This window comes from Delphinus delphis, chromosome 3 (genome assembly GCF_949987515.2).
Source record: "Delphinus delphis chromosome 3, mDelDel1.2, whole genome shotgun sequence".
In the NCBI taxonomy this organism is placed as follows: domain Eukaryota; kingdom Metazoa; phylum Chordata; class Mammalia; order Artiodactyla; family Delphinidae; genus Delphinus; species Delphinus delphis.
Window position 1 is genome coordinate 60,772,402 of NC_082685.1, and position 144,179 is coordinate 60,916,580.

At 46.2% G+C, this 144,179-nt stretch overlaps 1 protein-coding gene and 1 long non-coding RNA gene across 5 annotated transcripts; one reads left to right on the forward strand and one right to left on the reverse strand.

Annotated features, from left to right (window-relative positions):
* The first annotated feature begins 9,761 nt into the window (after window positions 1-9,761).
* On the forward strand, window positions 9,762-89,809 carry MACROH2A1 (macroH2A.1 histone). 4 transcript variants are annotated; one of them, XM_060008810.1, is made up of 9 exons: window positions 9,762-9,925; window positions 19,941-20,145; window positions 40,550-40,656; window positions 41,119-41,316; window positions 62,755-62,865; window positions 72,169-72,259; window positions 77,066-77,155; window positions 79,756-79,930; window positions 89,031-89,809. In XM_060008810.1, the coding sequence occupies exons 2-9, from the start codon at window positions 19,974-19,976 to the stop codon at window positions 89,194-89,196; spliced, it is 1,110 nt and encodes a 369-aa protein (XP_059864793.1). In that variant the 5' UTR covers window positions 9,762-9,925; window positions 19,941-19,973; the 3' UTR covers window positions 89,197-89,809. The 4 variants fall into 4 exon arrangements, with proteins under 4 accessions (XP_059864793.1, XP_059864794.1, XP_059864791.1 ...); XM_060008811.1 differs by having other exon boundaries at window positions 9,763-9,925; window positions 62,758-62,865; XM_060008808.1 differs by lacking the exon at window positions 72,169-72,259 and adding an exon at window positions 70,316-70,415 and having other exon boundaries at window positions 9,764-9,925.
* On the reverse strand, window positions 81,619-87,237 carry LOC132423269 (uncharacterized). Its single transcript, XR_009518960.1, has 4 exons — window positions 87,090-87,237; window positions 86,132-86,297; window positions 85,768-85,916; window positions 81,619-81,997 (listed from the first exon to the last, which is right to left on the reverse strand). It is a non-coding gene; the product is annotated as an uncharacterized lncRNA (long non-coding RNA).
* Window positions 89,810-144,179: the final 54,370 nt, after the last annotated feature.

Below are 144,179 nucleotides of genomic sequence, written 5' to 3' on the forward strand. Positions count from 1 at the left end.
ATTTGAAATAAATTGGGTTTACTGGTTTTAGTTTGATTTTAGTTTTAGAAATGTTCTCCCTGTTCATTCTTACAGATGCAGTTTTAGTTTTTGAGTATGTGGAACTCTAACATACTTCCAAAAGCCAAAGTGTGCAAAATATACTCAGAGAAGTGTTACTGTCTCCCTTGCTTTCTGCCCCTTACCCCTTCTAGGTTACTATGTTCATTGTTTTCTAGTTTATCCTTTCTGTGTTTCTATTTGTAGAGATATATGTATGTTTTCTTATTTCGCCTTCTTTCTTATACAAAATGTAGCACACTATATATGCTCATTTGCACTTTGCTTTTTTCATTTAACAACATCTCCTGTAAATCACTCCATAATCAGTTCATAGAGATCTTCATCCTTTCTTTTTACAGTGTGTAGTATAGTATCAGAGTTTATTCAACCAATCTTACATGCTTGGATATTTAAGTATTTGTCAATATTTTGCAATTACAAATAGTGAAGCAATGAATAATCTTGAGAGGATGTATTTTCGTATCATTGGGGTGCATTTTCAGGGTAAATTCTAAAAGCAGAATTGCTTGGTTAAGGGTACATACAAAGATAATTTTATTAAATACTGTGAAATTCCCCTCCATAAGTCTGTAATAGTTTGTATTCCTACCAGCAATATATGAGAGCCTGTTTCCTACAGCTGTGCCAACAGGGTGTAGTTTCAAGCTTTTGAACTTTTGCCAGTCTGATAAGTGAGAAATGATATCTAGGTGTATTTTTTTTTTTTTTTTTTTTTTTTGCAGTAAGCGGGCCTCTCACTGTTGTGGCCTCTCCCATTGCGTAGCACGGGCTCCGGACGCGCAGGCTCAGCGGCCATGGCTCACGGGCCTAGCGCAGGCTCAGCGGCCATGGCTAACGGGCCTAGCTGCTCCGCGGCATGTGGGATCTTCCTGGACCGGGGCACAAACCCGTGTCCCCTGCATGGGCTGGCGGACTCTCAACCACTGCGCCACCAGGGAAGCCCCTAGGTGTATTATTATTTACATTTTTCTTATGAGTGAAGTTGACCATTTTTCATATTTTAAGCACCATTTTTATATCTCTTTTGTTAATTGTTTATATCATTTGAGCATTTTTTCTTTTTTTTTTTTCTTTTTGTCTGCGTTGGGTCTTCATTGCTGCGCGTGGGCTTTCTCTAGTTGCGGCGAGCCGGGGCTACTCTTCGCTGTGGTGCTCTGCCTTCTCATTGAGGTGGCTTCTCGTTGTGGAGCATGGGCGCTAGGCACACGGGCTCAGTAGTTGTGGCGCATGGGCTTAGTTGCTCCGTGGTATGTGGGATCTTCCCAGACCAGGGATGGAACCTGTGTCCCCCGCGTTGGCAGGTGGATTCTTAACCATTGCGCCACCAGGGAAGTCCCTGAGCATTTTTTCAATAGAATTTTAAATCTCCCCCCCAATTTTCAGAAGAGATATAGTTATATGACTGCTGTGGACTGAATTGTGCCCTCCCAGAATTCATATTGAGGCTCTAACCCTGATGTGACTATATTTGGAAATAGGGCCTTTAGGAGGTATTTAACGTTATATGAAGTCATAAGGATGGGGCTCTAATCCAAAAGGATTAGTGTCCTTATAAGAGGAGACACCAGAGAATAATCTCTTCTATTTCTTTCTCTCTCTCCCTGTACACGTGTACAGAGGAAAGGTCATGTGAAGACAAATGGCCATGTGCTCTGGAAGAGAGCTTTTACCAGAAACTGAACTGTACCAGAACCTTGATCTTGGACTTTCCAGCCTCCAGAACTGTGAGGAAATTCTATTATCTAAGCCACCCAGTCTATGGTATTTTGTTATGGCAACCTAAGCAGATTAAGAGAAGGACAATAACTTTTACCTGTGTTATATTTTGCCAATATTTTCTTCCAGTTTGTCATTTGTCTTTTGACTTTCTTATGGTGGTTTTCTTTTTCCATGGAAAAGTTTTGTTTTGTTTTTCATGTTTTTAATGTAGTCAAGAGAGAAGTATTATAATAACCTTTTCAGATAATTGTGAATATTGTTCTCTGATTCTACACCCAAACTCATTAAGTGGTAGTTTCCTAACGGTTAGTAGTTATGTAGAATATTAAAACATATCACTGGACTTTTCATACTCTGTGACATTAAATCCATTGGTTTTTCTTTCACTTTGAATGAATTTTTTTTTAACCAATGCATGATGTTATAACATCATGCATTTGGAAAATATAAGTTCACTAAGTTATACTATCTTATATATTACTAAGATATTTAAGATCTTTCTAAATGTTGACAGATTTTTATTATATAACATCAAAAAATTATATTAGTTAATACCGTCACCAATATCATCAGAAAAGTTTTTAAGTTTTGGGAAGCTGTCAACTGTCAAGCTCATGGTGGCAGACACAGGCTTTCAAAAATTTTTAAAATCTGGCCATTAAAGACACTTTTAATTCTTAAGTGAAACTGTGTGTTTGTTGAAGAATTCCATAACTGCTAAGTTTGAGGCCACTGCCTTGATTTATGCTAAGACACAGTTTTTTACCCACCAGTGCTTTTGTAATATCAGTGCAAATGTCAATACAGTGAGAAAGGCAAATAAGGCCCTACTATTAATTATGAATGTAGTCTCAACCCACAGACCCCAGTAAAGAGTCTCAGGGACCCTGAAATTGTCCCTTTGAGCACCACTGCTCTACAGGTAGCCTAATCCTTTAAACCATATTTTCAATCCAGCTCTAACCTCAGGGGGGAAAATATTTAAATCTAGAGATGCCTCTAGGCCTGGAAAAAGGTAATGTAGCCCTGATGGTTTTCCTTGGTCCCTTTGTTGTTCCCAATTAAGGGTAAATATTCATCTGTACTTCTCTTAGAGAAGGGCATTAACTGCTTAACAAAGACAGGAGGGGGTGGGGATTATTGAAAAAAAGGGAAGGAGTCAGACGTTACCGCCAATTACAGATCAAAGAGAGAGAACTTACCTCTGCAGTAATGAAGTAAGGAAGAAAGGCTCCGGTGGAAGAGACTAGACGGTGGTGCATCTGTTCCATGGAAAAGACCACATCTGTTTGCTTGTGGGGGGCAGAGGACGGTGGGGGGAGGTTTATTTCTTTCCTGGGATTCCTCCACTCCCTTGAGCACTCACATTCACTTCTCTTTGCTTGAGTGTGTTGATGAAAAGCTTAGGAACTAACTAGAGACCCACTCCCTGCCCTTCCACAAATAAGGTCAAGCTAAACCGGGGAAATGGTGACACCCCACCGTTTGACTCTCAGATCATCAAAGGTCTTGGAGAACAGTCAGGGTGGGGCCAGGAGGTGCTGGGGAAATGCACGAATGCTCGATCCCACCCATTGCCTGCCCTGTCCCAAGATCTTTGGAGGGCCATTTGGCTACCTGTGTTAAAGCTTGTAAACTATGGCTCTTTGATCCAGCAGTTCCGCTTCTAAGAACTTATCCTCAACAGTCAGATGTGCACAAAGATGCATCTCTAAGGACATTCATCAGGTCTTTCTAATAGAGTGGGAAATTGCCTGAAAGAAAAACAGTAACAACAACAATAACCAATAATAATTGGTTAACTAAACAATGGTACAGCCCAGGATGTTTGGGACGGTGGTTCCCAAAATGGGGTCTGCAGATCCCTGAAGGTCACTGAGACCCCAGACTTTTCATGATAATGCTCAGACATTATTTAGCTTTTTCACTGTCTTGGTCTTTGCACCAATGGTGCAAAAACAATCGTGGGTACAACTGCTGGTGACAGCACATATCAGCAATGACACCAAACTTTACTAATCATCATTTTATCATTTATTGCCAAGCACTCGCAGAAAAAAAACCCCAACAGTTTCACTTAAGAATGTCCTTGATGAAGCAGTAAAAATCACTAATTTTATTGTTCTTATTGATTAACGGATTTTATTGATCTTGACCCCTCAGGACACATTTTACATTTTAAAATGTTGTCTGCGACCACCTGGGAAGTATGTGTGATGTACTTCTGCTATATAACAAACTAGGATGGTTGCCTTGAGAAAAAGCATTTGTGTGACTGAGTTGTGGGCTAAACTAGCTGCTTTTCTCATGAAACACCATTTTTATTTGAAATGACCATGACGGACAGCAGGGCTACATTAATATTTTCATGGGCTCCAGGCACTTTTGCTTTTTTGGGCCCCTTCCTCTATAAAAAGATATAAAAATGATATTTTATGACTATGTTAGTATAAAGACAAATATATTAATGTTATATTTAAAAATATTTTATTTGATCTAAAAGAAGTAACCTTCATTTTCTTCTTCTGATTTTAAAGAAGTTGAAACATTTTTATGGGCCCATAAAGTCATGTGGGCCTGGGCTCTGTTCCTAATGGAGAAGGTGGGCCTGACTGACAGACGAACTGTGGTTGTTCAGACTTGGGTGTGTGCAAGGCTGAATCCTCCATGAGGCATAGTTGTAATATATCATGTTAATATATTTGTCTTTACACCAGTGCCGGGGTTTTTTGTTTGTTTTTGTTTCTGTTTTTAAATGGAGGAAGGGAGCCCAAGAAGGTAAAGATGCCTAAGGCCCAGGAAAGTCATAATGCAGCCCTGTGTATATGGTGGACATTTTCTTGAAAATGAATAAAATGAACTTGTCACTTCAAGAAAGGTAGTTGTGACATTATGTTGCCAATGGTAAATTTGAACTTACAAGGAAAAATTACAATATTGGGAAATTTGTATCTGCCACCATGAGCTTGAAATCTTCTCAGTACTTAAAAACCTTCTGTTGATATCAGCGGTGATATTAAGGAATGTGATCTGATTGTACCATGAAAGGAGTTGGCATTTGGAAGACTGGGAGATCTGTATAACTCAGTGAACCACTGTTTTCCAAATGACCAATGAGTGATGACACCAAATCGTGCATGGCTTAAAGGTCCATCAAAATAATGGATAAAAAAATAAGAGACTATTAAGGAAATCAGCCCTTTGCCTTTGGTGTGAGTTACAAATCATGTTTTCCTAGCTTATCATTTCTACTTGGACTTGATTTATGGTGTTTTTTTTTTAATGCAGACTTTTAATTTATTTTTTATTTTATTTATTTTTTAACATCTTTATTGGCGTATAATTGCTTTACAATGTTTGTTAGTTTCTGCTGTATAACAAAGAGAATCAGCTATATGTGTACATAGATCCCCATATCCCCTCCCTATCCCACTCCTCTAGGTGGTCACAAAGCACCGAGCTGATCTCCCTGTGCTATGCAGCTGCTTCCCACTAGCTATCTATTTTACATTTGGTAGTGTATATATGTAAATGCTACCCTCTCACTTCGTCCCAGCTTACCCTTCCCCCTCCCCGTGTCAAGTCCATTCTCTACATCTGCGTCTTTATTCCTGTCCTAATGCAGACTTTTTAAATGTAAAATAAAATTTAAGAATTCTGCTCATTCCCCCCCAAATAAGATAGATTAATAAATCCATTCAAAATAATAAAAAAGTAGATTAATGGATTTTTATGTTACCAAATTCAAAAATGTATCCATTGGTTTCAGATTCTACATTGCTATTAACCTTTAAGAAACTACTACTTTTTGGGTTTTGGTATGGTATCAAAGAAGAACATCCAAAATTATCTGAAAAGGATATTAAAATCTTCTATCTTTTCCCAAACACATATCTGTTTTTTTTTTTTTAACGTAGGCTGGATTTTTTTATACTTAAAACAATAGATAGCAACGACCAAATACAGGAGACATGAGAATCTAGCTATCTTCTGTTAAACCAGACATTAAAGAAATGTGCAAAGTTGCAAGGCAATGACACTCTTCTCACTAAATTTTGTTTGTTTGGAGAATATAGTTATTTTTTATACAAATACATTATTTATATTAATGTGTAACTTGTTTACATATTAACATTTAAAAAATGAATAAATTGGTATTTAAGATCTTTCTGTTTTAATTTCTAATAGAACAAATACTGACAGATATACCCCACATAAACAAGAGCTCTTTGCAGTCCTCAATAATTTAAGATAAAGGCGTTTTGAATTCAAATAGTTTGAGAACTGCTGTTGTAGAATACCTGGTTAAATGTTCATAAAGGACCATTAAGTTTAAAAAGCAGGTGACAAGCCCTAAATAGGAACCCAAATAGGAACCCAAATAGGAACCCAAATACATTTACTATTAGGTAGATATGGATACAAGGGCTGAAAGGGAATCAGTGGTTCTCTCCCAGTGGTATACTTAGGGTGATTTTTTTTTTTGAGCATTTTTATTTTCCAAGTTTTACATAGTAAGCATGCATTTATTTTGCAATTGGAGGAAAAAAAAAGCTGGTGGAACCCTCTGAGCCAGATTAGGGGAGAGTGCATGTCACTGAAGTGGAAGAACAGAGCACACAAGTTAGAGGGGAAGAGAAAGGGTGGTGGAGCCTTTTGGAGAGAGGGCATCTTGAACTGCTCCCAGGGACAATATTCCTACTGAGTTCTATGAGCATGGCACACTGTGGCGGGGGGGTGGGGAGTGTGAGGGGGGATGGCACTAAGACCAGCTCTTGGAGGGGTATAGACTCTAACCCAAGGACAACAGTGCATGACTCAGTGGGGACAAAAAGACCCATTCTGAATGGCCGGGGAGGATGCCGAGGATAGATGCTGGGCGCAGAGGAAACCAAGCCCCTAGAAGGGCTCTCTTCAGGACTGAGCCATGAGAACTCAGGTCCCAGATGAACTTGGATTTGAACTCCAGCGCCAGCCTACCTGCTCTGTGATCTCCAGCATATTTCTTAGCTTTCCGAATCTATAGTGTCTTCATCTGTAAACTGGGGATAGAGATGTCCCAGAAATAGTGTGCCTGCTAGGGCTGATGTGAAATGAAAATGATACATGTGATTTGACACATAGTGAGTGTGCAATAAGATGGAAAGAAAAAACAGCCTTGTAGGCATGACCCACTTCCATGTCACCAGGGAAATCAATTTAGTCAGAAACCAAAGCTGGCGTGGAGGTGAGTGAATTACTTCTTGGCGCCCTAGGGTTGCAGATTGGGATCTCTTAGACAATCATGCTCTGTGTCTGGTCTTAGCCATCACTAAGGACCTGGGGAAGAGGAAGCCTCAGGTCTGTAAACAGCCAGACACCAGCAGGCTGCAGGCATCTCCTCCTCTCCACACATGCCTGGCCTTCCCTACAGCCCAGCTGCTCTCTCTTGTTAAGTTTCTAGGAGTACTGCTTATGTTTCGGACCAGAGTCTGGGCAGTGTGGCAACGCACCTAGAGGGGTTTTCTCCTGGAAGGAGCCTGGTCCACAGCAGGTGCTCAGCAAGTATTTGTTGAGTGAATTATTGAAGTCTGGCATCCTCCCTACTTGCTGTGGCCTACAGAAGCCTCACCTGGTGGCTGGCCCCTGCAGAACTGAGGGACCACCCTAAAGAGCGGGGAAGGACAGAGCAACTGGGGTGGGGGGTGATCTCTGTCCCTTTCCAGACACCTCTCTGCAGCTTCCCTGGGGGAGTCCTCACACATCCTTAATGCTTTTGTTTTTGGACCCAAAGAACTATCATTTCTCCAGTTTCACCTCCTGTAATTTTCCCCTTCACTCATTCCACTTCAGCCTCACACTCACTCTTCCTTTCTTAAAAATTGAGATATTATTGACATATAACATTGTGTGAGTTTAAGGTGTACAACCTGTTGATTTGATATATTTATATATTGCCATATGACTACCACCTTAGCGCTAGTTAACACCTCTATCATGTCAAACATTATCTTTTTTAATGGTAAGAACACACTCACTATACCGTGATGATTTCAGAGACTCTTCTGCCTCAGGGTCTTTGCATTTGCCCTCCTGCTGCTTGGAATACTCTTCCCCCAGATATCCACTTGGCTTGCTCCCTCAATTCATTCACGTCTTTGCTTAAATGTCACCTTCTCAGGGAGGCCTTCTCTAAAGTTTGAAACTGCGCCCCAACTCATACCTCCTATCCCCCTTCCTTGCTTTGTTACTGAGCCCAAGCTCGTACTCCTTGCTGCACGACAGGCCAATAAATCAAGAGACGAGTTGTTGGGCCAAGGAATAATGACTTTATTCAGAAAGCCAGCAAGCCAAGAAGATAGTGGGCTTGTGCCCCAAAAAACCATCTTGCCTGAGTCAGAATTCAGGCTTCTTTTATACTAAAAGGGGAAGGAGTAAAGCCAAACATTTGCTGGTTCTGGTCAGCCTCTGGAGGGGATGTGTTAATTTCTTCCTCCCTGCAGTCATTCACAGGTGGGCCTGGTAAGGATGGTTCCTGTGAGCTAACCAAAGGTATTTTAGCTTCATGCTCATTACCTGGGAGGCAGGGTTCGCAGAGATGGGCCATTATATGTAATTTAAGCTTATAGGAAACACCCTTTTAGTGATTAACTTGTAGTAGGATACAAAATTTCTTCCCTATTACAGCTTTATTTTCCTCTATAGCATTTACACCATCTGGCACATCATCTCTTTTGCCTATAACCTTTCTTTCCCTACTACACGGCAAACTTCAGGAGGTCAGGGATTTTTGCCTGTTCTGTTCACTGCTTCATCTTCATCACCCAAATTGGTGCATGGCACAAAGTATGACCACAGTAGTTAATTGAATTAATGGATATGTGAATGGCATGTATTGGACACTGCTCTGCAAACTTTTAAAGCCTAGTGTAAAGCATCATGGTGAGGGGAGGAGGTTACCACCAGCTGCTACAGGGGCAGCCCGAGGGAAGGGAGGGGTCTTCAGTGACTCATAACCTCCCGTCACCAACTCCAGCAGCCACAGAACAACTCTGCGGAGGGTATGTATTGTTATCTAAAGTTGGTCCACAGCTGGGTGCCGAGGTGGCTTCCCCCTCCACACTTTGGTGGAGGGAGAGGAGAGAAGGAGAGGAAAGGTCCCTATTTAAGTCCTTGGGATGGGTCACTAACGCCTTCAGGCCAAAAACCAATTTAGGAATACAAGATAAGTTTTGCATCGGCCCCTCTTTCTGCTTGTCTGCAGTTAAAAAAAAAATGTGTGTGATGATAAAGAATCACTGTTTATATTAGTAAATCTCAACTTGGGTCCAAGAGTGAACATTTGCTGAATCGAAGTAAACGCCTTCCATGCAACAGAGCAGATCCAGACTTCTAGGGGTCACTATGAAGAACCCCAGGGGTGCGCAGTAGATGGTCGTGGGGAAGACCAGGTTTGATGGGGGCTTGTGTCTAAAGACAGCGGGAGGTTCTGAAGTGCGCGGGAGGTTTGCATTGGTTGGGGAGGGAAAAGTGCTTGCTGGTAACAGCAGTCGTGCCTCCCTCCCTGCGTTAATGGGAAGGCTTCTAGGGATGGGCAGCAAAAGCCCCCCTCAGTAGGCGCTCAGTAAGTGTCACTCGAGACGCACAGGCTGGGACGCGCGCTGGAGAAGTGCCTCTGCCGGGGTCCCGACCCTTTCCCAGGACTTAGCTCAGGGCGAGTCCCCGGCTCGGGCGGGACCCAGCGTTCGGTGTCCTGGCGAGCTGACCGAGGGCTGAGGGCCAGAGCCAGGACCGCGCTGCGGCCAGGGGACTGACCCACCGACGTCCAGGCAATACAGCGCGGAGGGTCCCCCGCGCGCGCAGCCGCGGGCTTAGGGTCAAGGCCGGGGCGCCCGGGTGGAGCGGGAGGGGTGGCCGGACGCGCGGGGACGGGATGGGATGTGACGAGCGGCGCGCTGTGCATTGTGGGAATCCCGGGGCCGCGGCTAGTGGTTCCAGTTCACTCAGCAGCGGAGCCGGGCGGAGGGGGCGAGCGCGGGGCGCGCGGGCGGGAAGCGAGGAGGCGGGCGGGCCAGCCAGGAGCGCGGAGAAGAAAAGGCGCGAGCGGCCGAGAGGGCACAGGCCAGACACCTTGCTGCTGCCGCCGCCGCCGCCAAGCCGCCCCGTAAGTGCCGCACAGGCCCCCTCGCCGCGCGCCCCGTCCCCGCCGCCCGGGTCCGGCCGCCTCGCTCTTCCGGCCGAGGGTGCCTGGGAGCCTCCGGGCCTGGCGTGTACCGGGCGGCGCACGGCCGCGCTCGGGCCGCCGGCCTCAGCGCGGCCCACGCCGGGGCCTCGCGCATGCACGGCGCCCTCCCAGGCCCTGACCCGGCCGCGCGGGAGTCCCTCTGGTTTTGTTCAAAAAGCAAACCCGGAAGCCAACTTCTCTTAGAACCGCGTCCTTTTGCCTGCGCCTGGGCGCTTTTGTGGGCAGGAGACAGCCCTGGCCCGTTCCCCGGCGACCCTTCCCGGGGCGGGCGGGCTGGACTCGAGGCTGCGGGAGGCGGCGGGGAGCTGGCCGGTCGGCCTGGGCCTGGACGCCCGGGAGCTGTTGTGCGCGGAGTTGTACTTGGTGAGGCGCCCGTCCGCCGGCGAGTTGCTGGCCCCGGCACAATAAGTGGGGCCCGAGTCCCAGGTGGCCGTGGTGTAGGCGTCTGGCTGGTATCTGCTGTGAGGGTGGGGTGGGGGGTTGGGGGATACTTGCGGGACTGCAACCAGGCAGGGGCGGGGAGGGGTTTGTTCAGGGACTGCCTGGAGAGGGGCCACGGGAACCCCCGCAGCTTTCGCTCGTCTTCTGACCGGCCTTTTGTTTGCTTTGTGGTTGGGAGGTTTTTTTTAAAGGTAACTCCGGAAGGCTGGAAGGCTGTAGGTTCCTCGGGTGGAGAAGGCCGGGAGGGAAGAGACTCGCTGGGGGTGGGGTGGAGTGAGGAGGTGAGTGTGCAGGATGCTGTTGGCCATGCCACCTGACAACAGGTGTGCGGAATGGCGCGCCCCACCTCCACTCCTGCAGAGATCACAGATCACTCAAGGATCTTGTCAGTAGATTGCTTGGAAGTTTCTTTTAGACAAGATGTTAGAGAAAAATATTCCTGAGTTTGAAAGTAAGAGACTTATGTATTGATACAAACAGCTGAGACAAGCCTTAAATTCAATAATTAAAATTACCACGAAGTCCTTGTAAGACTTTAATGATCCAAGAAACAGCATATAAGAATAGACAGTTAGAGGGGCACTTCTGCTAGCTTCTCTCTTCTACCCTTGTGGTTTGAGGTTTTATCATTAAAGAGGGGGGAAAGTGCTTTGTTACAAGACTTCCTGCTCTAGGGACTCAGGGAATTTTGAACAGTTTTAGGTTTGAGTGGGAGACTCTAGTTGTGAATTAGATGGAATCCATGGCCACGTTTCGGTTACTAGTCTGCTTTCAGAGGAGTTATTAGCTCTGAAATGGACACCTTATGCCTGCAACTGGAATTAATACCCATTGTACACAACTAACCAAAGCTGGGCAGTAGCATCTCAGTCTTGTACAAGAGACTACCTGATGAGGATAAATGTGTTTTTCAACCTGTTTTTCTTTCTTTCTTTTTTTAAATCCTCAAGACTTTAAATTTTTCTTTACTCTAGTTTTAGGAGGAGAGTGGGAAATCTTTCCACTTTGTTATTGTTTTAATCTCTTACCATTGTTAATGCTGATCCCTAGATAAAGGCGTTTAGTAGGAGGGAAGGGGTTGAAGTATGTGAAAATTGTCTGAGGCAGGGAGGGCCTTTAGAATGAGGAAGGGATGGCTCACATTTTATTAAACGTTAAGAGTTGTCTGGAACATCACACATGACACTCTACACAACTATAAGTCACTGGCTTGGTCTATACCAAATGGGCCAAGGTCAGGGAGGGGTACGTCTCAATCTAACATTTCTTCTGGTCCTCCAGGCAGCAGATCTCTGGAAGATCCCTCATCCCTTCCTTCCAAGAGAGACTTGGACTACATACATGTATTCTCAGACCTGCCTTTAATAGCTTCAGCGTTAATGCTGCCCCAAGCCATTTAAAGGAGCTTTATTTAAATAAACAGAAGCATAAACTGAAAACCCAACCTGACAAAACCCAACAAGAATCTATATGTGGTGTTCATCAGAATTTCAGCAGCCTCTAGCTCTCATTTGAGTGTGCCTTTGGGTTTATGTCAGCTTTTTCAGAGCCCCATTCTTGGCACATGGACTAGGAAGGGGCAGGGCTCAGTGGGGCCCATACCTGTCTTATGGGTCCTTCCCAAGTTCTGTAGGTTTAGAAATACATTGGGCCCCACCCCAGCTCTTATGAGTGAGCCCAAGTGCGTCAGCTCTTCATTCCAAAGAGTTGTATAGCTTGTTAACTTGGATCAGGCCTTCCAGATCAGTGTCTTGCAGCTTTCGGTAAATATTTCTTGAGAATCATTTTCTTGAGGGTCAGGCACTAGGGACAGAACCTGATCAAGAAATGTCCAGTATTGCCATGTCCCCCCACCTCCCAGGAGGGGAGGGGGCTGGAGGTTGAATCAGTCACCAGTGGCCAGTAATTTGGTCAGTCGTGCCTCCTATGTAATGAAGCCTCCATAAAACCTCCAAAGGACAGGGTTCAGAGAACATCCAGGTTGGTGAACAAGTGGAGGTTTGGAGAGAGTGGCACACTTGGAGAGGGCATGGACGCGCCATGCCCTTCCCCAGACCTTGCCCTATGTATCTCTTCCATCAGGCTGTTCCAAGTTTAATAAACTGGTAATCTAGTAAAGAAGGAAAAAAAAAGAGATGCCCAATTCTTATCCTTGGGAAGCTGATAGAGGAGGAGAAGGCAGGCAAGCAGCCATTGCAGGGTCAGTACAGGAGGCCACAGTAGATCCCATAGCAGCTCCCAGACAGTAGCCTATTCAGGAGCAAGCCCTTACCAGGCACGGAAAGGCCAAGTAAGAGTTGGCTGGGCAAAGGAGGGCAGGTGGGGACAAGCGTTTGAGACCTGCCCCACATGTGCAGAGTCTGAGAACAATGAGAACAGAGGTCGTATGGGGGAACTGCCAGAGTGCTCAAGATGGCTGGATTCTAGAGGGGAGTCAGGTGAAGCCAGAGGGCCAAACAGACCAAATCACAGAGGATCCTGATCAGAAACACACGGAAGGATTTAAACTTCTTCCTAAGAGCAGTCACAAGCCTTTGAAGGCTCTGAGTAGGAGGAAGATGTGGTCAGATGTCCTTTTTTGGGAATGCTTCATCAGTTCAGCAAATATTGAATAGCTTCTAGATGCCAAGCCTCACCAGGGTCTTGCCCTACTGAAGCTCACATTTTCCTCTGAGGGCCTTCCATTGGAGTGATACTCTCTGAGTTTCGCACAACCTTTAAAAGGGAGAGGAGGTTTGAAGGAAAATGTCCTTATGAAGCAGGCAGACAGTGGCTTACTGTTGTTGAAGAATAGTGCTGGTTCCTTTAGTGTCACTCAGGAAGCACATCATGGAGTGGGTTTGCAGAGGTGAGATTTTAATTCCAGACTAGCTTCCTGCTAACTGTACCTGCTTGTAGTGAGTAACACTTGTGTTCAGCTTTTGTTTTTTTCCCGCCATTAAAAACCTAACACATGAGGAGAGTAGTATCTGCTGGAACAAAATGTGTGGTTTAGGGTTTACTTACTGTCTCAATTTATCCTTCTCTCCTTGTTTGCAGTCCCTTGGTTCACTGAGGGTGGACTGTAAGTTCTTTAATCATCCGCCTCATTTTATGGTTTAGTGTTTTATGAATGGAGAGAGATGTTTTTCCTGATTGGCCAGAGTACCAGACCAAGTCTCTGTTCTGAGCCAATCAGAGTGCAGCTTGTGAACCCCTGCTCTGTGAGTGATAGTTATGTAGTATATCCACATGCCTCTGGGGACATGACAGCAACAACACCGTTAATCATTTGGTACGATAGGAGTAAACGGAAGAGAATGCAGTAAACAGGATTAGTGTCCTGCGCTTCAGAATTAAGTGTCTCAGGTTTGCCTTTGTGATTGGAGTTGATGGGAAGGTGACAAATGCATGTGGACACGTGGGCATTTATCCAGCTGCAGGGAATGGATGGGGCAGTCCTCGCTCTGTAACAGCGACTTGAGCGCTGATAGCTCAGATTGCTCCATCCTCAGGTGCTGGAGATAGGGCTGTCTGACTCGCAGCCCCCCAGCCGTTCTAATCAATATTTTGCTCAAGATCAATATGCACACATTCATTGCTTAGAAAATAAAAGACTTCACCATTGACCATTCCAATGGTTTTGTGAGCGTCCTGATTATTTAAGTTTTCTATGCTGCATCTTTTACAGAGGTCAGTGTCTTACAGATATGAGGAAGGTCAGTACTTTCCCCTGGTCTGTGTTACGGTGCCCATCTTATGGCAAGAAGAGAGACTGCTGGAGCCATAGGATGGTCAGGGAGTCAGAAGGCCTCTGCAGGCTCCAGCCTCAGCCATCGGGGAAATTGCAGTGTTCCCTTCCTGGGAATCCCCAAGGTAGCTCCACAAGCTCCCTGAATTTTGAGGGTCTGGGCTCCCACACGAATGGTCCCAAAGAAGGTCCCGGACTGGTGTCTCACTTGCCACATCTCTGAGTCCTGTGGCCTTTGGAAATGCTGCCCTCATTTTGGTCAGGAGAACCCCATCCACTGTAACTAATCAGTCCCAACCCAGCCAGCATTTGAGGGCCTCTCAGGAACATGGCTGGGTGGTAGGTTCTTAGAGATACAGTGGTGAGCAGAGCAGCCTGGTGCATGCGGTCAAGACAGACAAGGAAATAGGCAGTGGTGATACAGTGTAACAAGTGCTAAGAGTGGGATAGTTGGCTTTAGAATGTTTATGTAAGTTGGATCCCGAGTGGCAATCATGTTGGAGGGAGGGGCTGGAAACTGCACTTGCCAAGCACTTTATATAAGACTGAGAAAAGCAGTTGAACATATTTCCGTGGTGGCTGAGGTGCATTATAAGGAATTTTTCGCTGGGCTCAGGGGCCACCTCAGGAGTGTCTACTGAGGAAACTGAGAGCGATTCAGCCTGGTGGAGCCCTCATTGCTGGAAACAGGGAGAGATGAGCTGGAGGTCAGCAGGACCTTGCGTGTAAAGCTAGAGTCTGGGCGTGGGGCTGCTCCACACTAGACTGGGACTGGAGGCCACACGGCACAGCCACTGCAGGAATGGGTCTCCATCGCCAGAGGACATGTTGGGACCACTAGGTAGGATTGCCCCAGACTGAGGGCTGGAGAGAGTGTTCCAGACTGAGCGAGTGGCATGTGCCGAAGGGTGGAAGTGGGAATGAAGGTGGTTTGCAGGGTGCCCTGTTGGTGAGGAATAGAACGGTGTGGTAGGGTGGCCGTTTCCCCTCCTGAACTCTGTTGCCCCTCCTCCTTGTTTTCGTGTCCATTTTATTCATGGAATCCTCACAGCCAGGCTTCTCATTTGTCCTGTGCTTTGAGGACAGATCACGTTGTCGCGGTCTCATCTCGATCGCTGGGGGGCTTGTCATCAAAGACCTGCTTCTCACCCGAGCCTGGCTCTTCCCTCTACAGCCCCCTCCACCATTGTGTCTCTGTGTGAACTTTGGGTTTCTGCAAACACGGTTCATGTCTATTGTGAATGATTGATTGTTGGAGGAGTTGCAGAGATAAAGACCACAGAGATCCCTTCAGGACCAACCACAGAATTTTCGTTTCCTGGCCTGATAACAGTCAAAAAGACCGCCAAGCTAATGTTCAGTAACGAACAAATGCCAGGGTTGCCTGAAGACCTATCACTGTCTTCAAAGCCTGTGGGGCCCTCTACAGGGCTGAGGGCTTCTGGTTTGCTAACAGGGTGCCCCCCTGGTGGACGAGTCCAGGAAGGAAGGACACAGCTTTGTTAGTTCGATAAGGTATTATTGCTGTTTCTCCTGTGGGCAAGCTCAGTGCCCCGAAGAGAAGGTGAATGCAGAAGAAGCCACTTGCTCCATGACGTAGGACTGTCCGTCTCTCAGAAAAGGCTAGACACAGGACATGGGTCAAAGTAGGCTTTGACTGGTCGCTCAGACCCTGGTTTCAGGGTCAGCTTTCAAGTTGGTTTGTCAGGTTACAGAGACTGGCTGTTTCCTCTTTTCTTCGAGCACATAGCTGGAGGCCATTTCCCAATCTCTTGCAATTAGGTGTGGCCACGTGACCACATTCTGGTCGGTGGATCACAGTCGGGGTGATGTGCCCCACTTCCAGGCCTGGCCTCTGAAAGCCCCCATGTGTTGTCCTCCATGGCCCTTTCCCTCCGGTAGTAAACCCTGAATTGTGCATTGAAGGGTGGGAGGAGTCTGGAGCCACAAATCATCCTGCAGAGAAGCACCAGCCAGTCATGGAAGCCACTTTGGACTTTCCACAAGTGAGAAGTAAGCTGGGGGCGTTTATTTGTTTCAGCAGCTAACCTAGGACGCATAGGCTTTCAGTGGTGGGGCTGTGACTTGAATCAGGTCAGTCTGACTTTGGAATTCGAGTTATTAACCACAGTGCTCAACAGCCACTTCTGTCACAGCCACTCTCTCCCCCCACGTTGGTGCCTGGCCACAGCTGCCCCGCATCCCATAGACCTCTGGAGAGCAGGACGGACCCAGCGTGTTCGTTGATTGGTTGATCTGGAGATTGCACGTCAGTTTCCAAATGACGTTTTAAAAACCACCACAGTTACTGGATGTCATGAGGCTGCATGGCTCAGTCAGAATTCTTTCAGAGCTGTGCCTGCAGCTTGGGGATTTATAGTTAGAAGTGCAGGAAGCACATGAGGAGGGGAGAGGAACGGAATCCCTTCAGGACAGGCCCCTTGGGGAGGGGATGAAAACTCGGGCTGCTCTATCAGAGAGGAGCCTGACTCCAAATAAGACGTGAAGATGTCCTATCAGCAGAGTGGCAGTGATGTTTAAGATCTTTCCTGGGACCTGGGGAGCTACAGATGAGTTGACTACAGCACCTGGCATGGAGTAGCTCCAGGTTGAGTCGAGCTGGGGAGGCAGGCACACAGATATGTGCCGGGGTATGTTCTGTGGGAACACAGAGCAGTGAGCAATTCCATGGTCAGGACCGAGGAGAGGGGTTGTGTGAGCATCAGTTCAGCAGGTTGGCAAGAGAACAAAGGGTGTTTCAGGCAGGGGAAGCAGCGTGTATAAAAACATTCTGGACACAGCTTCACAGGTCAGGAATTCAGGGGCAGCCTGGGACATCAGCCTGGGCAGGGGTGGCAGGAAGCAGTGCTGCAGAAGTAGTTGAAGGATGCTGTTTGTGGCTGGCTCAGGGTGATGGGGAACCAGCAAAGTGGGCAGAGATCCTCTGGTGTCCATGGAGAGAGACTGGTGCTGGGGAGAACAGGTGAGAAATAGTGGGAGCTGAACCAAGGCAGGGAGGGCGAAGAGAAGGGAAGAGGCTTGAGAAGTTAGGGAAGCCTCCGTGGAACCTCACTAATGACTGGGAGCTGTGGTGGTGGGCAGAGAAACAGGGACAGGGTGACTCCCGCCTGGCAGCTTGATGCATGGTTTTGCCACTGCTGGGGCTGAGAAACCCAGGAGTTCACCTGCCTGTGTGACTTAACAAGTGGACCCTGCCGCAGGCAGTTAGAACAGAGCTCTGGGGCTCAGCAAACAGGTGTGCACTGGGTTAGGGACCTGGGAGTCACCAGCATGTCGACTAAGACTCTTGACTCAAGTCAGAGGGAAACCCCAGGAGCATTACTTTTGAAGAATAAGCGTGTCTAGGACCCATCAGATCCCTCAATGGTAGTGCCTCCTCTCTGGGACAGGAGATTGTCCCATTCCCACAAAGGCAGCCCCAAACATACCCAGACAGGTCCGCCTGTAGACAGAGCTGGAGTCTGTGCTCCAATAAGAACAGGCTTCTCCTTCTGGAAGGGGGGAAGCATTCAGATGTAAAAGCTGTTAGGCCAAAGGAATGGGGTTGGTCTGTGAAACACATTTGCATTAAAGCAGAAGACTGCTAGGAGCCCAGTTACAGCTTTTCCCTGCGAACACACATGCACACACGTGTACACATACCGTTTCCTGCTCAGAGTGAGCATGGGCACCTGTTTGCAGGGAATGTTTTAAAATAGAGCTCATTACAGAAGAAATGGAGCCAACTAATTGTTTCAGAAAAACCAGACCCTTCTGGGACTCTCTTTAGCGCTCAGTGAACAGTTAAGACTTGGTGCCCCCCTTGACAGGGTGAAATACAGGGTTCTCATTACAGAGGCCTTGAGCCCCCTTAATTCTGGTGAGCCAGTCAGCACAGCTGCCCCAGAGTGTCCAGGAATTCTGCTCTCTACTGTTTTGGCCATCTCTCTGTCAGGCATGTGATCTGAGATGATCTTGGGGGTCATACTGATGTTAGGTATAGACCATGCATATCTTGAATGTAGGGTCGGGTGTCAGAGTAACAGGGACTCCTAACTTTGTGGCTTCCATGGTCATAGAGATATGGGCTGTGGCAGCTGGCGGGGCCCACACACCGTGGAGCCTGACCTCAGTTTACGAGAAGATGAGAGACCTGCCCATTTTATTCAGTGGTCTGAGCATCAGTGACTTGGAGGGAAGGCATGTCTGACGCCCCAGAACAGGCTGAGGGCTCTGCATAGCCCCTCTCCCAGCACCCTGCACTGGCCTTTCACAGTTACCATTTAAATGATTGTCGGGTTATTTATTGTTTCTCTTCCCCACCAGCTCTGGGAGAACAGGAACCCCATCAGTCTCGTGCACTGCTGTCTCCATTCCCCAGCATAATTCCTGAAGTGAATGCATGAATGACTTGAATGCTCTTAGTGAACATTTGTGACCTTACTGTGTGGTGCTACACTAGGTATACAGTTGGGGGCAGCCATCTGAGACCTTGCAGTGTGATGGGAGAGACGGCGGGGTGGGGCGGGGCCGTGTGCACGTCAGTGCTGTGGTGTGAAGCACATAGGAGCCCAGAGGATGGAGCACTCAGGGAGGGGTTGGCAGAGGGCAGAAAAGAAGCATGAAGGGTAAAGGAGGTCCTGGCTAACAGACACAGCCACGGTGGAGGAGGGCATTTGGGGACACTACCTGTGTTTGCGTTTAGACCTAAGGAAGCACAGGTAAAACTAGATGGGGGTGCCAGGCCTAGATTTCTAGGGCGTTTCGTGACAGTCCAGGGGTCCTGATTTTATCTTGGGAATTGTGGCAGCAGGGAAAGCTTTAAGACCTGGGCCATGGCGTATTCAGATTTGTGTGTACGGAGATAGCCCAGCCAGTGGAGGGCAGGTAGATTAGAGTGTGGCCTGTGGTGAGAAGACCTTTTCAGGAGATGTTTGTGATCGTTTGGTTAAGATAGTGGTGACCTGGATCCAGGCACAGTCGGGGTGGAAAAGAGAGGACTCCACAGTAGGTGTTGAAGAGGGGGGATCCTTCGGACTGAGGGGCATTTTGGATGGGGGGGGTGGGGGCCAAGGAAGGAAGAACTCTCCTCCCTCTTCTCTAAGGACAGGCCTGTCTAGCAGTCTGCAAGTGCTCAGAGGGCCTCTTAACTCCAGGGGCAGCCTGGGACATCAGCCTGGGCAGGGGTGGCAGGAAGCAGTGCTGCAGAAGTAGTTGAAGGTGCTGGCTGCCCACTGAACTCCTGTGAGCTGTTCTTGCCTCTCACAATAAAGGACCTTAAGGTAGAGGTACTGCTTTCATCAGAGAACCTAGGTATATGCCTTACATCTTCATTCTAGGGGCAGGTGGCATAGTTTTCTTTTCTTTTATGAAGGCTTCAGCAAATTTATCAGCCCTGGTTTCAAGTGTATGAAAATACAATTATTAAACAAGCGTATAGATTGTAGCCAAGAAATCCCATTTTCTTTTACATCATGTGGCATAAAGGCGAGGCACTTAAGAGCAGTCATTGTCAGAGTAACGTTTATATGGAAGTGGCCGATAAAATTGATGTCATGGTATAAAACGGGAAAAGCGAAGCCGTTCTCTTTTCCAGGGCTGAAGCGCACCGGCAGAATGCAGAAACTGGGCTTGTGGGGCTCAGCGGCTGCAGGCAGTGGCATCTGCTGGCACAACCCATTTCTTCCAGGGGCCAGAGGCATGGGGAAAGGGGAGATGCCCTGTCCCCAGTAATCCTGACCCATGTGTCTCTTGCCTCCACAGTGTGTTTACTGATCCATCTCCAGGGCCACCGCCATGTCCAGCCGGGGTGGGAAGAAGAAGTCCACCAAAACCTCCCGGTCCGCCAAGGCAGGAGTCATCTTCCCTGTGGGCCGGATGCTGCGGTACATCAAGAAAGGCCACCCCAAGTACAGGATCGGAGTGGGCGCGCCTGTGTACATGGCCGCCGTCCTGGAGTACCTGACAGGTGAGTGTGCCCAAGTCACTGCAGACACCACAGCTTTCCAAGGATTGGTAGGAGGACCTTGTTCATTTCTTTTATTTTGAAATTTTTCAAACCTACAGAAAAGTTACGAGAACAGTACAGTGAACATTTTTACCTAGATTCAACAGTTGTTAACATGTTGCCCCACTTGCTTTATCTCCCTCCACCCTGTGTATATGTGTGTGTGTGTGTGTGTGTGTGTGTGCGCGCGCGCGCGCGCACGCGTGTGTGTTTCTGGAGAGCCCAGTTTCTGGAGAGCCCAGTCCAGTTTCTGGAGACGTTTCTGGAGAGCCCAGTCCAGTTGTTTTGCAGGATGTCCTTTAATCTGGGTTGGCCTAAGGCTTGGATTTAGGTTAAATGTTTTGGTAGGAGAATTCTGTAAGGGATGTTGAGTCCTTCTCTGGCATTGTGTCAGAAGGTACCTGCTGTGGGTTTGTCCTGTCATTAGTGATCTTTGCTTTAGTCATTCGATCAAGGTGGTATCTGTGCATTTCTGCACATTCTGGATCACAATCTGTCACCCATTGGCTTTAGCATTCCTTGATGATCTTACGTGGATCTGTTATCACTATGAAGGTTATAAAATAGTGATTTTTCTATTTCTGTTATTTTTCCTACATTTGTTAGTCGGCATTCTTCTGTTAAGAAAAGGTTTCCTTCTGCCCTTCCCTTCTTTTTATTTTTTGTTCTATCAATGTTGGTTCATGGATTTTTAAAATTTAGTGTGTTATACACTATCATGTCATTACTCGTTATGATGGTCACATTGTCTCAAATTTGACCTTCAAGCTGGTTTTTGTGTCCTTCTGCCCCCTCTCCATCCGTTTCTGTACATTTCCTTGCTTTGCAACATAATGAGATAGTCTCATCTCCCCCTGACCTTCCCCTGCCCTAGTCTTGGAATCAGCCATCCCTTCAGGGGCGTCCTTGGTCCTTTTCCCAGATATAATGTTATTGGTGGCTCCATGGAAACTGTGGGAGGCCAGCTGGGCAGGGATACCACCCCCCATTTTTAGTAAGGAGAAAACCAACCTCTGGGCATAAAAAAATTTGCCTAGGGTCACATATAACTAGGAAGTACTTGAGAAGGAATGCACATCCTGCTCTCCTTTTGTAATGCTTTTACCACTTTTTGCTTCCATACACCATCAGGGTAGGTGGCAGGCAGGGGCAGCTGCCTCCCTAGAGCCAGAAAGGAGAGACTCAACAAGACAGGGCGCCTCTTCCAAACGGAAGTGGTTAGGCAGTAGAAGAGCTGGGTCACTTCCTGCTATCCCAGGCCTCTCAATAAGACAACACCAAGGTTTCCCCCACAGAGAACACAGCCATGAGGGTTATAGAGTTTTTTTGTGTTCTGTTAAAAGAGTCTAGGCGAAAAAAGTAATTGGGGTTATAGTTGTGAGGCCTTTGCACATATTTGGAACTTGGACCCTCTGCTTGTCAGAGACTCGTAGGTGGCATGGCTGGTAGCATGAAGTAGGCCTAATTCTTCTCACTATGTGGATGAGGAAACAGAGCCCAGAATTTATGTGTCACATCCAGGAAAACCATGTATAACACAGGCAGTCAGCCAGGGAGACCAGGGAAGACGTCACTAGATAGGACTCGGAGAACATTTTTAAGGTCTGGCCCGGCAGTTTACATGCTGTGTGACCCAGAGAGAGTCACTTAACCTCTCTGGACCCCAATTTCCTTACAAATCAAATGGAGACAGCAGTCCCTGCTTCACCAACTCCAGGCTGCTATGAGAGGGGCTTTGTTTGAGTATAATGGGAAAGCTGACATGATGTGCAAACCCAGCCATCTGGTGTTTCCTGGTTCCCGAATGCTATGATGCCCCCGGCACTGGAGTGACACTGGGGTGTTCATAGACACCTTCATCAGGTCAAGTACAATAGCAGGTTCATTTCTTCTGTCAAGCTTCCTCTTTTCAGTTAGCAGGGCGTGGGTGGGGGGATACCACTGCCCCATCATGTCTGAGGCAACTACTGTCTGTGCCGCACAGAAAATCTGTACGTCTTCCTTGTCTATGCCTGGCTGGCTCTGAAACTGAGTGCAGTGCTCATGAAGGCCAGGTCAGCTGGTCCGTTCTCATGGGAACGGACCTTGAGACCCTGCACCCTCCCCACCAACTGTGCCTGTCTCTGGCTGTCATAGGTGCAGTAGTGGTCCCAAAGAGGGGTGGGACAGGGCAGCCCAGCCCTAGAGCTGGCCAAGTCGCTCAAGGCAAATCCTTACTCTGGCGTTAGCCATGTTAACCCCTGTATATTAAAGAGTAATATATATTTTTAAATTTTACCAAGTGCTTCCAGCAGAGCTATTAGCTGAATCTGAGCCATTTCCTCTGCCTATACGCAGTGCTGAGTCATTATGTGACTGCTGCCCAGTGCCTGCCCCCGACTGGGTACCTGGTCTGTGTGATGGGCCTTGAGGGACGTCCTGAGCACTATACTCAATCACTGTTGGTGGTCACTTGTGTCTGGTTGCCTGATGGGACAGGAGCTGAGTTCTGGGGCCACATCCAGTGAAGCATTGCTCCATTCCACCCATCAGGACAGTGCTGCACACCCACCCTCACTGCTCTTAGGCGGTGATCTGCCCTGAGCCCCTCGGGCTGGGATGTGGGAGCACGTGGATATTGGGAAGTCCTGGGCATCTGCCTGCTCAGAACTTTGGTTTTGGTCCCTGAGAGAGAAGTAAAGGTGGACCAGCTCGCTCTCGCTCTTTGCTCTTGTTTCACTGAAGACCCTTTCCCACCCATTCCACATACTTACTGAGCACCTGCTGTGTGCCTGACCGTGCTAGGCTCTGTATGAGTGCACAGGAATGACTGGGGAAGAAATGGTCTCTGCTCTGTGGAGCTCTCACAGTCTAGTCTGGGAGACAGAACCAACCAACCCAGATGGTTACTGACTGTGCTGAGTGCTGTGGAGGCTGTAAACAGGACAGAGGGACCCAGGTGATGATGTGGCCCAGGAGGCCTTCGTTGAGGAGGAGACATCAGCTGAGACCTGGAGAAGGAGACGGTGCCAACCAGCCCTGCGAGGGCTGGGAAAGGGGCTCTGCCACCCACTCACCTGCGCACAGTGCACCTGCTGGGTGCCAGCCTCTTCCCAGAGCTGGGAGAAGCCAGGAGAGCAACGCTCATGCAGCTTAGGGCCGAGTCAAGGATGTGGCCCAGACATCATGCTCCAACACAAGGCATCTGAAGGAAGTACCACCCATTCCGCAGGTCCTCATTGAGAGCTACGGTGTGTCCGGTGCTGAGATATAAGCCAGAACAAGACCTCCCCCCAGCCCAAAGAGCTTTGTCCAGAGGCAGGTACAGGCAAGAAAAAGGCAGTGATGAGGTAGGACTGCATGTGCTGGGAGCAGGTTTCAGAAAACATTTCCTGGAGGATGCTTGTTAACCAGTTGACCAGAGCTGCCCTGCTTGTCCAGTTGTCACCTGAAGGGCCCTATGGAGGGATTGTTCTCTTCTCTTACAGGTGGCCTACACAACTGCAGGCATGGTGGTGGGGTGCCTGCCACACAATGCTCTTTTGAGATGGCTGGGCCAGGCCTCCTCCTGTGAGAAGGCCCCGGTGGAGAGATGAGGAGGGGTCTGGATGCTCAGGAGTTGCAGAGCTAGCTGCAGGGCCCACCTAGGAACAGGTAACTCTGGAGCAGGGAGCTGACGTCTCCTTGGTGGCCAGCCAGGGGCACCACTTGGGGTGCCACGATGTTCAGTAGAATCGGGTAGAGGCAGCAGAGCCAGGTGGTTAAGAGTGTGGACCTTGGTGTCAGAGCTGCCATTTCTTCGCTGTGGTCTTAGGCAGGTCACTCACATCCCCAAGCTGCAGTTTTATTATCTGTGAAATGGGGGTTACAGTCACTGTGTCATAGAGTTATTATGAGGTGGAAATGAGAGGATGCACGTGAAGTGCTTTTCTGTGCCTGCACAGTGTAGGTGCCCCAATGCTAACTGGTAGCGTAAAAGCAGAGGGAGGGGTCCCCAGTAATCCTGCTCTGGCTGCTGAGGTAACTGAGGGTTGCCCACTTCCTTTAGGGATGGCGATGGGGCTGTCACTGCCCACTCATGCGTGGTGTCCTTTCATCAGGCACCTGTAGAATATCTTGGCTGTTTCAGGCCTACTTGCTCTGGTTTATTTCAAGCTGCCATTTGACCCCTCCTCAAGCCTGAATCACCCTCAACACCAAGGTGCCCTGTTAACCAAACTCTTCTGTCTGGTATTGAAGGCCACTTCTGTCCTGAGCTCCTGGCACACTCAGGAAAACCTTGAAGGGTTTTCTGGTTAGCTAGGAGATGAGCATACCCAGCCCTGGGCCTGTGTTAGGCCAGAGCTGAGGCCAGATCAACATTAGAGCATCTGGACAGGCAGCAGCCCGGCAGGCCAGGGGCCATCAGAGCCCAGATAGATGATCTCCTGTGGAGAGCATGTCTTCGGGGGTGAGGGACCATGCTCACTCATGGAGTACTTCGTGGGTAAGTACTCATCCTTAGGGTCTGTTCAAGGCTGGGGTGGATGTGGGAGGAGGATGTGGCCTTGCGTCTTGCTGTGAAACTTGAAGCTGGCATCTGTTTCTCCTCTTGGGTGCAGAGCCCAATCATCTGCCGAACTTAAAAGGAAAAGGCAACATCTGGAACAAGCTTGAGTCTGGCGACCAGACAGCTCCTTCTGCACACCTCTCTGTGCCTGGCAGCCCTTCTGACTCTTCCCAGAGCTCCTCCTGAGGAATGTGATGCTGTTTGCTGGTCTTCTCAGTGCCCCAGGACAGTCCATTCTCAACTCTTTGGCCCTTGACCTTCCAGCGTAGGTGATGATAGTAGCCCCACCTCTTGGGGTTGCTTTGAAGATTGATATTGCATCTTAAGAATTTAGCCAGCATTCCTACCAAACACTCAATAAATGATGGATAAAAATAAGTATTATCATGGGGAGACAGAGGTAGTTTCTTTGAGGCATCATCTTGGTCCCCATACTACTGTGGTACTTTTTTCTTAAATGATATTTAAAGGGAACTTGAATTTAGTTCAGCTCAGAAAGCCTCTTTGGAGTTTCTTCGCTCTGCTCAGTACAGCACTGCTCTGTGCTGGAAGGTATAGGAGACATGAAATAAGGAACACGTGACATGGCTTTTGCCCTAGTGGAACTTCCATCGATGTTAGGGACACACAAGCCCACAAACCAGTAGGGGAATAGGGCAGGTCTAAGGGACAAGTTAGAAGCACTGGAGTCCTACAGTGGGGGTAGCAGGGGGAATGAGAAGTGTGTGGAAGAGCAAAAAGCAACCATGCTATGATTCGATGGATGCAAAGCACTCTGGGTCAGCATTGCTCAGACTGTGCTCAGCAGAACCGAGGTGTTTGGTGAAATTTAAGAGGTAGTCCACCAAAACATAAGGCTCTATGGGTGAAATTAGGAGGTGGCTAGATTCACACTCCGTCTTTTGAGATGGATATGTGAATACCTTTGTTGAGTTCCTGAGTAAAGGAACTGGTTTTAGTTTGGGTACCACCGAGAAACTGCTCTCTTTACTGCAGGACTTTTCAGAGCCTTTAATATACTGGTGTCCCATGAATCCCCAAGGGAGGGAACTGTGATATGTAGTGGATCCCAGACTTTTATCAGAAAGCCTTTCAAGGAACACCTGTAAACACCTTGCGCCATACCGTGTGGGGACACTTATGGGTTAGGCCCATGAGAAATGAAGAGTGCCAACTGAAGAAACAAAGCTGAAGGCCACCATGAAGGATGCATTTTGGTCTGGCTCATGACATTGAGGCACAGAGCTTGGCTAATAGATAAGGAGACCTAGGTGTGCCTCCTCCATACAGGGCCCAACACATTAGAAGGTGCTTCAGCATTCACACAGGGAGGCTATGACTTGGGAAAGCTGTGCAGTTATTCTGCTAAGCTGAGCCACTCATGCATTGACCACTCTCCAGGGCTGTGGCAGTCACTAATATGCCAGACAAAAGTCCCTGCCCATGGGACTTACCCTGGAGGGAAGTGCCTTTGGAGGCACTCACCCAACGCCTGATGACATCTTTTTCTTTTTCTGGTCCAGAAACCCTGTTACATAGCCTGATCACACAGCTTATTGTGCCAACCTGCCTCCTAGGATGTAAGCCTGTTTGCAAAAATCAAATCTGTTCTCAGAGGATTTCTCCACAGTAAGGAGGATGGGAAGCCCTGGCTGCCAGCTCTCAAGACTGAATGTTGACACTTTGTAATAAGTGTAGACACCCCCCCCCCCCGCTCCCCCAGGGGACCACCATGAGAGTTCTGATTTGGATACCCCAGCTCTGGTCTGTTTAAATACCTACTGTTGTAGTATTATATTTCCACCTCTTATAGGATAAGGCCGTGGCTAGAATTATTTTTTCTGTCTTTTTTGGCTCTAATCTACAAAATGATGAAGATATCCAGACTTGCATATTCTTAACCCCCTACTCCTTTTCCATTTCCCCATGCCCTGTCCCTCACCATGCCCTGTGTTTCAGACCTCGGTCTTCCCTCTCCTGTTTCTCGTCAGTGACCAGGACCTCCACACTCTTCTAGCAGGCACCTGGCATCGCTCACAGCAGGCACTCCAGTCTGAAACTGCCTGCGGGTACTTCGCTAACCATGGGGAAGTTTACAGGGCCAGCTCCTGACCTGGGGAACGAACAGGGTTCACCCAGGGCACCCTTATGGCTGCTTTACAGACTGGATGAGTCCTAGCCCTTGTGCCTGACTGCGTCCTGTAGTAAAACCCCGGGGAAAAGGGATGGTTGTTAAAAATACATCTTGCTATCTGGTTTTGGCTAGTAAAGTGATCATCCTCATCCCAAATTTCAGCTTGTTTGATTTCTAGTCTATAACTCAGGTCAGATGTTGCATATCCCTTTGGTGTTAGTCATTGTCTGCACTCCATCCCTGCCCCCATCTCTTGTAAGTATAGTAGGGAGAGGCCTCCTCTGTCAGCAGTGTGTCCTGTTACACAGATACTCATTTCAACAAACATCCATCCACTTAGCATTTCTGGCCTGGGAAAGAAAGGATCCGATAAGCTTGGAAGATTACGGTAGGCGGAGCCTGCAGTTGTCTCTGTCACTTACCTGGCCTCTTTACCACTTTTCTATCCGGAACAGCCAACTGTGTCCTGTACTCACACAGCTAAAAATAGGGCAGGGAGAAGAGGACAGGCCGGCTCCGTGATGCTCCGAGGCTCTCTGAATTCCTGTGTCTCTTGCTTGTTTGCATGACCACCCTACCTTAGACTTACACTTCAGGCCAGGACCCAGCTAACTCTTGCCAGTGACTTCATGCTTCCCTGGGGCTCCCAGAACCCCACAGCACTCACTGTTCTGTAAAGTCCTTCAGCTGAAAGGGAGGACTAGATTTTAATGAGCTAGAGGGTTGCGACTAGAAAAAAATTGGAAACACAGAAGTTGAAACTCCAGTGTTCTGGCAGCCTATATTTAAATGTATGTTCCCTTTTCCAGTTATGTGAGTAATTTATGTTTGAAAATTTAAGAAGGGAAAACTCGCTCATAATCCCACTGCCCAGAGATAGCTGCTGGCACTGAATGCCTTTTGTGTGTATGTGTACATGCATGAAAGGGAGTTAGATTTTAGTCTATTTGTTTTTATTAATATCTGCTATTGATGATCACTGTACATGATCATACGAAGCAAATCATGAAGTCATTAAGGGAGAGCTACATTGTCAGTCCTCCTCAGTCTCCCAGGAGGAATAGATGATTCCGTGGTGGATGAACATTCAAGGGGTGCTGGAAAAAAGCAGCTTTTTAGCACAGTGTTCCCTTGACATTTCCCTGATGACTTGTTGTAAGATGGCCAGCCTGTTAGCAGACCCAGGTGAGTCAGACCTCGGGGCTGAGGCCAGACATAGAAACCACTGAGGGGTGGAGTTTCCCCAGTGCTTCACTTCCCCATCCAAGGTGTGGAGGCGGCAGCACGGCTTGAGGACGTGCTTCTCCCAGGGCCACTTGAATCTGCTGCAGAGCTCAAAAACTGAACTTTTATCTGGTCCTTCATTCAGTTCTTCTAAAGAGGCCATGAGGTTGTCCAGGAGAGTGTTAAGTGTGGCCTGGGCCCCCTTCACAAAACAGTGGCCCCATGTCCCCTGCACTCCCAGCCCCGGGGGTTGGACCACATCACTTGGATCAGAGAAAGGAAAGGTCTCATTGCTTTCTTTTGCAAATATTTTCTCCTGCTCTGTGACTTCATATTCTCTCAACACTGTATTTCAAAGAGCAGAATGTTTTTTATTTTAAAAAAGTTTCAATTCTTTTTTTCATGTATTGTGCCGTTGATGTTGTATCTAAAAAATCATCACCAAACCTTGAAGTCATCTAAATTTCCTCCTGTGTTATCTTCTAGGAGTTTTATAGTTTTGGATTTTACATTTAGGTCTCTGCTCCATTTTGTGTTAATTTTTGCAGAGGGTGTTAGGTCTTTGTCTAGATTCAGTTTTTTGCATGTGGATGTCCAGTTGTTCCAGCACCATTTGTTGTAAACCTCTCTGCTTTCTTGAAGATAAGCCACGTTGCCTAGGAAACCTCAGTGGTCAAGGATTCTCATTGTTGCTTCATGATTTCCCTTTGAAGGGCTATATGCAGCTTTCATTTCTGTCATTGGGGTCAGCATATGCATAGCTGAGTTCCCACCAGAAGTTCTGTTTTTGCTTGGGCCAATGGGAAGGCACGAAGCACTACAAAACTGATTCTGGATTTAGGCAAGGAAAAATGTGTGACCCAGACTGTGCATGCCTCTTTCATTCAGACCTTCCATCTGGGCTCACTTTATACGTCCTTCAGAATTTCATTTAGTGAGGTCTTCTGGTCGTAAGCTTTCTCGGGCTCTGATTTTGAACATGTCTTTATCTCATCCATAAAGTTTTTAGCTGTTGTTTCTTCAGTGTCTCTATTCTAGTCTCTTTCTCCTTATGGAACACAAATTAAACATTCATTAGTGTTTTATCTAAGTTCCATATCTGTTCATCTCATTCGTATTTTTCATTTCTGTCTCTCTAGATTACTTTCTGGATAATTACTTCTGGTCTATCTTGTATAACTATCTCCCAGTTTACTAATTCTCTCTTCAGCTGTGTCTTATCTGCTATTTAATTCAGTCACTGAATTTTTAATCTCAGTTGATATTTTTTACCCTGGAAGTTGTTTGGTTCTTTTGTGAATCTGCTTGGTCATTCTTTATAATATCTTGTTTTCTCTTCATTTTCACATTTTTCTTTAAATATATATTATACACAGTTCTCATATATTTTTCTGAATAATTATTTTTCCCCAGCTTTATTAAGGAATAACTGACAAATATAATTGTATATATTTAAAGTGTACAGTGCGATGCCTTAACATAAATGAAATGATTACCCAGTTTATCTGAAGTCTTCATGAGTCTGCTTTTGCTGGATTTTCAGTCATTGTTCAGAAAGCCTATCTCTCTCCAAGGCTACAGAGGAATTCCCTCTTGCTCTTGCTTAGTATTTTTATGGTTTAATTTTTTACATTTTTACTTTGACCCATTTGGAATTTATCCTGATATACAGCGTGGGAGAGGGATCAACTTAATTTTGTTCCAGGTGGTTACCCATCTGTCTCAACACAATTAATTGGATATTCCGTCTTTTCCCTGGTGATCTGAGATGCTGCTTTTACCATACATGAAATTTCTAGATATAATTAGGGCTACTTCTCGACTTTCTTTTCTGTTTCATTGGTATGTTTATCTAGTTATATACTTTATGTTTCTCATATCTGGTAGGTCTTTCCTGTCTTTTTATTTTTACACAAAGTAATTGTTTCCTTTAATAAGTAATACATACCAATGACAAAATTCATGTTCCCAAAGGACATACAGTGAGACATGCATTTCTCTCCCTACTCTTTCACACACCCAGTTCTCCTCTCAAGAGACAATCAGTGTTATCAGTTTCTTATATATGTTGTATATGTTTCTAAATATACTCTTCTCCCTTTTCATTTCAAAATAAATATAGTAAATGTAATGGGTGCATGTGATATGCAGAGACTGACATTTATATTTGAGCCCAAATCTGAGGGTGGTTGATCTGCCTCTAACCTGCCCCAACATCGCTGGTTCCCTCAGCCAACCCTGAGTCCTGATTTGAGACTGAGAGGGACGGCCTGCCCGGATCCTGGGCCATCCTGGGGCTGCTTTCCCCCGGGATGACAGCTTTGTAGTTCACACGGCCTGCCATGGATCCTGAGTATTTGTTCTAATCCATAAAACCAGGACAGTGCCTTGGAGAACATCCCTGCACTTCCATCCTGCATCACCGCCTGAATGCTGCAGTGCTTGTTCACTGGTTTAGTAATTCATCTGTAATGACCTATTTGTGAAAGAGTTACCAAGCTCTGACCAGGTACAAGGTGCTGAGCTGGGTGCTGGGGGTCCGAAGAATCACTGTTGATTTCAGCAGATTTGTACTGAGTGTCTGTGATGGGTCAGACATCCCTGAGGACATATTAGTGACCCTCAAGGCTGGGACTATGCCTTCCCTCCCCCTCCCTCATCACTGTATACTCAGCTGCTCAGCACATAGGTTTTTGTTGAAGAGTAAGAAGACTAGTTAGAGGAAGGATGAATTTCTGGAGGGGGGAATGTAGGTAATGTCAGATGCTGCCAGGAAATTGGTGAGGATGAGAGTTGAACTAGACCCCTGGATTTTTTTTAATGATGCATAATTAGGATTAACACCAGGGCGTCGTGGACCAGACCTGCCTGAGGAGAGGCAAGTGGCAGGGCAACTGTTGGTGGCAAATAGGAAGGCACTGGGAGTGTTTCAAGAGTTGATCTCTCACTCCTGCCAGAAAAGGAGGTCTCCAGCTGCACCTCGAATAACAGAGGAAGCCAGGAGCTGCCCACCTGATTAAAGTAGCAGCGTCCCTGGAGAGGTGCTTGAGGTCCCCCTGGGTCCCCCGTGGATGACCATCAAGAATGGCTTTAAAAGAACTACTTACTTACTGAGAGGAGGAGGAAGTAGGTAAGAATTCTACAAATATCTCTTCTCTCAATATCTTCCTGTTAAAATATCAGCAACTAATAAAATATATTTATAGCCCTCTTACCTTCTTTCCCTGCCTGAGGGCTTCTCTGTTTAGTCAACCCAGAATAAAATACCATGAGAGCAAAAAGCCACTTCTCAGAACTATAAATAAGTCCTAGCAAGGAGACAAACCCAAAGGATACTAACCACAGTCAGCCTCTCTCTCTCTCCCTCTTCCCACCACCCCCTCCAGTTCTGGTTGCCAAGAGGATGACACACACACTCCTCGGATTTGCCAGGCTGCTCAGCCAGCCTACAGCTCTGACCCTGCCTCCGCCTTCCCTCCCTCCCGCTCTCTTCCTTTATCTTCCACCCCACCTTCTTCCTTGTTAGACAAGTGCCCTCCGTCTAGTGGCCAGAAAACATGTGTTCCCTGGTACTTCAAGAGGCCTGTGGGGTCTACAGGGGGACATGTGTCGAATGGCCTTGATAGAAGACATTTACATATGTCCTCCGTATAGAAGGAGGCTCCTTCTCTGCCAGAGCCCACATTTCTTGCCTTCAGAACTGTGAGGACCATGTGGAAATCCAGGGCCTCTGGAAAAGGCTAATCTATCGGCTTCCTTTGCCGTCGATATCCTGATTGATGCTTCCTGTGGTAAAGGGTAACTGAGGTAGTCTTTGGTTAACATTTCTCTGTTGTCTCTGTAAATCTGGATATTGACCGCTGCAAGTCAATATCTGCTGTTCATTCAGAAAATGAAGGTCTTTAACTCCAGTAGCATTGTTTTCTTTGCTCTCCCACCTCTGCCCCAGGCCCTGGCAGTTTCCCTCACAGATTAAAATCGTGGCTTGTCAAAATGTGAGTTTTGGGGCACAGAGGGCAGTGCTTTGCACGCAGGCAAAGGCGGGACGGTTTAGAGAATAAAACGCCTGTCATACATTGAGCATTTACTATGTGCAAGGCATTGGCTAAGTGCTTTACATCTGGTAACTCACTGAATCCTCAAACCACCTATTTTGCTTAGGAGGAAATTGAGGCTCGAGGAGTTTAAATAACTTCTCCAAGGTCACTCAGCACAATAACTCATCTCTAGAAGAGCATTTCTGTAGGCTCTCAATGGAGCTGAAATCTTAGCGGTGAAAAGGGGAGCCCTGGGGCTTGGGATTACTCAGTGCACTTTGCATCTCCTCTGCCTTTAGTGGACATCTCAGGAGGATGGGATATGCCCAGGCCTCCATGGCTGGCTCCTGTCCTCCCCAGAGCAGCAGCCTGGCCGAGGAGGCAGATGTGGACTCACGGGAGGAGCGGGCCCTGCGCAGTCACAGGTGATTGCCAAAGGGCACGTGGTGTGGGTGTGTCAGGCGGGAGACAGCCCTGTGGCCTGCCGTGGGCAAACAGGACAGGGGTCCTGCGGGATGGACCTGGAAGGACGAGTAGTCCCTGACAGGAAGGAGGTGCATGAGCACAAGAGGGGTGATGGCCATTGGAGGGACGTGTGCTGGGCTATAGGGAAGGGGCAGTCTGGTCAGTGTGGGAGGTGCTGCCTGTAGCTGGACGCAGAGGTCCTGGGGGAGAAGCACCAGACGACCGCCCTGAGCAGAGCGGAGGGCAGTGCCCAGTCGGGTGTGGGGAGGCTGTAGCACTCAGCAGCGCTGGGGGTGGACTGAAGGGCCAAAGGGTTTTGCCCGATGTCCCTTCATTGTCCTCTTAGTGAAGGGGAGGTGGAATCCTGGGCAACAGAGCTTAGGCAAATCCTTAGACAAGTAGCCCTCAGCATTGGGAATTCATTTGGGCAGACAGGGCTGGGCTAGTAAAGGTGACCCCAGGAGCGGCAGCCCCTTTCGGGGCCTCCCCTACTATGACACACTCATATCGCTCTAAAAACAGTCAGTTATGGAAGAACTAAAAAGTCTTCATGTGGTCAGATCTTTTTTTCCAGAAGCAGGATTAAGCAGGCTGGGACAGATGTCAAGGCAGGAGGGTGCTTACGACATGCCGTTGCCAAGGCCAGTGGGGTGGCATATAGCATAGTTGCCATTTCTCATTTATGCTGTGTTTTCAATTTACTTTTTACATTTTGAAAAGATAAATTGTGCACAAGATAAACTCAGACAGCGCCAAAAGGGTAGAAAAAAATGTCTCCCTCGGATCTGGTCACCAATTCCTCTCCCAGGAGGCAAAGCTGTGCCACATCTCCAGGAACACATGTCAGCGCAGGCTTAAGCGCGGGCGACAGGCATGGCCTCTGCCCCCCACAGGATGGCAGCCTACAAAAGCCCTGCTCTGCTCCTTGTTTCCCCTTTAAAAGTCCATCTGGGAAATGGCACCATGTCAGGGCTCTTTAAATGAGTTTCCTCTTTACATTACACTCTTCAAATCATTTCATGTCAGCAGACATCTCTTGATTGTTCACCCCTTCCTGAGATGAATTAAGAACAAATGGCTGTGATTTTCCATATCAAAACAAACATACATATTAACCATTTCCTTGTAAATTAATTTCGAGTCCTTGAAAGCAGTGAGCGGTGGGGAGAGGGCCCTGCCCGGCTGTCAGCCAGGCCCTGGGTCAGAGCAGGTTCCTCTGGCCTTCCCCAGCCACCTCGTCCTTCCGCCTTCCTTCTGGGGCCTTGACTTGTGCTGCCTCAGCAGCTGGCTTTGGTCCTGCCCTTGCCACGCTACCCCTGCTGAGTCAGACAAAAGCCCCAGACCCCATCCTTAGGCAGAGGATGCCTGTGGGGCCACCCTGGGTGCTGCGTAATATCAAGGCAAGTCTGGCAGCACTGAGGTTAAGCGGGTTCAAGTGCATTTTTCAAACATATGTAAACTGTTAAGTGTAACAGCAAAGGGTAAACTATCAGGGGAGGAAACGCCAGGTTTTCCATATTGCTTCTCTCCTCCTCCTCTTGGCTCTCACATACATCCCATCTATCCACCTAGCCAGCCAGCCAGCCAGTTATTTTGATAGAGGAAACTGAGGAAAAGAAAGTATAGTTTCCTTCCCGTAGGAATCAAGCCTGTTATATTCTGTTTTAAAAGATAAAGTGTGTGGCCGTAGCATCAGTATTTGGAGCTTACGTTTACCAAGTGTTCTAAGCATGTCGTTTGGTAACTCATTAATCTTCACAAGCCTAGAGGTGACCTCAATTATCATCCCCTTTTATAGAATGAGAAACTGAGGCACAGGTGTGTCTTGGCAACTCTCACAGCTAAAGTGCAGGAGCTGTGATTCACACCCAGGCTGTTTGACAGCACGCCCCCGGCTTCAGCATGGTGCTGTTCGGGGCTGCTGCCTCCACTGAAGACAGACCTAGGAGGTGAGCTTACACAGAATCGCTAGAGACTTGGGGAAGAAGAGCAAGGCTTTCCTGATGCACCAAGCTGGGTTGGCAGTTTAAATGAAGGTAATATTTGCCAAGAATCATAATCTCTTTTTTGTTAATCTGAATAATGCAAAATTACTAATTTTTTATTTTGAAATACCAAAAACAATTAGCTTACTTTAGAAACTCTCATATTGAGCTGTGTTTCTTTCTTACTGGGAGACTTTGTGGGATAGGTGGGAGACTGGACCAGATGCTGGCTCCTGGGCCCTTGGCTCATGGGCCCTGAGGAGGGGATCTGTCGTGTGGGCTTAACAGCAGTGGACAAGTTTGTATGAGACTCGGAACATCTGCAGAAAAGCAACAGAATGGTTCATTCTTACAAAATACCTTGTTTTCTGCACAGAACATACCACCTTCAATTACTGCCGTAGGTTTTATTTTCTCTGGGGAACCCATGTTTCCTCGGAGGCCCCTGGGACAGGCAGACTAGAGAGCTTTGCTCTGGCCCACAGGCAAGACCCCGGTGCTCCAAGCTGACGGCTCAGCGGGCTTCAACCCCTGCCACTCATCTCCCGAAAAGGTGGGATGTGGGCTGGTGGATTCTGGGCTGCCGAGGGAATTGGAGGAAACTGTGGTGCAGTCAGGACGCAGGAAACGCTTAGCAGTCGCTCTCCGATTGGGGTTGATTGGGTTAAGGCCTTCCAGAATGGCGTAAAACAGTTCTGAACTCAATGAACTGCTGATGGCAGCCTGATGAATGGAAGGAAATACGATAAACAGATTCCTTGTCGTGCTGTCGGCTTTGTAGCAGATACCTGTTTTCTCCTTGGGATTACGTGAACATTTGCTTTCCTTTGATTTCTGGTTGTTCTTTTCAGTATTGCTTTTGTGAGAGGAGACGCTTCAAGCAGTTCTGTAGAAGCCCCCGACTCTTCCCTTTGCAAGGTCTGTGTTTAGCCTTTGGTGCGGCCTCCACACATCACCTGTTAGCTGTTAGGAGTCTAACTCTGCCAACCATGACTTCAGCTCCCTGAAGGGAGATAGAATGCTTCAGTACAACAGATAGGGCTCAGTTCAGGCGTTTGGGGGGGGGGGGGGCGGGGAAAGACTCTAAGCCTTTGGTCTCTTGGTGAACTTGGAAAGTAGACCTATCAGAGGTATTCATGTTCAGACAGCTGGGCTGTAGCTGAGAAGGCTGCCAAATAATGCTGTTACTCAAGGTTGTGGGGATTTCGTCAAGTGGCCTTAAAACAATCGCGTTCCACGCGGCTGGGGAATGGTGGGCCCAGGGGTGCCTCTGCCGTGCCTGCTGCTCTGAGGAGAGAATAAGGTCACGTCGCTGGGCCAGGCCGCTGCATATGATGGAGCCAGCGACTCACCGCTCGCCAGGGACCGGCCCTGGCCAGGAGTCGGAGCCAGAGACACTCCGGTGTTCTGCCAATTAGATCTTAAACAAAAAGATCTTAAAACAGGAAACTACCTCACAAGGGGGCCGGTGTAGCTCATCATTCAACCTGTCCCCTTTGCAGTGTTTATAACTGGGGAACCTCACCGCACTGAGGGTCCTCCCCAGAGTGACCCCACGTGCTCTGAGCCCCACACCAATCCCAGTGCTGGTCGGCGGTATCAAAATTAGACTGTCACTGGTCAGGAAGACTTGGCTTGAGGGGTGGAGGACCTGGTCAGGGGTTTGTTTCTTCTCCCCGTTACTGCTCTTTGCCAGGTTCCTCCCGGGGTTTCTTAACGGGTTCCATTTGTTTGGGTTACAGCCTCAGGGCTGTGGCTTCTGAACCTCCTTCCGAGGCAGGATCCAAGCATGGAGCTCTGGAAACCGTGGAGAAAAGAATTTGCGTCTGTAGATGTGCTGCTTTCCTGGTTCTTTTTCTCAGAATCCCTTTCCTCTTAAAACAGCCAGAGGCAAAAAAAATTGAGAGATGCACAAAGCCTTCCAAAATGCAAGATTAATCATGTGCAGGAAACCCTCCCTGGTAGGGAGGCACGGGCTGCATTCTAGTCGAGGCGGAGCTGAAGCTGGCTCCGGCCTAGCCCAGGAGGCGGCCCCCTTGCTGGTGGGGGTGAGGGGCCCATCCCCGCGGGCAGTGGGTATAGTGGCAGGAACCCAGGCACAGCCCTGAGCCTAGGGCTTCCATGAATTTGCCCTTGCTATCATTTGCAAAGCCGAGGATCACTTACTAGGAAGGAAACTTAATCAGGAAATCACCTTTGGTGGCGTGTGCCCTGCCCCAATTCCTCGGCACTCACCACCCTCTCTCCTGCCCTCCCACAGACGTGCCCTGGAGAGCAGGTGGGAACTGATCCATCTTGTTGAGTTGCTGGCAGTTGGCACCTCTCCTCTCCCACTGCAGCAGGCAGCCCTCTCTCAGCCAGGAAAGCCCTTTATGATTGCCGTTTCTAACACTGGACTGAGGACGAAGGGGGGTTGGTATTATTGAATAGTTGGCAAGGGGTGAGTTCATGCTCTGGGTTCCTACTTTTGTGCGCAGCGGGAGTGCGTCCTCCATCTTTCTGGGCTGTTGTCAACTTCCCCAGCCCTCTGCCTGGGGCGGAGCGGGGAACACAGCTCATAAAAGGTGTGTCTCTGAGGTGCTCCCTCTTGTGTGTCCCTTGACCGAAGCCGTTGCGGTGGTAACTATCCAACTGGAAAACATGCAGGAGTAAACGGAAGATAAAGCTCTTGCGCAACCAGCCAAGATGGGAATCTCTGCCCCTCTTTGTTACCCCACTTGACGCAGCTCCCTCCCTCCCCACAGGGCTGAGGGTCCTCTCTTTGAAGATAGGGAGTGGGAGGGCCAGTTATCTTGGTCTTCGCAGATCACAAGTGAGCTGGGGTTTTGCAGAAAGGAAGGAGTCCTGGATTTTCTAGCTCCTTGGTGAAGAAGTCAGAGGAGTGACAGGAAGGACACCCCAGCCCAGCTCTTTCTGAGGAGTTAGAACACTCCTCACCCCACTCCACACACCTCTCCAGCCCCTCCGTGTCCACCTTGTTATTACTCCCAGGTGGATCCAGTCTGGCTTCCCTGAGTCCAGGCTGAATTAGCAGTAAGTGAGCACAGTCCTTGACATTTCCCATGAGGAGAAACTCAGGCTATTTGCGATTGCAGACACAATGTGAGAGTGACGGCGGAGGGGGAGCTAGTGGTAGTCCAGGGGAGTTCTTGGAGACCTGATCGTCCTGTTTCTCAGCTGTGGGTGCTCCTTAGAGCTCAGTGCACTGCTTTACTTGCTTGTGTTATATACTGCCTGTCCCTCACCCAAATCAGGGGCCCAAACACACTTGGAGTTCTGGTGACCCCTCTCCACCCTCCAGCTCTTTGCATTCATCATCTGCACCTTCCCCGCACAAAAAATAAAGTAGTGATGCCAAAAATAAAAAGACCACTTGCCTGTTCCCCTCCAGCCTCCACCAGCGGCTACTGTGCCTTCTCTTGGGGAGAACCTGCACCAATACTCTGGGCAGGAAGAGAAAACAGGCCACTTCCACTTTCCCGAGAAACCATAATTTCAAACGATCTTCTTGCCGAATGGATGGGCTTAGGACACTATTGTGGGTTTCTCTGTCTCTCTCCTTCTCTTTCTCTCTCTCTTTTTAAATGAGGGCCAGGTAAAGCATTCTTAGCACATTATGGGGAGAAGGTTGTAATCCCCCAGCCTCCTCCTGTGTATTCTGGCTTTGTAAATACTGATGGCCTCGTGTTTCCTGTGGCCTCAAAGTGGAGGAAGGCTGGGGAGGTGAGGGGGTGGTGGAGGCCAGGAAGCCAGCCAAGTGGGCTACAGCTCAGCGGTGCCAGCTGCCCTCTCCAGCCTTCCTGCCCCTTGGGCTGGCTGTGGCTGGCTCTCCTTCCTGTGCCCTTACTCCTAGGGTCAGGCTCCTGTTGCGTCAGGCTCCGGCCTCACTTCCTCACAGGCAGTGAGTTGGACAATAGCGTTGCAGATGTGCTGCCTCCTGCGTGAACGTGGGAGAATGGAGGCCAAGCTGGGCTCATTTCTGCACATGGGCATCAGGTCACTTAGGTATCCCAAGCACGCTTTCTTGCTTGGCCGTGACAGGGTCATCTCCTCTGGGCTTCGGGACACACAGTCACCATCAATTATAGGGAAGCTTCCATGAAATTGACAGGTGGGCCTGTACTCAGGCTGTATGGGGAACAGCCCTGTGGAGACTCATGGATGAGGGTGGGAAGTGTACTGATTATCTCCCCTTCTTCCCCAGGCCTCACTCTAGTGACTTGCTCATGTGACGTTCAGGGCGAGGGACCCCTATGGCCTGGGAGCATCAAGCAGGCAGGGGCCTCAGTTGCCTCTGGTGTCCAAGTATCATCAGTGCAGTGATTGATTATTGAGTAAATGAATTCCTGCCTTGGATTTAGGCATTGAATCCGTGTGATCCAGGTGTGAGTATCCAAGCAGCTTTTCAGCTTGACACACAGACTAGTTTTTGCATTGGGTTCAGCTGTTAGTACCCCGTAACAACAGAAACCATGTAATATTGTAAATTTTAAATACCTGGTTTTAATGTAGCTAGAATTTTTTCCCTAGTTATTTTATAATGATTCTGAGTTTTCGCTTTGCTGGAGACATCTAGTGTTTGCAACATAACTTCGAATATTAGAAATCCTTTAGTACCAGGAAGAGGTCAGACTTGAGTTGAGCCTAGAAGGGAGTGCTAGGTGGATATGACAGGCAGGGCTGTGGCGTGGACAGAATTGCAGAAGTGAGGGTGTAAGATACATTTTGGGACAGTCTGCATTTCTCATTAAGAAAATGAGGCGAAAGTGATGAGGTTGACACTTACAAAGAGAACTGGGCCACCAAGGAGAAAAAAATCTCTTGCCAAAGGGTACTTCCTAATTTTCCTCATCTTTGGTGCTGTGGAAGAACCTGTCTTCTTGTCTGGCAAACCCTGCCCCAAAGGACTGGTCAATAAACTCTAACTTAGCACCAACTCTAAGTCAGGCTCATATCCTTCTAGGTTTTTTATTATTTTGTGGAAAAAGTCAAATATACAGAAAGCTGAGAGAGGAACTCTCTGACGTCTCGCTCTCTTACATCACTCCTGGATTTAACAAGTGTTAGTGTTTCACCGCATTTGTTTTCCTCTGTAGACTTTTTCAGGATTATCTGAGTAAATTGCAGACACCAAAGCCCTTCACCCCTAAATACTTCAGCATGTATCTCCTAAGGACAGGATGTTCCCTTCAGAGTGGTAATACCATTATCACACCCAAGAAAACCAATAATTCCTTTGTGTCTAATATCTGGTCTACATTCAGATCTCCTCAGTTGTCTCCAGAATGACTTTTATAGCTTTTTTTGCAATCAGGATCCCATCAAGGATTGACATTATATGTAATTGGCTGTTGTGGCTGTGTAGCCTCTTTTAATCTACTACACTCCACCTTTTTTGTTTTATGTTTTTATGACGTTGACTTTGTAAAGTGTCCAGTCACATCCTTCTAGTTTTGAATCTGAGTGTACAGGCGTTCAACATTGGTTCCATTAACAGAAATTTACTGAGTAATATGCCACCACCCCCTGAAGTCCTGTAAACCCATGTATGACCTGTTGCTCAAGATGCACAGTTCAGTCTCGGCCACACTGCTGGCTCCACGGGGTTGTTGCTGGTGACGTCTGGAGCGCTGACTGTGGGCAGCCCTGTTCTGGGAAAGGGCTTCAAATCTCAGCTCTACCACTTCTCACTGAGGGCCTTCAGCTGGTGGTCCTTTCTCCTCTCTAAGCTTCGGGGTCTTCATGTCCACAACAAAGGGGTTGGACCAGGGGTCTTCCTAGTCTCACTCAGCTTTGCCTCTCAACACCTCTGTGACTTGGCTCCAGGTGTTGCCAGGCAGACCGCCTGCAGCTTCGTAGCTCAGGGTAGCTGCTTCGGGAAGCCAATTGCCTGCTCCCATTCCTGGCACCAAGAACAGGGGATCCGGGAGGATGCACACGGTTCTCTGATGCTTTAACGTGACCACATGCCCTTCCCCTCTGCTCCCCACAGCGGAGATTCTGGAGCTGGCTGGCAATGCAGCAAGAGACAACAAGAAGGGCCGGGTCACGCCCCGGCACATCCTGCTGGCCGTGGCCAACGATGAAGAGCTGAATCAGGTATGGGACTCTCCTTTCCCTCCCCCACCCAGACACACCAGCAGGCAGTCTTGCTGCCCAAGAGTTGTCTGTCCAGTGGGAGGGTGCTGTTTGGCTGGCTATCAAGGGTGTGGACTGCATTTTGGACTATTAGCAGCTTCCCCGTCCCCCCCCACCCCATGGCAGTTTTTCCCCAAGATTTTATTGGTTTGGGGGAGGGGAATGAAACAAGGTATTTGGCTCTCCTTGGAAGAAAGATGGTTCTTTCTTCCACCCGAGTGGAAACTCCACCCGAGTGAGGGACTCCGAAGACTTGCTCCCCGTGTTGTGAGCCAGGGTCCTGTCAGCCTCCTTGTAGATGCCATGGAGGAGGGAGCTCTACCAACCCAAAGCAAGAGCATGGGGTGGGGGCAGGGCTGAGCTCTTGAAGGTCACGGACGTGCTGGTCTGACTCACCATCCACTACTTTGGTTTTCCTGCAAGCTGCTAAAAGGAGTCACCATCGCCAGCGGGGGAGTGTTACCAAACATCCATCCGGAGTTGCTAGCGAAGAAACGAGGATCCAAAGGGAAGTTGGAAGCCATCATCACACCACCCCCAGCCAAAAAGGCCAAGTCTCCGTCCCAGAAGAAGCCCGTGTCTAAGAAAGCAGGGGGCAAGAAAGGGGCCCGGAAATCCAAGGTGCGTAGGTGATTTGGCAGGGACGTGTGGAGGGTGGGGCTGGGCGGGTGCCGGCAGGCGGGGTCATGCGGGCTCCCCTTCCTACTGAGGGCTCATTCCCCTCTGGGGTGGGGGCCTGTGGAACAAATGGAGCTGGTGACAGAGGGCTAGTCCAGCTCAAGTGGCCAGAGTCTGGACGCAAGTGGGGGACTAGATTTCTGTAGGCAAGGGGGATGTGGGGAGGTGCTGGGGCAGATAGCCCCAGGCTGGAGGGACCTGGTGCCCACCCTTCCAGGAGATGCTCACGCCCGTGGGGTGGGACATGTGTATACAGGAGCTTCCCTGTGCGAGCGACAGCAGACGAGTCCTGCCCAGAGCTGCCAGCTGCCCGCTTGCCCTTGACGTGCCCAGAACTGTCATTGTGTTGCCATGGCTGCATGTCCTCCTCCGAGCCTGTTCCAGCAGGGATGGTTCAGATGGTTAGCTCTTTGAAATGACCACCTTGTTAAGGAGGAAAACAGATGCGTTATTTGGGCGCTTCCTGCCAGACCCAGCTGGGATTGAGACTAGGTTGTAGGTGCTGATCTTTCTGTGGGGAGCGAAACCTTCTCATGAGTGTGACCTAATGTCTTCTAGGATGGGGCAGGCCCCCTAATCCCAAGCCAGGATCTTCCTGGTCCACCCTCGGGAGGTCCACACCCGTGGCTGGTTGCATTCACCTGTCTGAGACTCCAGGGTAACTGGGACACATGGTTTCTGTTTCTTCCTCGCTGGGCCCTGCCTCTCAGCTGTTGTCACAGACTCCAGGGCCAGCAGACTAGGAACAGCGCAGCTCTGTGTTTAATAAAATGGAATCTTAAGGCTGCTCCACCCTGCCCTGCCCTGGGGTGCCCCCTCAGGAGTCACCCTTCTGGCCTCTAGCCAGACTAAGAGGAAATTATCTCTGGCAGAAGGTGGCCTCCCTATTTTGAAAGACCCCCAGTAATATCCCCTTGGAAATGCCCTGCAAGGCCTAATGCAGTGTCAGTGTCAGGACATGCTTACTAGAGCCCAAAGCCCTCACCAGAGTAAGCTGGTGAGGACACCTTCCCAGAACAGGTCCAGGAGCGGTGACCCGGGGCCACATGCCAGCCCGCACTCCCAGCATGTCCCCTCCGCTGAGCCCATCCAGACATCAGGCAGGCCTTCACCACATGGGGGCACCTTCTGTGACCTCTCACCTCCCACCCACACTGTTTGTGTTTGTGGACTCTCTTTAGTTGAGGTGTAAGAGGCTGTATTTTTTGTACATCCTTCTGGGTGTGGACAAACACCTCCCTGAAAACGACAAAATCTAAATTCCTCTTGCCAACAGACACCCCCCACCCCACCCTACCCCACCAGGCTCAGAATCACTCCCAGCTCTTTGAGAGAGAAACCGGATACAGAAGAGTGTCCTGTAAGTTATTTCCAGACACTGCACTCCACCTTGCTCACAAGCCCTGGAGGAGGCTCAGGGCAGGCTGGGGATTTCACAGAGTGCTCATTCCTGCTAACTATAAAATTAGCAGATTGAACTGTTTCTTTTTTCCCTTACAACATTTGCATTTGGGGGGAGGTGCAGGACAGGGAAGGCAGGGGAAAGTGCCTGTGTATCCCCCTTTAAATGTTAAAAAAGAAGATGAAGATGCCAAATCCATCATCTCTTGATTATGGGCCTCAGGGAGCTGGCTGCCCACAGAGGAGGGGGCCAGCAGGGGCAGAACTGTGGCACCTCTCCAACCCGAGTGTCTCTGGCAACCCTGGGTTGAACCTTGCTCCCTGTCACCCCCAGTCTTCTGGCGTAGTTTTTGCCCCGTAACTTTCCGAACTTCCCAACTTCCCAAACACTATGAATGCTTTTTCTTTCTTTTTGGACTTGAAATATAGAGGGTGTGTGTGTGTGTGTGTGTCTTCTAGTAGCTATATTCGGAACTCAGTGTTTCTAATAACCATATGCCAATAATCACTTGAACACTCAACTTTTCCCTTGATTACAAAAGCAGGAAGTCTGTTATGGTGGTCTGTTTTTCTTCTACACAATAAAACACATTGTCTGCTTACTGTACCAGTATTTGGCTAACATTAAACCCTGGGGGAAGCTGAAATTGGAACCGTGAACAGCTAATTTTCAAAACATTTGTTTAATGTAAATTGTGGTACCAGCTCCCAGAAACAGCGGAGAACCCTGCATCTCTAGGTTTAAGTGGAATGTTCTGAAAATAACCTTTCCAGAGACATGCAGACAAAGCCTTAGTAACATGCTAAAGCACTTGTAGTGAAAGGGAGTTGGTATTTTTCAAGTGTCAACACTTGAATTCCAAATCATAATTTTCCCCCCAATTCTATGTAATTGGAAGGTTTTGAAAGTCTCCAGTTGTGACAGCTGAGTCAGCCGTAGTGGAAACTGTTAGAGAAGGCGACAGACCCCACCAGGGGCTGGGCATCCGGGGCCCTGGCAGTGCCTTGGGGTTCCTCCTTCTACTTGGGTGGCCTCAGGCAAGTCTGTGCCTCAGTTTACCCCCTGCCGTGAAATGATGGGGTCCATCCCAGCCCTACAATTTACTGACTCTAGTGAATGTTTGCATAATGTCTTTGTGTAGGTAATACGTGTGAGAGTTTGGATGGTACGAAGAGTGTGCGGTAATAAAATCTCACTCAGTCCTCCCACTTCTCCCCAGAGCAGCCTCTGGAATGAGTTTTCATGTACCCTTTCAGAAAGTCTAAGCACATAAAAAGCATAGAGGTACATAAAGTCTTCCCCATCCTACTGGCCTTTGGGGAGAGAGAGAGAGAGAGAGAGAGAGAGAGAGAGAGAGAGAGAGTCGTGTTCCCCACTGTTTTGCAGTGTGGTGTCAGTGGTTACTGGTGCCAGCTCATCTGGCTTTATATTCCAGTTCTGCCAGTTGCTGGCTGTGTGAGGTGTGAGTTGGGGGAGTTAACTTCATTCCTCTGGTATCTCAATTTCCTCATCTGTAAAATGGAGGTATAACACAGGGTGGTTGGGAGGCTTAAAAGAGGATTCATGTGAAGTGCTTACAGCAGTGTCTGACACACATGTCAGCTGCCGCTGTTACTCCCTTGGCAGTTCTTATTCATCTTGGCGTGTGGAGCTGCTGTAGTCTCTCATGGTGTGGCTCCAGTTACTGATACTGTAGGCAGGAGCAATGTACCCAGTTCTCTCTGGATTGTTCCTCGTGTCCATCCTGACAAACAGTCCGCAGTGACCATCACTGTGTGTGGGTCTCTGTGCATAAGTGCAAGTGTATCTGTAGGAGAAAGTCCTCAAGGTGGACTTACTGAAGCAGAGAGTGTATTTTTTAACTCTGATGGCTTATTATCCCATTAAGAAATTTCAAGAGTGGACTTACTTACACATTTGACACTGAGTTGTTGAAAGAAGATGCATCCATTCGATCCATATTTATCACATCTACATGTGCTTGTTCCCCTTCTTGGTAGTGAGGGTACAGCACGTTGGTGCTCAGGGAGCTCTGGTCTAGTGAGGGAGGTAGAGTCACTGCACAAGGGGAGGGGCAAGTGGTGCTCCGACCACAATAAAGTGGAGTGATGGCATGGCAGTGTTGTCTTACATAGGTGCTCAGGGGAGGCTTCTCTGGTAAGGTAACACTCAAGGCATTTAAGTGATTGAGAAGAGAGAGCTCCTGGCACAGGGGGGAGCATGCCTGGCTCTTCCCAGAGAGAATGGGACAGGCCTTCATGTGGGGTCCCCAACGTTTCAGAGAAGCCTGGGGACTCTTCTCAAGATAAGGTTTTATTTATTTTTTTAATTTTACTTTTTTAAGAGGGACTTGGCTGGCCCCAAATGATTTTTTGTTTTGTTTAAATTTTATTTATCTTTTTGGCTGCATTGGGTCTTTGTTGCTGTGCACAGGCTTTCTCTAGTTGTTGCGAGCGGGGGCTACTCTTTGTTGCAGTGTGCGGGCTTCTCATTGCGGTGGCTTCTCTTGTTGCGGAGCACGGGCTCTAGGGCACTTGGGCTTCAGTAGTTGTGGCGTGTGGGCTCTAGGGCACTTGGGCTTCAGTACTTGTGGCTCACGGGCTCTAGAGCGCAGGCTCAGTATTTGTGGCACACGGGCTTAGTTGCTCTGCAGCATGTGGGATCTTCCCGGACCAGGGCTCGAACCCGTGTCCCCTGCATTGGCAGGCGGATTCTTACCCACTGCGCCACAAGGGAAGTCCAAAATAAGGTTTTAAAATGCATAAAATACCGAAGATTCAAAGGAAACCATTTATGCCTAAATCTTCAAGGTTAAGACCCCTGTCAGAATGCTCACCAAGATTCATAGGATAATCTTTAAGGTATCTCCAAGAAGGCATTTTTTGCCAAAAGTTTTGATAAATAGTCATCTCACCTAGGATTTTTCAAATGTAAACCCGCTCTACCACCCCAGTTGAACTCCACCCCCATATGTGAATCACTCTTCCCCATCAAGAAGATACACTTGCTCCTCATTGCCTGGCAAAAAGCCCAAGATGATTTTGGGAGAGCGCCTCTTTCTTTTTGAGAAATATTTAAACTGCAAATGAGTGATTAATGTTCTGGTAAGGGATGCCAAAAAAAGGGATTGGTTCTTTTGAGAAGCTGCCATCCTTGCAAAATTTTGCTGACTTTTTAATGAAATTTCCAGAGATTCAAACAGCAGAGCAAAGGAGACTAGGCGTAGGTAATCTTGGGTTGATAATTTCACACAAGTCTTTTTGGACACTCAGTTCTACAGATTCTTAAATACGTCTCCCACTGACTCTGACCTTACAGGTTTTCTGCTGCTCAAAACAAAACTGGGTGTATGCACAGTACATGGAGTTATTGGATTTGTACAACAATATGAATTTCTAAAATGTCAATCTTTTTTTTAACATCTTTATTGGAGTAAAGTTGCTTTACAATGGTGTATTCGTTTCTGCCTTATAGCAAAGTGAATCAGCTATACATATACATATATCCCCGTATCTCCTCCCTTTTTCCTCTCCCTCCCACCCTCCCTATCCCACCCCTCTAGGTGGTCGCAAAGCACCGAGCTGATCTCCCTGTGCTATGCAGCTGCCAATCATTTTTTTTTTAACTCTTTATTGGAGTATAATTGCTTTCCAATGTTGTGTTAGCTTCTGCAGTACAACAAAATGAATCAGCTATAAGTATACATATATCCCCATATCCCCTCTCTCTTGAGCCTCTCTCCCACCCTCCCTACCCCACCCCTGTAGGTCATCACAGACCACAGAGTTGATCTCCTTGTGCTATGCAGCAGCTTCCCACTAGCCATCCATAAAATGTCAGTCATTTTGGAGATGGACAAAGTATTGCTTGCTAGCTTTTGTCCTCCCTGGGCCAGGTTGTGTAAAGAATCTACCATCTACTCTCACCATTTCATATAAGAAAGTGCATTTTAATACCAAGAAGTGAGGAAGGGACTTAATCGCAGACTACAGACCTTAGGAAAACTTAGGGCACAGTTGTTACGATTGGAATATAGTGACATCTCCCAAGGCAACTGTGTAGACCTGAAGCACCGTGTCACGGGCTGCACACCTTGCAGGGAAGAGGCAGGTGTTGGTTGCCAGGTGGACAGACTGTGAGAACTGGGAAGGAGCAGCTGGTCTTGCATAGGGTTTGCCACTTTCTCTGCCTTGGCCACTTGTTTAGTCAGTTCTCCTGTCTTATCTCACTTTCCTGATGAGGAAGCTAAGTCTTAGGGAATGTGAGCCATGTACCTAAGGCTATGCAGCTAGTAGACCAGGGCTCAAATGCAGGACTTCAGAGTTCAGATAAAGTGTTACTTGTGTGTCCTGTGACTATGGACCACGTCCCTAGGTAGAATTCTCCTCTGGTCTGATGGTAGAGGGCTGCAAAGCCGCCCACTGCAGAGTGAGTGGGGCAACACCTTAAAAAACTTTTTAAAAATAACACATTCTGGCCTCTCATTAAATTTGTTTGTACATTCATGATATATATTCTGTTTATAATTTCCACCTCTTACCCTCTACAACATTCTTTTTCTCGGTGTATTGAATTATAATTGACATAAAGCACTGTATACGTTTAAGGTGTACAGCATGATGTGACTTGCATGTATCATGAAATGATGACCACAATAAGGGTAGTTAATATCCATCATCTCACATACAAAAAAAAAAAGTTTTTTCCTTGTGATGAAAACTCTTCGGACCTACTCTCAACAACTTTTCCTACGTATCATACAGCAGTGTTAACTATAGTCATTGTGTTGTACATTACATTCCCAGTACTTATTTATCTGATAACTGCAAGTTTGTACCTTTTGACCACTTTCCTCCAATCATCCCTCCTCCTCCAACCCTCTGCCTCTGGTAACCACAAATCTGATCTTTTTTCCTGTGAGTTTGGGTTTTTTTGTTATTGTTTTTTTAAGATTCCACATATAAGAGGGATTATGTGGTATATGGTATTTTAATTTCTCTATCTGACTTATTTCACTTAGCATAGTGCTCTCAAGGTCCATCCATTTTGTCGCAAATGACAGAATTTCCTTCACCTTTATGGCTGATGAATGTTCCATTTTGTTTTATATAGGTGTGTGTGTGTGGGTACGTGTATCATATTTTCTTTATCTGTTCATCCATTGATGGACACTTAGGTTTTTTTCCATATTTCCATATCTTGGCTATTATAAATAATGCTGCAGTGAACATGGGGTGCATATATCCTTTTGAGTGAGTGTTTTTGTTTCCTTTGGATGAATACCCAGAAGTGGAATTGCTGAATTATGTGGGAGTTCTCTTTTTAATTTTTTGAGGAGCCTTCAAAATGTTTTCCATAGTAGCTGCTCCGGTTTGCGTTCCCACCAACAGTGTACCAGGGTTCTCTTTTCTCTACATCCTTGCCAACACTTGTTATTTCCTGTCATTTTGATAGCCATTCTAACAGGTGTGAGGTGCTGTATCATTGTAGTTTTGATTTGCATTTCCCTGATGATTAACGATGTTGAGCACCTTTTCATGTACCAGTTGGCCATTTGTATGTCTTCTTTGGAAAAATGGTCTTGAGTTTTTTGCTCTTGAGTTGTCTGAGTTTGTATATATTTTGGATATTAACCCCTTGTCAGATAAATGATTCACAAATATTTTCTGCCATTCCATAGGTTGCCTTTTCACTTTGTTGATTGTTTCCTTTGTTGTGCAGAAACCTTTTACTTTGATATAGTCCTACTTGTTTGTTTTTGCTTTTGTTGCCTTTTCTTTTGGTGTTAAATCCGAAGTCATTGCCAGTACTAATATCAAAGCGCTTACTGTCCGTTTTTCTCTAGGAGTTTTATGGTTTCAGCTCTTATGTTCAAGTTTTTAATCCATTTTGAGTTAATTTTTGTGTACAGTGTAAGATGTAAGTGGTGCAGTTTTATTCTTTTACATTGGCTGTCCAGTTTTCCCAACACTGTTTATTGAAGACACTGTCCTTTCTCCATTGTATATTCTTGCCTCTGTTGTAAATTAAGTGACCATATATGCCTGGGTTTATTTCTGGGCTTGCTGTTCTGTTCCATTGATCTTTGTGTCTGTTTTTATGCCAATACCATACTGTTTTCATGACTACAGCTTTGTTATGTAGTTTGAAATGAGGGAGCACGATGCCTTCAGATTTATTCTTCTTTCTTGAGATTGCTTTGGGTATGTGGGGGTCTTTTGTGGTTCCATACAAATTTGAAGATTGTTTATTCTATTTCTGGGAAAAATGCCATTGGAATTTTTTTTCACATTTTACTATTTTTTTAAATTGAAGTATAGTTGATTTACAGTGTTGTGTTAATTTGTGCTGTACAGTAAGTTGATTCAGTTATACATATATATACTTTTTTTTATTAAGAGCACATTTTATTTTTTAAATTTTATTTTATATTGGAGTGTATTTGGTTTACAATGTTGTGTTAGTTTCAGGTGTACAGCAAAGTGATTTAGTTATACATATACATATGTCTATTCTTTTTCAGATTCTTTTCACATATAGGTTATTGCAGAATATTGAGTACCCTGTGCTCTACAGTAGATCCTTGTTGATTATCTGTTTTATATATAGTAGAGTGTATGTTAATCCCAAACTCCTAATTTATCCTTCCCCTCCCCCCTTCCCTTTTGGTAACCGTAAGTTTGTTTTCTAAGTCTGTGAGTCTGTTTCTGTTTTGAAAATAAGTTCATTTTTATTATTTTTTAAGATTCCATATACAAGTGATATCATATGATATTTGTCTTTCTCTGTCTGACTTCACTTAGTATGATAATCTCTAGATCCGTCTGTGTTGCTGCAAATGGCATTACTTCATTCTTTTTTATGGCTGAGTAATATTCCATTGTATATATGTACCACATCTTCTTTATCCATTCCTCTGTTGATGGACATTTAGGTTGCTTCCATGTCTTGGCTATTGTAAATAGTGCTGCAATGAACATTGGGGTACATGTATCTTTTCAAAGGATGGTGTTCTCTGAATATATGCCCAGGAGTGGGATTGCTGGATCATACGATAGCTCTATTTTTAGTGTTTTGAGGAACCTCCATATTGTTCTCCATAGTGGCTGCACCAATTTACATTCCCACCAACAGTGTAGGAGGGTTCCCTTTTCTTCACACCTCTTCAGCATTTATTGTTTGTAGACTTTTTGATGATGGCTGTTCTGACCGGTGTGAGGTGATACCTCATTGTAGTTTCAACTTGAATTTCTCTAATCATTAGAGAATCTTTCCATGTGCCTTTTGGCCATCTGTATGTCTTCTTTGGAGAAATATCTGTTTAGATCTTCTGCCAATTTTTTGATTGGGTTGCGTGTATTTTTTTGCTGTTGGGCTGCATGAGCTGTTTTGTATTTTGGAGATTAATCCCTTGTCTGTTGCATTGTTTGCAAATATTTTCTCCCATCCCGTGTGTTGTCTTTTCGTTTTGTTTATGGTTTCCTTTGCTGTGCAGAAGGTTTTAAGTTTAATTAGGTCCCATTTGTTTGTTTTTGTTTTCATTACTCTAGGAGGTGGGTCAAAAACGATCTTGCTGTGATTTATGTCAAAGAGTGTTCTGCCTATGTTTTCCTCTAAGAGTTTTATACTGTCGTCTTTACATTTAGGTCTTTGATCCATTTTGAGTTTATTTTTGTGTATGCTGTTAGAGAATGTTCTAATTCATTCTCTTACCTGTAGCTGTCCAGTTTTCCCAGCACCAGTTATTGAAGAGATTGTCTTTTCTCCATTGTATATTCTTGCCTCCTTTGTTGTAGATTACTTGACCATAGGTGCGTGGGTTTATTTCTGGGCTTTCTGTCCTGTTCCATTGATCTCTATTTTTGTTTTTGTGCCAGTACCATACCGTTTTGATGACTGTAGCTTTGTAGTATAGTCTGAAGTAAGGGAGCCTGATTCCTCCAGCTCCGTTTTCCTTTCTCAAGATCGCTTTGGCTATTTGGGGTCTTCGGTGTTTCCATACAAATTTTAAGATTTTTGTGTTCTAGATCTGCAAAAAAAATGCCATTGGTAATTTGATAGGGATTGCACTTAATTTGTAGATTGCCTTGGGTAGTACAGTCATTTTGATTCTTCCAATCCAAGAACATGTTATATCTTTCCATCTGTTTGTGTCGTCTTCGATTTTTTTCATCAGCGTCTTATAGTTTTCAGAGTACAGGTCTTTTGCCTCCTTGAATCGGTATATTCCTAGGTATTTTATTCTTTTTGATGCGATGGTAAGTGGGATTGTTTCTTTATTTTCTCTTTATGATCTTTTGTTAGTGTATAGGAATGCAACAGATTTCTGTGTATTAATATTGTATCCTGCAACTTGATGGAATTCATTGATGAGCTCTAGTAGTTTTCTGGTAGCATCTTTAGGATTCTCTATGTATAGTATCATGTCATCTGTAAACAGTGACAGTTTTACTTCTTCTTTTCCAATTTGGATTCCTTTTATTTCTTTTTCTTCTCTGATTGCCATGGCTAGGACTTCCAAAACTATGTTGAAGAAAAGTGGCGAGAGTGGACATCCTTGTCTTGTTTCTGATTTAGAAAAAATGTTTTCAGCTTTTCACCATTGACTCTGATGTTAGCTGTGGGTTTGACATATCAATGTATGGCCTTTATTATGTTGAGGTATGTTCCCTCTGTGCTCACTTTCTGGAGAGTTTTTATCATAAAAGGTGTTGAATTTTGTGAAAAGCTTTCTCTGCATCTATCGAGATGATCATATGGTTTTTATTCTTCAATTTGTTAATGTGGTGTATCACACTGATTGATATACAGATATTGAAAAATCCTCTCATCTCTGGGATAAATCCCACTTGATCATGGTGTAAAGTCCTTTTAATGTACTGTTGGATTTGGTTTGCTGGTATTTGTTGAGGATTTTTGTCTGTATTCATCAGTGATATTGGCCTGTAATTTTCTTTTTTTGTGGTATCTTTGTCTGCTTTTAATATCAGGGTGACGGTGGCCTCATAGAATGAGTTTGGGAGTGTTCCTTCCTCTGTAACTTTTTGGAAGAGTTTGAGAAGGATAGGTGTTAGCTCTTCTCTGAATGTTTGATAGAATTCGCCTGTGAAGCTATCTGGTCCTGGACTTTATTTGTTGGGAGTTCTTTTGGGTTTTTTTGTTTTGTATTTTTGTTTTTGGCTGCACTGCAGCTTGCAGGATCTTAGTTCCTCAACCAGGGACTGAACCTGGGCCCTCGCAGTGAAAGCACTGACCCTAACCATTGGACCACCAGGGAATTCCCTGTTGGGAGTTTTAAAATCACAGTTTCAATTTCAGTGGTTTTGATTGGTCTGTTCATATTTTCTATTTCTTCCTGGTTCAGTTTTGGAAGATTGTACCTTTCTAAGAATTTGTCCATTTCTTCCAGGTTGTCCATTTTTTGGCATATAGTTGCTTGTAGGTAGTCACTTATGATTCTTTGTATTTCTGTGGTGTTAATAGTAACTTCTCTTTTTTCATTTCTAATTTTATTGATTTGAGCCCTCTCCCTTTTTTTCTTGATGAGTCTGGCTAAAGGTTTATCAATTTTGTTTATCTTTTCAAAGAACCAGCTTTTAGTTTCATTGATCTTTTCTATTGTTTTGTCTCTATTTAATTTTTTTCTACTCTGATCTTTGTGATTTCTTTCCTTATACTAACGTTGGGTTTTGTTTGTTCTCTTTCTAGTTGCTTTAGGCATAAGGTTAGTTTGTTTGAGATTTTTCTTGTTTCCTGAGGTAGGATTGTATTGCTATGAACTTACCTCTTAGAACTGCTTTTCCTGCATCCCATAGGTTTTGGATTGTCATGCTTTCATTTTCATTTGTTTCTAGCTATTTTTTGGTTTCCTCTTTGATATCTTCAGTGATCCATTGGTTGTTTAGTAGCATATTGTTTAGCCTCCACGTGTTTGTGTTTTTTGGTTTTTTTCCCTTGTAGTTGATTTCTAATCTCATAGCATTGTGGTCAGAAAAGAGGCTTGATATGATTTCAGTTTTCTTAAATTTACCAAGGCTTGATTTGTGGCCCAAGATGTGATCTATCCTGGAGAATGTTCCATGTGCACTTGAGAAGAAAGTGAATTCTGGTGCTTTTGGATGGAATGCTCTATATATATCAGTTAAGTCCATCTGGTTTAATGTGTCATTTGAGGCCTGTGTTTCCTTATTGATTTTCTGTCTGCATGATCTGTTCAAAGATGTGAGTCAGGTGTTAAAATCCCCCCATATTATTGTGTTACTGTCGATTTCTCCTTTTATGGCTGTTAGTGTTTGCCTTATATATTGAGGTGCTCCTATATTTGGTGCATATATATTTACAATTGTTATATCTTTTTGAATTGATCCCTTGATTATTATGTAATATCCTTCTTTGTCTCTTTGTAACATTCTTGTAAAATCTATTTTGGGGACTTCCCTGGTTGTCCAGTGGTTAAGACTGCACACTTCTGATGCAGGGTGGCACAGGGTTCGATCCCTGGTCGGGAAACTGAGATCCCACATGCTATGCAGCGTAGCCAAAAAAAAAAAAATTAAAGTCTAATTTGTCTGATATGAGTATTGCTACTCCAGCTTTGTTTTGATTCCATTTGCATGGGATACCTTTTTGCATCCCCTCACTTTCAGTCTGTGTCCCTAGATCTGAAGTGGGTCCGTTGTAGCCAGCATATATACAGGTCTTGTTTTTGTATCCATTAAGGCAGTCTGTGTCTTTTGTTTGGAGTATTTAATCCATTTACATTTAAGGCAATTATGGATATGTATGTTCTTATTGCCATTTTGTTAATTGTCTTGGGATTGTTTTTGTAGGTTTTTTTCTTCCTTTCCTCTTTTGTTCTCTTCTCGTGTAATTTGGTGACTATCTTTAGTGTTGTGTTTGGATTGCTTTCCCTTGTGTGTGTATGTATCTACTGTAGATTCTTGGCTTGTGGTTCCCATGAGATTTTGATATAGCAGTCTGTATACGTAGAAGATTGTTTTAAGTTTCTGGTCTCTCGGTTTCAAATGCATTTCCTGTATCCTGCATTTGTACTCTCTTCTTGTGTGTGGATGATTTCCTACCTTTACTGTGTGTTTGCCTTTACTGGTGAGCTTTCCCATTCATACTTTTCTTGATTCTAGTTTGGGCTTTTATCTTCTGCCTAGAGAAGTTCCTTTAGCATTCTTTGTAAAGCTGGTTTGGTGCTGCTGAATTCTGTTAGGTCTTGCTTATCTGTAAAGCTTTTGATTTCTCCGTCGAGTCTGAACAAGAGCCTTGCTGGGTACAGTATTCTTGATTATATGCTTTCCCTTTTCATCACTTTAAATATATTGTGCCACTTCCTTCTGACCTGCAAAATTTCTGCTGAAAAGTCAGCTGATAACCTTATGGGGATTCCCTTGTATGTTATTTGTTGCTTTTCCCTTGTTGCTTTTAATATTTTTTCTTTGTCTTTAATTTTTGTCACTTTGACTAATATGTGTCTCAGCATGTTCCTTCTTGGGTTTATCCTGTATGGGAGTCTCTGCACTTCCTGGACTTGAGTGAGTGTTTCCTTTCTCATGTTAGGGAAGTTTTTGGCTATAATCTCTTCAAATATTTTCTCAGGCCATTTTTCTCTCTTCTCCTTCTGGGACCCCTCTAATGCAAATGTTGGTGCATTTAATGTTGTCCCAGAGGTCTCTTAAACTGTTCTCATTTCTTTACATTATTTTTTCTTTGTTCTGTGGCAGTGCTTTCCACCATTCTGTCTTCCAGCTCCTTATTTCTTCTTCTGCTTCAATTACTCTGCTACTGATCCTTACTAGTGTATTTTTCATTCCAGTTATTGAATTGTTCATCTTTCTTTATTCTTTATATCTTCTAGCTCTTTGTTAAATGTCTCTCGTATCTTCTCGATCTGTGCCTCTATTCTTTTTATGAGATCTTGGCTTATCTTTAATATCATTCTTCTAAATTCTTTTCAGGTAGGTTGCCTATCTCCACTTCACTTAGTTTTTGTGGGTTTTTATCTTGTTCCTTTGTCTGGAACATATTTTTCTGCCATCTCATTTTGTCTAACTTTCTGTTTTCGTGTTCTCCTTCTGCTGGCTGCAGGACCGTAGCTCCTCTTGTTTCTGGTGTCTGCCCTCTGGTGGGTGAGGTTGGTCCTGGACTTGTGCAGGCTTCCTGGTGTGAGGGACTGGTGCCTGCCCTCTGGTGGGTGGAGCTGGGTTGAGTTTCTCTGCTGGGCAGGACTGTGTCAATGGGTGTGTTTAGAGGTGGCTGTGAGCTCAGCACAGCTTTAGGCAGCCTGTCTGCTGATGGTGGGGCTGTGTTCCTATCCTACTGGTTGTTGGGCCTGAGGTGTACTAGCACTAGAGCCTGTAGGCTGTTGGGTAGGGCCAGGTCTTGATGCCAAAATGGTGACCTCTGGGAGAGCTCACGCCAATCTCTGGGACCTCTGGCACCAGTGTCCTTGCCCCTCCACTGAGTCACAGCCAACCCTCGCCTCCTTAGGAGACTCTCCAAGACTTGTAGGTAGGTCCAGCTGAGGCTCATGTGGAGTTACTGCTGTGCTGGGTTCCAGTGTATGTGAAACCTTGTGTGCATCCTCTAAGAGCAGAGTCTCTGTTTCTCCCAGCTATGTAGAGCCCCTGCACTTAAGCTCCATTGGCCTTCAAAACCAAATGCTCTGATGATTCCTCCTCCTGATGCCAGACCACCAGACTTGGGAGCCTGACGTGGGGCTCAGAACTCTCACTCCTGTGGGAGAACATCTGTGACATAATTATTTTCCAGTTTGTGGGTAAGCCACCCGCTGGGTATGGGATTCGATGATGTCATGAAAGTGCCCCTCCTACCATCTCGTGGTGGCTTCTTCTTTGTCTTTGAAAATATCTTTTTTGGTAGGCTCTAGTTTTTTTTGTCGATGGTTGTTCAGCAGTTACTTGCGATTTTAGTGTTTTCGTGAGAGGAGGTGCGCTCAGGTCCTTCTCTTCTGCTGTCTTGGCTGGGGCTCTCTCGCCACTGGAATTTGATTAGGGATTGCATTGGATCTGTAGATTGCTTTGGGTAGTATGGACATTTTAGCAGTATTAATTCTTCCAGTCCTTGAGCATAGAATATCTTTCCATTTATTTGTGTGTTTAATTTCTTTCATCAGTGCCTTACGGTTTTCACCATGCAGGACTTCCACCTCCTTGGTTAAATATAATCCTTGGTATTTTATTCCTTTTAATGTGGTTGTAAGTTGTTTTCTTAATTTCTCTTTATGATAGCTCATTATTAGTGTATGGAAACACCACAGAAATCTGTGTAATGATTTTGTGTCCTACAACTTTACTGAATTCATTTATTCTAACAATTTTTTTGGTGGAGTTTTTAGAGTTTTCTGTGTATAATATGTCATGTTCAAATAGTGACAGTTTTACTTCTTTCTTTCTGATTTGGATGCCTTTTCTTTTTCTTGCCTAATTTCTGTGGCTAGAGGAAAAGAGGAAAAAGAAATTTTAAAAACTTTCAGACAAGTGAAAGTGGAAATATAACTTACCAAAACTTATGACATGCACCAAAAGCAGTTCTAAGAGGCAAATTTATAACAATAAATGCCTACATCAAAAATTTTTTTAAATCTCAAATAAAAAAACATAACCTGAAGGAACTAGAAAAAGAACAAATGAAGCCCAAAGTTGTTAGAAGGAAGGAAATAACAAAGGCCAGAGAAGAAATGAATGAAATAGAGATTAAAAGAACAACAGAAAAGGTAAATGAAACTAACAGATAAACTAAAGATAAGTAATCTTTCCTATTGGTTGTTCAGTAACATGTTGTTTAATCTTCATATATTTGTGATTTTTCCAGTTTCCTTCTTGTAATTGATTTCTAATTTCATACCACTGTGGTCGGAAAAGATACTTGACATGATTTCTTACATTCATTAGTGCTTGTTTTGTGACCTATCATGTGGTCTATCCTGGAAAATGTTATATGTGTACTTGAGAGGAATGTGTATCCTGTTGATTTGGGTGGAATATGCTGTGTATATTTTTAAAATCCATCTGGTTTAACATGTCATTTAAGGCCAGTGTTTTCTTATTGATTTTCTGTAAGGAAGATCTGTCCATGGATGAAAGTGGGGTATTAATGTCCCCTGTTATTATTGTGTTGCTGTCTTTTTCTCTTTTAGGTCTGTTAATATTTGCTTTATATATTTATTTGCTCTTGTGTTGGGTGCATAAATATTTACAAATATTATATCCTCTTGGATTGACTCCTTTATGATTATGTAATGACATTCATTGTCATTGCAGTCATTGTTTTAAAGTCTGTTTTGTCTGATATAAGTATAGCTACCTCAGCTTTCTTTTGGTTTTTATTGGCATGGAAAATGTTCTTCCGTCCCTTTACTTTCAGTCTGTGTATATCCGTACATCTGAAGCGTGTCTCATGTAGGCAGCATATAGATGGGTGTTGTGTACTTATCCACTCAGTGTCTTTTGATTGGAGAATTCAGTGCGTTTACATTTAAAGTAACTATTGATAGGTATGCACTTATTCCCATTTTGTTAATTGTTTTTTGGCTGTTTTGTGTTGTGTTGGCCAAAAGGTTCACTTGGTTTTTTCCATAAGATGGCTCTAGTAGCACTTAGTTGTCTTTAACTTCATTCGAAAAAAATTTTGTTAGATTGTATTGTGACAGCTGTCATATCAGCATGCATTTTATAAAAGACCTCAAAATTGGTGAATTTTTGTGTAGCCTTTTTAATACTGAAGATGGCAGAAAAAACAACATTTTAGGCATATTGTGCTTTATTATTTCAAGAAAGGTAAAAATGCAACTGAAACACAAAAAAAAGATTTGTGCAGTGTATGGAGAAGGTGCTGTGACTGATCAAATGTGTCAAAAGTGGTTTGCGAAGTTTCATGCTGGAGATTTCTCCCTGGACGAGGCTCCACGGTCGGGTAGACCTGTTGAAGTTGATAGCGATCAAATCGAGACATTAATTGAGAAAAATCAACATTATACCACACTGGAGATACTGGACATACTCAAAACATGCAAATCAAGCATTGAAAATCATTTGCGCTAGCTTGGTTATGTTAATCACTTTGATGTTTGGGTTCCACGTAAGGTAGGCAAAAAGAAACCTTCTTGACCATATTTCCCGATGTGATTCTCTACTTAAACGTAATGAAAACGTTCCGTTTTGAAAATAAATTGTGATGGTTGATGAAAAGTGGATACTGTATAATAATGTGGAACAGAAGAGATCATGGGGCAAGCGAAATGAACCACCACCAACCCACCAAAGGTCAGTCTTCATCCAGAGAAGATGGTGTTGTGTATATGGTGGGATTGGAAGGGAGTCCTCTACTATGAGCTCCTTCTGGAAAACCAGACGATTAATTCCAGCAAGTACTGCTCCCAGTTAGACCAACTGAAAGTATCACTCCATGAAAAGCATCCAGAATTAGTCATCAGAAAACTCATAATCTTCCATCAGGATAACGCAAGACCGCATGTTTCTTTGATGACTGGGCAAGAACTGTTACAGCTTGGCTGGGAAGTTCTGATTCATCCACCATATTCACCAGACATTGCACCTTCAGATTTCCATTTATTTCAGTCTTTACAAAAATCTCTTAATGGAAAAAATTTCAGTTCCCTGGAAGACTGTAAAAGGCACCTGGAGCAGTTCTTTGCTCAAAAAAGATAAAAAGTTTTGGTAAGATGGAATTATGAAGTTGCCTGAACAATGGCAGAGGGTAGTGGAACAAAAAGTTGAATACGTTGTTCAATAAAGTTCTTGGTGAAAATGAAAAGTGTGTCTTTTATTTTTACTTAAAAACCGAAGGCACTTTTTGGCCAATCCAATAGTTCCTCTGTTCCTTTCTTCTTTTCTTGCTCTCTTCCTTTGTGATTTGATGATTTTCTTTAGTGGTACACTTACATTCCTTTCTCTTTTGTGTATATACTATAGGCTTTTGCTTTGTGTTTATCATGAGGCTTATATATAACAACTTATAACAGTCTATTTAAAATTGATAACACGTTTGATCCCATTCGAAAGCTCTATATTTTCACTCTTCTCTCCATGTTTTATGTTTTTGACATCACATTTTACACCTCTTTATCTTGTGTATAGTCCTTAATTAATTATTGTAGTTACAGTTATTTTTAGTACTTTTGTCTTTTAACCTTTATACTAGCTTTATAAGTGATTAATCTACCACCTTTATATTTACCTTTATCAGTGACAAAGGTACTTGTACTTTTCATATGTTTTCCTGTTACTAATTAGTGCCCTTTCTTTTGAGCTTAAAAGAAGTCCCTTTATTATTTCTTTTAAGGCCAGTTTAGTGGTGATGAACTCCTTTAGCTTTTGCTTGTCTGGAGAACTCTTTCTGTATTCTTCACTTCTGAAGGACAGTTTTGCCCGGTAGAGTATTCTTGGTGGGAAGTTTTTTTTACTCTTAGCATTTAGAAAAATCATGCCACTCCCTTCTGGCCTGCAAAATTTTTGCTGAAAAATCTGCTGATAGTCTTATGGGTTTTGTGTGTGTGTGTCACAGGTTTTCTCTTGCTGTTTTAAAGATTCTCTCCTTGTCTTTAACTTTTGCCACTTTAATTATAATGTGTCTTGGCATGGTTTTGTTTGCGTTCATCTTTTTTGGAACTCTCAGCTTCCTGGCAGGGTTATCTTCCTTTTTATGGCTAAATAATATTCCAGTGTGTGTGTGTGTGTGTGTGTGTGTGTGTGTGTGTGTGTGTGTGTGTGTGTGTGTGTGTGTGTGTGTGTGTGTCACATTTTCTTTATTCATTTGTTGATGGGCACTTAGGTTGTTTCCATGTCTGGGCTATTGTAAATAATGCTGCTATGAACATGGGGATGCAGATATCTCTTCAATATAGTGTTTTCATTTCCTTTGGATATATTTCCAGAAGTGGAATTGCTGGAGCACATGGTAGTTCTATTTTTTACTTTTTGAGGAACCTCTATACTGTTTTCCATAGTGGCTGAACCAGTTTACAATGTGGGGCAACAGCTTTAATGCAGGTAACCATATGCAAATGAATCATTGCTGAAAATTATCAGTATTAATTATCACAGGTTAAGCTTTATAACCTGGCTGCATAGGCAGCTGCTGACTTGTATCAGGGGCCCAGGGAGCCTTTCAGGTCCCCTCCTCCCAGTAAAACCAGCTCCAATTCCCAGATGCTTGAAATTCTATCATTTAGGGCTTTCTGACCTCTTCAAATCCAAGTATCCTTGGGCAGAAGCACTAAATATTTATCTACTTAGCAACTGCATTTCATTCCCAAGCATTTACTGAGCACCTTGTGTATGAATGGTGTTCACTGGGTAGAGTAGTGGCTTTAAAACTTTTTTGCTTGCATACTTCCTAAAGCAGTTTTGAAAATCTTCATAGCTCATACATCTAAAATTTGACAGCTAAACTTCTCATAATAAATTTAAATATCTACTACAAAGGGTATAATTTTGATATATAATACATATTGAAATTTAAAAAAAAAACTCTCATCATTTAAATGTATCCAAAGAAATCTACTTACTGTGATGATTTGATATACCACAAAATACACAAACAGGCTCTTTTTTAACAGTTGGAAAATTTATATAATTTTACTCCTTTGAGCCCTTATTTTCCTTTCACTTGCCCCACAAATTTTTATCCTAATGTAACACTTTTTTTTTTGCTTGTAGTATGTTAGTGATTTACGCAACAAAAATAATGTACATAAATTTAAATTCATTTTGAAAAATTTTCTTGTGATCATAAAAGCACTAAATATTATGGTTTCCACAGGATTGGATAGTTATCACATTTATTAATAATACACAGTTGATCAAACTGAAATACTTGACACATTTTAATTTTAACTATTAAGGAGGAAGTAAAATTTTTTTGGAACTGTGTCATGTCGTGGAATGCATGGAGATAGTTTTTTCAGTTAACTCAAGTACCCTAAGATAAATGTTGCTCATTGTAAAAATGAGTCATCATCCTATATTTTATTTATAGGTATAAGTGCCTGGGAAATCTTGTTCACAAAAGTAATTAAATGGGACTGGAAAGGATTTTGTTATAGCAACATCGCTCAATCCTCTGAACTCTTTCTGAGTTACATGCCAACAATCACATAGTAATCTGTCATCAATTTGTTTTAATAAATGTTTTATTTTAGAACGGTTTTAGATTTACAGAAGTTACAAAGCCCATATAGAGAGTTCCTGAATATCCCTCACCCAGTTTCCCTGTTGTTAACATCTTCCATAACCCTGGTACATTCATCACAACTAAGAAACCCCCATTGGTACGTTACTGTTAACTAAACTCCATCAATCTGTTCTTTAATGGTCTATCAGCTGTTAACTCAATTTGGTATTTCTTCAGTTTTGTTGAAAGCACAGAATTAGAAACATCTGACTTGTGAAAGGATTTGTCATCCCGTCTTTGCTTTTCTTATTTCCTGGAAAGTATATCAAAAAGGCTTTACTAAGACTTACCATGTAATTGTTGATTATACCTGTCAAATCTGATACACTTGAAGTGTTAGGAAAACCAAAATAGTGATAATTTTACTATATCTTTGCTAATACCGTGTTTCTTGTTAAAAGGCCTTCTGTCTTAGCATTTATATCAAAATCTTGGAGCATCAAATTTAGCTCATTTAATTAATGGAAAATGTTCCAGGTTAGCCACATAACCTAAATGCCAAAGCAGTCCTTATTGTTAAAGCACTTAGTAAAATTAGACCTTATTTTTCAGTGTAAGTAAAAATATTAATATGTTAATGAATTTGAGTATTAAAAGGGAAAATGGGTAGGGCACAGGCCTTGCCCTGAGTTTTCTGTCCAGATCCTTCCTTCAGGAAGCCATGGCCACTTATCATATTTTATATATTTTATAATATTTCTCACCCCGTACTTTGTTGATTTGCTCCCACTGGACCATCCTCAGGAGTAATGTCCTTTTTGATAATAATTGGGGGAAGGAAAAAGTACCTAAACAAAAATTGCTATTGTGCCCACTTTTCTCACTCAACAATATATCTGAATGCAAGAAATCCCCAAATGAGCCAAAATATCCATTTCTAATAGAAGCCTCATCCTTGACAGAAATAAAGACTGAGAAAGACATGTATCCCTACTTGAGGGGTGGTGCTCATATTCACTCTTGGGAACTGGGAGAAATGGTTGTGAAGGGAGACCCAGCATGAAACCTTGATTGCAAGCATAGATCACTCTTAGGGCAGATCCACTTCAGGAAGAAGTACATTAGGCAGCAGAGGATCTGGAAAGTAATCATACCTCTCTACACAACATACCTTTGCAAGGCTCTTGGAAACCCCAGAGGACATATACTTCAGTCTGGACGATGCTGGAAAGAGGCCCAAGAGCCTGCCAAGATCCATGCTCACTGCAGGGGGGTGGGGCATCTCAAGGGGGCAGATAGGCTTACCAACAGCCCCCATATGGATCCTTCTCCAGGGCAGGTCTTAATGAAAGAGGGTTGGAGAGTCTTGCCTCCTGGGCTCGGAGGGTTGGAGGGTGATGATCCTTGGTCTGAGTTTTGGCTCTTCGAGCACTAAGGATCCAGAGCAGTTTGGTTTTTCCCCGCAGACGTGAATACTGTACAGGCATCTAGAAAGTGAAGACCCTGAATTAAGAGACATTTACTTGGTCTAAAGTTATGTAAGTGGTTCTGTTCTAAATTATCACTGTGAAGTTTTACCTTTAGGTAGCTCTTTTTTTAAGATTATAAAGGTGATGAAAATACAGGTTAGCACTCTTTACTCTTGGACTTCAAAATAAGCCTGCAGCCCCCACTTTGAAAAATGCTGAGAACTAGTAGTGGTTTAGTTTCCTGTTTTCTCTTGAGTATTATGGGCATTCACCTGCCTGTTAGAAAAGCCCAGATTCACGTGGTCTCCATCTGTGCAGGCCTCATACTGACTCTTCTGTTTGTGCAAGAAGAAGCAGGGAGAAGTCAGCAAGGCAGCCAGCGCTGACAGCACGACCGAGGGCACACCCGCCGATGGCTTCACTGTGCTCTCCACCAAGAGCCTCTTCCTCGGCCAGAAGGTAGGCAAACGCGGGCCCCGGTCTGCTCGCAGGCCCTGGGACAGGTGGGTGCCTCCACCAGCAGGAAGGCTGACTGAGGACCACTCCTGGCCTCATGGGCTGGAGGAGAGAGTGGGGCCTGGGGCGGCTTTAGGAGAGGACTCAGGGAGGGCTGGACAGGATGCTGAGGGGAGACTGGCAGGTGGGGAGAGGAGATGGTGGTAAAGAAGAGGGACAGCAGCTCCTGTGGGGGTCGGGACACCCTGGGCTTAGTCTGTGGAAGGAGCTGTGTATATGGGATGACCTGGTCATCCTGTAGTCCTGCCCAGAAAAGCAGCTGGAAGTCAAAACTGGGTCCTAGAAAGGGAAAGATCTAGCAGGCAGCCCAGCTGTTCCGGTGGGCACGGAAGGTGGAACCTTGATCCAGGGGGCGGGATTGTTGCTAGACACACTGTGCCACCTGAGGACTCCTCAAGCCAGTCGTTTGTTTGTTTTAACCGTGGGCAATATGTTTTCAGCCACCCCAGTGATGCCAATTTGCCAGGACGCCATGGTTTTGTAACAAATGATTCACTTTTGTTGAAAATAAAAATGATGCAAAGGCTTTTAAGACCTGAGAATGAGAGTTCATATTTCTCTGTTAACGCCAAAAAAGGGGGTGGAGAGAGAGTGGGAATTACTTTTCTGAATTTTTTTTATCCTACATTTAAAAAAAAATTAAAAGCATGGATTTGAGCTTCCATGTAAATCGCATTCAGTTTGCATGTGGTGAACAACTTGGTTCTGAAGCTGCATCATTTTTAAAACCTCACTGTCAGTTTTCTTTGGCATCTCAGTGACACAGTCCTGCTCACGTCATTGCAAGTGCTCCTTCTCCCCCTCCCTCTTCCTGTCGCTAATTGCACTCAGGCTCCCATGATGCAATTCCTGTGGTGGACTCTGTGTTCCAGCAAATAACCATTACAGTGTACATTTTATAACCATTATCTGTATTTTGTATGCATTTTTCAAAGGAAAAAATAAGCAGCACTATCTGTCATCTTAAGGTCTGGGGCTTTGAAAGTTTTTGTTTAAAATATTTTTTATTTATAAAATTTCAGCTCAGCAGTGAAGGCAACCACCTGGGTTTACTTTCACACCCTTTAACCTGTCCTTTGGGTAATATATTGAAAGTTAATGTGACCTGTCATCCAAATTGCTTTGGTTTGAACTAAAGTGCAAAAAAGCTCTGTGATTTAGGACTAGCTCCAGTGTGCTTCAGATCCCTAATGCTGACGATTAGAGCCAGGACTTGGAAACCTGTTAAGCAGGTAGAACAGTTCAGTGCCTGGGTCCACCCTCTCCCTCACTCCTTCCCATACCCCACTCTCGCGTGCCCTGGCCTCTCCCTTCCCTGTGTTCTTCTTGCTCTCTCCTGCTGGTTACCCCAAAGCCAGCATCAAGTCAGAACTCCTCACACCCCCTTGCTGGATTTCCGGAATAGCCATACAAATGTCCATGTACAAATGGAGATGCCCTTCTTGCCCTTCTTGGCCTTGGGATCAGGGCCTCGTCTGCTGCATACGAGCCCTGGAAGGGAAGGGAGGCAACAAAGACTGCAGACACATTGCTAGCTCCTCTGCGACCAAGCAGTGCCGTCTCTCCTCCATTTTGGGTACAGCCTGGTCTCAGGCCTCAGGACCAGGCACCACAGGCAGGAGAGTACCAGAAAGTGCAAATCCAGCTAATACTGACTATACTCCACTCACGGTTGGGGAGGGAGAGTCCAGAAAGCTATAGAGAAGCACTGATACTCTATAGTCATTTACAGGCATGTTGTCTAATATTATTTAGGAGATAGAGGAAAATGGAAGATGGAGGCTTGACAGCAAAACTAATGTGGCTTTTTGATATCTTGACTTTTGGAGGGAGAGCCTGAAGGGACTGGTTGAACTGGAGCCCAGTGTAACATGGTCAGCTGTGAGAGAAGGGGCTGAGTGCAGAGCCAGAAAGTACACCTGCCTTCTTTCCCATATCACACAGTCCGGTGTGAGTGGTGAGAACAGAACCCCAAACTACCACAAGGCGGCCCTTTGCTTCCAGCTTAATGACCCAGGACACACGCATCCAGGATGAGCTACCCCCAAATCCAGCCCTGCAGGTGCCCTTTAGCAGAGTAAACTGTGTCTCCCCAAAAGTGGTGTCACAGAATAAAGCATCATCTCAAGTCAGCCTGGGCACCCTGTTAGAAGCTAGTGTCCTAACAGCCCTTTCTGGAACCCTGTGCCCTGCAGCATGAGAGGGAATAAGTATTCATAGTTGAGAGCGTTATTTTGAAGCAGGGCTTTCTGGCCCTTTATAAATAGTTTTTACTGTCAAGTGAAAGTCATGGCATTTACTGCAAAAGGGGCCAGAGTGGTCAAACTGACACATAGGAATTTTTACACAAAGCACATTTTAAAATGTCATTATTACAGACATTAATTTTGACTTGGATTTTAGGAAGTGTTTCAGAAAGGGTGCTTTACAGTGGTGACTGTATGGTGCTCTGTGTTCTATGAGTCTTACTTTCCACCTGTGACAGTGAAACCAATGCTGGAATAGTGCAAAGCAAGCTGAGGTCAGAAAGGTGATACTGTGCTCGCTACAGCCCTGAAAGGCACGGTTGCTAAGCTACTTGCAGGAGAAGCTGGCCCAGGGCTTAGGAGCCTGGGATCCAATTGTTGTTGATGATAATGTATCTCACATACTGACATCTCAGGAGTAACCGCCCTCATTGCTCTCTGATTTTACCCAGTATTCACACACATTGTTGAATTGTTTTCAAAAGGGAAACAGTGCTGTGAATCTGAATCGACTAAATGTGTTTGCTTTGTGGTTCAGTGGAGATTCTCAGCTTCTTCTCAAGATTTAAAAAGCTTAATGTCCAAAAAAAGTGCTTCCAATGTGTATTTCTATAAATCTGTGTCAGTAGTAGTAAGCGATGTAGGCTTCCTTGGAAGAGTCAGTATTATTAGAAGCAGTTGGGAAAGCAGTGTCAGGAGGGCATGCGTGTGTGCCTCCCCAGCTATCAGGATTGCAGCCACAGCCCTGTGGGCCGCTAGAGGCAGGGGTAGGTACCATGGGTTTTCTTCCTCAGATCCAGACACCCTAGTCCCGGGGGCTAGGGAACAGTAAAGAGAGAGGGAGCTCTTGAAGCAGGAATGAGGAGGAAAGGCCCACCACCCTCTTCCACCCTATGGCTGACGACTGGCTTCTGAGACAGTTTAGGACGCTGATGAAGCCATGCTTCTGGGCCTCCAGCAGTGCGCACAGCTGTCCTTGTCTTTGTGTGGCACATTCTAGCCTGAAACCCACCAGATGCCACCTCCAGGCCTGAGGCCTCTGGGGGAATTCAGGCTGGAGATGCGTGCAGGCTGGCAGCATAGCACAGAGGAAGGAGTCCCTCCACCCCAGAGGCCAGGGCAGGAATGGGCCCTGGAGCAGGCCACAGGGAACACATGGTGATCCATGAGGAAGTGGAAACAGTTCTGTGGAAGACCTCACCTCTCCATCTTCCTTAGTTAAAGTGGACCCTGGGGACAGGAAAAGCATTGCATTTTATGTGGTGGGCACAGGGAAAGGAGTCTTCCTTGTCCATTGTGAGGGAATGAGAGATACGAACAGGCTAGTCTGGACAGTGACAGGCTAGACTTAACAAGTCACTCAGATAATCTTTAAAAATCACGTTTATTTCCTAAAATTGAATTTCTGATCACATATGTGTAAAAAAAAAAAAAAAAGGATTGTACTATTTCCCGTAGCCAAGGAGGTCATGTCAAGGCAGCCCAGATGTCCATCCAGTAGCCCCAAGCCACCGGCTCCTTCCTTATCATGGGCAGGCTGCCTTCCGACCTGCTCTCAGTGGTGGGTGCCGTCCTCCCTTCCAGGATAGCCAGGTTAGCTCTGAGCCACCTCAGGTCCCAGCCAGGCCAAGGGCCCGGTTCCTGAGCTCTGGCCTTTCCGTTAGCTCTGCTTTCGGGGAAGCGGTTTGTTCACTTCATCTTAAAGTTGTGTCTGGATGTTTGACATTCAGTTCCAGCTCTGTTTGTGGGCCTACAGAAACCCGAGCACTGTCTTAGGTATTGGATGGCCCTTGGGCAGGAGGCAGCCTGCACTCTGCCTTCAAGGAGCTTGTAGCCTAACGAGTTCACATCAGGAGTAGACAACAAGGGTTAACTGGGCATAACCCCTCGAGGGGTGACTGGGTACTGTAGACATCAGAGGCTGGCTCCAGTAGAGGCCACTGACATGAGCATCATCAGGTCCCCGTGGTGGAAGAGATCTTGAAGGACACTTAGCTCAGTCCCCTTCCCCCAACCCTGCAGCCAAGTGGGACCCCCCCTTCTGCTCTATAACTGGCACTCTCTCCAGTGGCCAGCAATCTTCACAGATACTTTAAATTCACCATTCTGTGGTTTAAAACTTAGTTTTCCATCTTTCCCAATGTTAAGACAAGGAAGTAGTTACCTTGTTCATATTCTGAAATCATTAATGACCCTCTCCCCTCCCAGAAAATCAGACTAAACTTGGGAATTTTCACAGTTTCCCAGAAATCTGATTTCCCAGCCCACAAATACCCCTGCTCTGCCATGTGCTTCAGACAGCTGTGGGCCCCTTTGGCTAAGAGGCCCAGGTGAATTTGACCCTGGGTGGGCTTAGGGGGGCCTGGGACCTCCTAGGACTGGGCATCTATCCTGGGCCCGCCAGGCCTGTTGGTGTGTGTCCTCGGCACAGTGAGATCCTTTTCAGGCATGTGTATACGTGGCCTCTGCTTATCCTTCTCCTGTCCAGGGGAGCTTCTGTTCTTGTTTCATGACCAGATGATCAGATCATTGTTGGCTTCTGCCCCCTGGGCCAGCCTGCCCAAGCCAAGATGATTGCCCATCTGTCTTTCCAAAGTGCCTGAAGCAATTTGTCCTCTCCCCTCCCCATTCCTCTCCCAAACACACAAACACAGACCGCCCCCCTCCCCCAAGCACATGCTTTATAGTCCTCTATAATTGTACATTTTTAATAGCAACACTGTTTTGTGGCTCAGCCCCCCACCCTGAGGACTTCTGCTGAGCCTGGTACCCAGCAGAGCATGATGTGGGTGAGAGTGAACCTGCACTTGGTTAGCTGGGGCTTCTCCATGCTGGTGGCAGGGGCTCCCTGATGTGCAGGATTCAGTGCTTCCAAGAGCGGGGCTGCTTCTGCTCAGAGGGAAGGTGGTAAGCCCTGAGTCAGCTGGGAATTCTGTTTGCAACCGCTCCCTCACTTCAGCAAGGCCACAAAGCCCTGCACTTTGCCCCAGAAAGCCCTAAAGAGCAGGGGGAGTGCTCCCCAGGCAGAGGCAGAGACAGTCTACCAGGGTCTCCCCGGCTAGTTGAATCAGAGCCCATGGCAGGAGCTGATTTTCCGGTGAGACATTTCTGAATACAAATCCAGAAGTGTGTATACAATTAGAAAAAAATATTATGAAGTTTAAAGATTTAAACATGTATGGTTTTTAAACAAACAAAAAAGGAATCTCCTAGATGTCTTTAAAGTGTATTCATTCATAACACCAAGTGAAGTGTTCTTTTCCCTTTTTTCTCCTTTCCCTTCCTCCCCCAACAATCTCCTGCTGCTTCACACAGTGTAGGTTTTTATTTTTGGTGGGGAGCAGGGAGTACTGGCTTAATTTGAGTTTTTATAAACAGCATTTGCTTGAAGTCATATGCAGTACTTACATGATATCATAATCAAACCCTTCACCCTTGTCCTGAACCCTAAACCTTCACTTGCCTTACTCTGAAACCCCGACCCCCCCCCCCCCATTGTGTGCCCATCCACACCCCTTCCCCCTGAACCAACACCATTAGCACCCTCTCCCTGATGCTGTCTCTTCTGTGCCTCTGTCCTGGCACCAGGACCTGTGCTCTGAGAGCTTCACTGTGTGAGGGCACCCCAGTGGGCTTCCTTCAGCTTCAGGAATGCCAGTGGCTGGCCCCTAATTACCCTGCAGTGCTGGGAACCACACCCCAGAAAGTCCAAGTGGAGAGAGCTTGTACCTCTTCTCTCTTCGAGCCCTAACTAAAAATGAGGCGTACCACACTGTGGCAGGGCCTAGCCAGAGTCCTTCCCCCGGCCATAAGACCAAATTCATTTCCACAACTTTCAGTCTAAGCAGGTCCCTTTTTTGAGAATCTGCTGATTGCATCTGGGAATCAGAAATGTGGGTTTATATTTCTACTGCTTATAGCACATCAGGTTTTTTGTTTGGTTTTGTTTTCAACAAAATGTTTGGCCCCAGAAATTCAGGGACTTGGAGCTCAGTTGCCAAGAGCTTCCCAGCTGAGTGTCTGCACACGGCCCTCTCCTGGGAGTGAGCGCCTGGACTAAGCGCCTGCCCTGCTGGGCCCTGAGGGTGCGGTCAGCTCCCCAGGCCGGGACTGCAGTTGGTCTTGGTCATCCGCTCCTCTGGGCATTGCTCTCTGCTGCATCTGGTAGGAACGTCTGTCACTGAAGAACAGCCATCTTCCCTGAGAGAGTGTGAGTGCTGAGCTGCAGGCGCTTGGACCTAAGAACAGGAAGGGGATCCTGGGCCAGCTAATTCCCCCTGCCCTCTGACAGCCAGTCTAGAACTTAGGATTCCTCTCAAACTGAGGGTTGCCATGGCACCAGAGTAACAGTGGGGAGGGAGGACATTCAGCGGTTCTTTACAAAGGCTCAGGTGGTAGGGTACTCCTAAAACTCACTAAAGAAAATGCTCTACCCCTTGGGCCTCAGAGTAGCCTCACCAACAACGTGAACAGTTTAAAAGACACACTATCTTGCTGGAGAACTGCTGTGTCTGTTCCTGGGTTTGGCCAGAACTTCAGTATTACATGACTAACAGGCACGTAAATTAGATGTTACTAAATAACAGGCCATTCTTGCTTCTCACCACCCCTGAGCAGGGCACAGGAGCCAGCCAGCTAGTAGTCACGGTGATGGGGACAGCCTCAAAGACCCATGACCACTTGGAAGAGAATGGTAGAGCTACGAGGGGTTTGCCCAAACCAGCTAGGAGTTCTGCACCATCCCAGTGCTCAAAGAAGGGGACGGTCACATATACCACCCCACCCTACCCCAGCAACGAGTACTTGACTCTGGGTCCTGAGAGCTGCTGTACTTGGGCCCCCACATCACAAGTTCTTTTCAAGGGAAGTGGATCCACCAGCCTGATGTGGCTTATGCCTCCCTTTGGCCCCAGGCATCACCAGGCAAACACGTTCTGGACCCTCAGCCTAGCTTGCTTCTTTTTAGCATCCCGAGTGGCATTTGAGTCTTTCGTTTGACACGGATTCAGTTTAGCCAGTGACTCCCTCTTCCCCTTTGTGCCCAGTGCACCTGGAGTGTCCACTGCCCTTCATCTGTATCCCAAGGCTCACGTCTCTGTGACTTCCCAGCTGTCCTGTTATTTCCCACCTCATGCTTTTCTTTTCAGCTGAACCTTATTCACAGTGAAATCAGTAATTTAGCCGGCTTTGAGGTGGAGGCCATAATCAATCCTACCAATGCTGACATTGACCTTAAAGATGACCTAGGTAATTGGGGATGGGGTTTGGCACCATCAGCTGTCAGTTGAAAAGTTATGGAACCCAGAATTTTGGCTCTTCATCTTCTCAAACTTCAGATGCTCAAACCAAATTCCCAAAGGCAAGATTAATGTTTGAGGGTAGACATTGAATGTCTACTTACTTCAAGCCATTCCAAATGGGAATGATCTGATTATGTCTTATTAAGCCCGATTGGCTGCTTTCTCCTTGATTATAAATATATTGCCATCTAAATTCTCTTCCATAATGATCACACTGACTGCTGGTTACTCGGGGGGGGGTTTTTAAAACTGTGTTTTTTTTGTTTTTTTTTGTTTTTTTAAGAACTGAAAAATCTCAGGTAACTACAAAATGATAGTTTCTCCATTTAAGCCTTAATTAGAAATGACAAAGCATGAAAACACTTGAGAAGGGAGACAATTAAGCTGCATCAGTATACTATTAAGTTGTCTTTAATCCACCAGCAAATTGATTTCCCCCAAATTTACCACCTACTGTCACTTCGACTTCTTCTACAACTGAAAACAGTATATGACTGAGTGCCACCTTCATGAATTACTTGGCTCGTGTATGATATTAAAAAGAAGGGCAATATCTCTTTCTGAGTGAATTCTTCCAGAGGAAAACTGCCCCAGAGCCATGGCATCTCCCTGCACAGGAGGGTGGACGGTTCAGGGCAAGCTGAGGGCTACCCCTCAGGTGTCCCACTCTGTGGCCTCACCTTTACAGAGAAGAACTGTCAGCTTAGGGCACAGTGAAGGCTCCTGTTTCCTTAGCTGTGAGCCTTGCAGGGGCAACAGGCTAGCAGGTTCCCACCAAGGCAGCCTTATGCCTGATGCTGACTTAGGTATGTTTTTTGTATCTTTAGTTCCCATCTTCGGCCACCTTTGTAAGATGGCAGATTTCCTTACCGGGAGAGATGCTCATGCCAGAGCCCAGGCCCGACCCACACAGACTGGGTACAGTAGTGGGCTGAAGACATGAGAACTGGGACTCAAAAATGCCCTGCTTGAACTTGTTTTCTAACTGCCTTAAACAGATACTTTTTTAAAAAGACAAAAACAAACCCCCACAAGCTAGAAAAAACTAGGATCCTGTCTATCCATAGTATATTTTATATGTAAAATACATAAAAATGAGATTGATCAGAATAAGAGGTAGGCTGGAAAAATATTTTTACACATCAAGGGGGAAAAATAAAGGCATTCCTCTGTGCACACCTATACTGTTTTCTCAGTTTTCAAGAGACGTCCCTCGAAGGTAGACAAAATGATGACCATCACAGGAATAAAAATCAAACCCTAAAAGGTGACTACTGCCGATAAAATGGAGAAACTTGTTGTTTTGGTTCGCCTGATAGTCCACGTTTTTTAAAAACAGATGCCATGTTTTAGTAGCCTTCTCAGTGGGGTGCCAGTCTCACAGGCTTTTGCGAAGTGAAGTGGGGCATTCGTTGTTTTGTTATTTCTTTTAACCTTTGGAAATGATCTCATGTGTCTGTTTCTCTTTTTTTGGACTTGTCATTCAAATGTTTAATTTAAACATGTCACATTTGATATTCCTCCTCCTCCTCTCCTCACCCCCATCCACATGTGCGCACACTTCGTGGACTGATTGCCCTTTTGGCTCATATGTTGGAATCGACCAGGTAGGCCAGCCCTGCCATTGGGGCCTTAGTAAATGTGCCTGTGCGTGGGTCTCGGTCCAACACAGTTGATATACATCTGTTTACCTGTTATAGTTGCAAGTTGTACAGGCTGACATTGCCTCGATCGACAGTGATGCTGTCGTTCACCCGACAAACACTGACTTCTACACCGGTGGTGAAGTAGGTAATGCCTAGCTGGGTGCTGCCGAGTGTGTGTGTGCATGGTCAGTCAGCCGCCGCAGACAGCTTGATCCTTTGACAGCTATGCAGGGCTGCATTCATTTCACACTTCCAGCTGTCCTGACCTTCCCCAGGTCTCCTGTCCCCGGGTTGTGAATGCGAGAACTACAGCTAACTGTCAGCCAGGTTGCATCCTGCAGCTCACAAATGGGCACACTTCTGGTTCGGAAACTGGTTCAGCAACGTTTCTTCACTGCTTCCTGAGGCACAGCTTTGTGGGAGACTGGGTTCACACGTGATTTGAGCTGCAAGCGGGATGCAGACAGATCGGCTGAGTGGCATCCAGGACCACTTCTGTGCCCCCCGTGGACCAGATACACAGGAATGCCTATGCATGGGTCTGTGTCAGAAGCGCACTCAGTCCTGAGATGGCCTTCAAGCCTTAGATGCACTGGGGGGAATTTTAGCACACTCCCACACTTAGGGGTTCTCAGGCCTTATGTGTACGAAAGCCACCTCATTCTGATGTGCTGTTCCTAGATCACTCTTGAGAAACACTCTCCTAGACCCAGAAAGCTCCTTCCTCTCCTCAGCAGCTGACACACGTGGTCAGTTGGCTTCTGGCACTGAGTAGCTGAGGGTGGGGTGAGGCGGAGAGAGCATGTGGCGTGCCAAGTACTATGACTGCAGACCCGCTGCACGAACATAGATAGTGCCCTGCTTTAAGAATGTGTTGAGGGGCTTTTATAATGAGGAGGCATCCAGGTGTGATGGCAAAAAAGTACAGGTTTGGAGCTAGGTAGAAGGATCCTGAATCCTAACCTTACCATTTACTGGCTATGGGGCCTGGGCAAGTCACATAACTCCTCAATGCCTTGGTTTTCCCTATCTGTAAAATAATGGTGATGAAGAGAATTATGTTAAGTCATGTAACCGAAGCACCCTGCTTCATTGCCTGGTTCATGATAGGCGCTTATTGCAAAGGTCTTGCTCTCAGGTGTGTATATGATTTTTACTGTAGGTGTGCTGGTGCTGAGAGCAGCATTCTGAGTATAGATTCAAACACCAGCTTCCAAAGAGAAGGGATGCATTTCTAGTAAGGGCAGAAGTGAAGTCATCTTGAAGGATGATGCTGTTGGGATTCACGTGAGTGTCCCAGACACTGGAAGTGCAACAGCTTAGCAATCTGTAGCTGTCCAGCTCTGTTCAGTGTCACTCGCAAAGCCTGCTGTTCACAGTCTGCCCCAGCCACTTTGATTTGGACTAATTGCTCTCCTGGGCATTTTGGATTTTGGACAAGGATAGAAAGACAAACTGGATGGAAAGTCAGGATTCGCCAAGCCTGCCAGGCCCAAATGAAATCAGGCTGTAGGCAATTAAAATAAACTCCCCTTTCCCAAGATTTTGGAGGAGTTTAAGAGCTCCTAAGTCAGGCAGCTTAAGAGAAAGATACTTCCTTTCTTAACCAAGTGAAAACTTGATGGGAGGGAAGTACTTACTCAGAGGAAACTAAATAAACGAACAGCTGAGGGCTTATCTTTCAGCCAGGAGTGACTAAGGCCTAGGTTCATCCTGCCATCCAGAACTTTGGGTGAAATGGAAATTGTGAAACTTGCTGGGCAGAAGAATCTCGCCCAGGCTCAGGGAGAGGAAGAAGGGGCCAGCCTGCTGCGGCTGTGAAAGTGTTTCCTCAGGATTAGCCACACCAGGAGGTGGAGCTGGAGGCTTTGAGGCTGGCAGGGGCCAGACGGGGTAACATGCAGAGCCAACTGTGCCCCGCCTCTGCCCCCAGAAGAGCCCAGTCCTTCCTAAACCATGAATGGAACCGGTCTCCTTGGAATAATGACAGTGCTAGTGCTTTTCTCTCTGACATGCTTGCCCTTAACCCATTCATATGCACAGGTTAGGCATGAGTAGCCTTGGTGACATGTCAGTAACTCGGGTCCGAGAGCTCGGCCAAGGTTACGTCGTACATCACTCGTGGATACTGTCACAGCAGGTCCAGACAACCTGACTGGCCAAGGAGGAAAGACGGTGCCAGGACCAGAACCCAGGTCTTCCAAAGCCCACCTCAGTGCTTTTTCTCAGCGAACCATTCCAAACTAGTACTGAACCCAGATCTCTTGCAATACCAAAACAATGATCAACCAGATTCACACATGGTCTCAATTGGTTCCAGTTCCCACTTTGATGTGTGAGAGGGGAAAAGAGGAAGCGAGGATGTAATCACTCCACTTCTCATACTTGGTGTGAATTCCTGAGTCCCGAGACTGCTGGAAGAAGGAATGCGAGTGCAGGAATGCTTAGCCCCAGTGATTAACTTTTACCCATCGAAAGTTCTTTCTAACAGTGAAATAGACCACAGGCTGAGCCTGACGTTTGTCCAAGCCTAAATTTTCGCTTAGGCTGGTTTGAACACTGATACTTATGCCTGCTTTCTAAGCATGAAATAATGCTCTTGTTCTCATGGGAGTAACACATGTTTATGCTTGGGGGCAAATAAGCCAATTGCCTTATGATTAACCCTGAAGTTAAGCCTAAAAAGCAAGAGTCTTACATTCAGAGTGTTGACAATACAGTTGAAATGGGCCTGTTTCTTGTTAAAAAGTACACGTGTGTCTACATGAACATGTGCATACATATGTGTGTGTAGGAGTCAAGTCCTGACCGGGTTGATTGCCTGCAATCTAGGGTTCAATTTTTAAGTTTGGGAAATGCATTAAGTGTAATTTAACGTGCAAATTTCACTTCTAATTAAAGCAAGATTTAATTATAAGTAAAAATTTTAAAGTAAACACTCTTCCTAAGATAAAACACCTTTAATTATAAATCAGCCCATTTTCTTAATATTTTTCTATTTCAGAAAGGAGTTGGTAGCATTAATACAACACTGATTTTACTTTACCTTCCAAATTTCCCATTTCTCCTAAAGAGTAGATAGGATAGAGAATGTGGACCTGAAATAGTCCTGCCTGGAGCATGTTTGTATCCATCCTTCAAGGTGGAGGATGGGTGAGGAGGGAAGGCCAGACCGGGTACAGCTGGGCAGCAGCATTTGGGATCCAGCAGATTCAGACTTTGGATTCATTTTTCTCGGTTGCATGGATATTTCGGGTGAACCTGTAATTGGGCCTCATTCACCTGGGTTGTACCCTCAAACTCTCCACTTCCTGGTGGGTGGAGTTGAGCCACGAGGCCCAAGCCTGCTCCCTTAAGCCCATTTGGCCACTGTCTCTGATGCTGAACTTTGTCAGAAACACGCAGAGGCTGCCACCACTGCCGGTAAAAACCTCTGAAGCGGATGTGTTTTCCCTCTGGACACCTCTGCCATTTAAAGCCCACTTCACTGCTTTCCAAGACAGGTGAAGGCTTGTGGGCAGTCTGGGCTAATGAGGAGGGACGCTGGATCCCACCTTAGGGATCCCAAGTTAATCTCTGTCTAAAAGTCAGGCCTTCTCTTAGCCGAGAGCTCCTTGTGGGTGATGGCCTGCTGCTCACGTTCGTTCAGGCCCCCAGACTTCCTAGAGTGGGGTGGCTTATAGGCAGTGCCTGCCATGAGCCCTGTGCCGTCTCATCTGTGACAGTGCCCAGGCTGTCTGCTTTTCCTTCTAGGCACTTCTGGGGTTAGTTCACCCCACCAGAACAACATGCAAATGAGGCAGGTTTCTCTAAGATAATCAGTCCTGGTCATTCCAGGGTGAATCCAAAGAGAATCTGGGCTGGTGCCTCCCAGTGCACCCTCACTGACCCATACCAGAATGTGCCAAGGGCACCTTGAATTTTCCAAGACAAATGGTGAATCTTAAGGGGAGTATGTTATCCTCTTGTGAGGAATGTACTTTAAAATGTGCACAACTGAGGAAGCAGAGCTTATGGAAGACTAAGACCCCGTTCTGGCCAAACTTAAAAGGACGATTTTGACTGCTGCTTGCTGTCCCATGCGAGACATTTAACCCGCAGACCTTATAGGTGTTGGTAATCTTATTTGGGAACTTGGCTTTCATAGCGAGAATTGATTACTTACCAAGTACCCTAATTCAAGAAGACTTGCTCCCTGCCTCCATTTGATTTTTTTTTTTTTTTAATCTGGTCCTGAACAGTTAGTCATCCTTCTTTAAGCGTACAAGTTCATCTTTAAGCTCTGTTTCTGGTGTTGCTCTCCTTTACCTAAAAGGATTTTGAATCATTTGTGTGATTAAGGAAATACTGTCTGAGGCCTTTTTTTTTTTTGTATTCACATATGACACCAGAGCTGCAAAATAGGAACTAAGCATGGTAACAATGCTGGCCCCGAGGTGGCCAAGTCTGCATGCTCTCTTCCGGGCCTGCCGCCAAGAGGAGAGCTAGCTGCTGATGGAAGCGCGGCGTGCTTCTTCTAAAACCTCCTTATTTGGGGCTTCTCCCCAGAGACAGGGAAGAAAATCCAGGGGGAGGCATCAGCCTTGGAAGCCGGCACCATCTGCTTTCTCACGCTGATGGAAAGCATGCAGGACAGGCGTGCTTGCAGAGAACAGGCGTCTCCCATCTCCCTCGCATCTCTGGCATGTCCAGGATCACCCCGAGTCACCCCCAGATAAGAGGCAGCAAAGATAGCTCGGTGACCGGCAGTGCAGAGTGGTAACTGGCCGATGGTGAATCTCTTCGAAACTTCACTTTTCTGACTCAGCCAGGGCTTTGTTCCTGTCTTGCAGCTGTCTGGACATTTAGCCAGTCAGATCATTTTTAGTATGTAATCACCTGACATGCTAAGTGTCTGTGTGTGCCCTGAGACGCAAGGATGGCCATCTGACCTCGCCCTGTCCTTGTCTAGGAAACACGCTGGAGAAGAAGGGTGGCAAGGAGTTCGTGGAAGCTGTTCTGGAACTCCGGAAAAAGAACGGGCCCTTGGAAGTAGCTGGAGGTGAGGTGGGGAGGCACTGTACTGATCTGGGCGTGGTGCATGCTGCCTTAGGGAAACGGTTTTACAGGACGACTTAGAATTCAGAGGTGCGTGGCTATCTCTGAGACCAGAGGCAGAAGAAAGCCTGTTAGACTTTTATCACATACAAATTGTCAGGGGAACTTAAGGGTTGTGGAAATTGCCTTTCCAAGTTTTTTCTTCATTACTTAAAATAGCTTCTAAGTGTTTGATGTCTAGCCCTCAAATTTTAAGCAGTTACAGAAGCCAAGTTCGGCAAATCTAAGAGCTGAGAAGTATAGATAGGGATACTGAGCCATCTGCAAAATTGCTGATGAGAGATGCAAATGAATCATTTTCATTCAGCCATCTGTGTTTTTCATGGGAGAAATGTAAATACACATCTCTCATTTGCCAATTACACCTTTCCTGATAAGAGGGGTGTAGGAAGATGACTTGAAATGTGATGTGAGGAGAATTTACTGCTAAGAACTAGAGGCAGGGCACTTCTTACTGATGCCAGCCTGGATTTGGGGATTTTAGGTGGACACAGGGTTTCCCGAGCACCTGGGAGTCTGAACAGTGGGTGAGGCTGGCTCACCCCACCAGCTATGTGAGGACAGGCCACTCCCTTCCTCCCCTTTGGGCTCCAGTTTTCTCTTCTTACTAGATGGTTCCCAATTCTGTCTTTCCAATCCTGTTTGTTTTTAAAATGAATCTTCATGTGGGCATCAACAGTTACTGTGTGACAGCCACACAACCTTCTCTGAGGGTACCCCAGGCCTTACCTCTCTCTCCCCAGTGACTAACGCACAAACTCCCATCCCGGGCTAGTCACGGGTCCTGGCGGGGATAAGAGGGTGGCATTGCCTTTGACCTCTGCTCTGCCAGTTCTGTTTTGCCTGCAAAGGGCATGGCATTGCAGAGAGTTGGTGGGGGCACAGTTACCGAGCTCTTCCAGGCAGTTCCCCGCTGGAACCGCCCACACTGAACAGGGAGGACACACACAGCATAAACTACCCAGCCAGGGGCTCCTGGCCTTTCCTCAGGCCCTTACTGGCACCTCTCTCTGTGCCAGCCCAGGGTCCTTCCTGTTGGTACTCCAGTTAAAGCCCATTTGGTGACCCTCAGCAGGAGGTGTGATAAGAGGTGGCCCTGATGCTGCCACACACCAAACTTGTCTGGTGACACCAGAGCCACAGCTGGTACAAACCCGTTAGACTTAGCACAGCTAAAGATATGTTTGCCTGTTTCAAAAGCAAGAACACATTTCGTTCTTGATTTTAAGATCTATTTTAGAAAATGTTTTAAAATATTTTTTAAGTAGAAAGGAAATAATAGAACATATCCCTGTTCCGCTGTCCAAAGATAATCGCTGCTAACACATTTCTTGTCCTTTGAATGCATAGTTTAGCAGTTACTTCTCCCGTGGACATGCAGGTGAATTAAGCCCCCCAGTCTCAAGCCCACAGTTCTTGAACCAGTCAGCAAGCAGAGCCAGGACTCAAAATCAGACTTGTGACTCTGGGATCAGAGCAGTTGCTACTGCAGCATGAGACACCTCCCATAAATCACTCTTCTCCAGGTTCTCCTAGCGACAGACGATACCCGTTAACAGCCCAGACCCCTTGGAGAGCGCTGATGGTGTTCGTCACAAAGTGGGTTTAGAAAACACTTGGTCAAAAAAGTTTGGGTGTCTTACTGGAGCAGTGGGTGGAGACATTAGTGTGCTCCTGCATAGAGGTCTCCCAGGCAGCACTCACCAGACCCATTGGTTCCAGAACCACCACCTTTACATTGCAACTTTTGGGACAGGAATCCTGGAACATGCTCTGGGAGACATGGGCTGGCCTGTTATATATTTCCTGGTAGGAGCAGACCCAAGACCAGTGTCTTCAGATCTGACAAGAGGCAGAGAATGAGAACAAATCTGGAAAGGCAGGTCTGCTATGGAGATCTGTAGTTGGAAAAAGGCTCCTCTTCTAGGAGAGGAAAATAGTTCCATCCTAAAAGCACTGTCCAGTTAAGTCTGTCAAAACTAACAGGATCGGTTAGTCAGGGAGAAGAACAGGGCAGCAGACATGCTATCTGGGTTACTTTCCCAGGAGGTTTGTTCCGAACTGTGTCAGAGATTTATAGATATCGGTACATCATAATTAAATGCACATTAATCCACTTGAGGACAGGGCGGTTGGAGACCCCCGAAAGGCGATTAATTGGAGGCTACAAACATTCTGACACATTTGGTCAAGTTAGATGGTTATGGCTCGGCCTTCTGGGAGGCTAGGGAGAGGGTTTACTGTGACCTTGGCTAAAGTTCCTGGTGGCCACGCGTCCTAACGCCAACTTTCCAGGGGTGGGGGTTGGCTTGGCGTCCCCCCACCCCACCCCGCCACCGAGGGAGGAGACTGCAGGACAAGCAGTTTCCGGCTCGAGCTTCCGTGGGAATCACAAGGCAGCAGGCAGCTGCAGCCCTCCTGGACCAGGTGGTCAGGGGCCCCGGGCAGACGTGCTGGAGCTGGAGAGCCGTCCTGGGCTCGGCACCTAGCACACGTGCTACTGCAGGGGGACCCAGCTCACTGCTTCTGTCTTGTCCCCTCCAGCCGCTGTCAGCGCAGGCCATGGCCTGCCCGCCAAGTTTGTGATCCACTGTAACAGTCCCGTCTGGGGTGCAGACAAGTGTGAGGAACTTCTGGAAAAGACAGTGAAGAACTGCTTGGCCCTGGCGGATGACAAGAAGCTGAAGTCCATCGCCTTTCCATCCATCGGCAGCGGCAGGTAAGGGCCCACGGCCTGTCCCCCTGCGTATGCGGCCCATGCTTGCAGGGAGCTCCGACTGTGCCCATGGTCGGCTAAGGCTACTTTCAAGCACTTGCCTTTGTTGAGGAGACCGGAAGCTCGAAATCGGGAAGAACATAGACATTAAGTAATTGTGAGGGACAGTTGAAGAGATGTAGGGAGACAGGAAGCCTGAGGAGAGAATCAGACTTGAGCCGTGACAGCAGATGTCATCACAGAAGGTGACCCTCGAAGGACACTAAGACCTTAGGTGGGTGGGGAGGCGTGAATGCAGGGATACTGAGCGGGAGAGCCCCTCCCAGACCCAGCCCATATAGCTGTGTTACAGTTCTGTCCCCAAACCCCAGCATCCTCTGGGCACAGCCCTCTGCCCCTTATCTTTGTATTCCCAAGCATCCTCCACCTCCCCAAAACCTGCTTGCTCTCCCTGTGCTCACTGCCCTGCTGCTGAGCTGGAGCTGAGTGGGCAGAAACGTGAGCGTGAAATAGGGCTGGGCCTCCCCCACCTCCCAGCCCTGAAATCTCCCCAGGGAGACTCACGGAGGTTGTGGGGAGCAGCGCAACTGCCCCTAAGACAGACACACAACCCAGAGGGCCCGCACTGGAAGGGTGTAGTCCTTGAGCCGCTGATGAGGCAGGCAGGATTCAGCCACAACCCCCAACCACCCCCGCTCCCGGGTGGTGAACCCCCAGATGCCAGCACACAGCCCATCAGGTCCTGCCTGTCAGGGCAGCCCTGGGCTCGGGCTCGGGCCTGGCTAACCAGCTGCGTGATGGCATGCAAATTAACCCCCCCTCTGAATCCAGCCCCCTACTCTGTAAAATAGATGTGACCGTGCCCCCACGCAGCCTCTCAGGACTGCTCGGAAATTAAAGGAGCTCTCCAAAGGGAGCATGCTTTGAGAACTCTGCCACGATGAAGATATGAGGGCTGCCTCTGAGGCTGTGTCTCACTGCCTGCCACGTCTCCACGGTCCTCCCTACCAAGGGTCTGAGCAGCAGGCCTCTGGAAGGCTTGCCATCTGGATGGGGCACGGAAGCAAAGGGAAACTGGCCTTCAGAGCGGCCGCAGCCCCGGACTCTGTGTATCATCCCTGGGGCTTCCCATGGAGCTCGGGAGCCTTCCAGGGTCTCTGCCATCAGTCCCTCCCAGTTCCCGAGGAAGGCGGGCTGTGCGGTGGCAACACAGGTCCCAGCACACTGACGTCCCGTGACACCGCAGGCTGCATCGCCCTCCTGGGAGAGCCTGAGTCACAGTCCTCAGCACTATTCCGTGTGTGTATAGAAAGCTGCTCTTCTCAAAGCACTTCTCTTCCAAACCCATGAGGAGGACAGAGAGTGGATTTTGCTGTTTTTATCTTGGGCAGGCCTTGTAATTCCGCTTCCCTGAACAGTGCCATCACTGAGGGTCCCACACCCCAAGTGCCAGGGACAGAGCTAGTCTGGGCGGAATTCCTGTCACATCTGCTCAAGCAGAGCTTAGTCGCTGTACCCAGAAGGCCTTGCTTACAGGCAGACAGGCACTGTGCCCCAGGGCTTCCTGTGGGCCAGGGCAGTCACACGTGACTGGTGGACCCACCAGAGGACCTGATGTGGGAAAAGATCTTCCTCTGGAGCCTCTGTCACTGCCTGCCTCCATCTGGGACAGAAGGAGCATTCCTCTGCAGTCCCTCCTGGAGGTGAGCTGTGGGCGCCGCACCTCCCCTCTCTTCCCCTCCTGGCCTTGGCCCTGGCCCTGCAGTTCCGGGCAGCCGAGGCCTCCCAGACCAGGTGCTCCTTTGTGTGAGGGCCCCTCAGTCCTCTCTGCACTGACAGTGGGCTCTCTTCTGGGACTTACTAGCACAAAGAAGCTGGTGTCGGGGGAGGGGCCCTGAGCAGAGGACAGGTGAACACGCACACGGCCCCCAGCCTCGCGTTCCCACACTCACTCCGCCCTGTGCCGAGCTCTGCAGGGACATCCAGAGCTGACACGATTGTTGTTCTGGACTGCCATCTATGTTTCCCGTCACCATACGTCTTCATTCCGTTCGCTTCTGCCAAAAGCATCTGTTGAGCATCATTTTAAAAGTCAGTCAATGCCATTTAAATGCCTGTTGAAAGCAGAGCTGACAGAGCTAGAGCATCTAACAGCCTTTTTCAGTCGGCTCTAAGAGCACCTGGCGAAGACGAGCATCCTTCATAAGCTGGTAAGCCAGCACCCAGCAGGTTAAACTTTCCCAGGAACTGTGGAGAGGTGTATAGGTGCCCGATTCAGTCCCAGAGTCAATTCAAGACCTTTTTTTTTTTACAAAGTGCTTTTGGATCTGAGCATAATTAGCTAACTTCCTGCTTCTCCCACCTTCCCAGCCCCCCACCTCCCATGGAAGTTCTGTTCTCCAGCACTGCGCTGCTGTGTGACCTTTGGTAAATGAATCACCCTCTCTGTCCCTGGCCTGCCTTATCAGCTAGTGAGGCTAAGGGACTGCCCTTCCTCACACACGGTTCTGAGGCTCAGTTAATTAGTGTTTCGGAGGCACTTTGATCTACTCTGATGAAAGGTGCTTCCGAGGAGAGAAGCAATAGGAGCCTTTATTGGAGGTAATAATTTCATGCTCTTTCATATGACTGGTGGGAAATTTTTAATTGAAGCGTAAAAGTCATGCCCATAAAAGAGCATCTGTTATTACAAACTTATTTACATTTTTCACGGAGTAAAAAGTTTTAAAAAATAATCAGTTGAAAGCTTTTAAGAGGGCGGAATGCCAAAGTCAAGCACATGTGCATAGCCACCCAGCCCCACATCTGTCGGGCAGACCTTGCCCCACAGAGCCGTGTAAACAGCTGCCCTCTCTTTCATGAGCAAAGACTGGGATTATACCAGAGCCGGCCAGTAAATCACAGTGGGGTTTAGGAGGGGAAATAAAACAGCTTGTTTGTGGCATCCAGTGTCTCTGGCATAAAAGTCATGTTGGAATTAAAACAATATAAATGCAAAACATGTTAGTAAAGAGCTGTGGGATCACTTTCTCTCAGCTGAGGCCCGGCATCTTTCTTGGGCATGTGGACGATGACCACAGCCCTACAACTCCCTTCCTCCAGCCCATCGGCCCCCAAGACTGGGGGCCAATCTTAAAGCCCACTGGAGGCAAATGAGACCCGGGGTGTAACCCTGGCCTCGGGAAACCACCTCTGGCATCCAGACCTCCTGTCCTTGGGCATCCTGGTCACAATATTGATGGATACCCCACTCCCTCCGCTCTGTTTGACATTAGGGGACGACCCCTCTCCAGAGAGGCGGTACTTGGGGAATAGCTAGTTTGGGGCTTTGGTTAAACTCTCCTTAGATTTATGAGCCTAAAAGGAAAGCCAGTTTGTTTTCTTGAAGCTACCACTTGTGGGTATTCATTGAGTCCCAGGCACTGTGCTAATCCCTTCGTCTGCAGTATCTCACAACCCCACAAAGTGAGCAGCACTATTAATTCCACTCAAAGGCAAAGACACAGAAGCTTAGAGGGGTCAAGTCACTCACCAGAGGTCACACGGCGTGTACTTGGTAGAGCCAGAATTTGCTCAGAGGTCCTTGGCCTCAGTGCTCTCGGTATTAGGCACACGGAACCCCTGCCTCCTGTCCCCTTTGGTCAACAGACCCACCTCCGAGCATCCTGCCAGAGGATCACCCCACTGCCTCTGCGCTCTCTGTGTGAGTGGATTCTAGAGAACCTTGGAAACACCTCTTGGAATTCCCTGACCTGCCCAGGCAGAGCTGTCAGCCTCCCTACCCCCTCGGTGTGGGCCTCAGAAGACAAATATAAAGGACAGAGACAAACTGAATTGGGGAGAATTACTTACTAACCCAAAACACGTGAGCCCTGGAGTGAGCGAAGGTAAGAGGCCTCTGTTGGGTTGTGCTGCCCCGGCCTCTCTCTAGCTTTGGAGGCATTGGGCCCATCACCATCCCCTTCTGAATTTTAGCTTCACCCTCTTCTAACCCACTGCTCTCAGCTCAGGGCCTTGATAGCCTCCCCTTTACCTCTGGATGGGGTAGTCTCTGGCTGGGCAGTTACTCAAAGCCAGACAGAACACAGGAACGCCCAGGAGCACAGTGTGCGGGAAACCTAATCCCAGCAGAGGAGGGTCCACGTGGGGTGACAGACATTTTGCCCACGTCACCCAGGCTGCCAAGACGCCCTGCCCTGTCCATCTCCCAAACAGCCCAGACCATTAGACAGGTGGCCTGGTCCAGCAAAAAAAAAAAGCAGAGTCCATCTAGAATCTGCTTTAACTCCTATTTAGCCTTCAGGGTCAGGCTCCTAAACTTGCTCCTCCAGAGGATCCATCCACGCTTTCCAACCCCCAGGACACAGCCTCTCCTCACGGCAATCTCCGGGTCCCTGATCAGCCGGCTCAGCACAGCCCCCGGCCTGGAGTCCTTAGCATCTGCCCTGTCCCGCCCTGGAGGCTGAGCTCACCAGGAGCAGGGATGAGGAGGGGCCCAGCACAGCTGGAGGGAGCAAATCCTCTTCTGTGTTGTGGCCCTGTGAACGCACGTCTCTGCCATCAGATGGGACAGTGGACAAGCAACCAATGTGTACAGCCCCCGGCCATCACTGAGCAGGTGACCCAGGAGGGCACCAGGCGGGAGGTAGCCCATGGGGTCCCCTTGCAACAGCCAGGGAAACAGGTCTGAGACCCTTGGGAAAGGCTGTTGCAGACACAGCTGGAGCGACTTCGGGGGGAAACTCAGACACCTTCTTAGTCGGGTCAAGGCAATAAAAAAGGTCTAAGTCTAAGATAAACTCCATGTGGCGTGGGAAGCGCTTGGCCGCAGGGGGACTTAAGACATTTGGCGTGAGCACAGCTGGCAGGGTCAGGAGCCGAATGGGAACAGGAGGGGCACCCATCTCACGGGGAGCCGCGTCTGCATCACCACCACTGTCGTCATTGCCATCGCCAAGCAGTACCTAGTTTCCAGTGGAGAAAACTAATGCCGAGAGAGGTGAACGCCTGCTCCCGAGGGCAGCTGAGATTGAAACTGGAATCTGACTGGAGTGCAGAAGCCCTTGCTCTAATGCACCTTGAGGAGGGGCCATCTGGTCTCATCCAGAAGGCGGACACGGTACAGCGGTAGAACAGAGTGACCGTCACAGAAGCAGTAAGCCTGAGATGGGGAGGACGGCACAAAGACCTGACCAGAAGGGCTGTGGTTATTCAACAAAAGAACCCAGCCAGCCAGCCAGGAAGCCACAAGATGAGTGAGATGTGTAGGCAAGCCACTCTCCTCAAGCTGCTCAGTACTGCACCAGGGGACCCCAACAGAGCCCCTGCCACACCGCAGCATGCCCGTGGCCCTCCAAGAGAACGGGACATCTCAGACCCGGGCAGCAGCCCTCTGGGGCCCTGATGCTGACTTTGTCAGCACAGGGAAGCAGCAAAGATAGCAGCAGTCACCCAGTCCCAGCTATCATGGGATCGGGTTGGGAAGGCCATTTTCCACTGTGTGGGCCTTTAGAAAGACCCTTCGAGACTACCCACTTTAGAGACGACACTGTCGATTGAGGGCTCTCTGTACAGTATTTTGTTCGATACACACAGCCTCCCCAGGTAATAAATACTTGATTACCTACCCCATTTCACCAGGTGGGGAAACAAGGCACAGAGACAGGGCCCAGACGCAAATCCCGTGTGGCTCCAGGCCACTGCGTGTGCCACAGCTGCCCCGTTTTGAGGGTGCAGGGCCTCTGCATGTAAGGCACGCTTGTGAAAGCATCCACGTCTACATTCCATTTCATTACAAATACTTCTAACAGTGCCTACTAGAAAACATTTTTGGGACCCACCTGGAAACGTCAGGAAAGCCATCACCTCTTCCATTATTCCTTCCTGGTGGCTTGCGTGGTCCAGAGGGGCCATAGTCCCATGGCTGGGTCTCTCCTTTAGGCTGTGAGTGCCTCAGACAGAGGGATGGGTTTGTCAACAAGAGATTTTCCTGGAAACAAATCATATTCACAGTTCACCCAACAGCAACCTTGAAGGACAAGGCCAGACCAGCCCAAGCTCCCTTAACGGTAGGGCATCCAGGCATGGGCTGCAGGTCTGTGACCTTTGATCCTGACCTTTCTTCCCAATGCAGGTTCTTAACCTTTGGGCCCACCCTGAGTGCGTGTAGAACAGTGGATCTCAAAGCATGGTCCCCAGGCTCACCTCATCTGATTTCCTGGGCGGAGCCTGGCAGCCTGCGTCTTGGCCGGTCCTCCGTAATCCTGACCGAGGCTAATGTTGAGAACTGTTGTAGAGGAACAGGAACTGATGTCCCTTCGGTCAGAGTCACACATCCCTTTTCAAGGGTCCAAAGCAGAGGCATAGAAAGCTGTGGGAGAAGGTCTGTGTCAGAAAACGCTGGGCGTAGGCGGAGTGACCAGCCTGCTGCGGGTGCTCCAGGGAGGCCCTGCGGCCACACCCTGCGTCTCTGCGCCGCACCACATCTCCCCTGGCTCGGGCAGAGCGGCCGCAGGGTGGCATAAGGGCAGCTCACGAAGCCCAGGCCAGGGTCAGCTCAGGTGGGCAAACACCAGAGGAGATGGACTGTGACCATCAGGCCACACAACAGACAGCTTGCTCTTCAGGGAAGTTCCACAGGCCCTCACCTCGGCCCAGCTCACCTGCGACGTGCAGGAGGGCACCCTTAGTGGGGGAGCTTGGGGCTGGTGGAGCGTGGTCTCGGGCTTCCAGTGCAGAGGCAACTCTTTGCAGTTCTCTGAGCCTCCGCCTAGCCAGGTCGTGCCCACAGGCCGAGCTCTGCCTGGGGCAGCGGCCCTCAGAGTCCCTGGCCTGAGCTCAGGCTGCTTCCAGTGGCGGGCCGGACCCCGCTGTCCTGCCGTAGCCTCGCAGCCCTGCCCACTCCCGCCTGTCTGCCCAGGGGCTGCCGCCGCCTCAGGCTTTCCTCTGCAGGAACGAAATGAGTCCTTAGGGCAGCTCCTGTGTTTACAGCAGGAGAATAAACACTTGCTCTTTGTGAGGTGTTTAAAATGGGCCCTCATTCGCGTGACCCTGTGCCTGCGCTGCGCCATGGCTGGCCTGGCCCCTGCCTCAGGAGTAGGGTTGCTTGGAGGAAGGGCGGCCCCTATAAGGGTGCGAGCTGGGTGCCCCACAACACACGCACTGCGGAGAGGCCCTCAGAGCAGAAGGTCGGGTTCACTCCATCCAGCGCTTTCCAGCACGTGTCTTGTTCCGGACGGTGTAGCCTTTGTGCTCCTCGACTCCTGTGAAAATAGTCAGGCGGCCGAGCCAGGTGTTGTGAGGACAGCTTCTTCCCAGACAGAGCCTGCAGGCCCCAAGTGGGGAAGGGTGCGAGGGGTATCACCTGCCACGCGGGGTCCCCACCCTCCCCACTTCCAGCACAGCCCCTCTTCCCACCACCCTCCATCCCAGCCCACCTTTTGGTCCCCCCAACTCTGCTGTTGGTCGGAGCCCCAGGGTCTCCTCAGGAGGAAGCCGCCTGTCCGGCAGCCCTGGCCTGGCCGGAGCGCCCCTGCAGCTCTCTCTCAGACTCTGACCCTGGTCTGGTTCACAGGCTCGTGTGTGCTGGCTGCCAGGCAGGAGTGCCTTGTGCCTGGGGGTGGGGGAGGCATCTGCACGTGAGGGGCCCCAACTCTAGGTCACACCCTACTACTGCCTGCAGGCTCCTCTGCACAGGCTGGGAACGGGCCTGGGGTGACACCCTGGTCCTCTAAAAAGGAACTTCACTTCTAAAGCATCCACGAGTTGCTAGGGGTCCACTGTCAAGCTGGGTGAAGCCCTGTTTGATCAAAAACAAGTCGCAAGAATGGTTTTCTCCTTGGCTCCGAAAGGCTCTGAAAAGCCCTGAGTGCTGACAATAGAATAAGTGTGACCCTCCAGAAGAAGCCGCTGAGGTGGTCCACAACTCATGGCACTGAGCGAGTGAGCCTAGGAGAAATCCCGCACCTGACACATTTGAAAACCTCTCACCTGGCAGCAGGTACCCCATCCGAAGGAAAGCCCCGTCCGAAACTGGCAGGTTGACCCAGCACTTCGGACTCCACTGGACCCGCAGGCTCAGGGCAGACTGAAGACGATCTGCTTAGGAACAAAGAAATCCCCATGGAGACCAGCCCCTCGCTCTCACCCTCAGTATCCTGGACTGTAAACCGGGGTCAGTAGGGATTTGAATCCAGGGCCACTGGCTCCAAAGTCCACGTTATTTCCCCCAGACTAGGCAAGTTGACACATTGCTGCCATGGTCCTCCTGGGTCCTCCTGCACCTGCAGCGTTGACCAGGAACAGCCCCAGCACACACGGAGCGAGGAGCGCCCGTCCTCCTAGTCCTGCTTTCACATTCTTGCCTGAGCTCTGAGCCCCTGCCTCCAGAATTGCCACGTGACGTTTACTTTAAATGGAATTGTATGGGAATTCACACCAGTTTGGCTTGGAGACTGGGATGCTGTCCCTTGAGATGAAGAGCCTACTTGTCCCAGGGTAACGACCTGCACGCAGCTCCCCAAGGCCTGGGCCTATGGGGTGTCCAAGCTGGTGTGTGCCGGGAGGTGGATTCCTGCCGCCCATGAAATCTGAAGGCCAGTGTGAAGGATGTAATCCTCTGCTAGCGTGAATGGAGGCTCGTGCTTCCTGGAGAAGCTCCAGCCTCCAGCCGTCCCTGAGGCTGAGACCCCCGGGGGGCCTTTGGGAGCTGGGCTGTGTCTCAAGGCCCATGCTGGTCCCGGTGATGTTGGGAAAAGAACCGTGGGCGCTCACACTGCCTGCGGGAGACTACACTCAGCCCACACGCCGCGAAACACAGATTCTGTCACCTTGCTGGCATGCTGCCTCTCAGAGCACAGCACATTGTCCTGCGGGCCATAGTTCTCTGTCTACTCATTCGTCCCCTGTCTGGTGGCACTGGGCTGTCTCACGCCTGTGTACAGGCAGCCAGAGGTCGAGTACCACTTGTGGACCCTGACCCAACACGAGGCCACTGCAGCACAGAGGGCCTCGAGGGGCTCGCGGAGGGAGGATGTGGCCAGGGAGGGGGTCCTGTGGCCGCCATGGCCCCCTAGTTGCTGAGCCGTCGTTCTCTCTCTTGCAGGAACGGTTTTCCGAAGCAGACGGCAGCTCAGCTGATCCTGAAGGCCATCTCCAGTTACTTCGTGTCAACAATGTCCTCTTCCATCAAAACGGTGTATTTTGTGCTTTTTGACAGCGAGAGTATAGGCATCTACGTGCAGGAAATGGCCAAGCTGGACGCCAACTAGGCTGAGGAACTGCAGAACCAGCCCGCACCGTGCCCCCGCCTCCAATTTGAAAGAAAGAAAAGGAAAAAAAAAAAAAAAGATTCCCTCCACTCCTAGTGGGAGGCGGGAACCCTTTCATTTTTTTCAGTTTTGCTCATCTAGGGAAAATAAGGTTTTGGTTTCCAGTTTAATTGTTTTTGACCTTCTAAAATGTTTTTACGTTAGCACTGATAGTTGACATTACTGTTGTTAAGCACTGTGTTCCAGACCGTGTCTGACTTTAGTGTAACCTAGGAGATTTTATAGTTTTATTTTAATGAAATCCTGCTTGACGCAGAGCAGCGGGGAGAGCAGTGTCTTCTACGTGGGGCAGAGTCCAGGAAGCCCATTTTGTAACCATGTGTCGTGGTGCTTTATTGTACACCCAGTGGCATTCTTTTTACTATAATGTTCTTTTTTTTCCCCTCAAGAAGAAAAATCATGAATCTGCAGCAGACTTAATTTTTGTTTACTCTTTGTCTTAATGATGGATTTGAAAATGAAAGAGTTAAAAGGCAGAACAGAATCTGTTGTCCTTAATTATATTTGCAATTTGGAATTCGTGTGAATTGATTTAGTAAAATGTTAAACTGTTGTGACTGGCGTGTTCCAAGTTATTGTGCCCTCGAGTCCTAAGTCAGTTTCTCTCATCACAGGATGGGGCACCTTGGGTGGGGCAGCCCACCTCCAGGAAGCACCACAGTGGCCATTGCACCCCCTGGGGTGGGGAGAGCATCTTCAGGCCCTGATCCCCATTTCATGGATGAGGAAGCAGATGTACCAAAAGCCATGTGGGTGGCAAGTGGGCGGCTGGTACTCCAGCCCAGATCTCTAGCCCAGCTCTCTCCTGCTATCTGCCCCCTCCCAACGATCTCTCTGGCTCATGGCTGGACCCAGAGCCCCTGGGCCACTTGCCAGATGGGGCTACAGAAGGCTTGAGCCCTCTGCTGGGGCTTTGTTGGGTCTGTTGTCCCTACAGGATGAGGCCCCTGTCGCCAGGAGCTTTCCAAAGGCAAGGTGCCACCACCAAGGCCCCCAAGACATGCTGTCACCTTTACATGCCTTCTCGCAGCTGTGGGTGTTTAGGGATGATCCCAGCTGCACCAGAGTAGCTTAACTCTGGTTACCTAAACTTCTTAGCATGGACTTCCCTGGTGGCGCAGTGGTTAAGAAGCCACCTGCCGATGCAGGGGACACGGGTTCGATCCCTGGTCCGGGAAGATCCCACATGCCGCAGAGCAACTAAGCCCGTGTGCCACAACTACGGAGCCCGCATGCCACAGCTACTGAAGCCCACGCTCCCTAGAGCCCGTGCTCCGCAACAGGAGAAGCCACCGTAATGAGAAGTGCACACACCTCAACGAAGAGTAGCCCGCTTGCTGCAACTAGAGAAACCCCGCGTGGCAACGAAGACCCAACGCAGCCAAAAGTAAATAAAAATTAAACTTGTTAGCAAAACGCAGACATTATTTGCTTTAGAAGGTACTTTCACCTTAATCTAAATTTGCCTAAAATGCACAGAAGACTGCTCTTGTCGCTTTCAAAAGAAATGTACCTGATTCTAAAGCAGACTTTACCCAGGAGGAAATACGCAGCACACTGCACATCACGGAGGAATGTAAAGGATCGTTTTTCCTTTCCAAACTGTGCTTAATGAAATCAAAATAGAATTCCTAAGCCATCACACAACCAATCTTTTCAGTTTAAAAGCAGCTACTTCTCACTCAAACCTGAAAGATTTTTCAAATTTTTCCTAAACGTAAGGTGTTATTAAAACTTTTACATTTTTTCCCCAAGATCTTTACTGGGTATAGATGACATATTCCTACTTATTGATTAGATTTTGGCAAAAAGAGAGAAAGTTTATCATTGCCTTTTCAAGAGGATGCATCTTGGGATTAACATATACACGCTACTATATATAAGATAGATAATCAAAAAGGACCTACTGTATAGCACAGGGAACTATACTCAGTATTCTCTAATAAATGGGAAGAGAATCTGAAAAAGAATAGATACGTGTATATGTATAACTGAATCACTTTGCTGTACACCTGAAACTAACACAACATTGTAAGCCAACTATACTCCAATATGAAAATAAAAACAAAAACAGAAGAAAAAGAAGATGCATCTTAAAAATGAATTCACTCCATAAATAATATTAGCCAACTGTCTGCCTGGACAAACCATACCGAGTAGCTATTCACCCGAGAGTGTTGTTTCTGCAGGTAGAATCTGCAGCGTGTAGGGTGATGAGAAGTAGGTCATGGTTACTGTGAGTTTGTGATACTGATGATTTATTGTGCGCCTGGCACTGTGTTGAGTCTCTTGTGGGCACCATTCATTCTTCCTTGTGATAACTCTGTAGGGCAGGGTCCTTTTGTTAGAGCCATTTTACAGCTGAGAACACCGAGGCTGCCAGAGATTGAGTAACTTGTAAATGGCTTCTAGGTAAATGGCGTTCATTTCCTTCGCTCTGGAGAAGGAACACCTTAGAAACCAATCCTGTGTTTAGCGGAGATCGTCCACTAGATGTCGCTAAAAGGATTGGGAAGTCAAGAGAGGAAAGGGCAGCAGGTTTCTGCTCTTCCTTGAGCTTGCACGAAAGAATAGATTGCATTTGTCAGGATTTGCGTGAATTATTTACCATAATCAGCTAAATGTTTCTAAACTTTCAATAATCCAGAGTGCGCTGTGCCCCTGAGCTGTGGGCTCACTGAAGAAATTGTTTCCAATGAAACTGAGGGAAAGAGAGCCAACCCCCAGCCTGGGAGCCCCACCATCTCTAAACCACCCAGTCTGTTTTTAAAACTGGGATCAAAAATTGTTCTCTGATGTCAGCCTCATGTTTTCAGGGAAGAAAGAAAACAGTTCATTACTTTTTTTAAAAAAAAAAAAGGTATAACTACAAGGAACCAGTTGAAATATACACATACCTCAAATGAAGACAAGTTTGCAGTTAGTAAAATTTACCAGAAGTGAAATTATTCTGTGAAGGGGGAAAACTGCAGGTTCTGGAGAGGTAACGGCTGTCCCGCCCTCCCCTTTGCCTTGAGCTGTGTCAGAGGCAGGCTTGCAGTGAGGGCTGTGGAGCGGAGCCACTCCTCCGGGGCCGCGCAGCCTGGGATGCAGCCTGGGATGGTGGCAGCAGCAGAAACACGCCCTCCCGCTTATTTCTGAGGATCAAACTTTGCCCTCAGCAGCTGGGCTCTGCCCTGAAAAGTCCAGACGATTTCGTCAGCGTGCCTCATGAGCTCCCTTAAATGACGTCTGAGATCTAACAGCGCCATGGCTCCAACTGGGACCACACTGACAATAATAACTACTGTGTGTGTGTGTGTGTGTGTGCGTGCGCGGCGTCTGTGTGCACATAGGCACATGCGTACATGTACACAGGTCCTCTACATCCATCATTTCATCTACTTCTCATGACAACCCTATGAGGTTAACCATACTATCCCTATGTTACAGATTAGAAAGGTCACACAGCTATCAGTGGTGGAATGGGGTTTGAACCCAGCTGTCTGACTCTACAAGTAGAGCTCCCGTGGGACTGACCTCTCCTTTGTTATGTACCCACAAATTCTGCTCCAGTGAGGCAGGGCTTCTTGCCTATTCACTGATTCGTCCTGTGCAGCTGGCCCTGGGGGCATACACAGCACCTGTTGGACGATAGGCGGATAGAGACGTGTACTTAAAGCAATCCAGTGGCCGAGAAAAGACTTATTGGGTGCTTACTATGAATGAAGCCTCAGATTAGGGCCTCTTGCAAAAGCAGGTGAGACACTGCTTCTGTCCAGCAGAGTGGGTGAACCACAGACTCAGCTGCTATATTGACAGGGAGGGGCTCAGTGTGGGGAGCTGCACCCATGGGCACTCTGAGAGTGCTCAGGGAGGCTTTCTTGGAGCAGATAACCTAGAGCCAGACTTTGTGGGAAAGGTTGGAATCTTCTAGGCCAAGAGAGCAAGGTGGTAGGTGACAAGTAGCAGGACGGTGCACAGGCATCTCAGCCCCAGCCGGGGAAGCTCGCTGTGACCCCGTGCTGGGAAGCCCAGGGCTGCACCCCACTTGCAGCCAGGCAGCCATGTCAGCCCTGGCTCTACCCCCAGCCCTGCCCCTGGCATGTGGAGCTGTCCATCTGTGGATGTGTTTATCTGGCAGAAGTCCTCCTTCTCATTCAGGGTCAGGTGGCTGTGTTTGGTCACAGCTACAGTTAGCCCTGACAGAGAAAAGGAGGCAAGAAGCAAGAAAAGAGAAGAGAAAAGGGGAAGGGGAAGGGGAGGGGGAAGGGGAAGGGGAGGGGGAAGGGGAAGGGGAGGAGGAAGGGGAAGGGGAGGGGGAAGGGGAGGGGAGGAGAGGGGAAGGGGAGGGGAGGAGAGGGGAAGGGGAGGGGAGGGAGGAGGGGAAGGGGAGGAAACAAGAGATGGGCAGTAATTTCCCTCTCTCATCCCATCACAAACCCCTGGAAATCCTGAGGTCCCACAGCTGGGCTGGCCTGTTCTTAAGTCTTGCCTTTCTGGGGAAGGTGGAAGCCTGGGCCAGTCAATTCAGAGGGCAGGTAATCCCCTTGTTTCCTTATGTGTCACTCAGGCTGCATCGTCAATCACCCTGATTGGCCCAGCTCTCATCAGGGGCCATGGTGGCTGGGGGATGGCGTGGCCCATTTATTCATTAGCAAATGCGATGTTTAATTTTCACGGCCAGGCGCCACTGGCCAGTGTTATCTTGGGAGCTGGCCTTGGTGCCGCCTTGAAGCGATCCACCCGAAGGCACTGGGGGCGGGAGGAGTGTCTGGGGCCCAACCCTGGCCGAGAAGAAAGGGAAATGCTCAATGGCAAGGGGTGAGGCCACCTTTTCTTTGGCTTTTCTTCCATTTATAACCTGGCCCGTTGTGTTTGCTTCTGGGGGCCCCGATATCAAAATAATATCGCATGACCCTCCTGACAGGCAAGGCAATAAAACTGCTCATTAATCCCGGCCCCCATCACCGCCCCTCCATACTCCTCAGCAAAGGTGTGTAAATACACTGGCCTTTCCCTGACCCCTAAAAACCAACCCAGCCAGGGGCTCCTTTGTCAAACTCGGAGAAAGAGCCTCAGAAGTACTCTCTCCACAGACGGCACTTGCCCCTCCCTCCCATTCTCCCACCAAACCGGCCCACATCCACGCGCACACTCACCCGTACTCACGCTTACACGTGCACACACACACCCACGCTCATGCACACACACACGCTCTCATTCACCTAAGGAGGGAGACTCCAGACCCCCTGGGCCAGCAGAGGCAGAGTCGAGGGACATGCAGAGAGACATCCAGCTTGAACAGAATCAGCCAGGACTCAGTTTTCTGTAAAACAGCTAAAGTTTCTGCTCAGAGACGCCCTCCCTGGCCTGTTTCGCCCTGTGAATGTGCAGCTTCCGCTAACACTCCCTTGAGCGTGCTTAGTGGGGGCACCCACACGGCCCTCCAGAGCCCGCTGGGGTCCAGCGCCCGCAGCAGAGGGGGCGCCGTCATGTGCCCTGGAGCACACGCCGCAGGTAACGTGATCACCGGGGAAGAGGCCACAGATGGTCCTGAAATCTGTCCCGGTGTTACAAGTTAAATGTCACTGTCTGGGCTGTGGGTGTATGACGACACTGCAGGGAGGGTAGAAAGCTCACAGTCCCAGAATGAGACCCCGCAAAGCTTCTTGTGTCCAAAGCCCAGGAACCAGAGCTACATACAACCTCAACACAGAGGAACACGGCCCTAGAACGCGTGTAAGCAGGTCATGTGTGCCTTGCTGGCAGGAGTCCCTTCCAGGCCTGAGCTCTTGGGCAGGCCACCACCATAGCTGGTCCAGGTGGGTCCCCAGGCTCGACCTTCTCGACACATCCACCTGTGTACCCCATGCCCAGTCTGGCTGGGAAACCTGATATTTCTGTACCTTGAAACGACAAAGCTTCCTAAGCTTAGGAGAATAAATTAGAGTTGAGTTCAAGTAGGCTCAGCTGCGGCCGATGGGCAAATTGATTTGCTTCCCATCTGGGAGATTAAATTCCACTGCCCCAAAATGGCAGCAGGGTAATGAGCTGTCAGTCAAACAGTGCAGAGCCGGGCTGGGCGCGTAATTGAACCCTGGCAGCTCCTTATTAGGGTCCCCGCAGGTCCTGGCTACGGATTCCCACCTTGAGGCGGCCTCCGAGCCCCAGGAGAGAACGCACTTACTTGGCGCTGCTACACATCCTCTGGAGGGAAATGTCACCTTGGGCAAGGGGGGCGCCAACTTCGGGGAACTTTGACTTAGCCAAGTACTTATGATATGCTTGTCAACAGCCACTGACGGCCCCTGCAGGATTTAATTATGGGCAAATCCAAACACCTGGGAGGATGCTGACAGCATTCATTGAGATGACACCCAGGAGACCTCGCTTCCCAGGGGGCCCTCACCTGAACCCTCCACTGCCTTATGTGTCCCCAGCCACCCCTAGGGCTTCTCAGAGGACAGCACCCTGAAACCATCACCACACCCCACTCAGCCCTTTCTAGCATGCAAGACCTGCATGCACACTGCTGGTTCAATCCTCACGGTGCCCGGGGTGATGGTCAGTGTCTCCATTTATAAAAGGGATAAGGAAACGGGACCCATGGAAGTTTAGAAGCCGCCTTCAAAGTCTACAAAGGCCTGGGAATCGAGGAAGGCTGGTCTTCCTCTCCAGCCTCCCCTTCCCATCTGTGCCGACTCTGTTTCAGGCCACTCCTATCTTGCTTTCAAGATTTTGCATGTGTCAGTTCCTCAGCCTGGAACACGCTACTGCCGCCTTTTTGTAATCCTGCTCAATCCTTCAGGTCTCTGTTCTTAGACCTCCCTTCCTCCCTGACCCCGCTGTCCAGCCAGGTATCTTCCCTCAGGGTAGCCTGCACACCCACCAGTCACAGCACTGTACCTACTGGACAGCTCTCATGTGCTGACGTGGCTGTCTCCCCATCAGATAGCAAGCGCCGTTCATTCTCACACATCCCCTGAGCCTCCGGGCCAAGCACTGTGCTAAGCTCTGGATGTACAGCAGTGAGAAAGTAGAGAAGACCCCACCCTCCACGAGGCCAGGGACCAGAGCCCCTGCACCCTGCAGCACCCTCGGTGCCTCACCCAGAGGGTCTGGGGCAGAAGAGGGGCTCTCTCTCAGGGCTGCATGAATCACTGGTCAAGCCGAGCCCGCTGGGACCTCGAAGGCCAGTCATCAGGCAGAGCGCCTGACTCAGAGGAGGCAGTGGGAAGAACGGGGCGAACGGGGCCATTCCTGACACTCTGGCTCTGTAGAAGTCAGCCAGGGGTAACACCCCGCTGGCTCTCTGGCTTCGTGTGGGTACAGAGAGGCTTCAGAGCGAAGGTTGATGTTGGCACTAGGCCTCAGCTTGGCACCAGCTTGCCGCACTGCTAACCACAGCCTGGATCTCATGGCATCTGGTGCTTCTGCTTCCCCTGGCTCTTGATTTGAAAAGGGTGTGGACATGGAACCTTTCCGGCTAGATGCTAAATCCACAGTATCAATAAACAGGGAAAAGAGTGGGAAATGTGTGCAGGAGAAACCTCTGAATTATGGCAGCCGAGAGCCCTTGCCTGTGTACCAGTGAGGCTGGGGGCACACATTTTACAGGCCAGGGTATTAACCCCAGGGCAGGTGTCCTTGATGGGCCACTGGCAGCATTTCCTGGTGACCTGACATACGAGTCTGAGTCAGGAAGCTTCTCACAGCCCCAGCCCCGTAACAGGAGGACCAGGTCCTGCTGCCAGCTCAGTCCAAGGCCTAGATTCTGGCTCTGCCACAGGGAGAGAGAGGCTGTGATCACAAGCACATAGCACACGTTGGCCCTGGTGAGTCTCCACCATGCCCCGGACGGGATGTGTGTCTGACCCTGTGCTGCCCAGACCACCACAGCACAGGGCAGAATCACAGTGATGCAGAACCTTCGAGACCCTGTCTGCCACCTCCACACTCGGGTGGAAAACCACAGTAACAACACAGCCAGAGACGCGACCACGCGTCGAGAAGTGGCAGCGGTGTGAATGCTAGGAACACCAAGAAGCCTGCATGCGTTCTCTATCAACCCTTCCTAATGACCCTGAAAATGAACATGATTATCCCCTCTCTAGGTGAGAGAGCTTGGATCAGAGAGGTGAAGTGACCTGGCCAGGCGACAGAGCATGAACCTGGCAGAACGGGATTCAAAACCAGGAATGAGTCACTCTGAAGTCAACCCTTGCTCATTCTAGTACACTGCCTCCCAGTGGCCGCAAAAGGTAAATTATCCCATTTCACAGGTGAGGAAAAGTGAGGAGGGGATCAGTGCCTTACACGATGCCACAGAGCCAGGGAGACGCCGGCCTTGGACGCCCTCCTGGGCCTCCCAGGTAGAGATCCAGGGCTCTGGCGAAGCCTGAACTGACACAGGAAGCAGCACCGAGCTCTGCTCCTCCGCAGGCTGGGGACCCGGCCGGGGCCTTCCAGTAATTAGTGGGCCCTAGTTAAGACCAAGTCGTGCCGTTCCTGGGCCAGGACTTGTTTTTGTTCCCAGGCGAGGCCCTCGCAGGAAGGCCAGGCGCACGTGCGCAGCCCCATAAATCCAGCCGGCGTCGCTCATTACAACGTTCCGCTTCACGACTCCTCCGCCCCAGCCGCTCGGGCTTCGCGGCTGCCGGGCCTCCCTGCAGCCGAGCTCGGCCGCCCGGCACCGCCCGCAGCCCAGACATGAGCTCATCCAGCGCACGGTGTGTGAGGAAGTGGCTGGCAGCGCTCACGGCTGCGAGGGGAAAATGTGCCCATTAAGGCTGTCAGCTGTCAGCCCCCCACCGATACACCCCGCCCTGCCGTGGCAGGACCACCGCACTCCGGGCCCTGCCCACCCTCCAGTTCACGCGGAGGTGCCCCCATGATGGGGCCTGTCCATTCCTGGGGTGTGTGGGCTCCGAGAGTGGCCGCAGGCAGTCGAAGCAGGGCAGGGAGGACTTGGGTGGTAAGAGAAGTGGGATCAGAGACAGCGGCCCTGAGCACCGCCCTGGCTTCAGCAGCTGACCACCGCCCTGTGGTCCCCTGACCCCTCCGACCCTCCATCCCTACAGCTGTGTGATGGGAAGCTACACCTCGTCCTGGCCGGGAAAGCACTGCTCTGCAGCCCATGACCTTGAGCCTCTGTACTTTGGTGTCCCGTTAGTACAAAACCTGGCTGGTCCTTTGTCTTTGTGGTCTGAGGAACTGCTAGGGGATGAAGCGCTGACAAGTCATCCCACCTCTTGTGGGCGTGGTCTCATCTGTTAAAATAGAGTTGGCAGCACAGTGTCAGGGACAAATGCATAATCAAAGTGATCTACTTCTTGCTATTGCTCTGATTCCCATAAAGGTTAGAAGCTATGTACCTGTCATGGCTAGAATCCAAATTCTGGCTATGGTCAGTGTTTGACAGTAGCTCATCTCCACGGGAGCCAAGTTCAAGGGAACCCGGCTGGGTGGTTATCAATACCATGGTCCATTCTAACCCAACATTGATTGTACGTGGCTGAGAGGCTGGAGTCATCAGCGAGCCCTTCCCCACCCTGTGCTATCACAGCTCAGAGAGGAGCTGGGCAATGCCCAGTTTGGAGGGAACCTTCTAGAACTGTGCTGTCCAATACAGTAGCCATTAGCTACATGTGGCTATTTAAATTTAAATTAATTAAGACTAAATAAAATTAGGCATTCAGTTCCTCATTTTCACGGTCACATTGTAAGTACTCAGCAGCCACAGCATTGGGCAGCTCTGTTCTAGAACATCAGTCCCTGGAGCCCTTCTGAGCAACTCCCCAAGGTTTTCATACCATTTAATTTAGTGTGTGGAGCAAAAACCACGGCCAGGGCATTTCCACCAGCAAATGCCTCTATGTTACCAATAATGACAAGGACAGGGACTGATCGTCAGGGTGGAAACAGTAATATCCATGCACTGACGGTTTCTAGGTTCCAGGCACTGTGCTGCATACCTCACACTCATTATCACATTTAACCCCACCTTCTAAATCCTCTACAGTTGGGGACATATCTCCATTTTACTCAAGACAAAATGGACTCAGGAACTCCAGCAAGGTGTAGCGGCAAAACTAGCTCCAACTTCAAAGCCAGCCTCCCCTCAGGTGCAGATCTCAGTCACACCTTCTCCTGTGCTTTGACTACAGTTGCACCCCGAGGGATGCTTGCTCTTTCCAAAAGGTGCCAGTTCTCTTCCTGCCTTTCACTTAGCTTTGAACTTTTCTTCCTCTCAGGAAAGCTCAGACTTGTTTGTGAAGGCCCCTCCCGGCCAGTGGGGCTGCCCTGGCCCCATCAGCCACCCTAGTTCCTAGAGGGACCTGCTCACTGGGCCCACCCGGGGCCAGGTACCATGGGGGCAGCCCATGGATGAAGGCCCTAGCTGTGCTGCCAACCCCCTTCAGGGAGCGTGGCCTTCTGCAGGGTCAGGTCAGCAGGGTTAAAAGGGACACCAGGTGTCAGGTGGACACCCCAGTGTACGCACCTCTGAGCAGGAGGTGTTCCTGCCCCAAGCCCTAGCTGTGGCGCACACCAAGGCACGGAGACAGGACGGGGGTGACGGCGGCCAGGCCCCTGGAGTGAGCCCCAGCACCTTCATTCACTTGTCTATGGTTCATTGAACAAATGAACGCCAGGCACTGGGTTCAAGCAGCCTGCGGGCCTCAGGCAGCCCCTGCATTGGGACCCTCTGCCTGCTGGCATGTGTCCACTGCAGTCATGCCAGCTAAACCAGAGCTTCCAGGCTTTGAGCTGAAGCAACGTCCTAAGTGGGATCACAACCCCGTGCTGGAGGCCGAGGGATGGACCATGCCCTCCCCAGGGCCCGAGCCTACATGTGTCTTGCTGAAGACCTAGGACTCTGGTTTAAGAGCCTTTTTATAGATTCCTATAAAGGAGAAAGTGAACTTTTAACATGTCGCACTCCACTAAGTCAATACGCATGAAAGGGACAACAGCTGAGCTTCCTCTGCGCGAATGCGGTCCAGCAGGGCTGGAGGGTAGCATGGGTGCCACCCAGCTACTGCAGGCCTCTGTGGCCGCTTCTCCTCACCCCTGGGACTGGAGCATGGCCCCCAATTAGCAGGCCGCTGTCCACCAGACCATGGGCGGGCACTGGTGATGCCGGAAAGCCCTCTCTGGCTGGGCTAATGGGTGGCTCCTGCCCTCACTCAGTCAAGACAGGCCCCCAGACGCACGGTTTTCATGGGAAGATTTAGAGGAGGGGAAATGCGGAAGCTGTAAAGTTTTACTAGGAATTCTCAACCATCCTCCTTTGGCCCCGACACTCATGCTGCCCTTCATTTTTAAGAGGGCTTCCTTTCTGCTTTGAACTTACCCCTTAAATCTAAGCACCCCTGTGCCTGCCTCCAGGATCCAGGATCCAGCCTCAGACTCCAGAGATGCCCACCCAGGAGGAACAGGACGAGAGAGCGTGCGCATCCCAGAAGGCCTTCTCCTGCCCAGCCTCGCCCTGGAACAATCCCCAAGGATGCCGTCTGCCTGCCTGCCATCACGCCAAGGTCACGGGAACGAAGGTTTCACGCCTGAGACAGGACACATCTTGGGTCAGGTTTGCAGACATGTGCACAGCTCTCTCTCTGTTCACTCATTTGCATGAGCATTTGCATGTGTGCAAGGCCTCCTGGGCATGTGGTGGGCATTAGCTCAGTGGTTAAGAAAGCAGACATTTGAGTCAATTCCTGGGTTCGAGTCCCGGCTGTGCCACTTATTAGCTGTAACCTTGGGTGGGTCACTTAGCTTCTCTGAGTCTATAACTGATCTCTAAAATAGGAACAGTGATACCCCCTGCCCCGAACACACACCCACCCACCATGAGGTTGCTGTGAATATTAAATGCCATGGTGCAAGCACTCCATAAATGGTAGCTTAGAGCCTAAAAACACTGAGAGGAAGACACCAGTCTCCCCTTCTGGAGAACGAGGGAAGTGAGAAGGTTAATCGACGTACCCAAAGTCCCATTTGAGAAAGAGACAGAACTGCGTTTAAGTCTCAGGTCTTTCAGACTCCTAAGCCCACGACCATGAACTCTTTACTACAAAACATCCTAGGCTTGAGAGCCAAGCAGACCCTTCAATCAGTGAGAAATCAAGAAACTTAGCTGGAATTACAAAGAAATCATTTTCATTTCGGCCCCATGGTTTAATTCTGTTTCTTAGTTTGAGCCGGCGATGGTGGAGGGTAGTGGTGGTATAATGTTTTCAGTGCTAAAGGGAGTCAGTCTAGTGTGGGGGGCCAGTTTACTATCTGCTGCAGAAAATCAAACCCCTACTCCACGGGCAGTTAACTAAACATGGCTCCGAGAGGCCAGGCCCTGCAGCCTCCCAGCCGTGGAGGCCAGGCCGACAGAAGTCCTCTGGCTGTGCGCTCAGGGAGGGAGGGGTGGGGAGGGATTGCAGACAGGAGTCAAGGCTGCCTGGCATCCCCCTCAAAGAGCTGGCATCTCTCCACCACATCCTAGTCCGGAAATACCTGGAAAATTGATATCTCTTTGCAAATTCTGAGGACTGTCTGCTAACCACCTTTGCGGAATTCTAACCTTCTAGGAGAATTTCTTGGAATCATTCACGAAATAGTTTCTCCTTGTTTCTGAATGGAGCAAAACCTCCTCAGTGTAAAGTCATGTAAAACATAGGCCTGTGGCGATGCTCAGGTTTAGAATCAACCAGTGGTACAAGGCAGAAGTAAGTGGCTGGATCCACGGGGGACACCTGGATAGCAGGTAGAGAAACTGAGGCCCCAGTGCAGAGGGACCACGCAAGACCCAGTTACCAGCTTTGCATCAGTGCTGGGGAGGTAAGCGTCACTGTCTTGGTCTGTCTGCCTTTCTGTCTTTGCCTCACCCTCCTTTATAACAGCCTTGAAACGCCCAAATCCCATGGTAATTGTCTGTGCTAAATTCCTCTTTGGATAAAGAGCTGAATTGTTTTTCCAAGTTGCTAAAAGGTCCAGAAATGTGTAGGTCAATCAGGTTCTAGGAAGGGGCCCACCAGGAGCAAAGGCTGGCCTATTCATGGAAGATTCCGGAGGCCTTAGGAAAAAGCAAAACGCCAAAGTTGATGCACCCCCGCATCCCACCCCCTGTCCATCAACACAGCCTGATGGTTCCTCTAACAAAGCCAGTTGCCAACCGCACGCTGTCTTCTTTAAGCCGTGGTGAAGATGTTGGTTTAGCGCTTGCTCTCTGAGTACGCCAAAGCCAAAGGTATTTCTGCAAAAGCTCACAGATTCTACTGCTGTGCTGGCTTTCTATACATGCAAGAAAGTGGAGTGAGTGCTCCTGTGTTCGCTGAAAGCACCCGGAACCCATCTTTTGGCTGGCGCTCAGCCTTCTGGGAGCTCTGCCCTCTGGAACACTGCTATAAAGCCAGAGATTGTGGAAGAAATGCAGCCGGATGGAGAAACTGTTGTCGCAAAGCTCACAGTTGTGACTCATGTGGAAAAAGGGGCTCCATTCCACATCAGTGAGACCGATCTTCCCTCAGTGGCCTGATATTCTTTCTGTTTGCTCCTAATCTGCTGTTGGATGCAACTCTGAAGGAAATGAACAGTGAGAAGACAGAGGACGCTCACAGAGACACACCAGCGGAGTGTCGGGTAGTAGCAAGGGAAGAACAGGAAACCCATGCAGAAGAACTGGTGCAGAACAGCGGCTGGGGGCCACTTCAGGTAGAAACTCTGGAGCAGATCTAGGACAGGCCCTCTGCTCATCCTCTCATTCAGCCCAAGCTCAGGTCTTAGTGTGTGTATTAGTTTCTCACTGCTGCTGTCATGAATTATCTAGAACTTAGTGGCTTAAAACAACACAAGTTATCCTACAGTTCTATAGGTCAGAAGTCCACAATAGGTCTACTGCACTAAAAGTCAAGGTGTCACCAGGCTGTGTTCCTTCTGGGCTTGAAGCGAGAATCTGTTTCTTTGCCTTTTCCAGCATCTAGAGGCCGCCTACAGTCTCTGGCTCGCGCCCCTTCTTTCACCTGGCAAAGCCGGCTGTGTAGCACCTTCTGACTTCTCTCTGACGCTCTGCGACCTCTGCTTCTGTCATCACATGTCCTTTTCTGACTCTGACACTCCTGCCTTCCTCTCTCACTTATAGGGCCCTTATGATTATTACATTGACCCAACCGTAGAATCCAAGATAATCTCGAAATCTTTAACTTAGTCACATCTGCAAAGTCTCCTGTGCCACGTAAAGGGGATGAGGATTGGACCTCGTTGGGGGGTGTCACTCCATCTACAGCAGTGTCTTCAGGGACCCCTGGGGCATAAGTGGTCCTCACGCCACAAAGAACAGGGAAAGATGGACTCGCCATCAGAAAAGGGTTAGCAGAATCCATGTGTCACTGAGGGAAGGAAATCCAGTAGATGACACACCTCTTTCCCTACAAAGTGCTCTTTCTCCCAGTGTCACCTGATGGACATGAATTTGAGGGCCTCTGCCGGCCCAGGGGGCACAAGGACCCTCTCCTGTGCCTGGGCTGTCTCCAGGGTCAGGCATGCCCTTGGCCCTTGTGGGAGGTAGGACCTGGGCCCTCCACTGCTTAACCCAAGCCTTCCCCCACCTGGCTGCCATGCCCCACTCAAATCTTTCACGGCATCACCTGATAAAGCTGCAAATGTGGTCTCCAGCCACTTGGTTTTTGATAAGTTTTCGAGCCTGTGAAGTCCTGGCAGGGGGTGAACTAGGGGTGGATGCAGAGTCACAGAGGGCCTGGGGAGTGGGCTCTGAGCACCCCTGCACCAGCTATACACAGCAGCTCCCACACGATGTACGCAGCCAGCAGGTTGAGAACGGAGCTCTGGAGCCCACGAACCCCGGTTCGATGCCTACTTCTGCAGCTGGCTGAGCCCGCGGGCCCTGACACGACCACAGTCACAGGCACAGTGCAGCCTAGTGGGTAAGGATCTACCCTTCTCCAATCGTCAGGCTTGGTGGCTTTCTCCTAATTCTCTCTGGGGTCCTAGACTGCCTGCTTTTCTCCCCGGCAACCCAGGCTCCTCTGCAGCCTTCACCTAGAAAAGGTCCTCGTCGCCCGGTGTCCCAGGAGGACTCAGGGAGTCAGGCGGGGTAAACCAGCCCCATCTGAGAGGGGAGCAGAGGCCTCACCTGCCAGGCTCCTTGGAGAAACTACAGGGAGGGACCCTCCCCCTTCAACCACCTGCTGACCCCACTCGGCCTTTCAGACGCCCTCCTCCCGGAGCTGGGGGCTGCCGCCTCGCCAGTACTGGCAACTCACTTTCTACACTGGTGCTCTGAATTATTGGGCTCTGTGGTCTGGGCTTTCCTCTTACCCCTCAGACCAGAGCCAACAGGAGTCAGAGCCTCGGACTCCAGGGTCCTGCAACATCTACAGTGGTGACACCGACAACAGGGAACATTTACCGATGGCTCAGCACGGGTCAGGCCCTGTGCCAAAGGCGCTGCAGCAGCAGCGGCAGCACAGAGGGGAACGCTACCATTACCCTCATTCTCAAGGTGGGGGCCAGGGCTGGCAGCTGCGGCTTTGAGAAGCTAAGGAACTTGCCCAAGGTCACACAGCAAGTGACAGAGCCAGGACTTGAATCCAGGTCTGACACCAGAGCCTATTTTCTGCACCACTCTGCTTCCCGCCCTGTCCTGGTGTTTCCCGTCCCATCGCAGAACTCCGTCCAGAGGCCCCAGCTTCCAAGCTGCTGTGCCTAGGAAGCCTTTGCGAACCTAAAGCCAGCTCAGGGTACTGCGTGCAGCAGCTGAGCACCCCCAGGCTACCCGCCTGCCTACGCTGAGCACCCTGTCCCTGCGGGCCCGGGAAAGCCAAAGGGAACACGGCACACAGGGCCCTGTATTCCCTGAGGGGTAGCTTCCTTCTGCTCTGCCACCAACATCTGCTGGAGCCTTACCTCTCGGTGACAGGGACCTCCTGATGCAGAGGAAGCGACTTCATGGGGGCTGGCGCAGTGGCAGGGAGGAGAGCTGAACTGAGACTTTCTCGGTGGCAAAGGTGTAAGCAGACACTACTGGGTTGGGGGAGAAGATCTAAGTCCAGACTTGTGTGTTAAAGCTGCTGTGATCCTTGGGAATGAATCCTGATTTAAAAAAATAATAAAACATCTGAGGATCCTGGGCCCGACGAGTCCTGCCTGGCGAATGTTTGGGGAGCAACTCTACAACGCGGCAACTAGGACTTCTGCAGAGGTAGCACCACATGGCCAAGCCCCGTCCACACGCGCCTCTGAAGCATCCACACTCAAGTCACCAGCGGCTCCAGATGTCGACTTTAAAGCCGACAGTGCTTTGGCAGCCCCGCCAGCCCACAGCCGTCTGCCTCCACAGACAGTACACGGCATCCCCTCACCTCATTTAAGAAGTTGACTTGTTGGTTCTTTTCGAATTTCTACAACCATCATGAAAAGGGAAGAGGGGGAAAGGCCCCCTCAAAGCGCCCCCTCCATCGGTGTCCAATGTCAGCTTGTACACACGCACTCAGACCCAGCTGCACAGTGGTACCTGAAGGGTCACACTGCTTCCTCTGCAGCCCGTCCCTGACAGCCAGGCCCACCTGTGCCTTGTTTTCTAGAGAAGCACAGGACAGTGAAAACGGGGTGGATCTGGCTTCTCAGCCTGGCCACCTACTACATGTGTGACCTTGGGTACGTCACTTGCCATTTCTGAGCCTTTCCAAAGGTTGTCATGAGGATTAAATAAGATGATATGAGTGTATTGGAGAGGCGCCAACACAGGATCTTGCACACAGTAGGTGCTCAATAAATGCACGGTCATTAGTCCTCTTCCACCTCCTTGTGTCTGTCCACCCTGTCCTCGGACAAGAACTTCATAAAGGGAAAGTGAGTCTTTTCCTTCCTCTGGATGGCCCCTGGGCTGAGTCCAGGGCTGTGCCCCCTGAAGCTTCTTGAGAAACAGGGCCCACTGTGCACCCCGGGAGCAAGTGTCCTACGGAGGGGTGCCAGGCCACCTTCCCACCATAAACATCCAGAAATGTTGGATAAGACATGATAAACATAAATTTAAAGGCTAAGCAAAGGAAGCAAAGAGGGAAGGAAGAGAGGAAGGGAGCAGATGTGGGAAACCAGCAGTGCTAGAAGGAGGTCAAGGCCATGTGAACACTAAAGCCATGGGCTGCCCCCAGGACATCTGCCAATCCCAGAAGCAGATAAAGCCTTTGGCCCACAAAAGAGGGAGGTCTGAACTGAGATCTCTGCCCGGATCCAGGGCTCTCTAAGAGATATACCTCCTCCAATCCAGTCACTGGAAAAGGAGACCACCAGGAAATATGGCCATCTCCAGCCTTGGCTCTGAATGAGAAATACCCCAGAAACATCTCATAGGAGATCACAGCCCAAGCCTGCCTTCACTCAGGTTTGGGTATGAATTTACAACACCTTCTCAGTCTGGGAAACTCCAGGAAGAGACATTGATTTAAAGTGATTTCAGAGAGGTAGCATCCCTGGGCACCAGGAAGAAGCCTTCACAAAACCTCTCTGAAGGGATGCACGCTCACCCCCGGCCCCCTAAGAATTTTGCAGATTACAATCGGTTAGCTATAAACTCACCATGAAAAATTACCAAATACCCAAGGAGAGAAGGCACCAGGAGTGAGAGTCAGCAAGAACAACGGCGGGAAAATTGGGCCCCAAGGACCAGATATCAAATTTGCAGGTACAAAATATAAATTAAGACCTGTAAGCTTAAACATAATGGGAAAAGAACATTTCAAGACTGACCAGGCAAACCTGAAAAAGAATCAACTAGAATTTCCAGAAATGAAAAATGAAATTAGAAGCCCAACGAACGGTTAAAGAGAGCTGATGTGAGAATAAATTAGCTGGAAAAGATCTAAAGAAACAACTTGGAAACTGGCACAAAGATAGAATGCGATGGGGGAGAAAATGAAAGAAACGTGTAAAACGAAGCTATTGCTCACACTCTGTGACGTGCCGTGAGAAGAGCACATGCCCTACACAGCGGTTGGTACTTCAGCCTGGAGCCCAGAATATCCACAGTTGAGTGGACCTGAGCCTGACCCACAGCCTGGAGCAGAACAGACGCCCTGCAGATCCCTGAGTAAAAGGTAAGTTCTTTTGTTGTTGCTTTTTTTTTTTTTTTTTTTTGCTGTAAGCCCTGGAGTTATTAGAAAGTACGACTGCTGCTAGAACTAACACAGAAGTTGGTACCTAGAAGTGGGCTGCTATCACAACCTAAAATATGTGTCACTGGCTTTGGGACTGGGCAGCAAGTGGGAAGGAAACCTAAACAGGGCTAGAGAAATGGCACTTGGGTTATGTGGTGGTAAAAGTGCTGCCCATGAGACCTGGAAAGCTGGACATACACCTGATATATTTATGGCTTCCAGTGAAGAAGAGTCAGAAAAGATGATTCCTTGGGTGAGTCAGATGTTACTAGCTGCATTTCATAAGGTGCTACAAGAGAGAAATGAGCTCAGGGAAGAACTGACCAGTTTGCAAGCAGAATGGAGGTGGTTCTAAAGTCCCTGGACTTGCAAAGCTGCAAAATGGAAATGCTTTCCCACCAAGTTGAGGGTGTAGCCATAAGACTCAGTCTTAGGTCAAAGACCAAATCAAGGGCACAGCCTTTAAGACACTGTCTCAGAACAGAGATCAAACCACAGATGTGGCCATCACACAGCATTTGTTCACATCTGAAGGGATTAAGATCATACCGGGTAGATCAAGGACAAAGTCAGGCTTTCCTCTCATGGAAGCCTGATTAACTCAGAATACCTATAATTAAAGTGAGAGAGAAAGAGAGGGAGAGGGAAAGGGAAGGAGAGGGGGAGGGGCAGGCCTCAAAAGAATTGTGAGACTGGCTTGTGGCATATGGAGTTGGAACTCAAAAACATTTTTAGAGGTATGTAATAAAACTAAAAGTCAAATACATTTTTAAACATGATTTTGAGAGTATTGTATTACCAGAAATATTGCCATTAAAAAAGCCCGTGGCCCCCGCAACTTTCCACAGACAGGGGAGGAGGCTGAGAAAGTTTCTCAGCCAGTGAAGGAAGTCGTATTTTTTAACACTTTCTTTGGAGGGAGGCAAGGAGGACAACGGAAGAGGGAGAAACTCCCAAGGGGTGAAACCAGGAGCCACAGAGAACAATGGATGTGCGTGCTACTCCAAGAATCAGGGAATCCAGGAATATTCAAGGAATAATCAAGGAATATTGTCTACCCTCCGCAGAAGAGGATCTCACCGTATTTTCCCAGAAGGAGGAATCTACTGTGGACCACTGCTTTGCTCCTCCCATTCTTCCTCGATTCAATGGGAATAATAATTGTAATTACTTTGTCCCCATTATTCAATTGCATATTGTGTAGTTTTTATTTTTGCCGGGGAAGGGGGTGGGGATAGGGAGCAAATACTTGTCTCTTTAGTTCACAGGCCTCTGGGTCAAGAGAACTGTTGGAGATTACAAGATTCTAAGCCTGATTCTATCACTGGATAGAATGTTGTACAGTCTTGGGGAGAGAGGACGTGTGTTTTGCTTAAGGTGAATATTTGTGACTAGGTGGACAGACTGCAGGACAGCGCATTATCGCTCAGCAAATAATCGCCTTTCCTTAGTCCCCTCCATGAGTGAATGAGACTTCCCACCTACTGTTTTGGGCTTAGCCATGTGATTTTCTTTGGCAAATGGAATGTGAGTGGACACGATGTATACTGAGGTTAAACATACTCCTGTGGTCTTCCTTGGCCTCTCACATGCAGGTAACTGCTGTCCCTTCTGCCTGGGTCCTGGAATGACAACACGTGGATCAGGCCCAAACCTGACCCTCAGTATGGAATGGAGCCACCAGAGCCAACCTACAAATCTGTAAGCAAAAAGTAAATCTTTCCGTTATAAGTTCTTCCCTGCAAAATTTAATGGAAGATAGATTGAGAACGTTTATTTATTATATATCTCATCAGATTCCCTGAAGATAGTAGAATGAGAGAGGGGAAATAGATAATGACAGACGCTGTTCCAGAATTGGTAAAAGGTATCAACCCTCAGATTTAGGAAGCCCAATGAATCCCAAGTAGGATAGAAAAAAAGAAACTCACACTTACACCTACTACAGTGAAACTGGATAACCCCAAAGACAAAAAGAAGATCTTAAAAGTTGCCAGCAAGGGTGCAATTGATCCCCTGCCTTGCGTGAACTCCACGCCTAGGGGTCTACGTATGGGAACAGACGCTTACACCCTTTATTGAGGAGAATTGCCAGGCAGGTGGCTTTGTATGTGTCGTGTTATCTGGAAGGAATCTCAGGGGTTCTCTAATCTGGCCCCCTCAATGACAGATGAGGACACTGGGCTCCAAAAGAGAGAGGGGAAATGCCTGCATATACTGTCTCACTCTCTTGACGGACATGAGAGACCAGAGCACCACTTCTCAACCTGTGTTTCCTATGAGAGAGGGCTGAATGTGCCCAGCCTGTTATAGAGGGGTACACGGAGAACAGGTGCTTCCCAAATCCATGCGACAGGGCCTAGAAGAAGAAAGGAAGGCCCCCGAGGGCTCTGATACCTAGGCCACATACCCAGACCCTACTTGGCCCACGGTGACCGCGCCTGGGAAGGAACTGCCTTCTACGTGGTGCCAACTGGCTTCTGGGGCCTCTCCCAGCCTGGAATACCCCTGCTACCACTCCCAAGAGAGCACTCAGCCCAGATAAAATCCCAGCTCTGCCAAGCAGAGGCATGCCAGACCCCATCAGAAAAGTCCCTGATCATCCAACTCATCCCTTTGGAACTACCCTCTCAAAGTGGACACAGCATGACTTCCCTCATTCCTCAGCTGGCCAAGGTTATTTTGAGGAGAGTGGCCAACATAAACAGTACATAAAAATGAGTCCAGAAACCAAACTTCCAGCTTCAGGATGATGAATGTCTATTTGTGGGTGGTAGACCAAACATCTTGGGACAGCTTCCCAGAGCCCAGGGCCATCTGTCCTGCCCACATTCCCAGTCCCAGAGGTGTCACTGGCAATGAGGTCTCCATAGATGACAGTTGTCCTGGAGATCTGCCTCCACAAATATCTTCCTCCCAGGCCCTGGGAAGGAAGGACAGACACAACTGCAGGGTTCACGATGGCCCAGACAACATGGAAGTGAAGAGGCTTGTGGAATGTGTGGACTGGCAGGCAGAGAAACTGCATTTGTCTTTGAGCAAAAGGGTCTGGGTCTGGATGGATAACTGAGGCAATTACTCAGCTCACTAACAGCCAAGCATTTGCTCATTTTCATTAAAAGGATAATCTGGCTGGTGTTCCCCCGGATGGCAGCCCTGGAGCCACCTCCCAAGTATCTGCCTATGGACAACTCACTCTGCAGGTGGCTTTGGCCAATCTATTAACAGTGGGCAACCTCTGGGCTCCAGGTCAATGTGCATTCTCACATTGACCTGTCAAGCGACTCTGCTTTAGGAAAAGGAACCGGATGTCCCTCCCAAACCAAAGGCAGTCACAAGTTATATCCAACCCTCAGGCGATCTTACCTCTTCAAAATATCTTAGGAGCCAGGAAATGGGCCAAAAGGTCTCCAAGAGGCCAAAAGTACTGTCCCAACTTCCATGCACAAAAGCCCATGTCCTTTCCTCATGCACAAGTCCCTCAGAGCCAGTGGTGCTGCCCCTAACAAGCTTGTTCCTATGGTATCCTAAGCCATGACAGATTGGAAATTACAGATAGGAGCCGCCAATGAGAAGATCAAGCAGGACCACCTGCAGACAGAACACCGGCCATAGCAAAAAGTGACAGCTACTAACTGACAGCAAAGACACAGGGAAAGAATGCAGATCCGTAAAACAGATGAAAAGAAACTTAAAAAAAGTAGCCTGTGACCACTCAGGGCAGGGACGGACAGTGCCATATATCTGAGTAGCACAGAATGATGGGCTCATCATTGCATGCAAATATATTTTTGAATGTTTTAATAGGAAACAATTTTAATGAATGAGTTTTACCTGAATTCATTATCATTATAAGGACTGCCGAATGGAGATTTTTTTCTAATCCCATTACTCCTTCTACATTGATCTGTTGGCATTCTACCATGATAAGGAGCTTCCTCTTCTGCATTAATTTAAACCAGTGTGGACTCACGGATTGCTGTGCATTGGGTTTTAACCCATTACTATCATTATATAATTTGATGCTCAAATGTCCCAGATTGCACCAGGGGGAGCCCTTTCAATTTGACTTCCATGTTCTTCTGACATACCCACATCATTCTTTGATTACCTCCTCACTTTCTGGCAGAAGATGTTTCCAACTCATCATGTACTTTTCCTGCCCCAGCCCTGGATTCAGCCATTTCTCCAAGGAGGCCTGGTCCTCTTTAGTGGAAAATGGTATTAGAAACCATTACCTGAGCAACTAGGTATGCTATTTGCTACATAGGTGTCATTGTTTCTATGACCTCCCAGTGGAAAGAGCTCAGTAATATTTGTATATGTGAATACACGTATATATCACATTTACATATATGCTAATTTCTACATTTATCTATGTTTAAAACCAAGTGTTTATACCAATACCTCCAATTTTAGGCCAACAACACTGGGTTCATTCTCACTTTCCCCTTTCCTTATCTGTAACTCCTTCCTCTGATAACAGGAAAACTAGCCTCCACTATCCTAATATATTTACTTATCTGCTCAGTCGCCCTGTGTATAATCAAATTCTCAAATCTCCTAGGTTGCCACCACACTCAGCCACCTTCCTCACATGGCCTTCAACCTCTGCCAGGCCACATCCCCTGTTGGGCCTGCATAAATGCTTTTTTTCCCGAATAGTTTTAGTGAATTATAAATTACCATGAAATTAACCCACTTTAAGTATACAATTCAAAGTTTTTTTTGTTTTTTTTTTTTGCTGTACTCGGGCCTCTCACTGTTGTGGCCTCTCCCATTGCAGAGCACAGGCTCTGGACGCGCAGGCTCAGCGGCCATGGCTCACGGGCCCAGCCGCTCTGCGGCATGTGGGATCTTCCTGGACCAGGGTACGAACCCGTGTCCCCTGCATCGGCAGGCAGACTCTCAACCACTGCGCCACCAGGGAAGCCCCAATTCAAAGATTTTTAAAGTAAATTCATAGAATTGTGTAGCCATCACCTAACCATCATCTAAAATTCAGTTTTAGAACACTTCCATCACTCCAACGAACTCCCCAGTGTTCATTTGCAGCCAGACCCCATTCCCCATCCCCAGGCAACCACAGATGTGCTTCCTGTCTCTGTAGATTTACCCGTTCTGGAAATGTCATATAAAGGGAATTGTATATCTTTTGTATCTCACTTGTTTCACTTAGCACAATGTTTTTACATAATGAGGTAACATGCATCCACAGCTCCTTTTTATTACCATATCATATTCCATTTAAAGGATGTGTCAGACTTAAACCAAGTATGTTACCTTTGTAACAAAGTATCTGTTAACCAGCAGACAGACATTTAGATTGTTACCAGTTGGGGGCTGTTATGTATAATGCCATGGACTTTCATGTACAAGTCTTTGTATGGATACGTATTTTCATTCATCTTGGGTAGTGCGGTAGGCAGAATAATGGCTCCCAAAGAAGTCCAATTTACTAATCAGCTAACTTTAAGAAAGCAAGATTATCCTAGATTATTGTATATTATGTCCTAATTCCTAGAACCTGTGAATACGTTATGTTACATGGCAAGGGGGAATTTAGGTTGGAGACGGAATTACGGTTGCTGATCAACTGGTGTTGACAAAGCAAGATTATCCTGGATGATCTGGGCAGGCCCAGTTTACTCACAAGGTTTCTTAAAAGTGGAAGAGGCAGAAGAAGAGGTCAGAGTGACGTAATGTGATGTGAGAAGGACTCAACCCATGAACCATGAACCAAGATGGAGGAAGAAGGCCATGAACCATGAACCAAGGAACCGTGGGCAGCCTCTAGAAGCTGCAAAGTTCTGCCTCCAGAGCTTCCCGAAAGGAATGCAGCCCTGCTGACACCTTGACTGTATCCCAGTCAGACCCTGTGGGACCTCTAACCTCCAAAACTGTAAGATAATACATTTGTGTTTTCTTCAGCCACTAAGTGTGTGGTACGTTGTTACAGCAGTGACAGAAAACCAATACGGGCAGATACCTAATTGGGTTGCATAGCAAGTTTATGTTTAACTTTTTAAGAAGCTGCCCAACTGTCTGTCAAAGCCGCTGTACCATTTTACATTCTCACCAGAAATATATAATCTTGGTCAGCTTCTAGAGCCCCGAAACAATTGTTTTTGACAATTTTGTCCAGTGTCATTTGGGGAGAGGATTTGCCAAGCCTCTCATTCCCACCATACCAATGTCCAAGGGCTTTTTGACTAAGGTATTGAAGAAGGAAGGAAGGAAGAAAAGAGGGATGAAGGGAAGAGAGGAAAAATATTTTTAAATGACTTACTGGCAATACTAGAGGACAATAATTTCAGGGTCTCAAACCCCTGTCCCTCTTCTTATTAGTGGTATGATTTGGGGCATGTTATCCCACTCCTATGAGCCTCAGTTTTCTCACTATAAAACAGAATAAATAATGAGATCTGCCTCCTAGTTTTGTGGCAAGGATTAAATAAGATAATACATGGGAAATGCATATTCAGTACTTGGCCTCTAACAGCTACCATCGCTGATACTGTTTATAAAGACCAGGTCAACAAGAAAAGGTTATATTTTGTCTTAGCTCTATTTAGGGAGACAGAAGGATGTGCAATGAAATGTAAAATACACAAAGTGTAGTATTTGTAGAAATGTAAACACTTGTCTTGGTTGGCCTGTTTTCCAAGTCACTCACGGAGCTCAGAAACCTAATACTTAACTACAGAATTTTACAAATCATCTGTTGCCAGTGGCTATCCATACATCACCATGTTCTACCATCAATAACAACTCTGTACGTTTGTATAAGGTTCTAACATCTTTCCTGTACATATTTTCACATGTTCTTCAAAACAACCCAGTGGGCAGACAAAATAGGAATGAGCACATATGACAGATTAGGGAAACTGAGGCCCAGAGCTGTCAAGTGATTTATTCAAGGCTCTACTGAGAGGAGGTGGCAGAGCTACTACCATTCCCTTTTCGGCAAGGTTCCCACCTCTCTTTCACTGACGCGGTTCGCTCACGGACCGTGGAAAAGAGTAGAGTTCATCAGATCCAGAGATGCTATTAACGCAGTCAACGTCCATGAACACATGCTGATTTCATTATAATTCTGCTCATCTTGCTGGGAGCAGCCATGCATGGCTTGGTGGAGGTTCAGACTCCATTACAGGGTTCAGCTGGCATTTGTCCTAAGCCCGGTGGCATTTTTAATGCATTTGTGAAAATGGAAATGAGTCAAGGCACTCAAGGCCAGTTATTCACGAGCAAGTCAAATACCCCCAGAGCCCACAGCGAAGGCCTTGCTGGTGGATTCACGCCCTGTTGACAGCTCCCCACACTCACACTTCCAGAGGCAGACCCTTTGGAAGCCCTGTTCTCCCCACACGCCCTTTCATGCCTGCCATCTCAGACATATCTTCACAATGGCCTCATGACATTAGTCCTCTCATTCTCCCCATTTCACAGACGAGAAAGCAGAGGTTCAGAGAGGTTAACTGACTTGCCTAAGTCACACAGCTGGCAGATGGTGAATCCAGGCCTCAAACTCAGGTCACTGAGATTCAAAACTCCATGAGGTCCCCATGCCCTCCCCATGCCTCTTTTGAGTGTCCCTTGTCATAGAGACCTCCTCTTTCCACCTCACTATGCTCCCTTGGTCATTCTACACTTTGATCTGAAGAACACAGCCTACAGACTGGATAACTGTCCAACACCAGATAAGGGGTGTGCAAGTCAGCCAGTCTCTGTGAAGCCTCTGCCCCTGGAGCTTCATGTACAAGGGCAATTTCTGATCGCAGGCTTTTAAATCAAAGAACCCTAAGAGGTAGAAGCCATGTGTCCCGAGAGCACTGCCTGACGGTCTCATTGAACTTGTAAGCTTTGCTGTTGTTATCATTGTTTTTATTCTATTTTGACTTTTTGTTTTGCTGCTTTGAGAAAAGCGAATTCATTAAATGAGCGATGCTTAGTCGTCTTGAGCCAAGTCTAACTTTGTTAGAGGGCATGGGTATAGCTGTAGAGAACCAGAAAGCAATGTAGCGCCTGTTTCAAACCCAAGGTAGATGAGCCAGAAAACGAAGAGCTGTTTGTCCGTCTGTCTCCTCATTTCCCCCCCGCCCCATGCGCACACCTACGTGACCAAAGTTTACATGCCAGCCCCAAAGGACATTTTCTCAAAGCCCCTCTCCAGGCTCTGTTCCCAAAGCCCAAGAGGGGCAGGCACACCCCATCTGGACACAGCGATATCTGAATGGGAGGGGTCACACCTACAATGTCCCCAGGATGCCAGTGAGGGCAGGACATGTCACCCCCTCCTCTCCCAGAAAGACTGAGGAGCAGGCTGTCCCTGCAGCTCCCTGTCCCTTGTGCCTCAGGCTGTTCCCACACATTTCCCAGGGTCAGGGGGAGTTAGGGAGGTGGAGAAGGGGAGCAATTGAGACTCACAAATTCCATAGTAGAGGGAGGTTCATTCAGATTCATTCATTCATTCATTCATCCACTTACTTATGGTCGACGCTGTGGCAGACAGCACACTAGGAACCCATGACCGTCATGAGCACAGCACTTCACAATTTCCAAAACCATTTCACACACGTTCTCTAGGTGATTCACACAATGACCCTATTTGGCAGGGTTGATATCATGCCCATTCTACAGATGGGCACACTGATGTCCAAAAGCAAGTACCCAAGTCTCAGAGCAAGGAAGTAGAAAAACCAGGCTGGGAACCCAGAAGTGAGCGTGTAGGTAGACTTCCCTGCCCGTCTCTTCAGCACGGGGACAGCCCTTCTCTCACTAGCAGCTACCTCACGAGATCTTGCAGGAACTGAACGGCGGAACGCATGAGCTGTGCTTTCACCACGCCTGGCACAGTGAGACGGCTCCATGGACACCAGCCGCTCACACTATGGTGGTGCCGTGGGGCCCCGCCTGGACACACGAAAGGGGCTCAGGACCCTCGCTTGGACAGACCAGGGCCGCCGGCCAGTGAGCTGATGTATTCCCTGCCCTGGCCCCCCAGGAGGAAAGCAGGGGCTGTAGGGGGAAGAAGCCCGTGGGGCAGGGCTCTGGGCCTGCCTCGTGGCCGGGCACTCCCGGCCCTCGCCTTTGTCTGCACCCGTGTAACTGAGAGGCCTGTCTAGACTGAGCGGCTACCAGAAGTAATCCCGGGAAAATCTCCCTGAAACCTGATCCCTGCCCTTATCGAGGGCCAGGCAGATTAGCCTGATTGATTGAACAATGGATGCCGGGGCCCTAACACTATCTCCATGTGTCTCCCTGCAGAAAGGGCCCTGGGCAGGCGCAGTGCCGGCCTGGTGGAGGAACCTGTCCTGCAGGGTCGCTCGGCCAGTCAGCCTCCTCCCGTCCTGCTGGGGGAGGGGGCTGGGAGAACCTGATTCTACCAGGGTCAAAACAGCAACTGTCAACCACTTCCAGCACGTAGGTGCTGCTTCCCATGACCCAGCGTCCCTGCAGGGGCTCACACGCCCCACATGGTGAGCGCCTATCATCACCATCATCACCATCACCATCGTCACCATCATCATCCCCCCTGTTGCACAGATGAGGGGGGCACAGAGCCTAAGCAACTCGCTCGGGCTCAGACGGCACAAAGCAGCCGTCAGGAACCAGCTCCAGGCTGTTTGACACACAGCCCTGAGCGCTCGCCCACACTCTAGTCCTGCCTCGTGCAGCTGTGGTCAGCAAGCCACCGTCTCCAACCATTGCTCCAGACACCCTTCCAACATCTTTCAGCAAAGAAGTCAGGCCCGTGGGCCTCTTCAGCATGACCTGGGGTGTGGAAGCGCTCTGTAAGCGGCCACATACCCCCGTGAGCCCGTGCCGTCACCCAAAGCGTCACTCTCTTTTGTTTTCATTTGAACCATTAAGCTTGGGAACGAACTGTAAGCAAAGCAACGCTGCCTCTACCAAGAGCCTTCCAGAGTGAGTGAGCCACGCAGAGGGCGGGGCTGCCGGTCACACGTGGGCCGTCAGGTCAAGAGCAGAAGGGCACCTCCACCGCAATCTGCCGGCCCTCGGCAAGGGGTGGATGCAGAGACATGTGGTTGGTATGTTCTGTGATCCTGGTGTTCTGGGAGGACCGGGAAAAGAGGATGACGGACGAGCCACAGTTCTGTCCCACGCTGTGCACCTGGGAGGCCTTTCTGTCACTGAGGTCAGAGCAGGGCCACCAACAGAGCAGCCCAGGGCAGGAGCGCGCAAGTGAGCCACACCTGACTTCCATCCCCACCCCACGACTCACCTGTGCGACCTGGGACCGTCACCTGCCCTGTCTGAGCCACATCATGCCCATTTTACAAATGAGAATACCAACCCCCCAACTCTGCTGCACCCCCAGTGTCGTTTGGAATGAAATGAGCCCATCTGTGCCCCATATGTAGGATAGGCAGGGCAGGAGACACCCCCACCCAGAAACTCCTGCTAAAACTCTGAACTGATGGAACCTATAATGAAACGTAACCCCCCGATAGCAAGTCATGTTCTGTCCTATCCCACAGAGTGACTGCTGATGCAAAGGACCCCAGAACAACACGTTTTCAGGCAGACCCGTCCTCACGGCCCACAGCACAGGGGCAGAGCCTCTCTACCCTGGACACCACCACTGTGCAGTGGGAGGGCTGCTGTGTAAGAGCCTCTTGTCACAGATGAGGAAACTGAGGCCCAGGGAGATTTCCCCTTAGGTCTCAGTGGAAGGGTTTCCATGGAAGCATTATCCACTCATTAACTAGAGTGTAGAACACTGATCCCCCGGTAATACTTCTTTGAGGTGTTTTTGCAATTCGAATACCCAGCTGGGGTCCTAATTCATTTCAGCAAATGGCATCCAAAGCATCTCTGTCTCTGTGATCTCAAAGTGGATAATCCCTGCCCCTCTGGTTTCCTGTTGGCCGGGTAACACCTGGACTCCCAGAGGTCCCCTCACCTTCTCTCTTACTGTATCCCTGTGTGGGCCTGATGTCCGTCCCCAACTGTCCCCATATCTTACCCCAGCATCTCCCATGTCTGTCCAGAACCAGCCAGACCCTCACCCATCTTTTCTGGCCTGCCTCAGCCCACGCAGAGGCAGCACCTTCCTCTCAAATCACTGGTCAATTTCTCCTGTGACTTTATCACTAGACAGCAAATGGCCACTAAGGCCGACCCTCCTTTAGGCATGGGTCCGCTGCCAAGTGGGGAAGGGGTCTGGGAGATTCCTGAGACGGTGAAGCACCTTGGTGCTGAGGACAAAGGGGGCAAAAAGGTAGGTTTTCCTATGCAAGTCCGCGTAACAAGCACTAGTGGAACACCTGCTACATGCCAGTTCCCTCGCAGGCAGTCCGCGGGGAGGGGGAAGACAAACAACATATACCCCAACCCTCTGGAGCCCTGTCTGACCAAGGCCAAGCACGTTGGGGCCAGAAGGAGCTGGTGGAGGAGCTGTGACTCGTGGGTTGGGGGTGGCTCCCTACAGGAGGGGCCTCGAGAGGTGCTTTGAGAGCTGGGCAGGAGGTCTGGGAGGCAGTATTGTGGGGGATGGCATGGTGTGAGGGAGGGAAGCCCAGGGGGACTCCTGGGGTAGGGTAAGTAGCGCTCAGATAACTCTGTGAACTTTGCACCATGGGAAAAGGAGAGCCACTGGCAACTGCAGAGCAGGGCTGAGTTCTAGAAAGACCACTCTGGTGGCAGAGTTGCAAGTGGATTGGGGGCTGTGGGGTAGAAAGAGGAAAGCGATAAGGGGACTATTGCAACAGTTCAGGGGAGAGAGGGCTCCAGGGTCCACACTCTTCACCATGTACAAGCTGTGTGACCTTGGGCACATTACTTAACCTTTCTGAGCTTTAGTCACCTCCTCTGTGGAATGAGATTGTAACAGCGGGACTGTCATGTGGATTCAACCCGATAATGCATGAAAAGCATTTAGCACGATGCCTGGTCCACAGTATATGCTCAATAAATGTTTGCTTAGAAAAAACAAAAAGGCAAAGACTAATTCTAGAGCCCCCTTCCTCCCCCAATCTCCCCAATCGATAAAAGCAGCCCTTTTATCTCAATCCCTGGGACCAAAGGGAAACCAAACACAGCAGCTGCAGCTCTGCCTCCCAGGACCCATACGCCCCGCCTTCCTGGGCTTCTCCGGTTGGGGCCCACCACTGCCCTGCCGCTGTGGCCGAGGCAAGAATGCTGACGCTGTGACCTGGCCATGAACCTTCCCCCGGGCTTCAACGTGCACAAAAGCATTTCTTCTGCCTCAGCAATGCAAGCACCACCCAGCCCAGCACACCCTACCCATGGGGAGCCCACAGAACTCAAGTGATCCATGCAGAATTGTACACCTGCCTGGTTTTGCTGCCTGTACCACAGCTGGGCAGCAGGAGAAAAATGAAAGAAAATTTTGTTCTTAATATTTATGACTCTGGCGGTGTGCTCATGCACAGGGCTGAGTTCTTCCATAAAGCAGGGGAAATTCAATCCAGTGTAAAATGTGCTCGGTAGAGGAGCGGGTAACACAAGCTCTCGAAACCCTGAGAACTCTTGGTTGATCTTTTCACAAGAAAATTGTGGGATCTTCCAGGTGGGTCGAGAGGTTGGGAGGCACACATTCTGCAAATTTAGAGGGGAACCAGGCCAGACTCTCAGGGACTTCAGAGACAAGTCCTGTTGGCTGCTGTTGGATGGTGACGTGGCAGCGGCCTGTCCCCTGCCATGTTCCTCAGCCATTCACATGAGGTGGGAACATGCAGTCAGTTCTCTTTGGGCAAAAAATGACAAAGATGGCATTTCAGATTCGATGAAAGCGGGCTTGTTTCCTTGGCCATCTTTGGACCATAATTTATTTTCGATGGTGAGATGTTGCAGAGAGATCATGGGGGTCAGGTCCCAGGTTTCAATCCTGTTCCACAATTTGAAAGCTGCGTTGCTTCTCTAAGCTGACCCTTGGGCACTGGCGAAAGATGGAGATGATGGGAGCTGCCTGAGGTGCCTGTTTGAGGGTAGAAGACGATGCTCGTGAAGTACTGAGCCCTGTGCCCGGCACATCCCTGTTTCTTCATAATATGTGTCCTCTGCCGTCAACGACAGTGTCCACTTCAGAATATAGCACATCTGCACCACCACCCCAAAGTGGGCCAGTGGATCAATTGCTTAGATAAAGCAAAATATTTTTTTTAATGAATGTCACTAGATAATTGAAATAACAAGGTGTTTTTCCCCATGGAAATTATCTAAATGGCCTCAAGTTTCATATGTGTGCAACAGACATAGACTGATAAACAAGGGACTTAGTGGCCCTGGATGAAAAGCCAGCCCCTGGTCATATTTCCAGAAGTCAGAAGGACAACCTTGTCTTTGCAGAGAGCAAGAGGAGTACTTACAACTAAAAATGCAATTCCCACAAGAATTGCTCAGTACAGGGAATTGAGTTCAAGAGAATCCCTGGAAAAGTAAAAAAAAATTCACATGAAAATGGTAATAATGCAAAGTCCTAATGAGTGTGAATTTGCCCTCCAACTACATCTTTGGAAAAAAAAAGTTAAAAAATTTTTTTCTTCTATTTATAACCCAGAATGCCTTAAAAATCAGACTGAGGGATCCTGGTCAGACACCTAAATTAGGCCATACATATAAAGAGATAGGTGGCATTTTTGACACATATATTATATGTATAAAACATTTATACATATATGTAGACATAACCACAGCAGTCAAGATCTTGAGTAATTCCATCACCCCCAAAAGTTCCCTCGTACCCTTTGTACAGTCAATTTCCCTTACCTCCAGCCAGCAATGAATGTAATTTCAATCACTACAGCTTTGCTTGTTCTAAATCTTCATGTAAATGGAATCATGAAAGATATGCTCTTCTTTCACTCAGCATAACGTTTTTGAGATTCATCCATGAGGCTGTGTATTTCAGCAGCTTTCTGACCTTTATTGCTAGGCAGTATTTCATTGGATGAATGGACCACAACTTGTTTATCCATTCACTTACGGATGAGCATTTGGATTGTTTCCAGTTTGGGGCTCTTAGGAGTGAAACTGCTATTAATATTCATATAAAAGTCTTTTGGTGGACACTTGTTTCCATTTCTTTTGAATAAATACCTAAGAATGAAATACTGTTAAGTGCGTATTTAACTTTAAATGAAGCTGCCAACCCGTTTCCCAGAGAGGTTGTACAATTTTACACCTCAACCTACAATATATGAGAGTTATAGTTACTCTACATCCTCACTAGCGCTTGAAAATGTCAGCTTTTTTAGGTATTTGACATATTTTCTTTTTCTACAGATTTATTGAGGCATAAATTAGAGTCAATTACACTCACCCATGTTAAGGATACAGTTTGATTAACTTTAGTAATTACATATAGTCATGTAACCACAACCACAATCAAGATACAGAAACGTTTTATCACCAAAGGTTCCCTTGAGCCCTCGTGCCGTTGATCCCCTCCCCTGAGCCCTGATCCTCAACCTACCACTGATCTGCATTTTGTAACTACAGTTTTGCCTTTCCCAGAATTGCATGCAAATGAAATCATACAGTATGTAGTGTTTTCACTTGGCTTCATGCTCTTTGAGATTCATCCATTCTGTTGTATGTATGAATAGTTCACTCCTTTTTATTATCAAATAGTATTCCATAGTATGGACATGCTACAATTTGTTTATTCATTCACCAGTGGATGGCCAGTGGATTGTTTCCAGTTTGGGGCTATTACAAATAACACTTCTAAGAATGTTCATGTACAATTCTTCTTTTGTTTTTTTTTGGGGGGGGCATATTTTTTCATTATTCTTGGGTAAATAACAAGGAGTTTAATGGCTGGGCTATATGGTAAGCCTATGCTTCATCCAGCCAAACTCTTTTCCAAAGTGGACGAATGATTTTACATCCCCATAGAGAGCAATGTATGGGCATTCTAATTGCTCCACAACTTTGCCAACATTTGGCATTGTCACTCATTAAAATTTTACAGGGAGTGGCCAAGATGACAGAGTAGGAAGACCCTGAGCTTACCTCCTCCCATAGGCACACCAAACTTACAACTGTTTAGAGAGCAACTATCAATCAGAATGACTTGAAGCTTAGCAGAAGAGATTTTCCACAACTAAAGATGTAAAGAAGGAATCACATGAGACGGGTAGGAGGGATGAAGATGCGGTACCATCAAGACCCACACCCTTGGGTAGGCGACCCACAGGAGGACAATCACAATTACAGAGATTCTCCCCAAGACGTGTGGGGTCTGAGCCCCACATCAGGCTCCCTAGCCCAGGGGTCCTACACCAGGAAGACGAAGCCGCAGAACGTCTGGCTTTGAAGGCTGGCAGAGCACCATTACAGGAGAGCCAGAAGGCTTTAAGAAACATAGACTCCACTCTCAAAAGGTGCACACAAAATCCCATATACTCTGAGACTCAGTGCAGAAGCAGTAATTTGAAAGGAGCCTGGGTCAGACCTACCTGCTTATCTTGGAGAGCCTCCTGAAGAGGCAGAAGGCAACTGTGATGCCCCCTGGGACACAGATGCTGGCGGCAGCCACTTTGGAGCGCTTGTTCCACCATGAGAATGCTGGGCTGGCAAGTGCCATTCTGGAGCCCTCCCTCTACCTTAATAGTGCTGGGGGGCATACCTGCCCTCTAGCCAGTTGGCACTAGTCCCAGGGGTCCCAGGGGAGAAGAGAGAAAGAAAGGGACAAAGAACTTATTCAAAGAAATAATAGCTGAAAAATTCACTAACCTAAGAAAGGAAACAGACATCGAGGTCCAGGAAGCACAGAGTCCCAACTAAGATGAATCCAAAGAGATTCATACCAAGACACACTATCATTAAAATGACAAAAATTACAGATAAAGAGAATCTTAAAAACAGCAGGGAAAAACAACTAGTTAGGTAGAAGGTAACTCCCATAGACTAACCGTTGACTTTTCAACAGAAATTTGCAGCTCAGCAGGGTGTGGGGCATGATGTATTTAAAGCGATTATAGGAAAAAACCTACAACCAAGAATACTCTACCCAGCAAGAGTAAGGAGATTTAAAGGAGAGAGAAAGAATTTTACAGACAAGCAAGAGTTAAAGAGTGCAGCACCACTAAACCAGCTTTACAAGAAATGTTAAAGGGACTTCTCTAAACAGAAAAGAAAAGACCACAACTAGAGGGACTTCCCTTGTGGCACAGTGGTTAAGAATCCGCCTGCCAGTGCAGGGGACAAGGGTTCGAGCCTTGGTCCAGGAAGATCCCACATGCCGCAGAGCAACTAAGCCTCTGCACCACAACTTCTGAGCCTGCGCTCTAGAGCCTGCGAGCCACAACTACTGAGCCTGTACGCCACAACTACTGAAGCCTGCGTGCCTAGAGCCCATGCTCTGCAACAAGAGAAGCCACTGCAGTGAGAAGCCTGTGCACCACAACAAAGAGTAGCCCCCACTCGCTGCAACTAGAGAAAGCCCATGTGCAGCAATGAAGACCCAATGCAGCCAAAAATAATAAAAATTTTAAAAAAAAGACCACAACTAGAAATATAAAATTTATGAAAGGAAAAAATCTCATCAGTAAAGACAAATATACAGTAAAGGTAATAGATCAACCACTTTTAAAGAAAGGTTAAAATACAAAAGAAATAAAATCATCTATATATACAATAAGTAGTTTAGGGATACACAAAAGGATGCAAAATATGATGTCAAAAACATTAAATGTGAGCAGGGGGAGTAAAAATGCAAGGTTGCTAGAATGCATTCAAACTTAAGAGATCGTCAATTTAAAATAATCATATATATAGCTTTATAAAAACTTCATGGTAATCAAAAATCAGAAATCTAGATACACACACAAAAAAAGAAAAAGGAATATAAACAAACACTAAATATGACATCAAATCACAAGGGAAGAGAGCAAAAGAAGAAAGGGGCGGGGGGGAAAGAACTATAAAAACAACCAGAAACCAATTTTTAAAATGGCATATAAATACCTACCCATCAATAATTACTTTAAATGTAAATTGGACTAAAGGCCCCAATCAAAAGACACAAAGTGGTTGAATGGTTTAAAAAAATAAGACCCATATATATGTTGCCTACAAGAGACTCATTTCAGATCTGAAGACACCATAGACTGAAAGTGAAGGGATGGAGAGTGGTATTCCATGCAAATGGAAATGAAAACAAAGCTAGGGTAGCAATACTTACATCAGACAAAATAGACTTTAAAGCAAAGACTGTATGTAAGAAGGGACAAAGGACAGTATATAATGATAAAGGGACCAACCCAAAGAGAGGATATAACAATTTTAAATATATATGCACCCAACATAGGAGCACCTAAATACAGCTGATCTCTGAACAACGCAGGAGGTAGGGCAACCCTCTGTGCAGTCAAAAAGTTGCTTATAACTTATAGTCAGTCCCATATACATAGTTCCTCCACATCCACAGTTCCACATGCACAGATTCAACCAATTAAAGATCACGTACAACTATAGTATGTACTATTGAAAAAAAAAATCAATGTATAAGTGGACCTGAGCAGTTCAACCCCATGTTGTTCAAGGGTGCAACTGTAACAAGTGTTGTTCAAGGAAGAAATTAACAGTAACGTAATAATAATAGGGGACTTTAACATCCCACTTATATCAATTGACAGATTATCCAGATAGAAATTCAAAGGAAACACTGGCTTTAAATGACACATTAGATCATATGGACTTACTCCAACATTCTATCACATAGCAGCAGAATATACATTCTTTTTGAGTGCACATGGAACAGATCCAGGATGATCACATGCTAGGACACAAAACAAGTCTCAGTAAATATAAGAAGATTAAAATCATATCAAGTATCTTTTTTGACCACAATGTTGAGACTAGAAATCAACTACAAGGAAAAAAACTGCAAAAAACAGAAACACACAGAGGCTAAACACTATGCTACTAAACAACCAATGGAGAAATCAAAGGAAGAAATCAAAGAGGAAATCAAAAAACACCTGGAGACAAATGAAAATGGAAACACAATGACCCAAAGTCCATATGACACAGGAAAAGCAGTTCTAAGAGGGAAGTTGATGTGATACAAGTCTACCTCAGGAAATAAGAAAAATCTCAAATAAACAATCTAACCTTACACCTAAAGGAACTAACAAAATAAGAACAAAGAAGACCCAAAGTTAGTAGAAGGAAAGAAATCGTAAAGACAGAGGAGAAATAAATGAAATAGAAATTAAAAAACAATAGAAAAGATCAAGGAAACTGAGAGCTGGCTCTTTGAAAAGATAAACAAAATCAATAAACCTTTAGGCAGACTCATTAAGAAAAAAACAGAGAGGGCCCAAATACATAAAATCAGAAATGAAGAGGGAGAAGTTATAACTGACACCAAAGAAATACAAAGGATCATAAGAGATTAATACACACAATTATACACCAATAAAATGGACAACCTAGAAGGAATGTATAAATTCTTAGAAATGTACAATACCCCAAGACTGAATCAGAAAGAAATATGAAATATGAAAATATGAACCAGTTACCAGTAATGAAATTGAATCAGTAATCAAAAACCTCCCAACAAACAAAAGTCCAGGACCAGAGAGCATAACATGTGAATTCTACCAAACATTTAAAAAAGAGTTAATATATATCCTTCTCAAATTATTCTCCAAAAAATGAAGAGGAAGGAACACTTCCAAACTCACCTTGATATCAAAACCAGACAAACACACCACACAAAAAAAGAAAATTATAGGCTGATATTGCTGATAAACATGGATGCAAAAATTCTCAACAAAATATTAGCAAACCAAATTCAACAATACATTAAAAGGACCATAAACCATGATCAAGTGGGATTTATCCCAGAAATGCAAAGATGGTTCAATATCCACTGAACAATCAATGATGTGTGATACACTGCATTAATAAATTGAAGAATAAAAATCATATGACCATCTCAGTAGATGCAGAAAAAGCTTTTTACAAAATTCAACATCTTTTGTGATAACTCTCAACAAAGTGGATATAGACAGCACATACTTCAACATAATAAAGGTCATATATGACAAACCTAGAGCCAACATCATGCTCAATGGTGAAAAGCTTAAAGCATTTCCTCTAAGATCAGGAACAAGACAAAGATGCCCACTCTTGCTACCTTTATTCAACACAGTATAATCAGACAAGAAAAAGAAATAGAAGGAATCCAAACTGGCAAGGAAGAAGTAAAACTGTCACTATTTGCAGATGACATGATACTATATATAGAAAATCCTAAAGACACCACTAGTATTAGAACTAATAAATAAATTCAGTAAAGTTACAGGATATAAAATTAATATACAGAAACCTGTTGGGTTTCTATACAATAATAAGGAACTATCAGAAAGAGAAATTAAGAAAACAACCCCATTTACAATTGCATCAAAAAGAATAAAACACCTAGGAATAAATGTAACTAAGGAGGTAAAATACCTGTACTTGGAAAACTATAAGATACTGATGAAAGAAATTGAAGATGACACAAACAAATGGAATGATATACCATGTGCATGAATTGGAAGAACGAATATTGTTAAAATGACCATACTGGGCTTACCTGGTGGCACAGTGGTTAAGAATCCATCTGCCAATGCAGGGGACATGGGTTCGAGCCCTGGTCCGGGAAGATCCCACATGCCGCAGAGCTACTAAGCCCATGCGCCACAACTACTGAGCCTGCACTCTAGAGCCCGTGAGCCACAACTACTGAAGCCCACGTGCCTAGAGTCTGTGCTCTGCAACAAGAGAAGCCACCACAATGAGAAGCCCACGCACTGCAACGAAGAGAAACCCCCGCTCTCCGCAACTAGAGAAAGTCCACATGGAGCAATGAAGATCCAATGCAGCCAAAAATAAATAAATTAAATAAATAAATTTTTAAAAAATGACCATACTACCTAAGGCAGTCTACAGATTCAGTGTAATACCTATCAAAATACCAATGGTATTTTTCATAGAACTAGAATAAATAACTCTAAAATTTGTATGGAAACACAAAAAACCTTGAATAGCCAAAACAAGGCTGAGAAAGAACAAAGCTGGAGGTATCATGTTCCCTGTTTCATATTATGCTACAAAGCTACAGTAATCAAAACAGTTTGGTAGAGGTACAAAAACAGACACATAGATCAATGCAACAGAATAGAGAGCCCAGAAATGCACCCACACTTATGTGGTCAATTAATCTATGACAAAGGAGGCAAGAATATGCAATGGGGAAACAGTTGCCTCTTCAATAAATGGTGTTGGGAAAACTGGACAGCTGCATGCAAAAGAATCAAAATTGGACTACTTTCCCATACCATACACAAAGATAAACTCAAAATGGATTAAACACTTAAATGTAACACTGAAACCATAAAACTCCTAGAAGAAAACATAGGTAGTATACACCCTGTGATATCAGTCTTAGCAATATGTTTTTGTTCCTGCCTCCTCAGGCAAGAGAAACAAAAACAAAATAAACAAATGGAATTACATCAAACTAAAAAGCTTTCACACAGCAAAGGAAACTATCAACAAAATGAAAAGGCTGCCTACCGAATGGGAGAAGATATTTGCAAATGATATATTTGTTAAGGGGTTAATATCCAAGATATACAAAGAAATCATACACCTCAACATCACAAAAACCAAACAACCCAATTAAAAAATGGGCAGAGGACCTGAATAGATATTTTTCCAAAGAAGACGTGCAGATGGCCAACAGACACATGAAAAGATGCTCAACATCACTAGTCACCAGGGAAATGCAAATCAAAAGCACAATGAGATACCACCTCACATGTGTCAGAATGGGTATTATCAAAAAGACAAGAAAAGGCTGTGGAGAAAAGGGAACCCTTGTGCACTGTAGGTAGGAATGTAAATTGGCGCAGCTACTATGGAAAACAGTATAGAGATGCCTCAAATAATTAAAAATAGAACTGCCATACAATCCAGCAATTCCACCTCTGCACATTTTTCCAAAGAAAACAAAAACAACAATTTGAAAATATATAAGCACCCCTATGTTCACTGCAGCGTTATTTACAATACCCAAGATATGGAACCAACCAAAGTGTCCACTGATAGATGAATGGATGAAGAAGATGTCACACACACACACACACACACACACACACACACACACACACACACACACACACTGGAGTATTACTCAGCAATAAAAAAGAATGAAATCTTGCCATCTGCAACAACATAGATGAACCTAGAGGGTACTGTGCTAAGTGAAGTAATTCAAACACAGAAGGACAAATAGTGTTTGATTTCACTTATATGTGGAATCTAAAAAAACAAACAAATGAATAAACAAAACAAAACAGAGTCATTGATACAGAAAACAAACAGGTGGTTGCCAGAGGGGGTGGGGGTGGGAAAATGGGTAAAAGAGGTATTGAAGGTTAAGAGATACAAACTTCTAGTTATAAAATAAATGAGTCATGGGCATGAAATGTACAGCATGGGGAATATAGTCAATAATATTGTAATAACTTTGTATAGTGACAGATGGTAACTGGACTTATCATCGTGATCATTTTGTAAAGTACAGAAATATAGAATCACTATGGTGTGCGCCTGGAACTAACATAGTATCATAGGTCAATTATACTTAAAATTTTAAAATGACATGTAATCACAGTATTCTAATAGGTTCTGCAGAGAACATATTTACATTGTTATAATGATGCAAACACTAATTATTGATATAATTAAAAGTATGATAAAATTTGGGGGAGAGGAAGAAGAGGTGGAGGTATTAAATATTCATCTCATAATATTTATAAATTTAAAATTTGTTTTTCTTTTTATTTTATCTATATGAGATGATAGATGTTAACTAACCCTATTGTTGGTAATCATTTCACGATATACAATATATCAAACTATCATGGTGAACTTACACGATGATATATTTCAATTATTTCCCAATAAAACTGGAAAAAAATTAACATTAATCTAAAATGTAATTATTTAATAGCCTGCTTTTGAGGATAATGTAATAAAGATGACATATTTAATAATAATAAAACCGCACAAATTTTCTGAGAAACTTATCATTGAGGATACGATAGAGATGACTGTCCTTTTTGGTATCTTTATATTTTCTGGAGGGAACAGTGTAAATCAATTTGGGGATTAAATTGCAAGTTAAAATGAAAAAAAATTATTATAATTGTAGTCATTCTAGTGGATGAGTTATTGAATTTTCCTGCTAAATATGTGTTGAATGTATAGTCGTGTGCTTATCATCCATTCATATGTGCTCTGGTGTGAAGTGTCTATTCAAAATATCTTGCTTATTTTAACACTAGGTTTTCTGTCTTATTGAGCTATAAAGCTCTTCACATATTCTAGCTAAAGTCCTTGATCAGATATGTGAATATTTTCTGAGTCTATTTGCCTTTCCGTTTTATTAAATGTGTCTTTTGACAAGTAGAAGGTTTTAATCTTTACTGAATCCAGTTTATAAATTTTTATGATTAGTGATTTTTTTGTGCCCAAATAAATTTTAGTCTATCCCAATGTGGGGTAGATTTTCTCCTATCTAAACTTCTAGAAGGTTTTAAATTTTAGACTTTACATTTAAGTTCATGATCCATTTGAGTTAATTTTTGTTTATGGTGTAAGGTACAGTGGGTCAAGGTGCTTTTCCTTTTCCATATGGCTATCCAGTCGTTCCAATAACAATATTGGAAAAGAATATCCACTTCCCACTGGACTACCTTGGAATCTTGGTTGAAGATTAATTTACCATATATGTGGGTCTATTTCTGGACTTCCTGTTCTGTTCTTTTAATTTATATGTGTGTCCTTAAATCAATACCACACTAGAGTTTGCTGTACTTTTTTAGTTAGTTTTGAAATCAGGTAGTTTAAATTCTCCAACTTTGTTCTTCTTTTTTCAAGATTGCTCTGGATATTCTAGGACCTCTGTGTTTCTATATTAATTTTAGAATCAATTTGTTAATTTCTAAACAAAAATCTGCTGTAACAGGTTTGGATTGCATTACTTGGGAAGAACTAACATATTAACTATACTGAGTGTTACAATCCATGAACATGATATATCTCTCAATTTATTTAAGCCTCTTTAAATTTTCTCAGGAATGTTTTGTAGTTTTTAGTATAGAGGTATTACACATAGTCTGTTAAATTTTCCCTTATGTATTTTATGGGTTTTATGCTATTATAAATGCAAGAGTCTCTTGAATTTTATTTTCTAATTGTTTGTTCCTAGTATATGGGAAAAAACTGATTGCTGCAAATTGACCTTGGACCCTCTGAATTTGTTAAATTTACTTTTTAGTTCTAGTTGCTTTTTCATAAATTCCTTAGGATTTTTCCATATACATGATCATATTATACACCAATGAAGACAAGTTTAATTCCTCCATCCCTGTCTGTATGTCTTACTTCCTTTACTTGATTTATTGCACTGGCTAGGATCTTCAGTTCAATGTTGAAGTGATGAGGGTGAACAACATTATCTTGTCTTTAACATTAGGAAGAAAGTGTTTCATACTTCCCCATTATGAAATAAGCTGTAGGTTTTCTGTAGATGTCTTTTATCAGGTTGAAAAAGTCCTTTTTCTTTCTAATTTGCTGAGTTTTTATGAGGATGATGGCTGTTGAGTTTTGTCAAATGCTTTTTCTGTCTTTGAGATAATCATATGGTTTTCCTCCTTTATTCTGTGTTAAGGTGACTTATGCTGACTGATTTTCAAATATTAAATCAACTTTGTGTTCCTAGAATAAACACTGCTTGATCATGGTGTGTATCCTTCTTCACATTGCTGGATTTGATCTGACAAAGTTATATTAAGGATTTTGTGTCCTTAATGCATCTTGCGTTCTCATGTTCATGAAAGTGTTAATCTATAGTTTTCTTGTGTCTTTGTTAGCTTTTGTTACCAGGGTGATGCTGTCCTCATAAACAAGTTGAGAAATATTCCTTCCTCCTGTCTTCCGAATGATTTGGTGTAAGGTTCCTGTTATATATTAAATGTTTGATAGAGTTTACCAGTGGAATTATCTGAGCCTGGAGTTTTTTTTTTCTGTGTGGGGAGGTTTTTGAAAATAAATTCAATTACTTTGACGGGTATAGGCCTGTTCAGGTTTGGCAATGAGGGTTTTTTTTTTGTTTTTTTGTTTTTTTTTTTTTGCAGTACGCGGGCCTCTCACTGTTGTGGCCTCTCCCGTTCCGGAGCACAGGCTCCAGACGCGCAGGCTCAGCGGCCATGGCTCACGGGCCCAGCCGCTCCACGGCATGTGGGATCTTCCCGGACGGGGGCACGAACCCGTGTCCCCTGCATCGGCAGGTGGACTCTCAACCACTGCGCCACCAGGGAAGCCCTGGCAATGAGTTTTTAGATGCAACACCAAAATCACAATCCATGAATGGAATATTTGGTAAGTTGAACTTTACTAAAATTTAAAACTTCTCTACAAAAGACACTGTTAAGAGAATAAAAGAAAAGTCAAAGACTGGGAAAACTCTTAAAACTCAATAATAAGGGGCAAAAAGACAATTTTGAAAATGAGTAAAAGATCTGAATAGACACCTTCCCAAAGAAGATATACAGATGGCAATTAAGCATATGAAAAATGCTCAAAATCATGTCATTAGAAATATACTTTACATTTCAGTATACTCATATGTATAATTTTATGTATAAATATATGAAACAAAACTTTCAGAAAACCATACTCTTACTAATGTTATGCACTATGAAATGTTATTTTCATGGTACTATTTAAGAAGGCAGAAAGTATGTGATATATGTTATTTGGTCTAGAACGTGTTTGGTTTCAGAGTTGTTGCATAAGAAAGTAAAATTGTGTTATCTCGATAATTCATTTCAGTGGAACTTCCCATCCCTAAAATGAAATTATTGTTATTTATAATTATCATGATGACTATTTTTGATGATATTAATGAAAAGAAATGTCTAGTCATATGCAGGCTCCTAGTCACATATTCATTTAGTTCAAACTCTCTAAAGTCTATGAAATAAACATTACAACCTTCATTTCACAGGTGAGGAAACGAAGAGCCTTAGTCTGCTCTGGCTGCCATAACAAAATACCACAGACTGGGTAGCTTAAACAACCAGTTTAATTTCTCATACTTCTTGAGGCAGGAAAGTCCAAGATCAGGATGCCAGCATAGCCAGGTTCTGGTGAGAGCTCTGTCTGGCTTGCAGACGGCCACCTTACCACTGTGTCCTCACATGGGGCGGGGTGGGGGAGTTGGCAGGGGGCACATAAGCAAGCTCTCTGGTGTCTATTTTTATAAGGGCAATAATTCCACCCTCATGATCTTATCTAAACCAAATTATCTCCTCAAGGCCCCATCTTCAAACACAATCGCATTGGGGGTTATGGCTTCCATATATGAATGTAGGGGGGACACAACTCAGTCCACAGCACCAAGGTTCACAGAAGTTAGCCTACCTGATCAGTTAAGTGGTAGAGGCCAGGCTAAACCCTTGTCCACCTGACTTGAAAGCTCACGTTCTCAGTAGACAATATCTCCCATTTATAAAGCCGGGATCTGAGACAGCCCCCCAATTTTAGCTCCTGCTTTTACCACTGCAGCACATGCACTGAGGAAAGCCAAAGATGAGCAGTCAAAACCTTGAAACACCAAAGAAGCCGTTTTAAGAAAGAGCCTAGTGTCTGTGTTCACACACCCCATCCAAGTGCTCTCATGGAAAAGCCCAGGAGGAGAAGAGGCAGCAGAGACTGTGGCACGAGGAGACAGAAATAAAGATGGATTGGGGCAAGAGGGATATGACAAGTGCCATGACGTTCCAGAGCCCTCCTTTTTTGTGGGTCAGGGACCACCCTGGCTTTGGTTCCCTCTGGTGCCTGGACCCCCAGACCTGCCCTAGGGATGCCCAGTGAAGAGTGGCCTGTCATAAGGATTTGGAGTTTTTTGATGCGGCATCCAAAAAGAAATCAGCCAAGTCTTCATGCCTGCCTACCACCAAGAAATACAGTTTTTAAAGATTTCATCACACCCTCCTCACCCCCACTCCAGCCAAGGGCCTCCTCCATTCTAGAACCTCATATTCAGGCAACAGGGATAGAGTCAAGGACATCCTTCACATTATTAGGTAATAAAACAAACACTGTAAGTTGAAATTTTAATACATTTTCAATGTTTTTCTTCAGACCATGTCAAAATGTCCGCGTCAAAACAGCCAAGTCAACAAGTCACGCATCTGAACGGCACCATTGGATCAGCCATGTCACAATGATCAGTGTCACACTTTCCTGGGTGATAACCAGCTAGTGTGACAGACACACTACTCCACAGCCCAGGCTCCCGGATCTGGGGCAAGGTCGCCACCCAGGAAATGTTTGCATCAGAGGGGCCTTGCTGTTAACCCGCCTGTGCCCGAGAATGGTGGGAGGTGGGATGGGAAGGAGGGAGGAGGGCTTGGCAGGTCCCTGCAGGGGGGGCCCTGGGAGGTGGCTGGAGTCACATGACTAACAGGACCTTGACTCTGCCCGTCCTCCAGGCAGACAGGGGACAGTAGACTGGGCCTGGGGTTGAGACCTATCCCAGCCACTGATTCCCCAAGCCCCAGTCTTCCCTGAAATGAAACCAATACAGTAATCTTGGTCCTGTTCATTTATTAAATGAGACAATGTATATAAAGTGTTTAGTTCATAGCAAGTGCTCCATAAATGTTAGCTGTTAGTCTCATCACACCATCATCATCGTCTTCATCTTCTCCCTCCTCCTCCTCCCTTTCCCTCTTCTCTTTTTTCTCCTTCTCCTTCCAGGGATATTGTGAGCATTAAAGGAGATCATGGATAGGAAAGTGTGCACATAGCAAATGAATTATTTTAACTTACTGTAACTTTGCCACCCGTATAAATCAGTGAATGCAGGTTATCTATTCTTCCACTACAGTAGCCACAAGAGTGAAACCACGATGACCTTTTGGTCTTAAGATTTAAAAAGACTCACTGTCATCAAGGATCTGACTTTATTCCAGGCCCATTTTTCTAAGCAAAGCCTCATCTCTCACATATAATTGCTCTGCCTGGAATAGTTACAACTGGGCGATGCTGTCAATGGGGTCTGTCCAGTGTTGGAGCACTTCCATTTCTGGATGTAAGCAGGAAGTACATGCACAACTGGGATGGTCAGAGAAGTGAAGCCAAGACTTGTTTTAAGTCAGACTACTTGGAGCTCACTTTAATTCTCATCACTATGCCAGAGAAAGTTGACTGCCACCTACACCATGAGAAACATGCTATTTAAGTGTTCCATGTCTAGGTGAGGAGCATATACTGAGCACTTATTAGCCTTGCTTTTAATAAATTATATCTAATTCCCACACTCATATTTTTGTTGTCCACCACTCACCATTGGAATATAAGCTTCATGAAGACAGGAATTTTTGTCTGCTTTTTTTCATTATTATATGCCCAGTGCCTAGAATAATGTCTGGCATGTGACAGATCCTGAATAAATAACTGTGAAGTGAATTAGCCTTCAAGTCAGTCATTTTCATGTATACTTTATAGTTGTGGAAATTCAGGCTCAGAGAAGTAAAGCAGCCCTTCCAGCATCAAACAGCTGGTAAGGAGAAGAGACTAGACTTAGCCTTTCTGGCTCCACCTGCCCCAGAAGATGATGAGACCAATGCCAATTAATTTCTAATTCCCTGACACAAACAGAGATCAAAGCAACAGAGACAGAGAACCAAGCTTGCATAAACCTGGGAGGTAAGAATGTACTCCTTGTTGTACAGAGACAAAATCTTTCTGTCCGTCAACCTGAGTTTTCTGAATCTGCATGAACCATGCAGGCGTAAGGGCCCAAACGTGAGCTATCAAATGCAGAAGCCAGAGGTTAAGGCCCCAAAGTAAAAACCGGCTTAACTCTAGTTCCAACTGCAATGGAGCAAGTCTACTACAGCCTATCCAAATGATGACAACTAAAAATGCTGGACAGAATTCAGAAAGCAGCTACCTGAGGATCCTGAAAAGTAAATAACAGCAGGTAGATTGGTGAAGGAAGTCAAAACCTGAAGTATAATCAGTATGGTTGTAACGAGTTATATGGTTTTATCTTTTCTTCCTTTATCTCTTGGCTTTAACTGAAGGGTGAGTCAAATGGGGGAATAGCAAAGTGGTTGCAGGAAGCAAAAACTCTAAGAAATGACCTCTTTTGGTGAACATAGCCCTTAAATTAAGCCAGAGAATGTGGAGGAGTTCACATCGTTTTTAATCTCCTTCTTCCCTCCTTGCTCCACCCCAAGGCCAGCTTCAGTCTGAGAAGTGCAGGACCATGGAAAGGGCAACAAGCCAGGCACCTGCAAGAAGCCTGTGCCTCTGAGAAAGGGGGATCCTGCTGTGCAAAGAGTGCTGTGCTTTCTTCTCTGTTCTGTGACCATGTCAGTATTTTCCATGGGCCCAATCATGCAAAACTGCAACAGTGTCAGTGGCTAAATCAACAAGAGAACCCCAAATTTCTAGCCAGAGGACCAGGCCAGGGAGCCCCTGAAGTTGGAGAGTGTGGGGGAAATCCTATGGAGGAGGGATCAGGAAAAGGTGAGAAAAGGCTCCCAACTGAAGGTGAGACAGAACTTGTCATCTGAACCTAACCAGGTTGGTAGCCTACTAAAAGAAAACAATCAACATTCTCCAGAATATTTTAACAGGACCCAGAGACTCACAAATGAATATAAAGAATGCCCTGGGTATAATACAAAATTACTCAGCCTACCAAGAACCAGGAAAATTTGACCAATTCTCAAGGGAAAGGACAATCAACAGATGCCAACCTCAAGGTGAATCAGATGTTAGAATTATAAAAGTCTTTAAAGCAGCTAGATAATCATTCTCTATGAGGTAAAGACAAACACTCTTGAAATGAATGGAAAAATAGACGTGCTCAGCAAAGAAATAGAAATTATGAAGAAGAACCAAATGGAAATTTTGAAACTGATAAATACAACATCTGAAAGTGAAAAACTACTGGATAGACTCAATAGTAGGATGGAGATGACAGAAAAAAGAACAAAATCAATAAATATAGATGGATAAAAATTACCCAAACTAAAGAACAGATGAAAATTATTGAGAAAAAATGGACAGGGCTTTAGGGACCTGTGTGCCAATTTTGAAAGGTCTAACATTCATGTCATTGAGGTGCCTGAGGGAGAAGGGAAAGATTAGCAGAGAAAAAAAATTTAAGAAAAAAAAATGTCAAACTTAGCAAATTTGACAAAAAACATAAATTTACAGAATAAAGAAGTCAAACACATCTAAAACAGAGCAAATCCAAAAAGACAGCTCATACAGACACATTAAAATCAAACTGCTAAACACTAAAGATAAAGAAAAAAGTCTTGAAAGCAGCCAGAGAAAACACATTATATATAGGAGATTAGCTATTTGAAATACTACTGACTTCATATCAGAAGCCTTGGAGGTCAGAAGATAGTGAAACAACATCATTAAAGTGCTGAAAGAAATGTCAACCCACAATTCTGTATCAAGTGAAAATCGCCTTCAGAAATGAAAGGAAAATAGTGACATTCTCAAGTGAAGGGACGAACCAAAGAGAATTTGTCACCAGCAGAACTGCTCTAAAATGTATGCTAAAGGAAGTTTTCCAGGCTAAAGGGAAATGATTCCAGTCTTCAGAAATGAGGGAATAGAAACAGCAAGGGTAAATATAATAGGCTATTTTTTTTCCTTTCAGGTTTTCAAAAATACATATGACTGCTGAAAGAAAACATGATAATCTACAGAACCCTAAGAGAAGGGCTCAGTGTATGTTTATATAATACCTATGACAACTATAACAAAGTGGGGAGGTTAATAGTACCTTTTTGGTTGTAAGTCTTCTATATTTTACTTGAAAATGTAAAATATTAACTCTAAATAGACTGCAAAGTTAGGTTTATATTGTATCACTTCTAGAGTAACCACTAAAAAATTATATATAACATTGATAGGTATATTAGATATATATTATATATGAAGATATAATTTAAAAAGCCAATATATAAATAAAAGTTAAAAACAAAAAATATTCAGTTATTTCAAAAGAAAGCATTAAATGATGTACAGAGGAGCCAAACAGAGAGGAGACACCAGAAAGTGGGCATAGAAGGAACATACCTCAACATAATAAAGACCATTTATGACAAACCTACAGCTAATATCATACTCAATGGTGAAAATCTGAAAGCATTTCCTCTAAGATCAGGAAGAAGACAAGGATGTCCACTCTCATCACTTTTATTCAACATAGTTTTAGGAGTCCTAGCCATGGAAATCAGAGAAGAAAAAGAAATAAAAGGAATCCAAATTGGAAAAGGAGTAAAACTGTCACTGCTTGCAGATGACATGACACTATACATAGAAAATCCTAAAGATGCTACCTTTAGCAACTTCTAGAGCTCATCAATGAATTCAGTAAAGTTGCAGGATTCAAAATTAATACACAGAAATCTGTTGCATTTCTATACACTAAAAATGAAAGATCAGAAAGAGAAATTAAAGAAGCAATCCCATTTATCATTGCATCAAAAAGAATAAAATACCTAGGAATAAACCTGCCTAAGAAGGCAAAAGACCTGTACTCCAAAAACTATAAGATGCTGATGAAAGAAACTGAAGATGACACAAACAGATGGAAAGATATACTATGTTCTTGGATTGGAAGACTCAATATTGTCAAAATGCCAATACTACCCAAGGCAATCTATGATTTAATGCAATCCCTATCAAATTACCAATGTTATTTTTCACAGAACAAGAACAAAAATTTTAAAAATCTGTATGGAGACACAAAGGACTACGAATACCCAAAGCAATCTTGAGAAAGAAAAATGGAACTGGAGGAATCAGGTTCCCTGACTTCAGACTATATTACAAACCTACAGTCATCAAAACAGTATGGTACTGGCACAAAAACAAAAATAGAGATCAATGTAACAGGATAGAAAGCCCAGAGATAAACCTACGCACCCATGGTCAATTATTCTACAACAAAGGAGGCAAGAATATACAATGGAAAAAACACAGTCTCTTCAATAAACAGTGCTGGGAAAACTAGACAGCTACATGTAAAAGAATGAAATTAGAACATTCTTTAACACCATACACAAAAATAAACTAAAAATGGATTAGAAATCTAAATGTAAGACTATAAAACTCTTAGAGGAAAACACAGGAAGAACACACTCTGACATAAATCACAGCAATGTCTTTTCTGATCCGTCTCTTAGAGTAATGGAATTAAAAACAAAAACAAACAAATGGGACCTAATTAAACTCAAAAGCTTTTGCACAGCAAAGGAAACCATAAACAAAACCATAAGACAACCCTCAGAATGGGAGAAAATATTTGCAAACAAAGCAAGCAATAAGGGATTAATCTCCAAAATCTACAAACAGCGTATGCAGCTCAATATCAAAAAAACAAACAACACAGTCAAAAAATGGGAAGAAGACCTAAATAGACATTTCTCTAAAGAAGACATACAGATGTCCAGGAGGCACATGAAAAGATGATCAACAACACTAATTATTAGAGAAATGCAAATCAAAAGTACAATGAGATATCACCTCACACCTGTCAGAATACCCATCATCAAAAAGTCCACATACAGTAAATGCTGGAGAGGGTGTGGAGAAAAGGGAACACTGCTACACTGTTGGTTGGAATGTAAATTGGTACAACCACTATGGAGAAAAGTATGGAGGTTCCTTATAAAACTAAAAATAGAGTTATCATATGATCCAGCAATCCCACTCCTGGGCATATATCCAGAGAAAACCATGATTTGAAAGGATACACGCACCCCAATGTTCATTGCAGCACTGTTTAGAATAGCCAAGACAGGGAAGCAACCTAAATGTCCATCGACAGATGAATGGTTAAAGAAGATGTGGAACATATATATAATGGAATATTACTCAGCCATTAAAAAGAATAAAATAATGCCATTTGCAGCAACATGGATGGACCCGGAGATTATCATACTAAGTGAAGTAAGTCAGACAGAGAAAGACAAATATCATATGATATTGCTTATATGCAGAATCTAAGAAAATGATGCAAATGAACTTATTTACGAAACAGAAACAGACTCATAAACTTAGAAAGCAAACTTATGGTTACCAAAGGGGAAAGGTGGGGAGGGGGGAGGGAAAAATTGGGAGTTTCAGATTGACATATATACATTACTATATTTAAAATAGATAATCAACAAGGATGTACTGTATAGCACAGGGAACTCTCCTCCATATTCTCTAATAACCTATATGGGAAAAGAATTTGAAAAAGAATAGATACATGTATTTGTATAACTGAATCACTTTACTGTACACCTGAAACTAACACAACATTGTGAATCAACTATACTCCAATATAAAAGAAAAATTCAAAAGAAAAAAACAGAAAAAAATAAACAACCAGAGAGTAGGCAAATAGAAAAATGATAAAATGGTTGACCTAAATATAAATATTAATAATTACATTAAAAGCGATGGTCTAAATACATCAATTAAAAGACAGAGACTGTCAGATTAGATTTAAAAAAAATAGTCCCAACTACATCCTGTATTCAAGAAACTTACTTTAAATATAAAGACATGCATAAGTTAAAAGTAAAAGGATGAGAAGAGATATATCACACAAATGCTAATGAAAAGAAAGCTGGAATTGTTACATTAATATTAGACAAAGTGGACTCTAGAATAAGAAAAATTGCTATGGATAAAGAGGGATATTACATAATGTTAAAAGGCTCAATCCATCAGGAAACCATAGTAATCCTAACTGACTGAGCTGAAAAATATATGAACGAAGTCTAACAGGAATGAAAAATTGAAAGGAGCCAAAGATAAATTCACAATTATAATGGGAGAATTTAACACTCATCTCTCAGTGCTTGATAGAACAAGTAGACAGAAAATCGGCAGGGATATATAAGACTGTAACAGCACCATCAAAAAACTTGACCTAATTGACATTTATAAAATGCCACTCAAAAACAATAGAAAAAAAATTATCTTCAAGTACACATGGATCACTCACCAAGATGGACCATACTATGGGCCACAGAATAAGACTTAACATGTTTTTTAAATTTGAAATCATATAAAATTTGTTTTCTGACTATTATAGAATGAAACTAAAAATCAATAACAGAAAGATCTGGAAAATCTGCAAATATCTGGAAATGAAGCAGTGCACTTGTAAATAACCCACAGATAAAAGAGGAAGTCTCAAGAAAAATTAGAAAATATTTTGAACTGAAAGAACATGAAGGGAAAATATAACAAAATTTGTGGATATAGCTAAAACAGTGCTTAAAGGAAATTTTATAGCATTAGTTTCTTATATTAGAAAAGAAGAAAGTTCTCAAATCAGTCATCTTAGTTTCTATTTTAAGAAACCAGAAAAAAAGAGAAAATTAAATACAAAATATGTAGAAGGAAGGAAATATTAAAGACCCAAATTAGACAAACTAGGAGAAATGAACCAATTCCTTGAAAGACACTCAAGTAAAAGTAGATAAACTGAGTAGTCCTTTGCCTATTATAGAAGTTGAATTCATGATTTAAAATTTTTGAGCAAACAAAACTCCAGGTCCAGATAGTTTCTCTAAATACTTTTATCAAACATTTAAGGAGGAATAATACTAATTCTACACAACCTCACACAGAAAATAGAAAAGAATGGAATACTTCTCAACTTATTCTGTGAGACTAGTATAACTCTAATACCCAAACCAGAGAAATATATTATAAGGAAAAAAGCTACAGAACAAATCCCTGATGAACACAGATGCAAATATCCTCACCAAAATCCAGCAACACATAAAAATAATAATACATTACAGGGTTTCCCTGGCGGCGCAGTGGTTGAGATGCAGGGGACACGGGTTCGTGCCCCGGTCTGGGAAGATCCCACATGCCGCGGAGCGGCTGGGCCCGTGAGCCATGGCCACTGAGCCTGCGCGTCCAGAGCCTGTGCTCCGCAACAGGAGAGGCCACAACAGTGAGAGGCCCGCGTACCACAAAAGAAAGAATAATAATACATTACAACCAACTGGGGTTATCCCTGGAATTCAAGGCTGGATCAACATTGGAAAAAGAATTTGGCAAAATTCAAAATCCATATGATTAAAAACTCTCAACAAACTAGTAATAGCAGCAAACTTCCTTAACCTAATAAAGGGTATCTACAAAAACTTACCATTAATAACATACTTAATAGTGAAAGACTGAGTACTTTCCTTTTAAGACTGTGAACAGAGTAAATCGGTCCTTCTTACCACTTCTATTCAATATCATATTGGAAGTCCTAGCCAGTGCAATAAGTCAAGAAAAAGAGATAAAAGGTCCGTAGATTGGAAACTAAGAAAACCATCATTATTAGCAGATGGCATGATTGGCCACATAGGAAAAAAAAAACAAAAACTTTTAAAAGGCTCCTACAACTAAGTAAGCATAACAGGGTTGTAAGATACAAGGTCAATATACAAAACTCAATTGTATTCCTCTATATTAGCAATAAACAGTTGGAATTCAACATTAATAAAGCAGTACTACTTACAATAGCATCAAAAAATGGAACACAGGTATAAATCTAACAAAATATGCACAAGATCTGTAGATGAAAAGTATAAATCAACAGATGAAAGAAATCAAAGACCTAAATGAATGGAGAAATATACCATGTTTATGAGTTGGAAGACTCAATATTATTCAAATATTAATTCTCCCCAAGACGTTCTAGCTAGACCAAAAGCATGATTCATAAAAGAAAAATTGATAAATTGGATTTTTTCAAGGTTTGTTCTATGAAATACACTAAAAGGATGAGAAGACAAACCATGGACTGGGAGAAAATATTTGCAAACTACATATCTAATAAAAGACTTGTTTCTAGATTATATAAAGCACCCTCAAAACTAAACAATAAGAAAATAAACAACCTTTTCAAATTAGTGTTTTCATTTTTTCCAGATATATACCCAGGAGTGGAAATGCTAGATCATATGGTAGTTCAATTTTTAGCTTTTTAAGGAAACTCCATACTGTTTTCCATAGTGGCTACACCAATTTACATGCCCAAAAATGGGTAAAGAATTCCCTTTTCTCTACATCCTTTCCAATGTTTATTATTTGTAGACTTTTCACGATAGCCATTCTGACAGGTGTCAGGTGATATCTCATTGTTGTTCTGATTTGCATTTCTCTAATAATTAGCAATGTTGAGTATCTTTTCATGTGTCTGTTAGCCATCCATACATATTCTTTGGGAAAATGTCTATTCAGGTCTTATGCCTATTTTTTGACTGGATTATTATTATTTTTTAATATTGAGTTGTATGAGCTGTTTCATTGCAGCACTATTTACAACAGTCAAGATATGGAAGCAACCCAAATGCCCATCAACAGACTAATGGAGAAAGAAGATGTAGTATGTATATATACAATGGAATAAAAAAGAATGAGATTCTGCCATTTGCAGCAACTTGGAGGAACCTAGAGAACATTATGCTTAGTGAAATAAGTCAGACAGAGAAAGACAATTACTGTATGATATCACTTACAGGTAGAATCTAAAATATAATACAAATGAATGCATATGCAAAACAGAAACAGACTCACAGATATAGAAAACAAACTATTGGTTACCAAAGGAGAAATTAGAGGTATGGGATCAAAAGCTACAAACTACTATGTATAATATAGATAAGCAGCAAGGATATATTGTAAAGCAAAGGGAATGATAGCCATTTTCTTGTAATAACTTCTAATGGAATATAATCTTTAAAAATGCTGAATCACTATGCTGTACACCTGAAACTAATATATTATTGTAATTCAACAACACTTCAAAAAAAAAGAATCTAAAAAAATGGTACAAATGAACTTATTTGTGAAACAGAAATATAGTCACAGATGTGGAAAACAAACTTATGGTTACCAAAAGGGAAGGGATAAATTGAGAGATTGGGATTGACATATACACACTACTGTATATAAAATAGGTAACTAATAAGAACCTACTGTATAGCATAGGGAACTCTACTCAATACTCTGTAATGGCCTATATGGGAAAAGAATCTAAAAACGAGTGTATACATGTATAACTGATTCACTTTGCTGTACAGCAGAAACTAACACAACATTGTAAATCAGCTATACTCCAATAAAAATTACTTAAAAAAGAAGGAAAACAAATTAAAGGTGGGCAAAAAATTTAAACAGATACTTTACCAAAGATATACAGAGGGCAAATAAGCATATAAAAAGATGCTCCATGTCATTAGTCATTAGGCAAATGCAAATTAAAACCACAGTGAGATCACTACATAATTATTAGAATGTCTAAGGGGTTTTGGAGGGGGTTGTGTCTGTTTTTGTTTATTTTCGCTTTTGTTTTTGTTTTTGCTTTTGTTTTTTTATGACAATACCAACTGCTGGCAAGGGTGCAAAACAACTGGAACTCATATACGTTGGTGGTGGAAATACAAAATAATAAAGCCACTGCTGCAAACACTGCTGTCAGTTTTTTTAAAAAAAATAAAGTTAAACATAGAACTACCATAAGACCAAACAATCCCGGTACTAAGATTTTATTTCTCTTGGGTAAAAACCTAAGTTCACACAAAAACCCGTACATTTATATAACATGTTTACTCATGATCACCAAAAGCTGAAAACAACCCAGATGCTTTTCAACTGGTGAAT

Bases quoted from the DNA above. Each gene is read 5' to 3' on its own strand.
- MACROH2A1 (XM_060008808.1), top strand. From the start codon at position 19,974: ATGTCCAGCCGGGGTGGGAAGAAGAAGTCCACCAAAACCTCCCGGTCC. The intron at 70,416-77,065 runs GTAATTGGGGAT...GTCCTTGTCTAG, and splicing joins TGACCTTAAAGATGACCTAG to GAAACACGCTGGAGAAGAAG. The intron at 77,156-79,755 runs GTGAGGTGGGGA...TGTCCCCTCCAG, and splicing joins GCCCTTGGAAGTAGCTGGAG to CCGCTGTCAGCGCAGGCCAT.